The sequence below is a fragment of the Prosopis cineraria genome, unplaced genomic scaffold, assembly GCF_029017545.1.
Source record: "Prosopis cineraria cultivar Desert tree isolate PC_DT_omini unplaced genomic scaffold, ASM2901754v1 PC5, whole genome shotgun sequence".
Taxonomy (NCBI): domain Eukaryota; kingdom Viridiplantae; phylum Streptophyta; class Magnoliopsida; order Fabales; family Fabaceae; genus Prosopis; species Prosopis cineraria.
In genome coordinates this window covers 31,836,250-31,964,543 of record NW_026555336.1, presented here as the reverse complement: position 1 = coordinate 31,964,543, position 128,294 = coordinate 31,836,250, and the positions used below count along the sequence as shown (strand labels likewise).

General features: G+C 31.6%; 8 protein-coding genes, 1 long non-coding RNA gene, 1 other non-coding gene and 1 pseudogene across 16 annotated transcripts; 6 read left to right on the top strand and 5 right to left on the bottom strand.

Annotated features, from left to right (window-relative positions):
• Positions 1–10,900: 10,900 nt before the first annotated feature.
• Positions 10,901–14,500, top strand: LOC129310393 (general transcription factor IIH subunit 2-like; annotated as a pseudogene).
• A 1,230-nt stretch (positions 14,501–15,730) lies between these two features.
• LOC129310664 (uncharacterized) lies at positions 15,731–16,696 on the bottom strand. Its single transcript, XM_054952571.1, has 3 exons — positions 16,579–16,696; positions 16,406–16,443; positions 15,731–16,175 (listed from the first exon to the last, which is right to left on the bottom strand). Exons 1-3 carry the CDS (start codon positions 16,667–16,669, stop codon positions 15,888–15,890), a joined length of 417 nt encoding a protein of 138 aa, XP_054808546.1. The 5' UTR covers positions 16,670–16,696; the 3' UTR covers positions 15,731–15,887.
• An 8,523-nt stretch (positions 16,697–25,219) lies between these two features.
• On the top strand, positions 25,220–28,443 carry LOC129311634 (uncharacterized). Of its 2 annotated transcripts, none has more exons than XM_054954020.1 (6): positions 25,220–25,896; positions 26,171–26,207; positions 27,112–27,348; positions 27,442–27,480; positions 27,633–28,069; positions 28,224–28,443. In XM_054954020.1, exons 1-6 carry the CDS (start codon positions 25,592–25,594, stop codon positions 28,300–28,302), a joined length of 1,134 nt encoding a protein of 377 aa, XP_054809995.1. In that variant the 5' UTR covers positions 25,220–25,591; the 3' UTR covers positions 28,303–28,443. The 2 variants fall into 2 exon arrangements, with proteins under 2 accessions (XP_054809995.1, XP_054809994.1); XM_054954019.1 differs by having other exon boundaries at positions 25,222–25,896; positions 27,442–27,489.
• A 3,210-nt stretch (positions 28,444–31,653) lies between these two features.
• Positions 31,654–38,436, top strand: LOC129311892 (heat shock protein 90-5, chloroplastic-like). Its single transcript, XM_054954377.1, is given in 22 exon segments — positions 31,654–32,032; positions 32,451–32,524; positions 32,686–32,735; positions 32,738–32,810; positions 32,895–32,988; positions 33,079–33,162; positions 33,273–33,416; positions 33,750–33,866; positions 34,548–34,595; positions 34,682–34,717; positions 34,719–34,763; positions 34,863–34,967; positions 35,045–35,081; positions 35,084–35,184; positions 36,339–36,431; positions 36,576–36,653; positions 36,737–36,991; positions 37,124–37,226; positions 37,321–37,495; positions 37,611–37,716; positions 37,816–37,905; positions 37,992–38,436. Coding segments are annotated over 22 exon segments (2,391 nt in total). The 5' UTR covers positions 31,654–31,756; the 3' UTR covers positions 38,199–38,436.
• Positions 38,437–40,257: 1,821 nt separating this feature from the next.
• LOC129312056 (DNA-directed RNA polymerase 1B, mitochondrial-like) lies at positions 40,258–54,670 on the top strand. Its single transcript, XM_054954618.1, is given in 20 exon segments — positions 40,258–41,165; positions 41,657–41,917; positions 42,001–42,046; positions 42,049–42,133; positions 42,240–42,306; positions 42,466–42,524; positions 43,140–43,257; positions 43,358–43,471; positions 43,795–43,926; positions 44,010–44,426; positions 44,717–44,767; positions 45,638–45,708; positions 46,216–46,300; positions 46,525–46,677; positions 46,771–46,845; positions 48,557–48,646; positions 48,808–48,855; positions 49,289–49,403; positions 49,525–49,628; positions 53,867–54,670. Coding segments are annotated over 20 exon segments (3,012 nt in total). The 5' UTR covers positions 40,258–40,355; the 3' UTR covers positions 53,978–54,670.
• A 286-nt stretch (positions 54,671–54,956) lies between these two features.
• On the bottom strand, positions 54,957–58,349 carry LOC129312057 (amino acid transporter AVT6A-like). The gene is made up of 5 exons (XM_054954619.1): positions 57,675–58,349; positions 57,150–57,302; positions 56,824–57,027; positions 55,716–56,181; positions 54,957–55,311 (listed from the first exon to the last, which is right to left on the bottom strand). The coding sequence occupies exons 1-5, from the start codon at positions 58,072–58,074 to the stop codon at positions 55,173–55,175; spliced, it is 1,362 nt and encodes a 453-aa protein (XP_054810594.1). The 5' UTR covers positions 58,075–58,349; the 3' UTR covers positions 54,957–55,172.
• Positions 58,350–65,267: 6,918 nt separating this feature from the next.
• Positions 65,268–69,989, bottom strand: LOC129312100 (transcription factor bHLH49-like). Of its 3 annotated transcripts, XM_054954681.1 has the most exons (9): positions 69,639–69,989; positions 68,094–69,385; positions 67,773–68,000; positions 67,620–67,685; positions 67,452–67,520; positions 67,092–67,163; positions 66,796–66,996; positions 66,318–66,445; positions 65,268–65,850 (listed from the first exon to the last, which is right to left on the bottom strand). In XM_054954681.1, the coding sequence occupies exons 2-9, from the start codon at positions 68,928–68,930 to the stop codon at positions 65,847–65,849; spliced, it is 1,605 nt and encodes a 534-aa protein (XP_054810656.1). In that variant the 5' UTR covers positions 68,931–69,385; positions 69,639–69,989; the 3' UTR covers positions 65,268–65,846. The 3 variants fall into 3 exon arrangements, with proteins under 3 accessions (XP_054810656.1, XP_054810655.1, XP_054810657.1); XM_054954680.1 differs by having other exon boundaries at positions 68,094–69,989; XM_054954682.1 differs by having other exon boundaries at positions 66,358–66,445; positions 68,094–69,989.
• Positions 69,990–88,053: 18,064 nt separating this feature from the next.
• Positions 88,054–93,724, top strand: LOC129311753 (WPP domain-interacting tail-anchored protein 2-like). Of its 2 annotated transcripts, none has more exons than XM_054954202.1 (5): positions 88,054–88,296; positions 89,669–90,255; positions 90,376–91,508; positions 91,861–92,058; positions 93,410–93,724. In XM_054954202.1, exons 2-5 carry the CDS (start codon positions 89,715–89,717, stop codon positions 93,596–93,598), a joined length of 2,061 nt encoding a protein of 686 aa, XP_054810177.1. In that variant the 5' UTR covers positions 88,054–88,296; positions 89,669–89,714; the 3' UTR covers positions 93,599–93,724. The 2 variants fall into 2 exon arrangements, with proteins under 2 accessions (XP_054810177.1, XP_054810178.1); XM_054954203.1 differs by having other exon boundaries at positions 88,064–88,296; positions 90,113–90,255.
• A 1,434-nt stretch (positions 93,725–95,158) lies between these two features.
• On the top strand, positions 95,159–95,229 carry TRNAG-CCC (transfer RNA glycine (anticodon CCC)). The gene has a single exon. It is a non-coding gene; the product is annotated as a tRNA-Gly (tRNA).
• A 1,617-nt stretch (positions 95,230–96,846) lies between these two features.
• LOC129311895 (uncharacterized) lies at positions 96,847–99,340 on the bottom strand. 2 transcript variants are annotated; one of them, XR_008593419.1, is made up of 2 exons: positions 97,904–99,340; positions 96,847–97,317 (listed from the first exon to the last, which is right to left on the bottom strand). It is a non-coding gene; the product is annotated as an uncharacterized LOC129311895 (long non-coding RNA). The 2 variants fall into 2 exon arrangements; XR_008593418.1 differs by having other exon boundaries at positions 96,847–97,276.
• Positions 99,341–122,249: 22,909 nt separating this feature from the next.
• On the bottom strand, positions 122,250–127,969 carry LOC129310686 (uncharacterized). Of its 2 annotated transcripts, none has more exons than XM_054952602.1 (3): positions 126,904–127,969; positions 126,511–126,600; positions 122,250–123,063 (listed from the first exon to the last, which is right to left on the bottom strand). In XM_054952602.1, the coding sequence occupies exon 3, from the start codon at positions 123,051–123,053 to the stop codon at positions 122,481–122,483; it is 573 nt and encodes a 190-aa protein (XP_054808577.1). In that variant the 5' UTR covers positions 123,054–123,063; positions 126,511–126,600; positions 126,904–127,969; the 3' UTR covers positions 122,250–122,480. The 2 variants fall into 2 exon arrangements, with proteins under 2 accessions (XP_054808577.1, XP_054808578.1); XM_054952603.1 differs by having other exon boundaries at positions 126,537–126,600.
• Between the last annotated feature and the right edge of the window lie 325 nt (positions 127,970–128,294).

Here is a 128,294-nt window from a genome sequence, read left to right as displayed (position 1 = left end):
TAATAAGTCGTGCTTCGTCGTTATTTTATTGGTCTCAGGTCACTGTGACTCTGAGTCCGTGAAAGTGAACCTTTTTAAAAAGAAAAGAGAATAACAGCCAACTTTTTCTCCAAAAAATTTATCATAAATAAAAATTAATTTATAATGAATTATTATAAAAATATAAAATATAAAATTATTAATTTTTAAATGAAATTTATTGTTGATCTTTGCTTGTAACTAGTTCTTTGAGAAACAGGCTGTAATTTTTTCTTAAAAAAATAAATAAATAATAGAGAAATTATAATTAATTGGGCTTATTGCAGTGAACCGAATCAAAAAGAAAAAAGTTGATTCACGTGATTTTACACCTTACTGTGAGGAAATTTTGCAAGAGCTTTCCGCTTGCCAAGCGACTTTTTTTTTTTTCTTTCTTTCTTCACATGATTGTCTGATTAGATTATATTTAAGTATTATTAAATTCAATTTAAAGATAATTCTCTTAAAAATATTTGTTTTTCCATAGAATTTGAAACCTCTAACTTAAATGACCAACACATGTTGTCATTAGAGGTGTTAAGTTTAGACCAATCCTAATTGATCTGGTATAGTTTTGATCATATTGGAACGAGTCTTGTCCCGACCTGAAAATAATCGAGACGAGACTTTATGAGATGGAATAGAAAAAGAGTTCAGGACAGGACTGGATACGAATTGCCATCGAGACGTCACATCCTTTTTAAATATTATATATATTATTTTTTATTTTAAATATGCAAATTATATTAATATAATTTATACTTATATTAATTATATCAATTATAATTTCAATACTTGCAATTCTTATTCAAAATTAAATTTTTATATTGATAATTTTAATAACATGAAGTAAATATGACGATATCTTTCTTTATAATATATTAATTATATTGATATAATTTATTTTTATATTTATCTATTTAATAACTTTTATTTACAACGTATTTTTTACTTTATTTTCAAAAGAGTAATTAGCTTAGTACATCTCCACTAAATTAGAAGAATAGTGATTTGATATTGTGCTTAACTTGACTGTTGTTACTGCTCTTATAGCATAAAGATCACTTGTATTTATTATTATAATGTATAATTGTGATTAATATAATTCAATAATTAACTTTAAATTATTGTAATTTATGTACTTGTGTTGTTTTGATTTTAAATTTAATAAATTATATGATTTAAAATTTTAATAAACGTTATTATCCAAATTTTTCTTCGATATTATCCCATTTATCGAGATGGCGGGACGTTCTGATCTTATCCTGATCCCATCTCGACTCCTAACAGAATGGGATAGTTAGAACAAAACACGAGATTAAAATTTAGTTTTAATTTTTTTTTTGGAACTGAATATAAAAAAAAAATTTAATTCTATCCCATCTTGTGAACACTTTAGCGGTCAGAATGTTTGATTTCTCTATTTAAGATATTTCTCCATAATTAACTCCAAGAACAAATCAGTGTGCGCCGGGTATTTGGGCTGGTGGGCCGCAGTATTCTATTGAATCTCCGCTAATCCCGCTTGCTCCGGGTCATACCCTTCTTCATGGTTCCTATACCTCCGACCCGTATGGCTTGGTTCAACGTTTCAGTCGCAGCTGCCCATCTTCCTGATAATGTATTGTAATGCAATTTTGATCACCGAACATCTGTTCGGTACCTAATAAAGAAAACATGGTAGAATGAAGTTTATTTTTTATAGAAGAAATATAAAATTTAAAAATATGAGTTCTCATTATCATTTTTCATTGTAATGATAATTACCGTTACCAATACTAACGCTATGTTTGGTTTGAGGGGAAGGGAGGGGAGGGGAGGGGAGGGGATGGAAGGGAGGGGAGGGGAGGGTTTCTAAGCTACTTTATTTGGTTTGATTAGAGGGGAGGGGAGGGGAGGAATTTTTAATGATCCTTTGTTTGGTTTAGGAGGGGAGAGGAGGGGAGGTAATAATTAAATTACCATTATACCCTTGTACAATAATATTTTTTTATCTTTTTATCACACAAATCTATTTTACATATAAACTAAAATTGTATAATTTATTTTTAAATTACCCTAATCTTGTCAATTTTTTTTTCTTCTTCACCCCAAATAAGTAAATTAAATAATACTACTAAATAATCTTATTAGTAAATTAATCTAAATATTAAACAATACTTTGTGAAAAAAATCAATGAAACTAATGATTTTATGCCCCCAATTTGCACAAGACAATGCTAGTCTTTAATAACAATTGAACAATAATTGCCATCATTAATAACAAAATATATTGGGCAATAACATCTAATATATTGATCATGTTTAAGAATCACATTTTGACATTTAGCTAACAAAATATACAAAAATTATTAATAAAAGTCATCATCTAATTAGAACTATAAAACATCCTCATTATCACATCCTTCCGTACTGGTGCTGGACATTGAGTTGCTGCTCTAAGCCTATCATTATCAGCCATAAGAAACCAATATATGTCAGGTAATCTTGCAGCATCAATTCCACACTCTTCAAGCATTTTCCAAATTTCTTCACCTGACAATTGTGGCACCTTCTTGAAACTTTGTCCTATCATCACATTTCCTTGTTGAATTGCCTCAGCCACAGCTAACACTGCTTTTGTCAACTCATTTATACTAGCCTCCTTCTCCTTAGACACCCTTTTTGTCTTCTTACTACATGCACTATTAATAGTGGGTGAGTGCTCTTGATCAGGTGAGTTTTCTTGTCTCGGTGAGTTTTCTTGTCCATCAAGCTCAACATTAATTGTGGCTCTATTTTGTGAGACAATATTGTTAATGTCATTGACGGTTTCAGTGACTTCTTCCTGAGAACGACGTCTCTTTCTCCACTCACGGGCTGTCTCACTCTCATCTCCATTAGCTCTATCTACTCCATATAATATCATCATTTTTTCGTAGTTTGGAAAAGGAGTAGTTCTCCACAATGCTGCTTTAGGTTTAGCCTGAAACAAGTGAAATTACAAAAGCAATTCAATTGCAAATGCATACTTTTTCATTTTCAAATAATAATGTAATCAATGCATATGTAAGAAATTTACCTCAATTAATGCATCCCAAACTTCAGGCTCAGCATCCCATACTTGAGTTATTGGATTCCAAGCGAACCCACTCAAACTTTTGAAAATGTCATAAACATCTGAAAAGTTTTTCTTTAAAGTCTTCCATCGATTTTTCACCTTTTCCTTGTCAATTTGTTTACCGAATAAAGCACTCAAATATTTACATATGTTATCATAAGCTGTAGTTGTAAAAGTGCCATTAACTTTGTGACCCTCATTATATTCATTCATGAAAGCATCAACGAGGGCATCATCCATTAATCTTGTCCAATTCACAATCTCCTTATTATTGTTTGGTGCCATCCTATCATATAACAATATAATCACATAATACCAATCCCAATATGAAAAACTAATCAAATTTCAATAGCAAACTAAACAAATAATACAAAGCAAATAAAAGTCAATAAAACAATAAATTTTAATATCTGATCAAACCTCAATTAAACTCAATATAAGTCAATGTAATAATACAACATATTTAAATGTCTATAATGATACAATAGAGTCTAACTTATTGAGAAAATCAAAATTCAATCATCAAGTTCATCCTCAAGAGCAATTAGATGTTCCTGATAATCTGCCCACATCTGAGTGGCTATATTTTCTCTAATAAGTTCACCTCGAGCAGCCTCATTATTGTCCCCTCTTTGAGCACGGTTATTATCATTTGAATGGTTTTCTCTTGTAAGAACAGCATCAACTTCCTCTAAAAGATCTTCAATAGGGTCCATACTCATAAGGAAGTTATGAAGAATGCAACATACATATATTATCATTTTTTGTGCTTTGATTCCATATGTAGGTTCAGTTGCATTGGATAGAATGGAAAATCTTTTTTTCAAAACACCAAAAGCACGTTCAATGGCATTGCGTAACCTTGCATGTCGAAGGTTAAATAACTCTCTATAATTTAGGGGGGGATTCTGTTTTGAATATTCTTTCAAATGATAACGAACTCCTCGGTAAGGTGTTATAAGTCCTCTTGTTAACATGAATCCAGCATCGACAAGGTAATATTTACCTATCATAAAGGAAAATAATTACTATAATAATTTTACATTCACAAATATAAACTTTATCAAAATTGGTAAAATATTTACCTTCAGGAATTATAAGCTTATCTTCTCGTGTTAATGCATTCTTAATGATTCTTGAGTCAGATGCAGTACCTTCCCACCCAGGGAGCACATAAGTGAACTTTAGATCAAAGGTACATGTTGCTAGCACGTTCTGTGTCGGAAATTCCTTCCTACCACGGTATCTAGGAGCATCTAAAGAAGGCACCTTGACTCGTATATGTGTTCCATCAATAGCACCGACACAATCCTTAAAATATGGGAAGAATTTCTTATCTTTTTCAATTTCAGGAAGAATGGTTGAGCCATTAGGTTGAACCAAAAATTTTTCTTCTAAGTCAACGATAGCTGTCAAAACTTGATGAAAATGGCGACTAATTGTCTCACCAGAACGCCTAAACCAAAAATTCACTTCACGATTTTTTGTATTGTGTGTCAATATATATAGAGTTTTTGCAACCATTTCTTCCACACTTGACCATCGCGTGGGTTGCAGGCCAGCCTCTCTTTCTAACATAGCACATAATTCTAAAAAAGTTCTAGGAGTCATTCTAATGATATTTCGACTGGAGGGACAATCGCTAATTCGGCTCATTATTTCATCACGTACCATTTCTCTCTTGCCACTCAAACTGTAACTTATTTTTTTCGAACACATGTCACTTGCACATACTTTTACAAAGACACAAGCAAGAAGAGCTAGTGCTCTTCGACGCAATTCAAACCAATGTTGCACCAGTAAAAGATTTTCAGATTCCTTGCTCATCTAACAAAGCAATCAAGAACAATAATGAAAATCAATAAACAAGCCTTAATATTCATATTTCATTATTGCAATAACCATTCTATAAATTAAACCACTCTTTAACGTTTGAATATGCTGTGATGGAGAACAAGGAAACTATATATATGTGCATATACAACTAATAAAATGATATATAGTAGAAGTGATCCCAATCTCTGATAAGACAAAAACATAGAAACCTTTTTCGTGAAAAGAGAAACCTTAGATAAAGTCACAACATAGAAAATGAAGTATTGATGATGGCTCTGTGAAACCGAACCCAAATGTTTTCAAGACACTCAGCAGCTGGGTATTCCTATAATATTGTAATGAACACTTGTACTCTCTTTCTCTCTCTGTCTATACTATTGCATGGCATTAATGTGTTCCAATCTGGTAAGGCGACAATTCAGTTATCATCATGGATCGGCTATGTACGTTCACACCACAGATCACCTAGGGCCCCAGTACTTGTGGGTGATTCAATACCAAAAGAAACCAACCAGTCAGTTGGATATAGCGAAAGGAGCTGATCTTGGCTAATTAAAATTTAAATCCTTACTGGGAGACTGTCCTCACAATAGATTTACAGATTTTAACAGCATCAACAAGAACCCCACCTCCTGATGTTTCTAACAGTGCACGTGATTTAGTCAGTGCTGCAGCTAAGAGGGATGTGGCATCAAAGAACAAAGCCACATCCCAGAACAAAGAACAGGGTGATCTGACGGGAACAAAGCAGAACAAAGAACAAAGAAGACAGATCGAGAGCTCAGAACAGAACAACCAGAACAAAGCCACGCATCTAACGAAAACGAGGTGAGAGCTTCGAACGGAAAGAAAACCAGAACAAGCAGAACAACCACAGATCTCAAAACAGGGTCCGAACGAAAAGAAAACGCATCTGACCTGAGAATGCACGGTGAGAGCTTCGAAGAGGAGGACCTGATGGGATAACGCACGGCGGGGCTTCGAGCACGGCAGACCAGACGCACGGCAGACCAGACGCACGGTGAGAACTCCGACAGACCGAGAGCTCCGACAGACTGAGAAGACGCTGGAGACAGACCGAGCTCCTGGAAGAAAAAGAAAGCCAAACGTATTTATTATGTTTCAAGGGCAATAACGTAATTTTATAAAAATAATGAGGGTAAATTAGTCAATAAATTTACCTCTCCCTCCAAAAAACCCCAATTTGGAGGGAGCCAAAATAAAGGGAGGGGAGGGGAGGGGAGCCAAAATTTTGGCTCCCCTCCCCTCCAAAAATTTTAAACCAAATGAGAGAAATGGAACCCCTCCCCTCCCCTCCCCTCCATTTACCTCCAACCAAACAGAGCCTAAATGTCAACCGAATATACACTTTTATGGTAACGGGATTTATTTTACTAATGATTACCAGTATAGGGTTGTAATGGGGTTGAATCAAACGAGCCCTTAGTAATTATTAGTACATTATTAGTATTGTTTTGAAAATAACATATTTCAACCTTTCTTACATTTTTTTTGAAAAATACAATCTTTAATCCTTAAAGTTTTATTGAGTTTTTTTTTAGTCTCTACAATTTTTTTTTAGTATTTTTAATTCCTATAATTTTAAAAAAATTAGATAACTTTTTTTTTTAAATCTCTATATTTTTTATTTTTTCAATAGTTTTAGTCTCTATAGGGATTGAAAATATTTAAAAAATTAAAAGTAAAACTCAATAAAATTACAGGAATTAAATATTATGATTTTTTTTTCATTTTTTAAATCTCTAAGGCTTGAGACTAGGTTGAGATCAAGTTTGTTAAAATCGTGAGTTTAAATAAACTCATGACAAAATATAAATTTATATCACAAACTCAAATCGTAAACTTATAAGAATTTATCTTTATTAATAAATAGCTATTAAAATATGATCATAAGTTAATTTAAATATATTAAAAATAAAAATTATTAAAATTAAACACATCTACATTAATAAATTATGATATACAAAGCATAAGAATTTTAAAATAGGAAAAATTATTTTGGTATTTTTTTATTAATATTAGTTTTTGCATTTTAAGTTTTTTTTCCTTTACACTAGGTTCTATAACTTTTATAAACTAAATTATTTACAGTATATATTTAACTTGCTCAACTAAAAAAAAAATTGACTAGCTTAATAAATTTAAATAAGCTTGCATCTAGTTTGTGTTTGCGAATTAATTAACATAATTCTGTAAGCTAGAAACGTATAAACGGCAAACTCACGAATTTAACTAAATTTATATTTAGCTTGAATTTATGAGTGAATTAACATAATTTTATAAATTAAAAATATAAAAATATTAAACTTGAAGAGCTAATTTAAAAATTTGACAATTATAATTGAAATTGTTGAAGATAGGTCGAAAGTAAAAGAGAGATAGGATGTAGGTTGAAATGTTAAGCGGTTCGTGTTCTCTTGGTGTGACAAAAAACTCTCAAGAATATTCATTAAGAAAGTCTAAAATTTCGGTAATTGACATATATATTTAAATTATTGTTATCTACCAATTTAGACTCAGTGACATGAATTCCTAATTTCTAATTTCTTAAATTTTCTTTCTTCACAAGCTATACAGTTTTAATTTTATAAAGTACTTTTTGTGCTTAACATATAAACATTTTTAGCTAATTATGATTTAAAACATAAGCAATTTAGAATATAATTTTTTTATTTTACCTCTTATATTTGTTAACTTAAATTGTGTAAATTTATATTTCATTTATCATGAAGTACGTTGGTAATTGAGATTAAAAATAAAAATTAAAAAATAATATATATTTTTATAAAAATGAGAACTTAATTGATATTAATTTTTTTAAAAAAACTACTTATATTTTAAATTGAAAAGAGTATTCTACATCAATTGATATTGATGACCCAATAATAAATTGACATGCATTTCTGTATATGTGAATCTCATCCTTACAAGTTGGCCACATGTAAATTAAAGTTGAAATAAACAATACTTCCTCCCTTACTATCTATTGGAGGAAATATCTGCATCATACCATTTAAAAAAATTAATTAATTATAATAATTATATTTAACAATAAAAGAATTAGATTAAAAGACTCTTATATTTAATTAAAATAAACTTGTATTAGTTGTTTCTCTTGAATAAAAATTATGAATTTATGAGGGGTAATTAAAAAATTTGGAATGAATAGTTACTGAAATATATAATTTTACTTATAAATAAAAATAAAATATCAAGTTCTAACTTCTCTTATATATCATGAGGGGAGTAGATGAAAAGGAGCCAAGGCAATAATGGAACATGATTGAAGGAGATCATATGCACTTGCGGCGCGCTATATGCTTGTCGGATTCAATTTGGGTGCATATCATCATGCACTTTAGACCTTTTTGATGAAAATTTGACCGTTTGTTTAATACTCAATCTATTTAAAAATATAAAATATTTTTAATTAAATTTTATCTTTTAAAAAAATAGTTATCTAATTTTTAATAAATTTTATTTTTTTATATTTATCTTTATTAAACACCCTACAATAAATATAAAGTCATTAATAATGGGAGTACTTTTAAAAAAAAGTAATGATTAAACATCAAAAAATTAAAAATATCTTATATTTTTAAATACTCAACTCCTTAAAAAAATGTCTTATATTTTTTAACGAAAAAAGTATTATTTTTATTTTTATTTTTTTAAGAGTGTTTATTCTAACATAGATTCATAATTTTAAATAAATAAAAAACTTGTATATCTAACCTTACATATTTAATATATTTTTACTCAATTAAATAAATATAAATAAATTTTAATATATTAATAATATCAATAAAATAACAAGACTTTGTTATAAAAAAATAAATTATATATATATATATATATATATATAATATTGAAAGTATTTTTGTATTTACATGAACTTATTTGAAATCTCATATTCAAATGATCATAATCTTTTTTATTCGAACCAACACTTGTTATAAACAATTCTGATTGAAACAAGATCGAACACTAAATATATCTACTTCTTTTAAATGGAATTTAAATTTTATTTCATCATGTTATTAAGAATTAACTCTTTTTACTGGATTCAAATTCTTTCTCGTGACTTTATATCTATCACTATTTGCTGGTTCAATATTCAAGAATCAAGGTTGCCCAAATCTCCGCTTTTCAATGCGCCTATATTTCTCTCGTCATTTTTTCTCAGCAGATAATCACAGGCACACAGTATCACGTAGTGTATTCGATGCTCAACGTAATGCATGTCACGCATAGTGGCGCGTCTAGGACCCCGAATTAGTGGCGGGTCAAAATTTATTTAGACCTAATTCATTTCTTAAGGCTCAATTAGGCTATAAGTCAATACAATAACTTAAAAACTATGAAGTGTAAATTGATGTTATAAATTATTATACACACATTTAGTATCATCGTGTTTCGGATACAATTATTTTCAATAATAAAATATCTATAAGAAATAAAAAAATTACTATACGCACGAAAAGACCAATGTATACTTTTACTAAAAGTTTTTTTAAATATTAAGTTGCGTATAGTGTTGATTAAAATTAGACTTAAACACAATCCATATCATTGCTTGTTCCTTTGGTTTTGCATGTTTGCGTGTAATACTATTTTGGATTCTAACTTTTATAAGTGAATCGAATCATGTGAGTGGTCTTTGATCTATTTGTATTGAAGCACACCGTGGCAACTTCAACTTGATTAATCAAGCCTCTGAATGTTACGTGGAAGATATTCTTCATCTTCTCAAGCGATTCAAAATTGTTCGAATATACAAGCTTCACTGCCTATGGACTATAGATTTGTTTTTTGTTATGACATGACAATTTTTACTTTTCATTGCAAGACATTAACTTTCATTTTAATATTATAGCTTGATCTTTTTTGAAAAAAAAATTAGACTTAAACACACCCCTGACTTTCCATTTTTGGGCCCATTTGAGTAAATGGCATTTGGCATTCATTTTCAAATGTTAAAAGTCGCTTGGAAAATTTTTAATGGAGCAAAATGTCTTTTAAAATATGAATTGAGAAGAGCTTTGTTAGTGGGTTTTCATAAGCAACTTTGGGATGGATTTAAAATGCCAAGTAGGTATTGGAGTATTTAATAAGAGAAATAAATACTCTTTCTATTTAAAATTATAAGGTATTTTTAACCAAATCTCACCCCCTAATAAAGTGATTACCTATTTTTCAATCAATTCTATTTTTTTATATTTACCCCTATTAAATACCCTACAATATATATAAAGTCATTATTAATAGGGGCACTTTTGAAAAAAAGGCAACAATTACACATCAAAAGATTAAAATGCCTTATATTTTTTAACATTCAACTTCTTAAAAAATATCTTATATTTTTAATAGATGGAGTATGTACCTAATTTTATAAATGGCCATGCTACTTTTTCAATATTAATAAATGTTGAATAATTATTAAATAATTTTTGTCCAACATATTAAACTTTATATTTTTTATTTTTATCATTTAACATATTAAATTTTATATTATTTTAAAATTTTTCATATTTTTTAAATATTCATAATATATTATATTTATATAAAAAATTACAAATCATCATAAATTAATGTCTTTTTTAATTATTTTATATTTAAAAGTACATTTTATAAGTATAAATTATTATTAATTTAAATAAATTTTAATTTATTAAATTGAATTTTAAAAATATATATTTAAATATACATTTTATTATAATAATTAATTTTTTATTAAATTAATTTTTATTAAACGAACTTACAGAAATAACCAAGCACAAAATTTACTTCCTTTTTTCCGTTTTCCAATGCTGTAACAGAACGACGACGTTTATTTGCAGTAGAGAGCCTTCAGGCGACAAAACCGGCACTTTTTCCTGGCGGTGGCACTCGTCTTTCCATGTCAGCCGCAAAGCTCCGGTCTGGTTCATCTTTCCACTATTGCTCTCAAGTCTCAGTTGCATTTCATTATTTGGAATATACTCTGTTTACTTTACCATTGTCCCTTTGACATCTCGCTCTCTGATTTGTCTTTGATGTCCGTTTCGATTGCAAAAGTGTTACCCCGGAGTAGCCTAAGCTCATATATATCATCCTATTTGTAAACAATTGGTTCCCTTTTCATAACTTCAGCACACATATTCTTGTCGGAATATCCGCGGAAGGAAATATGATACATAGTTGATAGTTCCTGTGATTGCCGCTGTTTCCTTCGATTGATTAACCATTGCGTTATAGGGCTAGGAAAGTATGAATAATATTGCTGAAAGACCACTTAATGAAGAGGTAGAAGAAGATGAGGATGAGGATGAAGCAAATGGTAGAGGTCTTGATGCGTGGGAGAGAACTTATGCAGAGGACAGATCATGGGAATCTTTGCAAGAGGATGAATCTGGAATGCTTCGTCCCATTGATAATAAGGCCACATACCATGCTCAATATCGTAGGCGTCTTCGAGCTCTTGCTTCACTAGCAAGTGCTGCTCGGATTCAGAAAGGCCTTATTCGCTACCTATACATTTTTATTGACCTGTCTAAGGTATTCTATTATTGCTCAGTGGTTCTTGTGTGAATATCATATTTTATGTCGGTGTCTGCAGTTGGCCTTTTATCAAGATGGAACAATGCTTTCATTATCCCCAATCATAAACTTGGGTTTTAATAAGAGCACATGTTGCTTATTCAGTGGCTGGAAATCTGTGTATTTCCATGTGCTTTAGATGCTTTTTTGTTTTGTATTTTATGTCTTTGTTTTTGTTTGTTTGTTTTCTATTTACATACCTCGCTTTTGTGAATGCATCTATGATATTCTTCATCATATGTTCGCTTTAGAATTATTAATTTAAATTTTCATTAAATTATTTAAAAGCACATTATGTTCATATTGGAATTTTCATGCCCACGAATACTTATGCCTTAAAGGGAATTCGAAATTGTCTATCGCTTTAAATACTTTATTTAACTTACAATTGAGGTAATAAGAATACATTGAGAAGACTTTCTCAGAGATGTACAGACTAAATTATTATACTTTGACTTGCAAAGAAAAGGGAGTTGAAATTGTTTTTTATCCTGGAAGTGTTTCTGGAGTAGCTATAGGCATTGGGTATCATAGAGAAATTTGAGCAATGTAGCATGTAATCTTTCAAAACCAGTGCAATGTTACCATTTTTTCACTGTCATGTCAACCTTGGGTCCAAAAAATCCTCGTGACCTGCACTAACTGTTGATTTGATTTAATGTTGACTATTAAGGAAGGGTAATATTGTACTCGTTTTGAAGGATTATTAACTCCATTTCTTTACAATTTTTTTAAGTTTTCCATTGCTCCTCTGGGAACAGTCACGACTTTCGATGCAAAAATGGACTTAAAAAAAAAGATAAAAGATTTAGCATTGTGGTTACATACACGTTCTGTTAGTCCTAATCCCCCTCCCTCCATTATCTAATACACAAATTGGATTTTTTAATTATGATAAGGCAGCTGCAGAGACAGACTTCTGTCCATGCAGGATGGCTGTGATGGTAAAACAAGTTGAGGCATTTATCAGGGAATTTTTTTATCAGAACCCACTGAGTCATGTTGGTCTGGTGAGTGTAAAGGATGGAGTTGCTCACTGTTTAACAGAACTTGGTGGCAGTCTTGAGTCCCATATTAAAGCTTTGATGTGTAAAATGGAATGTTCAGGTGACCCTTCCCTGCAAAATGCACTAGAGCTTGTTCATGGCTATCTAGATCAAATTCCATCATATGGTCATCGAGAAGTTCTGATCTTATATTCAGCTCTTAATACATGTGATCCTGGTGATATCATGGAAACCATCCAGAAATGCTAAAAGGGTAAAATAAGGTGCTCAGTCAGTCATTGGTCTTGCTGCTGAAATGTTTCTATGCAAACGTCTTTGTCAGGAAACTGGAGGAACATACTCTGTTGCAATGGATGAGGTTAGTTGAAGTGGTTGGTTTTAAGTAGCCCTGCATATAACTATTGCCCTGATCCCCTCTGTAAAATTGTGTATGTTGCCCAGGATAAGCCCTAGTCTGAAAACTCTATACAAGGATTTAGAATCTCAACATTGTCTTCCTAACATTGCACATGATTCACTTCAGTCATGTTAATCTTGAAAACTCTTTTATATAGTTTTTTTTCCATTCATACAGTTACATCTTATGTAGGCCCACCTGAAAGAGTTAACTCTGGAGCAAGCACCTCCACCTCCAGCAATAGCAGAGTATGCCACTGCCAGTTTAATCAAGATGGGCTTTCCTCAAAGAGTAGCTGAAGGTTTCATTGCAATTTGTGCATGTTACGAGGAGTCTAAGGAAGGTGGTGGATATACTTGTCCGAGATGCAAAGTACGTGTTTGTGAGCTTCCCACCGAATGTCGTATCTGTGGATTGACCCTTATCTTGTCACCACATTTGGCAAGGTCATATCACCATCTCTTTCCAATAGTTCCTTTTGATGAGGTGTCCCCATCATCCCGTAATGACCCACATCAGAAGCTTCGCAACTCTTGTTTCGGCCGTCAACTAAATCTTCTTAATCCAGGTAAGGTTTACAGGTAGGCAATTGAGCTTGAGTTTCTTCAATGTGTATGATTATAAGCAGTCATTTTTTCAAGACATAAATCTTGCGTTCTAGTCATTATGGTGACGCATCTGTGAATTGATGGAAAACTTTCACAAGTGAACCTAAATTTAAAAATAGGGAGAATGCGAGTAAAGGACTCCGGAAGTAATTTAATTTCATAAAAATGCTGCTAACAAGTAAACATTAATAATTAACAAGTGAAGTTCTTGTTTTAACAAGTATTCAATCTATCTAGGTTCTTATCAGATATTAAATTCTTTTAGAAGTTCTTCATTGATGTTTTCCCTTAAAAATATGTTAAATTACAGTTAATAAAAATTTCAGAGTCTAAAAGAACTTGAATTTTAACGATATCCAATTATGTGGTAGAACAAGTTAAACGCTTTTGGTTTAGGGTGTGCAATAATGCAAGTATTTATTCTTTGTGCAAGTGAAATATAATAACACAGGCTAACTGCTGAGAACCTACAGAAATTTCAGCTAACAAAATTGTAAAATCCTGTGCTAATTCTTGTTTTCTTACAAAAGGTATTGTTATTGTATGAAAAATATACCAATGCGACAAATGACAATACAAATGTTGCTCCATTTTTTAACACCTTTGCTGCCTTACCGGCTGTGGTACAGGAAACAAGGGTGGTCTTTCTGTTATTTGCCCCAAATGCAAACAACATTTCTGTTTTGATTGTGACGTCTACAATAATGAGAGCTTGCATAACTGCCCAGGCTGTGAGAGCTTCGGGCATTCTAAGATGGTCACTGTAGCATGATTGATCTATATTCATTAATTCATTAGATGCAATGGAAATAAGAACGTATCATGAAATTTCAACCTGTTTATGTGTTTGAGTAACATGGTTTGTTTGGATTTTTATATGTAATACTGATTGACATTGATGATTCAATAAGAAATTGATGTAAATTTAATTATGAATACAATATGCACCATGTTGTATAGAACCTTTTTTTTTCTTGTAAATTTATTGTGTGTGTGTATATATATATACTCTCATTTATATATTGAAATTTAAGTGAGTGACCTTTTTTAAGTCGTGGCAATGATTCAAGTCGCTAGCAAACTCGCTTAGATCCCATACTCGTATTAATTTGGGAGTCACTTTCACAAACTATATTGGATATGTATTTACATCAAGTTGGATAAGGAAGACAAAGGATAGCAACAATTTTTAAATTTTTTGGTTTGTTGTTATATTTAAGGGTGTGAGCGAGGGCGCATGTGCTACATGACATACGCTAGTGCTAAGTGGTTTTGGTGAGAAAAATAACTTTATGGCCCAATGGACTGCAAATGAGTTGGTTTGATTCTATCCTTAAAAAAAAATAAACTCAAATTTTGTCCCATAAACATTTAAAAAATAGGCATTGGCCCCTAGTGCTAGAGATAATGACTACTTCAGCACAAAATCTTGGATTTGTTCTGATTTATCTGCACCGGATATCAAGTACTTCATCAGGGGGGGTGAAATCAAACTGATGTGTTACTAAACTTTAGATGAAAAGAAAAGGGGTTAAGATGACCTTATTTGGTACATAGAATTGAAGCATATAGAAATCACAAATTAATGTTAAATCACCATAACCATGAGAACACATCTCCCATGGCTTTTGAAATGGATGGAGCAAACAAAACAAACTTTTCTCAAGGATTCTTGACGTACAAAATTATATGACAGTTTTTTTCCTCATATTATTTAATGGTTCTTGAACAGTCAAATATAATTCAATATATATGACGTATATTGATGCTCAAACTTGGCCAAACCAGACGCCAAACCGAAAAGATTAATAAATCTATTCGATTTTCTAAAAAGTGTTATGCTTTAATAGCCCTTCAATTCCAATCCAACCTAGGTAAACAATTTTTCTGTAGTCATTAGCAAGCATGATTAACGGGCTGATCAATCTAACTGTCTGGTCGGATTTGGTTCTTAAAACACGGTTCAAGACTTCTCATTTTCTAAATTCTTTTCAATTAATAGTAAACATAAATTTTTAAGGCTCTTTAAATTGAGTGGCATATAATTTGACACCACGTTGAGGAGAAAAGCATTCATGTCATCACCGCCCATATCCCTTATATATTAACTTCAGATTCAGATCTCAAACACTGATCATAAATATAATATTCAGTGTCACGAATTGAAAGCATATATAAAGGTGAAAAACTAATAAGAACCAAAGGGAGAGTAAAACAAAATCCCACATGCTCTTTCTATATATATATATATATATTTGACTATATATGTTTGATTGAACAGATGACCCAAAACATAGAATTTGAGGATGTCGAATATATCATTAGTTGTTCTTAGGAGGATGGTGCCTTGGGCCGCGATAATCTGCACTAAAAGCCACAAAACCCATATCAACCTCATCTGACCACCGCCTTCTTAATCTTCTCTTCCGTTTTTCGTTGTAATGTGACACTGACAACGGCGGCGGCGGCGGCGGCGGCTGCTTCACAATCTTGCCTTTGTTTCTTACAACCTGTGCCTCCACACTGATGATCACTTTCTTTGAGCTCTTTTCATCATCAAATATTTTTGTAGGCTGGCTTTTGGTGGTAGAAGCAGTTGCAGCACCTATCTGTTCAACAGGTTCCTAATATATTATATATATACTAGCTCTACAGTATTATATACACTTCTATTAGGCTATGACATTTAACATTTTTGAAGGAGTCAGTAACATTTTCTAGATCATGATGTTCTCATAAATCAATTTTATGAAAAAATTTCCCTGAAGAACAAAACTGACAACAAGAATAAATAAGAATTAATGCAAATTAAATTAATGGAGTATATGTATGTACGTACCTTTGATGAAGAGCAAGTATCAGTACTAACTTCAGCACCTGTGCATATACACGCACACATTAATTATTTCACGTTTGTGATAATCCTTTTTAATTTAACACTTTCTTGCAAAAAAAATGAAATTTCTTAAAAAGAAAGGACGAAATGGAGAAATAAATATTGAGATGGCAGACCTGCAGGGTGTAATCTAGCAGTGGATATCAAGGCAGCGCAGAGCAGAACAAACAAAACAAAAGCACTTGTATTATTCATCACCATGACCATGTATCTATCTCTGCAACAAAAGGATTCTGAAATATTGCAGAAGAGAGGAATCACTTCAAATGAACATTCTAGTATTTATATATGTAACGAGGGAAACACAAGTCAAAGTTTAGGTTTAGGTCTTCACACACCTCTTGAAGTTCGAGTCGAAGATGAGAGTTAAGTTCCAGCAACACCTACAACGTTTTGGTTTTTCACAAACACTTGCAATTATATAACAATATAATGCTGCCTTTATTGGAAATTCACAATTGTGAATCCCCACGATATCGATCCCATGTGTCTCCCATGAATCCTTCCATCACACTAGTTTTTGTGCGCGCGCGCTTATATATATGTGTACAATTGAAATTTTCTTCATGCATGCATCAGATATTAAGAGTAGCTAAAATTTCTTTCACTTTCTCTGATAGTATATACTCTTCCTATTTATAGGGTAGAGCAAGAATAAAAAATTTAGTCATATTTATAAGGTACTTGTCAATTTTCAACGTTTTTATTTATATTTTTGTCCTTATTATATGTTTTGAATAAAAATACCAGTAATGAGATTTATCAGAGGTAAAGGTAAAAATTTGTTAAATTTTAAGATAATATTAATGAGAGGCTTAAAATTTTTCTTGATTCCAGTAAAATATATTGGAAGTGATTAGAGGGAGTATACATAAACTTCTTTCCACTTGTATTTTAAAAATCATGGTAAACTACATATACTGTTTACGAGCCTGAAAAGCTACCACTCTTAGATTGACCAAAATGAAATGGAAAATACTCTCACATCCCTTCACAGGATCTCTAAATACAAAAAACTTCTATAAAATCACAAAATTACTCTTAAGCCTCATACCTTTTACTAAATTGTCAATTTGCTGTATTGAAGTTGTCAAGCTATATTTAATAAGCCTCATCTTTTAATGAAATTGCTTAGCTAACAAATAAGTAACATTGATAATTAACAATTACTAAGCCTCACATCAATAAAGAACATTAGACTTCACACTAATTGTGATTTCATAAGAATTTTTTTTTGTGTATTTAGATTGTTTGTGTATGAACCTAAAATATTAAACAATGATTAAAGTATGAACCTAAAATTTTTTTCCCCATCAATTAATACCAAAGGCATGATTAAAGTATTAAACAATGTAGATGGAGCTTCATGTAATATGGGTTCCATCTATTTGTTTTTTTATAAACTTTGATTTCAATTTCAATATTATATATTCACCTTGTGTGTACAAACTTATAACTATAATTTATGGTATGTTTTGAATATTTCTTGAAAAATGAAAATTTGCGGTATTGTTTTGAGGGAATTAGGTAGGTTAAGATGAATTCTATGTGAGAAGTAGTGGTCCAACAAGGATGAATGTGTAGATATTAATTGGAGGGACAGAGATCAGTGAAGCGAAAACTCATTATTCTTGGGAGAAGAGACAGAGTCCGCCATGGAAGACAAAAAGTGAAGAAACGTGGAATGGAAGTTTACATGTGTGTTTTGCGTTTGTCTACAACCATGCAAATATCAACGTAAGAAAAATCAAAAGCTGTGCTTGCTTTAGCTACTTTGCCGGGGTAATAGCTAGCTGCACTTGGTTTAACAGTGTGATCAATTTATATTTTATGTATTTGAAGTTACACTTTTCAATGCACAAGAACATGAACATTTTGCACTTCTAGGCCTCCATGTGTTGCCATACTCACACACTTAAGTATAAGATCTCAGTGCCATGACTTAGATTGAAACTTCTATTCACATCGAAATACTATACTATTTATTACTGATCAATCAAGTCGAATTTCAATCAATTGAAACCGATATAAAATATATTTTTTATATCAGTTAAGTGCCTAATCGTTGTAGAAAGTCTCATTAAAACACCTAATAATTATGAGTTTGCCATCACGTTTTTCTCGACGTCGCTTTTGGTCTAACCAACTGATGTAAGAAGAGTTTTTTTGGTACTTACACTTAATGCCTTTTACTTTTCATTTAAGGAACGAATAATTGAATAATCTTAAGTTTGATTTCTATTCTTTTAAAAATGTTTGTTGCATATGTGTTTCTGTAAGAAAATAATTGTATATATACGCGGTGTTACTTTAATTTTTCTTTATATATATATATATATATATATATATATCCCCATACTTTTATCGATCATGAACAACCGTTAATGAATATCTAAACAGATCATAGAACGTATAAAATTAGGGAATGTCTGATTTAGCATATATATAGTACTGTAGCTTTCTTGCTGATTTGCATCTGAGATATTATATTATAAACTACTTTTGTAAATTGATGTAGACTTTAAAAGAAGAAACTGAAGTGATATTTGTGATTAATATTGAAGTTAAGAAAGGAATGATGAACATACTATTGAATGAATAAATTATTGGCGGGGTGGGCTGTGAGAGGTGAAAACAAGAAGAAAAGTTAGGGTAATGAAAAAGGCGTTGGTTCCAATTTGTCCCTACTTTTTTCAAAACCAGTGGGTGATGACTCATAGATATCTGTGATTAGTGTCTCTTCAGATTAATATCAATATTTTTGCATAGCTAAGCCCTAAGAGATAGATGGGAAAGTGTGCCTTAAACTTGGAATTAGAATTGCATGTATCTTCTTCTTCTTCTTCTTCCACGTGCTCTCCACATTAATTTAACTTTTTACTTGCTCATTAATTTCAACTCTTCTCACTATAACATGGCCCGAAGTTGAATCAGAATAACATTTTCAATGTTCACTGCTGATCAGAATAGACTTATTATCATCAGTTTGAGCTCTCTCTTGAGATATAGTACTATAGTGTAAGTGATCTGCTTATATATATACATATATACATATATATATATATATAGTGTCTTTGGAATTTTGATTAAAGCCACTTATATACTGATTTACTTATGTTTGAAAGTAATTCAGTGCAGTTTCTAGGTTTTAATTAGTCCAAATCTTTACTGTTCATTTTGATTTGTCAGGTGCATGCACCATCCTTATACTAACCAAAGATATTGCTTTAGACGTTCTGGGTTGGATGATGTGATATGGAGATCTTCTAAATATGATTAATTAGATTTAAGAACTCATGGATTTTGGCTACTAAATTCAACTCCAATAAACCACCTTGCAACTGCGAATACAATGTTATATGTTTTAAGGGAATCGGATCGTGACTATATATGTTTTGTACATAGCATAACACGAGTTACATTATTTATAACTTATCAATAATATGCTTATAAATTTTTGGGGAAAACATAATAATTTGATCCTTTATAGTTTCTTCAAATCTTGCTTTCCGTTCTTGTAGTTTTTTTTTAATGTTGTCAATTTTTATAAGAACTCAAAATACTAAAACAATAAAAATTATAGAGACTTGAAAAACAACTGTCACCTGATAGGCACTAAAAAAATTACAGAGACTAAAAATAAAACTTGACAAAGCTATAGGAATCAATAATTATGTTTTTCCTAAAATTTTTGGTATATTATAAGTATGGGATATAGATTAATTGAAGAATGAATAATGCTTTTTGACATATGAAGTCCTAAGCTTGAAAATGAAGTGTTAATGTCAGTTTTATTGCATGCATGAGGATATTGGAGAGACAAAAATAAATAAAGTTTATTTGAGCCATCTAAGAACAAAGTAAGGATGCAATGCTTTTCTTCTTCTTCTTGTGATTTTTTTTTTTGGGTAATATGCAATGCTTTTCTTTCACACATGACTTATTGGGTGGTCTAGCAGCTTCAACATGTATTGGTCTCGGCTTATTAAGCAGATTATTTTGCATCAGTTAAAAAAAAAAAAAGCAGCTTTGATATATATGTGACTGAGAAGGGAAAGAGAGATGAGAGAAAAGAGGGATCTAGGATGATAGAGAGAGCAGAGAAAAAAAATGCCCCATAAATAAGATATCTTTAATTAAATCACGCATTTTTTCATATTATTATTTTTATTTAATATGGTGTCTTAATTAAAAATTTATAAATTATACCCTTTAATTAAGGGTATTTTTTGACAAAAATTTATTAATTGTATTTTAAAAAATTAAAAATACCTTATATTTTTTGACATGATATTTTTTAAAAAAATCTTATAATATTAAACCAAGGGAGTAATACATAATTTTATTCAATTAGCAAAAATGTTTTCAATGAGAAATGGTACGAGGGTTATTTCTAGAGCCCTGGTTAAATTTAAAAAAAGATGAAATAGTAATTGATAACCCAATCGTAATCATAATTTTGAAAAGATATAACCCGTGAGAAATCTAAGCAATTCAAAAGATGTCCCACACATATCGTCCTCCACGCATGATGCTTGTACAGAAAAAAGATTGAGATGATAATTGACAGGAATAGTTATGAGTGTAAATATATTCCCCCAGTTCACAGCCAAAACAAGAAAAGAAAAAAGAAAAAAGAAAAAAGGAACGAACGAACGAACGAAGAAATCCAAGAATTTGATGAGATTTGAGGTTACATTTGCTTCCTAAAATATAATGAAATGAAATGAAATGAGTTAAAAAAAATTAAGATAAAAATAAATTCAATTATCTTTTTTTTTATGATAAGTGTAATAAAATTTATTAATATATACTATAAATATGAGAATTATCATACTTTTCAAAACTTTATGAATCATAATTCTTAATTTTATGAACTAAATTACCCATCTCCTTATGAATGTATTCACCATCTTTTTTATCATCTTATTTTTATTTTTATTTTTTTAATTCATTTATTTAATTCTATTATAGTAAGCAAACGAGGGTTTAATTTAATAAATGCCATTAATTCATTTCATTTAATTTTATTATAGTAAGCAAACAAGGGTTTTATTTAATAAATGCCAGAAAATTAGAAAATTTGGAAATGAAAATTTGGAAGAAAAAAAGCATGATGATGAGCATTGTCATTATTTGGGGCAACACCGCAACATGGAGTTGAAAATAATTTAATTTGGGATGTGGTATGATTAAAGAAAGATAGATACAGAGAGATGGTTTGTCATGTGTGCGTGTGATGTCAGATCACAGATGTGGTATAAGGCTTTTTGATTGAATTGAATTGCATGCTTCCTTTCGTAATCAACGGTTCTCATGTTCATGGGCCCCGCGGCCCCTTCAAACCCGGTCCAGTTTTGGTGTGGTGGCTAGTGTTATCATCATATTTCAATCTTTTCAATTACATTTTGATCATTTATATTCAAATTATAAAATTAAAACAAAATTTTATTTGGATTATCATGTTTTAATCTGTATTAAATAGTCTGAATTTTAGTACTTATCATTCAATGATCAGTGCTGAAATTGAATTCTTCAAAGTTTAAACATAGCTTTAGTTAATTGCCTGCTTGTTTATTTACTTATTTCCTTCCTTCCAAAATTATAAGGCTAAGGGCTCTTTCTTTTCTGGAATTTGGATAGGGTGATTTCTTTTACTCATAAGATAATATTTTATGAAATGGGTAATTAAAAAAATAAATAAACGAATGGATAGAGAGAATTAGTGAACTTCATGCCTTTTTTCCCCCTCCAATATCTGAAATATTTGATCCAAATAGGGACGAATGCAAAAACCACTATATGGGGAGGAAAAATTTGAAAACTACTTAAAATGTGGGGAGCAATGTTAATTTTCACTTTTTTTAAGTAAAATGAAAAAATTTCTAAAAAGTTATAACTAGCCAATGAAATTGTGGGGAATAAGCATCCCCTTGCATATAGGGAGACTGTTCTCTCCCTTTTTCCCCTTCTATTTTTTCAATCCTCGCCATTCATATTATTTTATTAAATAATTTTTAATTATAAAATTAATAAATGGTGAGGATTGAGAAAATAAAAGGGAAAAAATGGACAAACCCCTTCCCCTTCTGTATGTGCCCAAATCCAAATTTATTTGGTCAATATCATGTAAGTATCTCTTTGAAGAACATATACACCTTCCACCAAAAATTTAATCACTATCACTTATTCAAGGTTTAAGCACAAGATGACTAAACTTCTTGCATAATTTTACTTTAGGAGAATCATATCTAATGACCTTTTAAAAGAATTATTTACAGAGAATGATCAGTATGAAATTATTTGTTTTTTAAAATGGTAATAGTAACTTTTTTTGAATGGTGACTTGTTGTTGGTTAATTTCTATAAATAATTTTTTTAAGAGATCTTTGAATACGATTCCTCCTTTTGTTGTTAATGTCATTCAATCTTCAGTAGACTGTATTATATTAAGATATAGGGGCTGTATTAAGAATTAAGATAATGTATGGGAATTAAATAATTAATTTTGTATGCATAAAAATCAAAATCTAGATTCTTTGCACATTTGTAGTTGATAAAATATTGTATATTAAACAAATAAATATATAATAGGAATGACACTTAGATCCAAAAAATTAATTAATTATAATTAAATTAAAAATTTATTGAAACATGAATCATAAAAATCTATTGAGATTTGAGACAGTTGCAAACAAAAAAACTTTAGTTGTAAATTACTAGAAATAACTAATTTACAACTAACACTTCTATGTCTACAATTGTTTAAATCTTTATAAAAAAAAGAAAATCTAATTGTTATTAAATTGATCTTTTAGTGTGTTCAAGTATCATTATCCCATAAATATTAAGAATATAAAGTTGAAAGAAAATGTATACGCCATGAGATTTTCACTTGCTATTTCTCTTACGCTATGTTCATTACACATAGAATTTAGATTTACTATTCTATTTATTTATTCTTTAAGGTTTTAAAATGCATGCATGATGATTGTTAGGCACAGTTGTTTTTCTTAAAGAATAAAGTAAATTGAAGCTTAACTAGAAAGACACTAATTACTAATTAATTAATTAGAGCAACAAGCTTTTTGATTGGAGAGGTCAAAATAATAATAATAATAATACACATACGTACCAATGTGCAATCATGGGATGTTTCTAGTGTCCTCATTACATTTGCCCCACCACCACTTTCATCTTCTTTATTCACCAACCCCACCTACCCATCATTATCTTCACTTTTAACACCTAATTTTTTTAAAATTTCTAAATCCTCACAAAATCTTTAAAGCCCTATCTTGTGTTCATGGGATTAATTTCTTAATTACATGAATAATCATAGTCTTCAAAACTAAATTAATTTTAAAGTGGTGGGGATGGAGCTGCGTGATGGATCCATTTTGAAATTTGAATATAGGCTCTATCTCTCTCTAGCCTTTTTAAATTTCTTAGGCTCATCATCCCATCTTAATAGTAAAAACCGAGGCCTGTGGGATTTACCAAATCTTGAAAAACAAATTAATTATTTGTGGTTTTAACACTTTGATCATAGCTTAGGGACATGGAAGCCACTAATCAAGCTCAGTTATATAAAAAAGATGTTCTTCTTCTTTTTTTTAACCATTTTTTGACAAAAAAGAATAACTCCATATCACAAAGTGAAAAAAATCAAGTTCAAATATTTTCAAAACCAGTCGGATTATGTTTTTTAAAAGAGTTTTTTGTATTTACATGCAATTAAACTTAAAATCTCATGTTTGAACGATTATAATCTTTTCACTAGGGCTAGTACTTATTGTAAAAAGTCATGACATTATAGTTGAAAAAAAAAATGATATTATAACATGATTAACTCTTAGAACTCCCCACGAATATAGTTTTTTTTTTTTTAAGGACAGAGAGAGTATGAATCCCAAATTGATATTTTTGAGGCATGCAATTTGAAGAGATTCTCAATTAGATTTTTAGTGACGGTTAAAATGACAAGACAAAATAACTGTTGGTGAATGAAAACCCATACGGTAGAAATCAAAATTACCTTGGAAAAGAAAAGTGGGCCGGCCAAAATCTTTACCAAGGAAAAACATTTACACGTCATACAAAACAGAACAAATTACTTTCAAAGACTCTCATTTTATGAAAAGTTATAGTATAATTAAACGCTCAACTTATGAAGCCTGATTTACAATTTTATGACGTTTTTATTTTTAATTTTGTGTTGGCCTTCAATTTTATAATGTATAGAGATGAAAGAAAACCTAATACTCCATAAAGACCAATGCAATAACTTTTTTGACAGAAAAATATCCTGCAAATACTAATGGCAATAATTTAAAAAAATATATTGTAAATTAAGAAAATAAAGACTTTCAAGCTAGGCAATGAAATATTTAAGATATTAAAAATTGGATTAATCATTGAATTGATTAAGATGCTAGCTTAAAAGTTGATTGTTAAAAGTTAAAATTGCAGTCAAATTGCAATTAGATCAATCATAATAAAAAATTCAAAATATTTTTTTGAACAAAATAATAATAATAATAATAATATAATAATAATAATAATAATAATTTGATGCTTAAAACTTATTTAAACTTGAGCATCTTTCATTGGTTGTAAATTTTATCATATCTGAGTCTTCAAATCTGATTTTGCCTATAGTGGGAATCTGGTGTCTTTGCTTGTCTGAGATTCTTGTTTTAACTTTTTAAGGAATTATATCCATAACTGTTACACATTTAGGCCCCGGAAATCACTCTCTTCCCATAACAAAATTCCGACAAACATTCCTCCTACCTTGTCCCGTATGTCTCTCTCCCTAGAAAATGTTCAAAGCACAAATCTTTTTCTAGAGAACCAAACAAAAATCAAACTTATTCTGATTCTCCACGCTCCCTCTATCCCAATTTAACCTCTTTTGCTTTCCAAAACAAACTCTGTCACTCTCACTCTCACAACGACTCAAAGTACACTACCAGCCGACGCAGCGAAATTAAGAGCTTACTTACAGATTTCTGTTATCAGCCATGCAGGTCTCTTTGATTAGCCTCTTCTGAAAAACCACCAACTGTTCGACGATTGTGCTCTGTTTTTGGTGTAGCCTAGCTTCCATTCTCGTCGGTGAATGATATGGGGAATGCAACGTCGTCCATGGCAGCGAAATTCGCCTTCTTTCCTCCGGACCCGGCGTCGTATACTCTGTACGAGGATGAATCGAGCAAGAAGCTGAGGATGTCCGATGTGGCTTACCAGAGAGATGACGTTGACGTGATGAAGCTGGCCACTAAGAGAGGGAACGAGATTGTGGCTATGTTTGTGAAGAACCCGTCTGCTTCTTTAACTTTGCTTTACTCTCATGGCAATGCTGCTGATCTTGGCCAGATGTTTCACATTTTCACGGAGCTCAGTATTCACCTCGGTGTCAATCTCATGGGGTCTGTGATCTTTTCTTGCCTTTTGCTTACTTGAGTATTATGTTATGAGTTGGTATGATGTTTCATACACATTAAGAAATAAGACATGTTCAGATGGGATGAAATGAAATATCAGCTGAAATGGTGTCTCTTAAGACTATGAAGAGTCTTTAGCTCATTAAAGCCAAAAAGGATGATATATGGTTGTGTTGAAAACCTTTGTCTTCATTGTTTTCAGAAAATGAATATGTTGTCTCTGGTTCAAATCAGTGTGACATTTATTTCTGATATGTAGGTACGATTATTCTGGTTATGGACAATCTTCTGGAAAGGTATGTGGTGTGCCTCCTACTATCTGTTCTTATCCCAAAAGATTTTCCCCCTTTACTACGGAGTGTCAAATTGATCGAGCTCAGCAAGCCCAACATGCTGAAGCACGTGTGATTGGCTGAATATGCAGAAAGTCAAAAAGAGAGCATAATTTGATCTCACTTTTTTGAGCCTAGAGCCCTAAGGCCACATATATTGTAATTAAATATACTTTTTCATTTGGTGAAGAAAGCATTACCTATTTGTTTTACTGCAATTGGGACCAGCTGATTAAGGTAATCACATGTTTTGAGATAGGTTAAGATGGAAGCATTAACAATATATATGCATTTTAAAATTAGACTCGTGTTCCTATGTATCACACCATATGACGAGTAAGTCACATTGTTTATAACTTGTAACATGAAGGCCACAGACTATCTCTCTCTCTTTTCCGAAAAATACGGAAAAGAGTGACTTGGGGTGACAGAGTTTGCTAAAAAATATAACAATAATTGTTTTAAGACAGTGTCATGTTGCTGCTTAAACCGTCCGAGTTCATTGCAAATGGAAAATCAGCTCATTAGGCATGCCGAATGTATCACACTGTAAAGTAGTATTAACTAATAAAGTTGAAAGCGATGTGCATATTTATTTAAAAATGCACCCTACTTTGCTGTTTTCTTTTCTTTTCTGCTAAATGGCTAATTTGACTTGGGAGCACAGTATTATTACTCCGTCAATGACGCAATGAAACTATGGTTGGTAATTCAGTAAAGCAGTTCAGTACTCGAAATACTGAGCTCTTTTAGGTTGTTTCAAGCCACTACCTCAGAAGTTTCACATGCATGTTTTCGTAGAGCGTTATGGTACCTGGTTTTTGAAGAGAATGTCACACTAATTAGTTCCAACGTGTTTTGTTATTAGCCTAGTGAGCAGGACACTTATGCAGACATAGAAGCTGCTTACAGGTGCATTGAAGAGAGATATGGAGTGAAAGAAGAAGACACTATACTTTATGGTCAGTCCGTGGGAAGTGGACCTGCTCTGGAATTAGCTACACGTTTGCCTCGTTTGAGAGCTGTCATTCTTCACAGCCCAATATTGTCTGGTCTACGTGTCATGTATCCTGTTAAGAAAACATTCTGGTTCGACATTTACAAGGTTTCTCCCTCCACCTTCCATATAACTGAATTTTGAGACACTTGTTCATTTATTCATTCATTGAAATGCTAACTGGCTTACCTTCTCTTGCAGAATATTGACAAAATCCCACTGGTTAAGTGCCCAGTTCTGGTAATGCATGTGAGCATAACTTTCATCCTTCACAGCTGTTTATTTTTCATGATGAACTATTTTCATGTGATCATAAGTAATAATCTTCTTTAATGTTCAGCCAAATATTTTGACAACATAAGCTGATTGAAGTCCATGGGAATATTTTACAGGGAACAGAAGATGAGGTTGTTGATTTCTCCCATGGCAAGCAGCTCTGGGAACTCAGTAATGAGAAGTTTGAACCTTTATGGCTCCAAGGAGGAAATCATTGCAACCTAGAACTCTACCCGGAGTACTTGAGCCATCTTAAGAAATTTATATCAGCTGTAGAGAAAATGCCACGCGTACAGAGTGTTGACGCAGACAAGACAGACCAATTGAATCCTTCTTCGGGCTCCTTAGATCACAAAGATAAGGCCAGATCAAGCACTGACCACAGAGAGAAACCTAGAACTAGCACAGGGCAAAGAGAAAAGTCTAGGTTAAGTACAGAGAAGTCACGAACTAGTACCGACAAGCGAGAGAAATCGAGGAGGAGCATCGATCGCTTAGGGAAATCGAGGAACAGCACAGATCAGATAGAGAAAGCAAGAAACAGCTTTGATCGGTCTGTTCAAATCTCAACCATAACTCTTCCTGGATTTGTTTTGCCTTCTTAGGTTATTGCATGCACAACAAGGATGTTTTCATAAGACTAATGACTTGAACTTTCTGTTTACATTCACTTCATTGATTGTTGTGTGGTGTTTGTATGGCTGCAGGTTGGGAGACATGGTGAGATCTGTTGGAATGTGTACTAATGTGGACTGTTTGAAGCCAACTGCTGTTTCTGAGGCCTGAAGGATGTTCCAACCTTTGTAATTGGGATGTAAATTTGTTATCAAATTCCTCATTTGATTATTAGGCAAAAGTGTTGTTGGGCTGTCATGACAGAGAATATGGATGTTTCTAGCTTCATAACAACATTTCTTAATTGTTCAACTCTCATGTTTTTCATTCTTGCTCAAATGAGAATATCTCGTCTGCATTTTGGTAATTAAAAAAAGTGTGATTAGATGTCTCAACGAAAGGAGTTATGGTCACTCAAACACAAGATTTCATGTTGGGTGCTTAAATGTAAAAGTTGCTTTTGGGAGAATTATTTCATGTTGTTTGATTTCAGTTGGATATAATGATTATAAAATAATTAATTAATTAGTAGATTTTAATTATAATTGATTATGTTATAACACAATGTGTTTGGATACTGTTTTTTAAAATTAATTTTAACAGAATTAAAAATATTTGGATAATTTAATCAAAATTAATTTTTAACTATATAAATTATTATATAATTTAATTTTTAAATTTCAAATATCAATTTTTTAAAGATACAAAGTTTAAATTTTATTAAAAAAAAGGAAAAAGAATAGAGTTTGATTTTATGTTTATTAAATAATGTGCTTTTTTTAATTTTTTTTGGGCCTATCTTTGTACTTTTTCCTAATATTTTTGACAAATTTTTGGCAAAAAGCTTGTGAGAAAACGCGCATGTCTCATAATCAATTTTTGATATTTTTTACTATTTGATAAATTGGCTGAAAAAAATTAATTTTGGGGTTCAAAATCAATTTTTTCCCTTATTCAAGCAAGCACTCCATTTGGAACCCAAACTTGACTCAAAAATGAATTAGTGAGTGTTTAATGTGTGTCAAGATGGTTTGTCACAAAAAATTAAAAGAGTATGATATAATAGAATATGATTTTATTTAAGCTCTCTTTGTGTTTTTATGCTTATTTTCCCCCTTTTTTATGAAAATGCTATAAATTAAAATTTTGTTATCTAACATTGACATTGGACCAATGTCAATTGCAAGTATTGTGGATATTTTTAATAGTTTGCCTGCTAGTGGTTGATAATAACCGGGCCTAAAAACTCTTTTTTGCTGAAATCTTCTATTTTCTTTAAGCCTAACCCTGAAAAAAATATAATACCTGATATAAAAAGATAGTCTGCCAAGCCAAATCCTTATTAACGTCTCCAAGGATGGATGCTGCCATCCATTTGCCAACATAAAAGACTTTGGGGACACTATTGAAATTGAATTTTGATTTGATTTGAACTGACTTATTTATTTATTTATCCATTTAGAAGATGAAATAAGGTTTCACTGGTTGGAAAATTAATATGTGCTCAGCAAAAATGGAAGAAGAAAGGAAAACGAACCAATATTGTTTAGCAGTAAATTATTTAATTATTCATATTCTAGTTCACGTTGAATGCAAACATGTTTTTCTCTTGCATGACACCTCAACTTCTATTGTTTCATTGTGTTTTAAATAGGATTGTTTCAAATGAGAGGATACCCCATAGCAATAAAAATAAAAAAAATAAAAACCTCAAATCCTCGACTTCTATTTTTTTTTTTTTAAATTCTGATTAAAATTTTTATTTATTTTTTGTTACCCAAGATATCCTCATAGCTAGCAGTGAGACTAATCTCTTGAGGAATCTGAGCTCCATTTAATAATTGTGTTCTCTCAGATAATATTTTTCATACATACCTCTAAGAATTGAATCCTCAAAATGATGCTTAAGGGATTCAGACCTTTATCATCTGTACTACATCCACTTGGTTTTAGAAATTTTTGTTAATGAAGACAAAGTTAAAAAGATGGGCCAAGTTTATGAATTTATTATTGATTTTACTTGATTAATTTTATGTATTATTGGATGGATGAACTTCATTTGTTTTTTCAATTGAGCCGTGATATCAATTTGATTTTTTAAACTAAACTTTTAAATATATTGTTAGGCTAAAGAGTGGGAGGTTCAAATAAAACTGGCAATGATTAATGATTTTCTTGAATGAATCTCATTAGTCATATATTTTTTTTCCTCAATCAATATCATAATTCATGTGAGAACATTGTTAATGAATAATTTGTACATACCTTTATTATTATTAATGGATAATTGTGAATATTTTTGTAAGCATCTCTTCAAGCTCTTATACCTATTTGACTACCTTGATCTTAGTAAGCTCACTGATTTAAATACTTAACTCACCTAAATTTTTGTTAACAAATATAATCCCTCAAATGTAAGTCTCTACTCTCAGCTAACTTATTTGATGAAAATTTCATCTCCAAGATCAATATATCATCATAGTTTTATAAAATTTATATAAAAGTTTAAAAGTTATTAATTTATTCTCGAGCAAATGAAATTTTTTTTGAGCCAAAATGATTTTATAGTAAAAATTCAAAAATGATGATAATAACAAAATTAAATTTTATTAATGATTTAAAAAGAAGATGTTATATTTTTTATGTTATAATAATCTTAAAAATATTTTTACACATATAGTATAATTTATGTAGTACTTTTTATAATTCGAATTATATCATTTTTATTTTTTGTAAGATTTCCTAGAATAAAAATTAAAATTCAAAAATAACTTTATTAAATTTTGTTGACCAATGTATTAAAAATATTTGAGATATTTAATATTTTTCTATTTATATAAATTTAGATTGTAGAAATTGCATTAAATTATTAACAGTTGATAGTATTACTTCATTCGTTAAAAAAATATAAGATATTTTTTAAGAGTTATATATTAAAAAATATAAGGTATTTTTAGTTTTTTGATATATAATCATTACTTTTTTTAAAAAATCTCTATAAATAATAATTTTATATTTATTGCAAGGGTATTTAATGGAGATAAATATAAGAAAATAGGATTAATTAAAAAGTTAATAATTATTTTATTAAAAATAAAATTTAATTAAAAATATTTTATATTTTATATTTTTAGGAGTTATATGTTAAAAAATATAAAGGTATTTTTAGTTTTTTGATATATAATCATTATTTTTTTTTAAATGCCTTTATAAAATAATTTTATATTTATTGTAGAGTATTTAATAGAGATAAATATAAAAAAATAAAATTAATTAAAAATTTGATAATTATTTTTTAAAAATAAAATTTAATTAAAAATATTTTATATTTTTAAACGAGGGATATTTATTTTTCAATCTTTACGCTTTTATGCAATGCAAAATATAAGGAAAATGAAAAGGATACTGTGACGGCTGAATTGGCAGAATCTAAGCCTCACATTCCATCGCACGTAGCGCCAAACGAAGCCGGGTTCCTCAATACGGCTTGCTGTATTCTAGAATCATCCTTCATCTCCTAAAAGGCTAAAACCCTTGGAGGGGTTTTCCGCATTTCAGATATACATATACCACGAGTGATATCTGCTCCACCAACCTGCAACTCTCTCTCTCTCTCTCTGGCATAATGGCTCCTGTACTCAGCAGAAGCTTGGCTACTGCCTCTCTTGCTTCACTCCCCACTTCATCGCCCTTTTCACCCAGAAACAATCGAAGGGATTTGACTCTCAGAAGTGCTTTTTTACGTCCAACTAGTTTTTCTAGAAATGGCTTCTCTTCTGCTGGTTTGAAGTGGAAGCTCGAGAGAAGAAACAATAACATGGTTGTCCGGTGCGACGCCGCCATTGCAGAGAAAGAGGAGGCCACCGATGCTCCTGGTGAGAAGTTCGAATACCAAGCCGAGGTGGGTTTCTTTTAATTATTATTATTATTATAAGGGGGATTTGAGGGAAATGAAAATTTAGATATTATCAAAGTATCAAATGATTCATCATCTTTCTTAATTTCTTTGTCCCTTGAGATATACTGGAAGTCAACTACTGATTTTGTATTGCAAGTTTTAAACTTATATCCAACTTGAAACTTGTAATATACCATATGGGTGTACTTGGAATTGTGGAATTTGGCGGAAAATATTTTTCAAGGCTTAATTCGGCTCTATCTTTCCTGCTCACAACCTCACAAGTACACAATCTATGTCGGCTAGGTACTTGACATAGAAGGCGAATAGATTAAGATATTACAGACAAACACCCCGTTTGATTTTCACTTATGGGGTATATTTATTTTTGCTTTACTGAGGGGAATGAAATCATCTGCAGGTAAGTCGCCTACTGGACTTGATAGTTCACAGTCTGTATAGCCACAAGGAAGTTTTTCTTCGAGAACTTGTCAGGTGAGTACACGTCCATCCTATGTCCAAACATGCACTATAGTTGTAAAAAACTTGATATTTTAGCTTTCATGGAGAAGTGTTACTGCTTGGACTTTTGTAGTTCGTTGCTACTCCATTCTTACGCATGTACTTCCACGTGGTTATATTTTTGTTTTCTCCAGCAATGCAAGTGATGCCTTAGACAAGTTAAGATTCTTAAGTGTGACTGAACCTCGTTGCTTGGGGATGCTGGAGAGTTAGAGATACGCATCAAACCAGATCCAGACAATGGAACTATTACTATAACGTATGTTACTCTTCAATTTTATAGAACCTTTGATCTGATTATGTAAGCAGATTTATTTAAATTTTTTGTTGCTTGATATTGTAGAGATACTGGTATTGGGATGACTAAAGAAGAGCTTGTTGACTGTCTTGGAACTATAGCACAGAGTGGCACTTCAAAATTTTTGAAGGCACTTAAGGTAATTTATAGCCATCCATATATATCCATCAGTTGGATGCTGCTAAGCTTCAATCAACATGTTCGAATATATATTGTTTTAATCTTTCAGGAAAACAAGGATCTAGGAGCTGATAATGGTTTGATCGGACAATTTGGCGTTGGATTTTACTCTGCTTTTCTTGTTGCTGACAGGGTATGGTTAATTTCTCAATTGCATTTTCTTGCCTTAATTGATTGCTGTGATTTGAACTATCTTTGTTTCATGCCTTTAATGTTCTATGTTTGCATTCTAATGGCAAACAGGTGGTTGTTTCTACTAAGAGCCCAAGATCGGATAAGCAATATGTGTGGGAATCAGTGGCTGATAGTAGCTCTTATACAATAAGGGAAGAAACTGATCCAGAAAAGCTATTGCGCCGTGGTACTCAAATTACACTCTATCTTAGAGTACGTATCACTTCTTTAATTTACTTTGAGGGTGAGCATCTGTGCATGTAAATGAGGAATTTGCATCTTACATCCCAATGTATGCAGCATCTAACTTGTTCGTATGTTGTAAAGTTGAATCTAATGCAAAATATATGTAGTGGGGGGATCTTATATTCTTCTGAAAGGTAGCTTATCATGAATTTAGAACAATTTTTTCTCTGCGCTGTAGTTGTTTATATACTCTCTAATGAATGGGTGAACATGTTTTAGTAGTAATAACCTGTAAGATAGTATTTTTAATGTAGTCTATAATGATGCTGAATACTTTGAAATTCTTATTCTCTGGTGCAGGCAGATGACAAATATGAATTCTCAGAGCCAACCAGGATTCAGAATTTGGTGAAGAATTACTCTCAGTTTGTTTCCTTCCCCATCTATACATGGCAAGAAAAATCACGAACTGTGGAGGTAAGTGTGCTTCTTTCTATTGTCACATATTTCTGTTATCTTGCTGGTCTGGATATAATTTTTCATTATATGTGGCATAGCACATATCATTCACTAAGTTCTTTTATTTTTAATGAATGGAAGTCATCTTGCAGCAGTTAGTTTCTTGTCCTTTGTAAAGCATGAATGATGTACTTATTGGAATATTGGGAGTGATTTCCAGCAGCGGTGATGGTAAAAAATCATTAACCATAAGATTTTGTCTCCATTTTATAGCTAGTATTATGTTTTTTTTTTTTTTAAATGAAGGCTATCAAGGAGCATCATTTTCTTGTAAAGTTCATAATTTAGTCATGGTTTCCATTAGACAGTTGTTTGGATCCTCGTGTAACCTGTTACTACCTGCTGACCTCCTCTAGGAGGTCACTGAGGATCAGGCTAGATTGATGTTGAATGTGTAGGGTAATAAGAACTTGGATATGGTTGGTATTGGAGTCAAGGATATGTGACTGTGATATTAGAAGAATGTTTCTTTTAGAAATTTGTTTACACTTATGAATAAAGGGGGTGATCGTTTCTCCCTTTTTGTAAGTTATCTCCTTCCAATTGAATAGACACTCGGTTTCTGAGATATATGTTTTTAAGGAGTGGCAACTTGATTAGCTTTTCTTTGTCAGAATTTATTAATTCGAATATTAACAGGTGGAAGAAGAGGAAGAACCAAAAGAAGGGGAAGAACCTCAACCTGAGGTAATTATTGCAGTTTTTTTTTTTATGCAGGCATTGTGCTTGCTTTTCTCATGCATCACCAAATCTGTTGCTGCTCTTGTTACCAGGCTGAGAAAAAGAAGGTAAAGAAGACTAAAACTGAAGAAGTATTGGGACTGGGAATTAACCAATGAAACAAAGCCACTGTGGGTGAGTTTGTGCTATATTTTCTGCGAGTCCTTAGGACATTTTTCTTTTCCTCTAGTTATAGTGCATCTCTTATTGATCACCTTTTGCCACTGTTTATAGATGCGGAATCCAAAGGATCTTCAAAAGGATGAGTATCATGAATTCTACAAGAAGACTTTCAATGAGTTTGTAGAACCACTTGCATATACTCACTTCACTACTGAGGTAGGATGATGATTGTGGCTATCCTCAAACAGATCAAGTTCTAAGGAGTTATTTAACAAGATTTTAAATCTTTGCAGGGTGAGGTTGAGTTTAGAAGTATTCTCTATGTGCCGGGTATGGGCCTCTTAACAATGAAGAAGTAATAAATCCTAAAACAAAGAATATACGCCTGTATGTGAAGCGTGTGTTTATATCAGATGATTTTGATGGTGAGCTGGTAAGTTTACTGTAGAGGCTTTGGAGGAATTTTATCTTTCATATAATGACATTTTTGCTTCTGCTGTTAAATTCTCATGTATTATGCTTCCTTTGGTTATTTATTGTTTCGTGACTCATTTTTTTCTGAGTCAGGAGCATTATATTGTTGCATATGTATAACAAAATCCTATTATTCCTTCAAAATAGAGTGGTTTACACGTTGAATTGCATTGATCTGGCCTGGCTTGTGAGACAAGAAAGCAGAGCATAAGACAGAAGTTTAAGTCATTCAATTCTTTTTCAAAGCAAATTGAAAGCACCCGATATTTTGCTTTTAGAAGCTGACACCTGATCAATATAAGATAAGACAAAGAATTTTAAATCATTGAATTCTCTTTCAAAGCAAATTGAGAGTATCTGATATTGCGCTTCTTGAAGCAGATGCCTCTTCAATCTAATGCTACATGCTAGCATCAAACTCCTCATTTACATCGAACTAATGTAAACTGTGGAAGGGAAATCTTGAATTCAGAAAAATTCCTAATTGAACTGAATTCTGAAATTGACATGCTTACTGGTGTCTGATTCTAGGAGCATTGCTGACCTGCACTTCTGTTTTGTTATAGTCCTGTCTTGGTTCTTAGCATTCTTATTTAATTGAGTTAGTCTTTTACTATGTAGAGCTTACATCTGGAAAATCTCATCATGTCCTGGAATTTAGTATTTGGCAGTTTTTGAATTGGGAAATGCTTGTGGTTATTAAATAATTGCAATCAATTAAACTAGTGAATTTAATGACATTGATGTCTTTATAATAATTTTATATGTTGATTTATTTTTTAAAAAAAAGAATAATGCGACATGTTTGCTTATATATGACTGTGATTGTGCATGCTAGGAAGATGAATCATTGCTTGGATATTACTCAGCAATGTAGGCATTTAACTATCCAACTACTAGCTATAATTTTATGGAACGATGGTTTATCTGGAAGTGTAGATGCTTTTAATTGCATGTCATGGAAGTTTGCCTGTCTTGAGATGCCATCTTCATAGATGAAATCACTATAATATCTAATGCACGTGACGTCTGTGCCATTCAATGCTACTTTCTCCTATGATCCATCTAGGGTATTTTAAGGTAAATCTTCAATCTCATTGTTTTGTTGTGCAGTTTCCACGGTACTTGAGCTTTGTAAAAGGTGTGTTAGATTCAGATGACCTTCCTCTTAATGTTTCCCGAGAAATCCTCCAAGAAAGCAGAATTGTAAGAATTCTTTTTATTTTTCTTTGGACTTCAGACTCTTTCCATAATTTGAACCTGAAGGAAGGATTTCCTTAATGATGAGACAACATCTATGCATTTTCCCTGGTTTCTAAAATGTTTAGTTCCAATAAATTATAATTTCAGGTAAGAATAATGAGAAAAAGACTCGTTAGGAAGACATTTGACATGATTCAAGATATCGCTGATGGCGAAAACAAAGAGGTTGGCTGCCATAAACTCCATTATCTAATTTTCAGTATGAAGTGAGAATCCTTTACAATTGATGTGATGGCTTGTGATTCCAGGACTACAAGAAATTTTGGGAGAACTTTGGTAGATTCCTCAAGTTAGGATGTGTTGAAGACTCTGGAAATCATAAGCGCATAACACCACTGTTGCGATTTTACACTTCGAAAAGTGAGGAGGAGCTGAAAAGCTTAGATGATTATGTTGAAAACATGGGTGAAAACCAGAAGGCTATCTATTACCTGGCAACAGACAGCTTGAAAAGTGCCAAGACTGCTCCGTTTCTGGAGAAATTAGTACAGAAAGATATTGAGGTACATTATGCTTGCATTCTATGCTTGATATATAAAGTTGAATGTAATTGATATTAGCTTTAGATTCGTACTCTGCTCTTCAGCTTTCAGTTTGTTTACTCTTTAATATGTGCTGGGCCTCTCTTTTTGTAGGTTCTTTATTTGATTGAACCGATTGATGAGGTTGCCATTCAGAACCTTCAGACATACAAGGAAAAGAAATTTGTTGATATCAGCAAGGAAGATCTAGAACTGGGTATGTGCGATTTTCTACGTGGAGTGCTATTTCACTCCCTGTGAATGGATATTTGGTTAGTGATACACATCCAATCTAATGTTTTTGAAATCAGGTGATGAGGATGAGGTGAAAGAGAGGGAAACAAAGCAAGAATACAATCTGCTTTGTGATTGGATAAAACAACAGCTTGGTGATAAGGTGGCAAAAGTTCAGGTCTCGAAGCGTTTGAGTTCATCTCCCTGTGTGCTTGTATCTGGCAAGTTCGGATGGTCTGCAAATATGGAGAGGTTGCTCATTCCATCTGTGGCTTTTCAAGCCAGGACATGTTCCATGATCTCAAGCACTTCATCATGTACTTTTGTATTGCCATGCTCATGCCATATGTCATTCCCTTTCTGGCAGATTGATGAAGGCACAAGCTCTTGGAGACACTGCTAGTTTGGAGTTCATGAGGGGCAGGAGAATATTGGAGGTTAATCCAGATCATCCCATTATCAAAGACTTGAATGTAAGACCATTTAAGGCAATGCTGTTAATTTATAACTGAATTTATTCGTGGCCTTGACATGTCTTGTTGACTATTTTTGTACTCTTTTTCCCCTCTCAGGCTGCCTGCAGGAATGCACCTGACAGCAGTGATGCCAAGAGAGCCGTTGACCTCTTATATGACACTGCATTGATCTCCAGTGGATTTTCGGTACCGACAATTTAGCTGCTGTTTTTCTTTGCCTTTGTTACTGAGAGATTGGCAGTTTACTAACATTATTTCTCTAAATGGTGCAGCCTGACAGCCCAGCTGAGTTGGGAAATAAGATTTATGAAATGATGGCGCTGGCCTTGGGAGGAAGATGGGGTAGATCAGATGAGGAGACAGGGACAGAAGCATCTGTTGAAGCTGATGTGAGCACAGGCGAATCGGTAGAGGCTGAAGTTGTCGAGCCTTTTGAAGTGAGACATGAGAATGAGAATGATCCTTGGACAACCGATTAGGTGCATCAACAAATTTTTGGCTGGAGTATTGTTTGAGGAAATCAATAATAATGGACAAGTTAAAACCAAAAAAAAAAAAGACTGGGATAGTGTGCTTACAGATTTTTGTTCCCGGGAATTGTAAATTCCGTCAAGGAATATATGCGATATGGCTTTTTCCGAGAGTCTCTTGTTGATGCACTTTTGTTACCTTGATTGGACCAAAGTAAGCAATATACAGGTCATAGAAGGTTCTCTACCTTAGGATTGGTTACAATAATGATCAAGATTCAGGAACGGGTAAAGAGGCACGAGTTTACCAGTTTGTCCATTTGGCTGGAGCTGGCATGATTACATATGAAAGCCCATTCCTTTTAAAAGAACGGGAATGGTGATATGATTCTGGGCTCTGGCCTTGTAAGGCGTGGTATATTGACAAAAATACCTTTCAAAATTTGCCTCGAAGCTCTGGTCCGGAGTGTTGAGCGCAAACCTGTTTCTTGTGGGTAAGATATGCAGTGAAGCAAAATTCAGGATAAAGGCGATGAAATGAAGGGTTTTTAAAGTTGAACCAGGTTGAGCTTTTATGATTCCTAGTGATTCCCCTACAAACCTTCCACTTGCCCAACATGCTTACTAGATTAATGCTGGACAAATTAACACACTAAATGCGCTCTCTTATTCAAACGAAAGACATTTCTGATCAATTTCACGACAAGTAGGTGTGGGCAATAGAGTCGTCTGCATGACATGAGATGGAATTACTGCTGCTACTGTAGTCACCAATGCGTTTCCAGCTGCCATTGGATGGGGTGTTTGCTTTCCAATTCCAGAGCTGTTTATCCATCTTGTCCTTTACATATTTAGAGAAAATTCTAAATTTTTAACGCTTTTATTATAAGGAGTGAGAATGAATGTTTAGTAAAATTAATTTTAATGCCCACATTAATTATTGCATGGATGAATTTGAAAAAAAATAATTTTTAAAAAAATTTCAAGACAAACTTAGCTGAAAACATGTCATACAATTTGGATTGGAGCGAGTGTATACATGTGGATATCTATATGTGCTTTTTCCTGAATCCTAGCAGTTATTTTTTTGTTAAGGGTTAATTCGCCTTTTTGGACTGTGGCAACTTGCAGTCTATTTGAAGAAAGCTCTTTGAAGTTATTTTTGGATTCAACTTTTAACTTTTGAAATTGCTTGTTAAATTTCTAAACACCTTTATTCCCATTTTACCCCTAAATCAATTTTTCATGTTAAATTTTCTTTTGAATGTATATAGAAGTATTTATAATTTTATATATTTTTTTATACAACATTCAAACTTTAAATTTTTTATAAAAAATTGAAGTATTTATTTTCATTACTCAACATAAAAAATTTTTATTTTGTATTTTTTGGTATGAATTTCATATTATTTATACATATTTTTTATTATATCTATTATTCACCTTATCAAATTTTATGTTATTTAAAATTTTTATTATATATGTTTTCTAATATTTTAAATGCATATCGTATTTATATATCAAAAATTACATATCATAAAATTAATATTGTTTTCAATAATTATATATTTAAAAGTATTTTTATTATATATCATCTAAATAATTTTTAGTTTATTAAATTATTTTTGAAAAAAAAATCTAAGTAAAAATTTTATTATAATAATCGATTTTTATTAAATGAATTTTTAAAGAATTGATTCTTGGTAAAAGGAAACCGAACGCAATCCGACTATGGATGGGCGACACATGTCATCAATCTAGGCACGTCGCTTGCCATGTCATCAATCTGGACACGTCACTTGCCATGTCATCATGCCCTGGAAAGACTTTTCGGATCAGACCCGGAACCGGTTTCTACTTGCTTCAGTTGTGCGCTCGTCTACTTGAAGCATGAAAGCGTAGGTTTATGAAGGGCTTAGGCTAGAGGCGGCTTTGCCTTCTCTTCTTTGCCCGCTCAAGGTCCTTTAATTATCGCCATTTCTTCATTCTCATTAGCTTTCAATCTAAATATCACTCATCTCTCTTTTTTGCTTCCGGCCCCGTTCACTCCTTGGAGAAATTTCAGGAATTCGAATGTGGATCAACTCAGCATTTCTTTGTATCTCTCAGCCATAACTCAAGTCATTCTCCCCGGATTGTTCTGTTAATCGTAGATTCCACTGAGAGATGTGGGCGAACGTAGTCAAGCGAACTTCCCTGAGGAAGTTTAAACTATCCCCTGAATTCTCTTACTCGCCTTCGTTAAGTTACATGAAGTTTTCCGGAGGCTTGAATTTTATCGAGAGGACGAGCCCTTCCGAAACACAAACGCCGGTGAACTCGAGATTCCCAGATATTGGGTTTTATCAAGTTGGTCTATTTACTTCGAAACCTGAAATGAGAATTCCCAATTTTCAGCCTTCTGAAGACCCCTTGGGTTCTTATTTATCTGTAAAGTCGGCTAGAGGTTTTGCTAGTGTTGCCGAGGTTATTGAGTCCGACGAGACTGAAGAAGATTTTTCTGGGTCCGATGACAATCAACAGTTGTGTAGGCAAATGAGAAAACAAGTGAAGGAAAAACCCCAGTTGCAGAAGCCAATGCATGAGTTGGCAGGTATGGCGAACTACAGGTATAAAATACTTCGGAGAAGGCAGGTTAAAATGGAGACAGAGGCATGGGAACGTGCCGCCGAAGAATATCAAGAATTATTGACAGACATGTGTGAGCAGAAGCTTGCACCCAATTTGCCATATGTGAAGTCGTTGTTCCTTGGTTGGTTTGAACCTCTGCGGAATGCAATTGCCGCGGAGCAAGAGGCTTGCAAATACACCCACGCGAACAGTCATGCGCCTTATTTTAATGAGTTGCCTGCAGAGATGATGGCAGTCATTACTATGCATAAGTTGATGGGATTGTTGATGACAAATAGTAATGGGATAGGCAGCGCTCGAGTAATCCAAGCCGCTTGTCAGATTGGTGAAGCGGTTGAACAGGAGGTTTGCTAAACTCGAAACGTTTTGGATTATTTACTCTGTCATTTGGTGAAGTTTTATGACCTGTGAATGAAGTTGGTCTTTGTTAATGCTTAGTTACTTGAACTCAAAGGGTACTTTAGATAAAAAAAGTGTTTCTGTCCTGTTTAAAAATTGTAGTTTTTAATCTGGAATCATTTTTCTAGCTTGTTTCCCTTGGTATATTGAGTTAGGAAAAAGTGTATCTCTTTCTCACATAATTGGTTGAGCTTTGAATGCCATTATAATTGCGTGAAAAAAAAAATCTGTTGCTAATTTATATAGTTGATGCTTGGATACCTCGTATTGCCATATTTATTGTGTTCCTCATGTCAGTCAAAGGATAAATAATGCAGTATCCAATTATCACTTAGTGCAGTATTTCCAGGCTTTTTGTTCAAGTTAGGTGTCACTATCTTGAAGTCACGATAGTCAAGTATTCATTCATTGAAGTATTAGTATTATATGTGGATCAGGCCAGAATATACAGATTTTTGAATACAAAAAAGAGCAGGAAGACGAAGAGGGCTGTTGCTGACAACCCTGATGGTGAATCTGATCCTGCAACCTCAGGAGAATGTAACGTGATTGAAGATAGTGACAAAGTGGTTAAAGAGCAGGATAAATTAAGGAAGAAAGTTGCGAGTTTAATGAAAAAACAGAAGATGCGAAAAGCAATGGCAGTAGTAAACAAACATGATGCTTCAAAGCCTTGGGGGCAGGAAGGTCAAGTAAAGGTTTGTGATGTTTCAATCTTTGTACATATGAACATGGGAGCTATCTTCACTTCACATTCCAATGCAGTTCATGTATATTCCAGGTTGGAGGTCACTTAATTAAACTGCTAATAGAAACAGCCTACATACAGTCCCCGTGGATCAAGTAGGAGATAGTCCACCAGATATACGCCCTGCATTTACACATGCTCTCAGAAATTTCATGAATGATTCACAGTGAGAATCAGCATCTTAGTTAAATAGTTTTTTATTCAATCAATATTGGTGGTATATTTAATCTATTTTCCTTTTGGTTTGTGGTGAATTCTTTTTGATCAAATAGGAAGAGCAGTAGGAGATATGGTGTTATTGAATGTGACCCCTTGGTCCAAAAGGGCCTTGAGAAATCTGTGAGTGACCTTTTATATAATTTTGATTTGAATTCATGGTTACTTTTCTTTTAGTTGGTTAGTAGGCTTCTTTTTGTGGTTGTGCTTATACTATGTCTGCTTTCACATGCATAAATTAATGTGGCTGATGCTAATATCAGACTGTTTTTATACTAACAGGCCAGGCACATGGTCATCCCATATATGCCAATGTTGGTGCCACCTCGTAACTGGACAGGGTACTATATTCAATATGCAGTTAGATTTATGAATATAATTCCTTGACCTCCTGTAACTTTAAATTCTCAAACTCCCTCTATTTAAAAATATCCTGGGACATCTCTTGTCTTTCAAATCTAAAAGATATGTTTGGCTTCACTTTCCACCTCTTTAAACAGTGACTAGTAATGTTTAGCTACATTATATATCAAGCATTTGACCAATGAATCTATTTTTGATCAGCCTCTCATGTTCCGATGACAGCGTGGTAATACATCTTAAAATATAAGCAAGGTCTTCTATATTCAAAATATAGAGGGAATCTATGTTTTTGGAGCTAAATCTGAGGAAGGTCTATTTTTTTTAATTATTTTCCCAGCTATTTCAGATCTCATGAAATTTCTGCTATTAACTTATTTGAATGGACTTGTTTATGGCAAAGAACTTTCTTAGGAGCATGTGAATTGTTAGAGTAAATTTGACACCTCAAACTTTGACAGTCACTATGATTTTACAAGATTTCTTTCTTGACGGGATGCTATTGACCTGCTGCTTCAACTTGTGACATCCAGCGAACTGCTGCATTTTAGTTTGCTAATTTTCATTTTCTTGGGAACATTGCAATATGATGGTAGGTATGACCAAGGAGCATACTTGTTTTTGCCATCGTATGTAATGAGAACACATGGAGCAAAGCAGCAACGTGAAGCAGTTAAAAGGACTCCCTTGCAACAACTAGAACCTGTTTTTGAGGTAGCATTTTTTTCCCATGTCTTTGTGGATAAGTATTTTAGTTTATGGTCATGACACCCTGCTGAAATTAATGCTGGTATATTTTTTTGGTTGTATCTAGGCTCTAAATACCCTTGGCAATACCAAATGGAGGGTAAACAAAAGGGTTCTTAGTGTCATAGATCATATATGGGCCAATGGTGGGGGCGTTGCAGATTTGGTGGACCGTCAAGATGTAAGTGACAATTAATTGAGCATATTTTGTAAAAACATGAAAGAAAATGAGGAAAAATTTTAATAAATAGGAATAAGTCATACTGTTATATGTTATCATATGACTCGTGTGGTAGGCAAAAAACCACCTGAAATATATAAAATACTTTTATAGGTAATTTAATTCATTGATTACTTGCCATCCATATAATAATGTCATATCCTTGTATGCGGGTAATGTATCCTAAATTGCCTATGCTTCCTTGGTGCCATTTTCTGTAAGTTATGCTGCTTCAGTGCTGAGTTTTGTAGTTGACCTTTCCTTTTCTCTTTTTCCTCATCAAGGTTCCCATCCCAGTGGAACCGGACACAGAAGATCAATCAGAAATCCAAAAATGGAAGTGGAAAGTCAAAGATATCAAAAAGAAGAATAATGAGATGCATTCACAGCGATGTGACATAGAACTTAAACTCGCAGTAAGAAGCATTTTTTCTTGTTTTGAATAGATTGATTTATATGAAATGCTTGCCCTAAGTTTGTCTCGAATTACTGAGTGCAGGTTGCACAGAAGATGAAGGATGAAGAAGGCTTCTACTATCCTCACAATCTTGATTTCCGAGGACGTGCCTATCCCATGCACCCATATTTGAACCATCTTGGTTCTGATTTATGCCGAGGCATACTAGAATTTGCTGAGGGGCGCCCTTTAGGAAAGTCAGGCTTGCGTTGGTTGAAAATACATTTAGCAAATTTGTATGCTGGTGGTGTGGACAAGTTGAGTTATGAGGGTAGACTCACATTTGTTGAGAACCATCTGGATGATATATTTGATTCTGCAGACAGGCCTCTTGAAGGAAGGCGTTGGTGGTTAGAAGCAGAAGATCCTTTTCAGTGTTTGGCAGCATGTATCAATCTATCTGAAGCATTGAGAAGCCACTCTCCTGAGACCACCATATCTCATATGCCTGTTCATCAGGTATCTTTTTGTGAGATCAGAAATGGTTTCTGGAAACGCATGCACAGACTGTCTTATTTGCATTCCTATTAATGGAAGAACTCAACTACATTCTTTCGATGGATATTTTTCATTTTGAATTGTTGCAACAATAACAACCTCCTTACCAAAATTGTTCTCATTTATATATATTACTGTTATGTTGGTAATGATGATATTGAAGGACCTCCAAGCATAGCCCATGCTTTTGTATTTCTTTTCTTGGTTTTGATACATTTTTCATAAAATAGTTTGTTTTGTCATTACCCTAGGATGGTTCGTGCAATGGCTTACAACACTATGCAGCCCTTGGGAGGGACAAGGTAATGTGAACATTAAATTTTCCTGGTTACCTGGAAGCCTTGTTGGCTTGCTTTTTGCGCTTGTTTGGAATTTGGGCTGAGGGGAAAACAGCTTGTTGTGAGGGGGTATTATAAATGGTTGACAAATGCTTATATAAAAGTGGAATGTTAATAAGTTTGTTTTTTCCCATGAAGCTGATCTAAAAGATAATTATTAGCCTCTAATGTGAGCAGAGTTTCTTGGTTGATGATGGTGTTCGGTTTGAAATTGGATTGAGAGTTTTTACATGATAAAGTCCTTTTTGGATTGTTCTTGGTGTTCAATAAACAAGTGCTCCTTCTTGAAGCTGGTGCTGAAAGCAAGATATTTGAGTTTCTTGTTTGTCGTTGGTGAAGGTGATTGCTTTTGATCTAGAATTTTTGAAGACTTCAATGATTTTGCTTGCATATTATTGTGAAGCTAGGTGGCTTACTAAATCATGATAGATTTAAATTTTGCCGTTATTTAGGTTCAATGTTTCTGACTTTCCAACATCTAAAACAGTTCAATTTCACAAAATTTAATTTCGCCTACCCATGCATGTTTTTCTATTATTGGGGATTATATGTTTTCATAATTGATATTGTACATTGCATGCTGGCAAAAAGTGGGACCGTTAAGAATAAATGCATGAAACTCGTCAAAATAGTACTAATCTAAATTTAAACTGCAATGTGTTATTATTACCTTCTTGCACAAGCTGACTCTTGAATGATGATAGATTGTTTCAGAAATACTGGCTTGATGAAGTTGTCTTCTTACTTCCTCTCTGCATGTCCCTTTCTCTTTTTTTCCCCTTTCCTTTTTGATATTGCCTGAGTATCAATACACTGCATTTTTTATTTTTGAAGTTGGGAGCTGCTGCAGTCAATCTTGTATGTGGAGACCGGCCTGCTGATGTTTACTCAGGAATTGCTGCAAGGTAACGAGAACTGTGTGTGCAAGTTCGTGAAGAAATTACAATAACTAGGCACCCTTCAGTTACAATTTTTCCTTCAATTTAACGAAGTTCAATATAGATAACACTACTTTGAGGATATAAGGGGGTGAGCAAAACTTGTAAACATTGCTTGAATCATAAAATCAATAATGGGAAGCAACTGGCCCTTTCTGATTGACCTCCATCAAAGCCAAATGCTGGCATATTTAGCAGCTTTACAGCAGTTATTACACAGTTTCCTTTCTCCTTTTCTTACCTACTATTAATTTATCTATTTCTTAATGCCATTCCACAAAGGAGTCAGTTGCATCTGCTGTCAAATTATTCTATTTGTCCAAACCTATACAACCATACTGAGGCTCAGCTTACTGAAAATTCTTAAAATCAATCCAAAGATGAATTGTGCTGTTCGCATTGATTTTGATGCATCGATATATTAAAGTCATCTGAACTACTGTTTTAATTTATTCTAATTTGTTTGTGGTGCAGGGTACTTGAAATCATGAGAAGGGATTCAGAGAAAGATCCTGAAACTTATCCAAATGCAATACTTGCTAGACGTTTGATCAACCAGGTTTCTTGTGATTATACTTTCTTAAAATAAATCTACTTTTATATGTTTTCTGAGAAATACTTGAAAATAGAATTGTAGGAACTTTTAGAACATTGGTAGATGAGCTTGATGATTTGCTGACATCAGTTTATAAATTGAAAGTGCTTTGTAGGAATTCAAAAGCACTTATGTCCTAGCCTCAATCTTATATCACTAACGGTTTTTTGAATACCTGGCACCATTAGGTGGACCGGAAATTGGTGAAGCAGACAGTGATGACATCAGTTTATGGTGTGACTTATATTGGTGCCCGTGACCAGATCAAGAGGAGGCTAAAAGAGCGTAATGCTATGGAGGATGATTCAGAGATGTTTGGTGCAGCCTGTTATACAGCAAAAGTAAGAGAAGTCAATTTGGTGTAGGCGGGGGTGCATGTGTTTACAATCTATCCATTTCTTTTCTTGTTTTGCTGACTATTCACTGCTTTGCAGACCACTCTCGTGGCCTTAGAAGAGATGTTTGAGGCTGCAAGAAGTATCATGAATTGGCTTGGGGAATGTGCTAAGGTATTTTTTATTTTGTGAAGATAGCAGGGGAAAGTTGGCATGTGGCTCAATCATATATATTTTTAAATAACTGATCATGTTTAGGTTTTTTTTGACCTGAAATGTTTAGTTTAATTTGCGCTAGTTACATCTATTAAATCCCCTGGTGGCAATCCTGGTCTGATTATTAATTTGTTTGATTTTCTTCACTAAATTTAAATAATCTTTTGGTTGTCTTCTGTTTGGAAGGTGAGATTGGTTTAACTTTGAAGCTGCATTCCAGTAACCCTTGATGCTTTTCTTTACGTAGTCATACTAATTTCTGTACCTCAACAAACTAAAGATTGTTTTTGATTTGTGGCTTTTAGGACCCATTGTCATTATTGTTTGAATGTCCATGTTATTGTGCGAGTCTATATGTTTGGATTATGTATGCAGGGTAAGGGTAGAAAATGGACTCTGGAGTGCACCCTGTCATTTAGTGTTGTGGTATTTTTGTTCTAGTGGGTGTGTAGGGAGAAGGTGTTTTTGAGTGACAAACTCAGGCACCATTAGGAAGCGTGCTGTGCATATGTAACTTGGTTCCATGCAGAACTAGATTTGTAATAGGAGAAAATTTCGGTGGCCTTCATAATAGTTATCTTTTTTCGAATGGGAGCTTTTCCTTTCCTGTATCAGCCAGACGTCATGGTATAGGAATAAAAAGTTCCTACAGTGCTTCCTTCCAAATGCAGTGCTGAAGAAAAATAAATTTATTACTTATTCTCCCTTAAGGACATGATCCATCTCGGCCAACATGGTTTTAGTAGCCTCTCATGTCATGTGGTATCTGAGCTGGTTTACATCAACTGTAAGTTTTGGAGTAGGAAGAGAGCTTTTTCTGGAAGTCCCCCACAATCATTGCTTTTCTTATTTTGCTTCAGTTTTGACATAATTTTTGAGAATAAGTTTTGATATTGTACTTATTGTATGAGATTGTATATGATTAGGGCTGACTAGGCAATGAGTAGGCAGATATGATTGTATTTATTCATCATTAATTGCTTGTCTTATACATACGATTATAAATAAGATAACCTGGTAGATCGTATACAATAACCACATTCTCTCTTTTAATTTTCCATTTATCAATAATATTGGATCCTAAGTACACTTGATTCATTTGTTCAATTTGTTGATGTAAATACTTCATAAAATTCAAGATCTATATCTAGCAACAAGTTATAACTAATACTCTCTTAATCTCAATTATAAGACAGAGTTGGAAGAGATTGTGCATACTAATAAAACATAATAATGACACTTTACAAATTTACTTTTTTAAAACAAAATTTTGCAACAAAAAAAAATTATAAACCTTCAAAAATAACCCAATGCACCTAATCATTACACTACAATATCATTTCAATTCTCTCTCCACTTGAAGGGTAATATTGGAAAGGTATTATTAATGAAACTTTATTTTTTTTAAATTGTCTTATATTTTGGGACGACAATATACCTGTAACTTTGTCTCATAATTTGGGATGAAAAGAGTATATTTTAATATCCCATTTTGCAAATACATTGAATGGAGTTGAGAAGTGCTTATAACACACATTGGATTACTATGATTTTGCTTAAAGTTTTTTAAAGGCTACTTCATTATGTTACTGTGTTTTTCTTGTTGTAAATGTTACAATACTTGTACATGCGTTGACCTTGCAATGATGTTGGAATTGAATATGATTAGGTGATAGCTTCAGAGAATCAGCCAGTACGGTGGATCAGTCCTCTTGGGCTTCCTGTAGTACAACCTTACAGACAGCTAGGAAGAAATCATGTAATACTTTCAAAAACAAACCTATTTTTTTTTTAATCTTTCATTCTTTATTTTAAAATTTTAATTCTTGGTCCTTATTAGTGTTATTTCTAGATTTAAAGAAATGAGCTGTGTTTGACAATATTCTGTGTCATCAATTCTCTATATTGGCTGTGATGCAGGTTAAGACGACCCTTCAGATATTAACACTACAACGTGAGACTGACAAGGTAACCACTGTATTTTTCTTACTTTGGCTTACCGCGTACAGGCTCACATTTGTACTTTGAAACATAATTTTATTTTGTTCTAAAGCAGAAAATTCAATCATGTATTTATGATCCAGCTGTTGTAAGATGCATGATAATTAGATGATTCATGTTTTCATTAAGAACTAAGTTTCACTAACCATTTCCTCTGTGCAGACCTTTTACTGGTTTAACTTGTTATTGTTTTGCTTTTATTTGTTAAGATTTAAGGCCTGCCAGTTGCCACCCCTTAAAGGCAATATAAAAAGCACGGCATCTATTCTCTCAGCCACTGCATGTCTTCTTTTTGGTTTCAATTGGTCACTATATATATTTATTATTTTGAATGCTGTATTATTGTTTTGAGCATTGTTTCAATTCTAGCAAAATAACTCACCTGTACTTTATATTGCAGATCATGGTAAAGCGGCAGAGAACTGCTTTCCCTCCAAATTTTGTTCATTCTCTTGATGGTTCTCATATGATGATGACTGCGGTTGCTTGCAAGAAAGCAGGATTGAATTTTGCAGGTCCATGCTAATCTCTTTGACACATCCTTACCATCTTGCACGCATGGAAATGTTCCTGTAGCACATCTATGTTATGTTAAAATTGGGGCTTATTATTGTATATAACAATGTTTGATTGCAGGAGTACATGATTCATATTGGACACATGCTTGTGATGTTGATATGATGAACAAAATACTGAGGGAAAAATTTGTTGAACTTTATGAGGCTCCGATTCTAGAAAATGTGAGTATCTTTCTTACATGCTTATTGAATTAAATCAATAGACACCCTTTCATGCATGAGCTTGTTATAGTAGTTTTCCTTGTATGATTGGAAATTTGGAATTGTTTGCTATTGTGCAACTTAAGGACATCAAAGGGCCCTTCTATGCATATGGCATAGCTTACAATTGGAAATGCCCAAGAGCTTGATCCCTATCCACCCCTTTCCTTCATACCCTACAATTAGATGCTGTACTTTGTTTTTTTTTTTTTTTTTGGGGGGGGGAGAGGGAGCATACAAATTCTTGAAGCAATTTAGTAAAATCCGTTTTGTTGGAACAGTGCATACTCCAGATGTTGGATTGCCTTGCTAATATATTTTCTTTAATTTGTTGTGCTTTTAAGTCTGATGAGATTGTACATGTGCCTCGTGAGAACTATTGGTTTTCTAAAATATTGTCAACAACAACAACAACAACAACAAGCCTTTATCCCACTAGGTGGGGTCGGCTACATGGATTGCAAGACGCCATTGTGCTCTATCATTTATTAAGCTTTTAGAAATATTATTAATTAAGAGATCACGTTCAACAACTTCCAAGAGTGTTCTCTTAGGCCTTCCTCTACCTCTCTTAATCGGACTCAAAGTTATATGTTCCACTCTTCTCACTGGTGCCTCCCTTGGTCTTCTTTGTACATGCCCAAACCATCTCAACCGATTTTCTACCATTTTTTCCTCAATAGGTGCCACCCTCACTTTTTCACGTATGTGCTCATTTCGAATTTTATCTTTACGTGTATGTCCGCACATCCATCGTAACATTCTCATCTCTGCTACTCCAACTTTATGCTCTTGCTGTCCCGTTAGAGCCCAGCATTCACTACTATATAACATTGCCGGTCTGATAGCAGTACGATAAAACTTTCCTTTAAGTTTATTAGGCACCTACGGTCACAAATAACTCCTTTAGCTTTTCTCCAATTAAACCACCCAGCTTGAATTCTATGTGAAATATCTCCACTGATTTCGCCATCATTTTGAATAATGGCTCCCAAATATCTAAACTTTTCCACTTGAGGTATAATTTGATCTCCCAATTTCACTTCCAAATTATTTTCGAATAGTCCTTTACCAAATTTACAATATAAATATTCCGTCTTACTTCTACTCAGACGAAAACCTTTCGACTCCAATGTCCTCCTCCATAACTCAAGTTTGCAATTAACCTCTTCTCTTGTCTCTGCTATAAGAACTATATCATCCGCAAGAGCATACATTTCGGGATTTCCTCTTGAATATGTTCCGTCAAAACATTTAAAATCAAGTTGAACAAATAAGGACTCAGAGATGATCCCTGATGTAGTCCAATCTTTATAGGAAAATCCTTTGTTTGACCACTAGGCGTTCTTATACTAGTTTTTACCCCCTCATACATATCTTGTATGGCTTTAATATAAGCAATCCGTACTCCCTTTTTTTCCAACGCTTTCCAAAGCACTTCTCTTGGTATACGGTCATAAGCTTTTTCCAAATCAATAAAAACCATGTGTAGATCTTTATCTTTACAACGATACTTTTCCATTAATCCCCTTAGTAGATAAATCGCCTCTGTAGTTGATCTACCTGGCATAAAACCAAATTGATTCTCAGAAATACTTGTCTCCAATCTCAACCTGTGCTCAATTACTTTCTCCCACAATTTCATTGTGTGGCTCATGAGTTTAATCCCTCTATAGTTAGTACAATTCTGAATATCTCCTTTATTTTTATAAATAGGAATTAATGTACTTCTCCTCCACTCATCAGGCATTTTCTTGGACCGTAAAATCACATTAAATAACTTAGTTAACCATCTCACCCCTTCTTCACCTAAACATTTCCACGCTTCGATAGATATACAATCAGGTCCGTTAGCTCTACCATTTGCCATTTTCTTAAGAGCTTCCTTTACCTCCTTATCACGTATTTTTCGATAGAATGACAAATTTTGTTCTCCTTCACCAGTTACTAAATCCTCCAAGTTACTAGATGAATCCTCTCCATCATTGAAAAGTTTAGAAAAATAAGTCTCCCATCTATTTTTAATTTCATCATCTGTAACTAAAATTCTTCCCTCTTCATCCTTAATACACCTTACCTGTTCTAGATCTCTTGATTTTCTTTCCCTACTCTTGGCAATCTTATAAATATTTTGCTCTCCTTCCTTCGTCTCAAGGTTCTTATAAAATTCTTCAAAAGCTTTGGAACGAGCTTCACCCACAGCTCTCTTAGTTTCCTTCTTAGCCATACGGTACCTCTCCCAATTTTCCTCATTGTTACACAAATGTATGGCTTTAAAACAGTTCTTCTTATACTTGATTTTGTCCTGTACACTATTATTCCACCACCAAGACTCCTTATCTCTCGGACCAGAACCTTTCGATTCTCCCAAAACTACTTTTGCAACCTCCCGTATCTTTTTAGCCATATCCTCCCATATGATGTTAGCACTTCCCTGAGAATCCCAAATTCCTTTATCCAAAAGATTTTGCTTGAAAATATCTTGCTTCTCACCTTTTAATTGCCACCACCTAATCCTTGGTGTTACTACTTGTCGACGTTTTTGGATTTTACTCATAATACACACATCAAGGACTAGGACCCTGTGTTGTGTCGTTACAGCATCTCCAGGGATCACCTTACAATTTTTACAAAGTTTTCTATCTGTGTTCCTAACCAAAAGAAAATCAATCTGCGACCTTGAGGCTCCACTTTTGTAAGTGATGAGATGCTCATCTCTCTTCTTGAAACAAGTGTTGGCAATTTTAAAATCATACGCCAATGAGAAATCAAGAAGAGTTTGCCCTTCATTGTTTAGCTCTCCAAAACCAAAACCACCATGCACCCTCGCATACTGACCAGCTTCCCTCCCGACATGCGCATTAAAGTCTCCTCCAATAAAAATCTTTTCACTCTGTGGTATGTGTCGAATCAACCCCTCCAGATCCTCCCAAAATAATTCCTTAAGACTGGCTTCTGTCCCGACTTGCGGCGCATAAGCGCTAACAATATTAACAGTCTCACGTCCAATTATCATTTTTAAAGAAATAATTCTGTCTCCAATTCTGCTAACTTCTACAACGTTCTTCTTCCACTCCTTATCTATAATGATGCCTACTCCATTGCGTGCACTTACTTTTCCTGTATACCAAAGTTTGAAACCTTGAATATCCTTAGCTCTTTCTCCACGCCATTTTGTTTCTTGCAAGCAAAGGATATTGATTTTCCTTTGAATCATAACCCCTACAACCTCTACAGATTTACAATTTAATGTCCCAACATTCCAAGTACCAAATCTAATTTTGCTCTTATGGACTAACTTCTTTAGCCGCGTGCGTCCAGAATGACGCGGTAGCCCTTGCTCATTTAACACTACATCCGGGCGCCGATGCAGCGGCTCTAACTCACTTATCACTGTACTCGAGCCATGCAGCGCGTTACTTACGGGCAACGACCTAGCATTAACATTATAACGTCTATTGTCCATGTTCATGATAGATTCAACAAATTTTTACATTGGCTGTTGATGGCCTAACACAACCCTCCTCCTTTACCCGGGCTTGGGACCGGCTATAAACATAGGCGGAGTTTTTCTAAAATATTGTCAAATCCAATAATTTATTTCTTTGTTTTGCTGGCATGCTGGGTTAAAAAAAAGGGTGAATGACAATAAAGTATCAAAAAAATGAATTAATGAAAGTTAGGTCCTCGATAAAATTTTCTATAAAATGAATTGCAAATATCAATTCAAACATTTATAAACAGGAATCCAAATTGCAAACTAATTGTTATATTTAGAATTGAAATATTGTATTTGCGGTTGAAACTATTAAATTTGCAACTATTTGAATCAAAATTTACAACTGATTTTTCAAAAAAAATTTACCGAGGACTTAATTGTTATTAATTTCCTCTGTTGGGACTTAACTGTTATTCTTCCAAAAAACAAATCTTAGCGCTAACTACATATCAAATGAAAGTGGTTGACTGCTTACGGAACTTTCTATGGTCCCTGGAATTGGATGAAGTTTATCTTTTATGTCATCCTATCATGCTACTCTCTACTCCACGAAATATATTAAAAGTACTTGTCTTACTTATGAGGTTTTTATACTTGGATATTCTACTTACCAATGGCAATAAGCATGTTGATCATACTAACTTTTTGGCTTAGAGTCCTGTTTAATCATGATGTTTCCCTTTTTTTCGCCCCTTTACAGTTGTTAGAGGGCTTTCAGAAATCTTTTCCATCATTGAATTTTCCCCCTTTACCTGCCCGAGGAGACTTCGATCTACGAGAGGTTCTAAATTCAACCTACTTTTTCAACTAGATTTTTTGAAAACTCAACTTGCCGTTCTTGTTCTTCCTCCTCCTGGAGTTCAGTCCCAAGGATGATATTTTTATTATATCTTCTATGGGCACGAGAGATTTCAATGGCCGTGAAGACAGGCATGTACATGAAAGAAAAATGCAGATTTCAATAGCCATGAAGACAGGCATGTACATGAAAGAAAATTGCAGAGCGAAATTTGGAGCCCGACGATCTTCTGTAAATACATTGTTGTCATGGCATTGGATGTTTTCAAGAGATGTCCTTTCGATTGGACTCCATTCATATGCTACTTGTTAACTATTTATGAAGGATACGAAGAAAAGGGGTGATTCAACTTGAGATCACCGGAGGGCACTCCAAATGGACTTTCACAAATGGTCTGCGAATTTGCTCGGATTAGATGCAAAACAAGACGATTGATTGAAGCCTTGCTATTTTATTCCAGAAGGCAAATCTATTCTACACTGCCCTTGCAAACAAGTAGGCCAAAATGAGTTGTCACGATTCTTTTTATTGCCTTTTTACATGTCTTTGATATATTTTTCTTGTATTCTGTTTTGCCTTAGAGGGAAGGGGTGGCTTAGCAGAATGTACCGTTATACCGTAGGAACTGTAAAATAGCTGTGGTTTCATCATTTAAATTAACATGTAGAATAAATAATGCCAAAAGAAACATTTTTTTTTACTTTTTCACTTGAGATGTGCCCCAATAGAAACATTTTTACTTTTTCATTTTGTTGGATTGATCTAGAATATTGGGGAAACTACGAAGCGTGTCATGGGAGCGAATGAACTTTTCATCTGTCCCTTAATTTTTATTTATTCCAATTTCGTATCCTACATTTCCAAAGTTTTCATTTAATAATTTTACGTTAGTTTACTTTCAGTCTTGCTGACATGAGTGTGCAAATACGAACACAGAATTCAAGGTTCTGCATAAACATCATAAAGCCAAAGAAACGATATGCAAATGAAATTAGTTAAATCACAGCACCAAAAAACCACGCAATATAATTATTTATTTAATCGAATTCTTACAATGCAAGGAAAAACAAACAAGTTCTTTGTCGTTCGATTCCGCAAATGAGTAAACTCTTGATCTCAAAACTCACTCTATGGTCAGAGGCCATGAAAATGTTTGTTCCAAGAAAATGGTCTCATCTGTCAACGCTGACCGAGCCAATACGAGTGATCATTCATGAGGATCAGCATTTTTGCTAAAGATAGCATTAACATTGCTGTATATGGCCACCACATTTGAGAACACAGCCAGCACAATCATGACGATAGATAAAACCTTATCTTTCTTTGTTGCAATGCCATTAGGATCCCTGAAAGATGGCAGAAACAGGGACATCAGTAGGAGAGTTGATGCAGCATTGAAGTTTGAAGCACTTAAAATACGGCAAGATTACTACAATGAAGTCAGGCATATTAAAGATAAGTACACCAAACCAAATATTGATAAATGCTGAAGCGTGATGTATAATCTCTACGCCTCGAAAGGGTCTAGTCTCTAACCATTCAACTAGGAAGTATCCTTGGTGCTCACCCTAGGAAATACCTTAGTTATTTCTGAGGATTCCAATAAGGTTAATCATAATGCTTGAAAGCATAAATTCCCTAACATAAAAATAAATATCTAGGCGACGGCTCACACATAACATGAACACAACATGGTCACCATTACAAGATGACTGGGAAAAAGAGATTTGAGGAACCGTAAAAATCTTACCTTAGGGCAATAACAGCAGGAAAAATGAACCCTAGGCAAACAGTAGCAGTTGCTCCAGTGAATTGGAAAGCATCCCAAATGCTAGGTATAAAATTTGCCGCCACATATATAAAAGAGATGAGTCCAGTTGTGATCAGCACAAACCTAACATTATCCAAATCCATTGACCTAGCTGAAGGGAAAAGTAGATCATCTAAATTGAAGCGCAGTGAGAAGAAGATAACTGGGTAAACAAGCATGAGGTGAAGAGCATAGCTGATGCGAACAATGTCATTGAACAGGCTGCCGTAAGGGATGCCAAGGTCAGTATCAAAGTTGGCCAGGACGTCATCAAGAGTTGATTCACCAAATAAAAGAAACCCAAATAAGGCCGTAAATATATAGATGCTAGAACATAGGGCCAGAGATGCACGCACTACTTTTTGTATCAAGGAAGAGTCTGCCAGCTCATTGTCTATTGTATGCACTGCAAGAGACATAACTTTGATGAATCACATCCTTCCAGCACTTAAAATTGCTCGGCGATATTGTTTGTTCAATGAAGAATATAAATAATCTTGCAGGCATGATATTGAGGGAAAAAGAAAAACAGAGAGACAGAGAGAGAGAGAGAGTTCTGAAGGTAATTTGTGTTCGATGGTAATAGTAGAGAGGCAAATAAAGCATTAGTCTAGATTTAAATTGGCTTTTGATAGAAAAAGGCATAATTAAGCAAGAACCACTGGTATAATCAAAATGGAAAATAAAAAAATATAAATATAAAACAAACAGAAATTTATAAATTTGAGTATATTCTGTACTCCCAAGCAATTAACACTGAAATAAAGGTGCTTTACACTTCATGTCTTTTAAGCTGATTATGCATCTCAAATCTCAACAAGACGTCAAAAAAATTCAGCAAGGAAACCCGTGCTAGTTGCTACTAGGACTTAGATCTACAGCAAAATGTGAACCAAAATAAAAAGCAGTGGGAAAAATTGGTTTTATCCTTCCTCTTAACCTCAAGTTCAAAATCTATCATATGTTGTTGAATTTCAACTTGAAAATTTTTACAACCATAAGAGCACTTGAAGATTTGTAAATTCCAAGTTACATTCAGGTGGCATACCATTGTAATGGCAGACAAATGCTGTCACAAGAACAGGGGTTGCTGTAAAGAGCTTCCATGCAGATGTAAAATCAGTAACATTAGGAAGCAACCTGGGTCTGGCAATGCTACCATTAAACAATTTTATAAATGTTATCCCTGCAGTTATGACTATAAATACAATTGCCAGGGCCACTGCTAAAGCGGAAGTGTATTTCAAAGAATCTGCAAGCATAGAAACAGGTTGCAGGTTATTGACAATAACAAATCAATGACCACATATCATGTTTGACTTAAAAAGACCATGTTGTGGTTGAGTGGTTCGCAATAAGCAGAAAGGAAATTACCTATCCGCTTGAAGAATGCCAAAGGAGCAAATACAAATACGGTTGCCACCAGGAGAATAAAAGTACGCCCAGTCCACCAGTATTCGCCAAACCATCCTTCCAATACACCAGAATGATGAGTTCCATTTGAAGATGTTCCAGATAGCACATCACCTTGTAATCAATTAGCAGACCAATCCAAACAAGTTTAGTCCTTAAAACTTATGTAAAGGAATTTCTAATACTAGAGAATCCCAAAGTTCTGTGAAGCCAAAGTACAACCATTTGCAATCATATAAAAAAATACTCCAAATTCTATGAAGCCACAGTACAACAATAATCTGAACAAGTATTACTGATAACAAGACTTGATTCATGATCTGAGAATATCTAGTTACTACCTGCTATCAATACCCAGAATCACCCATATTCTTTATTCTAGGATTGGGTATCCTCCTTCTATGCAACGGTATGATTTCCAGAAAAGTGGGAACGGAGGAATGCAATTACTTAAAGAACAACTCATCAATAAAAAAAATGCATTACCGATTATGATCATGTAGACGACGAGAATCCCGAAGTTGTTAAGAAGAACGCATATCTGAAAAGCCCATCTTCCAACACTTCCAAAGGCATATCGCATCACCTCTCCATAGGTCCCAGCCTTCCCTATTCTGCTAAACCTTATCAGAATCTCCAAGGAAGTCTCAGTAAGCAACGCAAGAAAGACTATGGCGATAATTCCCAAACCCAATCCCAGAACTTTCATGGCAGCAGGTAAGGCCATAATTCCAGCCCCAATAATGGTGGTAGATAAATTGAACACTGACCCACTAAAAGATGCCCCCTGAGAACCCACATCTTTCTGATTGACTAGCAGAGGAGATTGCTCCTCAACAAGTATCTTCTTTCTTCTTGAATCGTTCTGAATGTTCTGATGAACCATCGTTATGAATGCTTCTCCTTTTCCTTCCGCTTCTTCTCTTTCTCCTTTTCCTGGAAGTATATATGACAGCACTTTCTTCCAGAAAGCTATTCGTGTACAAATTGTATAACGTTTATCAATGCCAAGCTAGCGCTCCTATCCAAAATCGTGAAGAAGATAGCTGTAAACAAGCCCCCAAAAAATTAAAAAAAAAAAAATCTGTTGTGATACTGATAGCTCAGTCTGGGAACGGAAAGTCGACAGTAGAAATTATTTTCTGTTTCATTTCTGGGTTGTGAGGAACCATCCATTCTCAACATGGAAATTTCAGACTTGTCGATGACCCAATATTTACGAGAATATTTTGTTAATAGATATCATTTTCGAAATTAATTTAATAATGAAAAACAATGATTAATTCACTTATATTTACCACTAATAATTGAAACATGTAAACCCTAAAGCTACTGCATTGTGATACTGCTATTTATCTTCTAGCTAGAAGTAAACCAATGTAATTTTTTTTATAAGATTTAATTAATTAATTAATTACATAATAAAATTTTGTTTAACATTACGAGCCGTAGTCTCTTGGATTTTGTTTATTGATCTGAGTCAGCGATGCGCTGGAAAAATAGAAGAACGTGATTCATAAGGAAAAGAAATATATAAATAAATAAATCAAGATTTTTACCTTAAAACCATCTGAAATGAAAATTTAATTTCTATTTAGAATTTTTTAAAGGAGAAGACTTAGATAATTAATCTTATATACTTAATATATTTTTAATTAATTAATCAAAACAAATGGATTATAATTAATAACAAGTGCTTGTTATAAAATAAATAATATATAAATAATTTACATGCCTTAATTTAATTAAAAATAAGCATCTTAATTATATAATTTTTTATTTTAAAATGATATTTTTAATCATTTTTTTATCATGACATATTTATTTGTAATCCTAAATTGTAATCCATATATGATATATCAATGTAAAATAGATAGTAAACTACATTATTTATTAATTATAAATAGTACAACTCATTAGAATTTGTAAGAAAAAGAGGAAAATATAGGCTAACGATCTAATTTTTTTAATTCTTGTAATATCAATCTAGCCTGACGTGAAGATTTGACTTAATGAATCATAATAACTATAAATATATCATAATTATTAATCAATATATCAACTTAAAATATAAAATTATAACAAATCATATTATTTATCCTATTATTAATATATTTGAAGTATAATCATAAATATAATTATAAAAAATCATAAAATATAAAAAATATTATTTATTAATTGATATAATACATGACTTCACAAATAATATAAAATAATTCTAGTTTGAAAATATAATATACTACTCTCATATAAAGTTAGGAAACGGGCAATGTCGAGTCGAATTGGGCAAATGAGTTACGGGCTAACCTGCAGGCTAGTCCATGTGAGCTGACATTTTTGTGAGTTGGGTTGGGCCAACTCGTCAAATAAAACGGGTTGAAAAATCTAACCTAACCCATTTTCGGGCTAACCAACTCATGGGCTGGCTCGCAAAAAATTATTAATTTTTTTAATAATTTAAAATTTAATATATATATATATATATATATTTTCATAATTTAAAGCAAATTAGGTATTAAAAAATTTGTAAATAAATAAAATAAATATAGAATTCAATCAAAGAAATTTATTTTACTAGATTTTTACTATCAAGCATCTTCTCGTCTAGGTGTGCTATCTTTATCACCGAGAAAGAAAATTTAAATATAAATCCATATTATTTTTCTCAATGAATTTATATTTATAATTTTAATTAATAGATCTTATGAGATTAATAAATAATATATATTTAAAATATTTCTATAAAAACTAATAAATCATCTTCACAAACTATAATAAAAATTTTATTTGCAAATTGTAAAAAGAATTTATAGTATATTTCAAATGTATAGAATATATTTGAGAGCCTTAAATTATATATTTAAAAAATATTATCATTATTATAGTTTATAAAAAGATATAATGTAATAAAAAATAAAAAATTATTTTTTAAAATATGCTAGCCCGTGGCCAACCTGTTTAGCCTGCTAATTTTGCGGGTTGGGCTAACCCAATTTGTTTTAAAAAATGAGTCAATTTTTTCAATCCAACTCGTCAAATTATGCAAGTTAAACTGGCTAACTTTGGCTCAACCTATTTTTTGACTCTAGGGTCAACCCTTATGAGCCAACCTGTAACATCCTGATTTTTATATAATAAAGAAATTGTGAAATTTAAGTTTTGAGGAAAAAAAATGATAATAATAGAAATTTATATTATTTGAGGTTATTTAGAAATGATATTATGGTTAGGTATTTAACTATAAATTTAAAAATTTAAATTTAAAATCACATAAGCAATATTTAGTTAAGATATAATACATAAATAATTTTTTTATGTGTGCTAAAAAAAAGAGAAGGTAGAAGGAACAAAAAAAAGGGGGGTGGAAGGTTGTTGTTTTTAAGTCCCACATTAGTTAGATGAGAGAAGAGAAGAGGTGCCTTCATCTATAAAATGGAGGGGGTGTGTGCATTAGGAAGCATGAGAGGCTAAGATGTAATTTAGAGAAAATCGTAACTTTTGGCCCAAAGGTTTGAATAATTAAATTCAAACCTATAGTTTTTTTTAATATAATTTGGGGACCACAATTCTATTTTTATATTATTTTTCTCTTTTTCTCTCATGTTGCTCGGCGTTTTCTCACAAGGGGAGATTATTTTTTTTTCTTCAGGTATGTTCTAACTTTTTTTGTTTAGATTAGCATTTAAAAATTTATTTAATTACAAAATTAATTTTATAGTTATTTTCTAAATAATATTAGCTTTCTAGTGATATGATTATTTTGTAGGATAGAGTAAATATTCTGATTAAAATTTTTCTATAGGATAGTTAATCTGATGATATGATAGAGTAAAAATATAGGTTAAAACTCTTAGGGATATAATAAATAGTATAGAATATTTTCTTGAGATCGAAACTCATGTTTAAGAATTTTTGAGTTAAAATTTAGATCTATATGGTTGAATTTATATGGAATCTGAGATGTAGGGATAAAGATTATTAAATATTTATTTAAATATGAATAGGTATTTTTGAGGTTATAGAAAGGTGATTTGAGGCTTCAGGATAATTTTAAAATTTTTAATTTATTTTTGGATAAATTTTTAGAATATAGAAGGATGAAATTGTGATACTAGAAGTGAATTGAGGATAAAAAAAATAATTTATTAGGGTACGAGAATTTTAGAAAAGAATTTGGGAAGTTAAATGAGGCATAAATCTTAAATTAGTGTTAATATGGATTATAGATCTAAGACTTTCTAACTCTTTAAATTAGAGTTATTTATTTTAATGTAAAATTAATATATAGTATTGTGAAATAATTATGTAGATTATATTGACAAAGATAGTGGTGAAAAAGGAGTTGTGAAGGGGAACTTGTTATTCAAGACATAAGGTAACCATTATTAATGTGTTGTGATGGGTGTGTTTGTAAATGGTTATGTGTTGTTTTGTTGTTTGGGAAAAATTATGAATTATTGAAAATAAATACTGTATATACTTGTTTGAAATTATTGCCAAGTGAGTTAAAAAATTTATTTTTGTTTATCATGATGAGATATTATTGTTTGGATATATTCCTGTTTGGATATTTGAATGATGCATGACTTGTCAGGGTATTTAATGTATGGTGTTAATGGAAATTTCTGTTTGGTTAATTATTACCACGTGGTAAGCCCTCATTGAACCCAATGAGTGGCGTGTCGCTTAGTCTAACTCACCTTTGGCCGGGTGATTTGGCGTCCGAGCATGGCGAAAGAAGGATATAAGGTGCAGTCATACAAATTAAATACTTATTTGGTTTGTTTGGAAATATGGTTCGATTAAATGTTTTTATGTGCCCACTTAGCAATCGCATGATTAGTTACATCCGCATGCATCATTACATATTAATTTTTGATTACTGGGACTTTTAAGTCTCATTCCCCGTGGTTAATATTTTTACAGGAGCGAGTCCGGCCAAAAAAGCACCAGAAGTGTAATTATGGTGTATGAAACACCATCTTTTACGTTGCCTCTTATTTTGAATTATACAATGTATCTTGTGCCAACTTAGGACATATCTTCTTTGTGGAGCATGTAAACTTTAATCCTTTTTATTAAATGCATTTATATGTCCAAGAGGATTATGTCTGTCTCTTTTAATTCATGATCTGATTTGAATAACATGCTATGAGGATTATGTCTGTCCCTCATGGTTTTAATTACTTTTTGAGATATTTTAAGACCTGTGGTATATTGTCTTGGATGTATCATGGTAGAAATTTTTCTACCATGATAAGGGTTCAATGAAAAAAAAGAAAGTAAAAAAAAAAAGATTTGTTGAATTAATAACTTGCGAATAATCGGTCTGTAAATTTCAGGGTGTTATACAACCCTTATAAGCCTGGGCCATAAAGGCCTAAGACCTTAAGTTTGATTTTTTTATTTATTTTTTGAGGCTCAACCCTTATTTAAAGGGCTCAGGGTCAGGTTTGTAAGCATTATATTAAAAAAGTTTAAAAAAAATTAAAAAAATAATTTTGCTAGTTGGGCTAACCCAATTCGTTTTAAAAAATGAGTCAATTTTTTCAATCCAACTCGTCAAATTATGTAAGTTAAACTGGCTAACTCACGGGCTCAACCTATTTTTTCGGCTTTAGGGTCGACCCTTATGAGCCAACCCTTATAAGCCCGGGCCATAAAGGCCTAAGACCTTAAGTTTGATTTTTTTTTATTTATTTTTTGAGGCTCAACCCTTATTTGAAGAGCTCAGGGTCAGGCTTGTAAGCCTTATATTAAAAAGTTTAAAAAAATTAAAATAAAATTAAGCATGACAAATTAATTAAAATATTCTTAAATTAAAAAAATCAAAATTTCCATAATCTCTTAAACATAAAACAACACATTTAAAAGTCTAGTAATAAAATTTAAATCTTGATTAAAAAACAATTCATTTTTTATAAATACACAAACATAATAATTATAGAAAAATAAAAAATATCAAAAATTTTATACTATACACTAATATTTATTAAATTATATTAAATTAATTATAGAATAAATTAAAATTAATAATAATATAATGCTTGTAGGATCAGGGCTTCAGGCGAGCAAGTCTTTAGCTTCAAACGTATGTTCCACCAAAAATAATAATAATAATATAATAGGGCTTAAAGGGCCTGAGCTCGAGCCTAAACTTTTTTTACAAAATTTATCAAGACTAAACTTTCAAACTTAATTATTTTTAAAAAAAATTAAAAGTCTGAATTTCTATTTAAATAAAAGATCGGCTCTTATTATTTACTCTATTTTTATTTTTTTTAGTATAAAAAATTGTGTCACATAGATTACAAGTACTATTATAGATTTCAGATCCAACATGATTATAGACATTCATTGGGGGGCAAAAAGACAGTCGTTGAATAGGAATGCTATTGTACATAGACTCACATTGAATACGATACATTGATTCCAATCTAATCAAGGATTAGAAATCAAGAAGTCAAGAACTAATAAAAAATCCCCCGTGCGAGGGGTTAAAGAAAAATTTATTTTTAAATAAAAATGTTCTTAACGTTCCATTTATCATTGAAGAGAGAGAATATTATAAAAATGCAATATTAAAAAATATTTTATTAATAAAATTTTATTTTCATCAAAATATTTTATATTTTGAGGAGTTAAATTTTTTTCAAATATATTTTATACATTGGGATAGAAGGTTTACTTCATGAGCATAATTATAAATTAAAAAAAATATAATTTTGAGTTCTGCGTTTTTTTGTGTATTCTATGTTCCTATATTTTTGTTTTCTTAAAACACTGAAAAAAATACAAGGACCTATAATAAAAATTGAGCATAGTGTAGAAATTTAAAGTTATATTTTTTTTTATAAATTATATTCCTACGGATACACACAATTATAAGTTTTTGTGTTATAATAATTATAAAAAAACATAATAAAACGTTAAATAATCTTTTATGGCAGAGAAAACAGTATTGTCACTGTACAAGGAACGGTAATTTTAATGCAATTTACAAAAGGTAAGATTTTACTAGATGACTGTGTTACATAGAACGCACGTAAACAATTTATTATAGATGTAGATCATGACTTCAATCAGTCTACCTTACAAATTTCCAAGAGCCGTTTGTAAAGTTTTAAAATTTTTGTTTAGGCATTTGAGGATTTTTTTTTTAAAAAAAAATTCTAAGTCATCTTAATTTATACCACTTTCAAGACAATTTTGCATTCAATAAATCTTCCTCTGTTCCACAACGAACATAATTTAGGTTGGAAAATTGTTTAGAATGTGACATAAATTGAGGTATTACATTGGAAAATGAAGCTATAATCAAAACTCGAGAGCGGATATTTGATCATGCAGTTGAAAAATTAGGGTTTTGCACTTTGCAATATACCACTTATAAATTCCATGTGATATAAATGATGAAAAAGAATGAGTGTCCAAATTAGGTCTTAAAATATTAAATTAATATCAGTTAAATTCTCAACAAATTATTTTTAAAAATAAGTTAAAAATATCAGGCCAAAATTTTACAAATTCAAAAATTTCAATTGAAAATAAATATTTAAATATCAAATATAATTTTTTTTTATTATAACAAAAAATTTATTTGTAACCATTTAAATTAATAATTGTAATTAATTTTGTAAAATCAAGAACCTAATTATTATTATTTAATTTCTTTAAAATCTAACTGTTATTCTCTCAAAAAGAATTCCTTTTCAATTGCAATCACATCAGAACTAGTACTATACTGAACTACAGCCTAAAAATAAATAATACAATCATGCGGCTCAGAATACTTAAATGAGTGGCACTATCATAGATGACCTCCTGAAAAGTTTCTGTATTGCCACCCTAAAATAAATCTTTTTTTACAACGAGCAAATCGAAATGTAAAATATCTATCATATCCCCATTATCATTACTCAACAGTACTTGTTTATTTTTATTCTTGTTTTAATATACAGGAATAAAAGACATTTAATATCCACAAAATCACCTTTTCTTTTTTTTCATTCCATTCCCTTCTCTGTTCTATATCCCATTTCATATATTATCCCAACCCATATATGAAAGAATGAGATATAGCCAGAAAACTAGGTCAGATCAACATTACATTATGTGCGAGCAGCTACCTCAAAACCATGACCTGATTTTGAAGAGATACACTTCACTAGAAATTTTAAAACTTGAGAGAGAGAATGGAGAGGTGAAACCTCACTTTTGTAGCATCCATGTGACAGAAGCTGATCTCACCTCTTATTCACATCCTGTTTTCAAACTTCAGAAGATCTTAGATCCATGAGGATTTTGCATTAACAAGGCAAAGCTCTGCATTAGTACCTCCTCCTTCTTGCAATCTAACTGACTTTCCATCTTTACATTCTTGAATCAAAATGCATATATACTTAGCGAGCAAAACCTGCTTCTGTGGAGGCACTAACACTCATAAACATATATGCTTTATATGTATTTTCATGCTTCCAAGAAAGAAAATCTATGAATACTTGTCTACTTCCTCTAACCTAAACTTGGCCTTGCCTTCCATGTTTGGCAAGTCAGAGGAACAACTGTCAAGTCCCATCTGACTACACACTAAAAGAGATGCAATGTTAGACTGGACATCACGTTCATAGTTCAACTTTCATCTCACCTGCTGCTGCATTACCTGTCAGAACATAAGCAAGTTGCTTTAGTTCATGAAAATGTAACTTCCATATGCAGTGTCATTTGGTCCGTGAAAATTTTAATTTTAATTTTTTTTTTAATTAGAAGGGCAGACACTAGCGACCTGAGATTATAAGCACGATCGAACCTGCAATCTCAAGCTTACAAGGGAGTTTGCATGCCACTAGGCTACAAGATCATTAAAAATTAATCTTCCAAGTAGTCAAAAATCAATGTAAAATAGAGGGGGGGAAATGCAGGGTGCCACATCACACTATTTACAAAACATTATACAGTTTGGCTTATCCTGAACTCCGTACAAGTACACAGGGCCCACTCTATTTTTTATCATAAAAAAGGTTAAAGATGAAATATATGAAAAACAACATTCCTATTTATTTAAGGCTCCAACAGCACATGTTCAAAATCCTTCATTTATTTTACAGTCAAATTAAAATTTCCACATACCAAATATCACATAAAGGCTTAGTTGTTGAGGAAAATATACCATCTTCCTCTTGACTACTCGGTGGAGCAGTTTGTGCATGGCTCATCTGTACAACATTGTGCAGTTCATCCTCCCACATCTCAGGTAGCTTTCGTGAATTGAATCAAAATATGCACATTAAGAATGTAAAGCAGAGTTAGACCAACCAAGTGAAAATAAGAGTTATTTCACAGAAGCTTGCAGAAATTGCTGTGTTTGCATAAGGCCACTGTAACACAATTTTTAAGCTACGTTGATTGATGATACTCTACGTCACTCTCAAGCTGTGAAGTCTATTGCAAGGGATTTCTGTTTATTAATTGTGATTTTAACTAATTTTAAGTGTGCAGCACCAACCAAATATGGGGAGTTTGATTGAGCTAAACAACAACTAAAAAATGAAAAACTAAAAAAGAAGAAGGTGCAAGTGAGGTTAAACTTTCAGCAATGGATCAATACCTGATTAGGATCCTTGAATCCTCCAACCAAGGGAGTTAGCTGTGGATGAATGGTTCTTCGAAGTATATCAGATGAGTTCGCTATGCAAGGAAGATTTGACGGTAGAAGGCCTGGTTGAGACAGATGTAAAGGAGGAAAAACCATTGGCATTTCTGGAGAAAACCTCAATGCTGATGAGGGGCCAGGCCGTTGCTGAAGCATCTGACAAAAAATTTTGGATTGCACAAAGGTCAGTCAGGGATGGATCAATGAGTAAAAAGTTTTACCTCATGGCTGCACACATTCTAAAATCTTACATCTTTAGCAACAAGTCCTTCAAGATTAAAATCCAGCCGTGAATTTACGGTTGCAAGTTTCATAGACAAAAACTGCCAAAAGAAAAGAATTTTGGGTCAACTTCAATAGGTTCACAGGTAAGCTAATGGAAACACCACTTGTATATAAAGGATATTGATATATGTAAAACATACTTGTTGGAGTTTGTCTTATTTATATTCACAATCTTCCAAAATGAAGCCATCATGAACGATCATTCAATACATTGTTAACAGTCATAAAATGCGGAAGCAGGACCAAAAATACAGGAAAAATCAGCAAGATAATTCAAGAGTTACTGAGTGAGCAAAAAGGGAGGATAACATAGCTTTTACACCTACCTCAACCTGTCGTTGAAGTGACTGTACATAGTTAATGATTTCATCTAGCATAACCGCCTTGCCTGTCACCTGGGAACAGCAACAGGCTTACATGTTAAAGAAAGCGACTCTAAAATCCTGTAAGGATATAACTAAGAAGCTTTCAAAGTTACAAGATTTAGCAGTCACCTTGCTGCATCCAGGTACAAGGTCTTGAAGAAATTTCATCCTTTCACTGATCTTTTCCCTCCTTACCTACAGTTAATATCTATCTAATGTAAAATACCTCATCCAAAAGTATGTTCCATTTCTTCACATCGTAGGTAATATTAAACATCTTACTCTCTCAGCAAGGCTATGGCTATTCGTTGCTTGACCCCTGCGAGCCCTGACATGTATGTATTCCTCCTTTGGTGGGTCAGAAGCTTGAGAGCCCTGTTTGGTATCCTTCCCAGAAGTCTTGGCCGTTGAAGTTGGTTGCTGGTCTCCCTTCTGTTGGCCCTCAGGGTTGTCCATCGCAGCCTCGCTTGGCGGCTCAGAACCTCCATTGGCTTTTCCATTATCAGAATCCTACCAAAATTAACCAGCGAATATATAAATATAATCACACAGATAAGGGGAAAATAGTTACATATGTACATAGAATACAGCTCAAAATTATACCTGCCCACTTCTTTTCCTTTTTTTTGCGTTTAGTCCTTTGTTAGAAGGTTCTCCGCTAGTACCCTCCAACATCTGCACATCATTTTGACCACCACTACCACCATCACCACTTGATTCTGCTCTATCAGACTCATCAGTTGACCTGCCAATAGCTTGTTTTGCTTCATCGTGAGAAGTTACTAGGCTTTCACTTCTCTTGTGATTCTTGAGTGGACTTCCTTTAGCAGCCAAATTTTGAACAGATGGAGACACATCTTTTGCAGCTTCACCAACATCCAGATAACTTTCTTGAGATAGTGCTCCATGTGCTGATTTTAACCCATGGCCTGCAAGAGCATCCCGTCCAGAATACAGACCCGTCGAATGAGGAATCCCAAATGAGTTCACCATACTGCCAAAATTTCCTCCATTGAACTGACTGAAGCATGAGAATCTTGCAGCTCGCTCAATAAAGGAAGAATCAGTGGGAGTCTGAGACAAACTCTGTGGGAAGATTGTTGTTGGTCTGTTTGGTAAGAAAGCATCCATTTTCAAAATAGAACTTGTTGGGTTCCAACCCATTTCAAGTGTTCTATCATGAGTAGCTAAGGCGAGGCCATCTTTTCTATTTCCAGTTGTGCATGAGGAGCTAACATTGTTCTGCACATTGATGTCACATGACCCTAAGTTTTGGGAACTGATGGGATGATCCCAGAAGCTCGGAACATATGAATCCACCAAACCCACTGATGTGTTTGCAAGATTAGGAACCACAAATCTCCAATCCGAGGGCATACTAGATGAATAACTCATGTGATCCTCGTTTCCATCTATCTCAAAACTCTCTTTGTCACACATATCCAACTCCCCTGAACAAGTACACCAAAGCAGCCTCTAGGAGAGTCTCTGTTATGATTCCTTGAGAACAACTAAGAAAAACAGAGAAAATCTGACGAAAGAACCTTCAAAAGTGATAAAGAGAGGAGAAGTAACAGAAATGAACTGAGAAATTAAATCTCTTAATCCAAACCAGACTGACCCTGAGCTGAATTCCGGACAAGCCTTTAAACCACAGTTCTTTTGAAAATGATAGAACAAAGCGACTTGTCGAAGTCTGAATCCATCCAAAAGAGGGGTAAAAGTTGATGAGTATACGAGGCCAGTTCACAAGGGAAGAAGCAGGTTGGAGAGAGATCAAGTGCGCACTTAATGAGCTGAAGAATTGGAAAAGCGCCGGAACGAGACCCCAAGTACCAAAAAGATTTACTAAAAGCTCACACGACTTTGGCAGCTACCATTTCCAAAGCTAACCACTGAACTTGAAGTACCGAATTTCATAAAGAAGCCAACCCAAGAGAGAGAGGCAGAAAAAGACCGTTCAAAGGAGAGCTAGAAAAAGTCTAGAGAGTATAGACGCAGTCAATTAAGCAAAATAAACATTGATTACAGCTTAATAAATACCCATTCAAACCCTAGTCAGAGTTGCAGAACCCAACTCTGAAAAAGAGAGGGGGGAGAGAGGAGAGAGAGAGAAACACCCAGCTAAAAGCGGGAAGAGAAAGATACCCATTTATGATTCGGTGCTACTTTTGGTACTCTGGCCTCCATTAACGCCTTTTCACTCAGCAACTTTATTGAATTCATTTTGGGCTTGATCAAACTCTTCCAGTTTCTAGCTAACAAGCCTGTGCTGTGCTTCTGTTCAGTCTCAGACAAGCGAGAGAGAAATTCAAAGGTGGGAATTTTTTTTCCTTCTGGTGAGAAAAGGGAAAAGTGGAAGGAGAAAGTAGAAGAGAGGCTCCCAAATGAAGCAAAGTCTGCATTTGAAAGAGGGAGGGAGAGAGGAGAGAAGAGAAGAAGAACGGCAAAGTCCCTGCATTTATACAGAGTCTACATCAAAATAAGCGCTCTTGATGATTAACCACCGCCACTGCTGCTGTAGAATGAAGTGATGCTATATTATAACCCATTTCCCTCCCAACCTTGCCTCCTCAACTTTCGTAAAATAATATTTAAATATTTAATATTTACATATATTTATATTTACTAGTTACTACTGCCTAATCAAGTCATGATTTCTATTTATTAAAACGTTATAATTTGTAAAATTGTTAACAACATGCTGTTCTTTTCAAATATAAGGTATATCACTGTAGTGCCTGGAATTCTATGATGCGACATACTCTTATCCTATTTACAAAACAGAAAGAAAGTTAATTTTGACCTCATTAGGCACTCCGTTTTTTTTTTTGTTTTTTTTATCGTTATTAAATGTTAAAAATTATTTAAAATAATTATTTTATCCTTGTTAAAGGTAGAAATGTAAACTTATTAAATTTTAAGATAAAATTAATGAAGTTTAAAGTTAAATTTAATTTTGATAAAATATATTAAAATTAATTTATAAATAAAATAGAGTATGAGATAATTACCATTAGGTGTAGATGTTGGTGTTGGTGGGAATGGTCATGATATTTAGAGTGTGAATACAAAAAACACTTTTTAGAAAAACTATCTCCCAATTAAATTCAAAAATATTTAAATATGAGTTACTTAGATAGCCATATAAAAAGAATATATGACGTAAGTCATATAGTTTTAAAAGAAATTAATATTTTTTTTCTAAAATATTTCTCGAGTATATCAAAATTACATGCATCCTATCTGATAAATAATTGACAATTATTGGTAGTATTAAAGAAAAGTAAAATTAGAAAGGAGAAAAAATTGAAATCTTAAATACCTAACAGTTTTTTGTTGGTTGGTATGTTTAGTTAAAAATGTCTTATATTTAATGGGAGAAATTCATTTTAATCCATGAGAAAATATTATCCCTGACCTGTTTATGATAGTCTTCTTTTAGGTCTAAATGTCAAAAAACATCTACCCATTATCTTAAGCATTTATAGAAAAAAATTATCCTCATTGAATTAGCATCATTATTATTTTTTGATCGAAGCATCATTAAATTTTTATTACAAAATTTTACTTTTTCCTCTCATTATATGTTAAAAAAAATATTATTAAACTATATATATAAATGAGATAAAGTTATAAAATTATTAAATTTATGAAAAACATATTTATAGGTCCTTACAGATTTACTCAATTTTGAGTTAGGTCCTTATAATTTATTTTATTTTAATTGAACCCTTATAATTTAACCAATTAAATTTTTTAATTCTTGAAAGTTAAAATCCTTACATTTAAAAAAAAAACAAGATTAAAAACTTTTATATTTTATTAAATTATTATATGACTTTAGAATTAATTATATAATTTTTATAACTCAAAATTTATATAATTATATTCTAAATATTTTTTAACAGAATTTTTATAAAAAAAATTAAAACAGCGGATTAAATCAGTCAAATTTTATTTTTCTTTTATTTTGGCTAAAAATGTTAAATTATTTTTTCTGCAAACTTTTAGAGTATTTTTGTTTTGTAAAATTTAATAATTCATTATTAATTTTAACGTTTAATAGTCAATATATATAATAGATGAAATTATGAGGGCTTAATTAAAATAAAATAAACTATAGGGACTTAATTTAAAATTAAGTAAACTTATAAGGACCTACAAGTATATTTTTCCTTAAATTTATAGACAGGTGAATTTTAATGTTTTCCCAAATTCCTTTAAAATGTACTCCATTTATCCTAAATTATAATATTTCATTGATAATACTTTTTTTAATATCACTTTTTTTATTATATTCTCTTTCTTTAATATTCTTTCATGATTAATGAACTATTAAAACTTACTCTCTTTATACACCTTTTGAAAGTTTATATTTTTATTTTAAAAAAATAAAATTATAAAATATATTTAATAAGTTTTATTAATATGTATTATTTTATTTAAAAGGCTCTCATACTTTTAAGACGAATGAAGTATTAGAGAAGACTTGACCAAATGAAGTAAATAAGTGTGTTTAAAGTTGTAAAACATGCTTTGATTTTGGTAGTAAGCTCATAGTAAAATCCTAACCCAACCAAATGATTTAGAAAGAAGGTGGCTTTAGCAGTAGGGTGAATAAATGAAAGATTATTCATGTCACAAGCAGAGGCAATGGAGCTAGCAAGTGACAAGGCCAACTTTAAGCATGGCTGTTTCTCTCTTCATCATATTGCATTATCCTTTACTTTTTTTTCATTATTATAAAATATTTTTAACTGTCTCATCTATATTAAAAAAAGTTATTTTTTATATCATAAAAAAATAATACTCTTTCCGTTCAAAAATATAAAATATTTTTAATCAAATTTCACTCTCAATAAAGTAATTATATACTTTAAAATTAACTCTATTTTTTTATAATTATCTCTATTAAACAACCTATAATAAATATAAAATCATTACCAATATGGACACTTTAAAAAAAGTAATAATTATATCTCAAAAAATTAAAAATGCTTTATATTTTTGTATGTAAAAAGTATGTACCTTTATTGTTACTCTTTAGTTTTAAATAATAATACAACTACATTAAATATCTTTATATTAATTAAAAAATAATTTAATTATTATAAAATATTTTATATTTTGAACTAAAAAAATATTTTTAAAAGGTATCTTATGAATGGGAAAGTGGGGGAGTATTACACATGAAATCTGAGCTAAACATTTTAAATTTTAATTAACCCTTTCGTTGCTTTTGGTCAATCCCTCGAACAAAATCTCTCTCCCCCTCTCTCAAACTATTGAAGAGAAGAGAGTGAAATGAATTATGATTGGTGTTGCATGCATTGTCTTGGGTTCTCTGTCGTCGGCGAGGGGCACAATCAAATAGTAATGCCAATACAAAACGTACAGTCTCATCAGAAGAAGACTCTTCTCTCCCCTCTTTCTCCATCTCTTTCATCCTACGCAGCCCTTCTTTCTTTACCACGCAAACTAAACCATTGCCTTCATGGAAACTCTAATTAAATTTCTCAACCCAATTATCAACGTTTCAATCTTTATTTTGTTTCAATGAAATGAGACCCTTCAACTTTTAAAACCCAACTCAACCATGCAATTAATAACACACTTTTGCAATTCTTCCTCTGTTCTAAATTATAAAATATTTTTAAATAAAATTTTATATATCGATAAACCTTATTAAATACATATAATAATCTTATTTTTAATATAAACTTTTAAAAATACTTATTATTTAATAAATTAAAAAGAAAAGATATGAAAATTAATATAAAAATAGAAAAAGTAATATTGAAATTGATGTATTTAATGAAACTTTAATCTACCTAAAGTATCTTATATTTTGAAACTAAAAAACTTCTTCAAAAGTGTCTTATAATTTGAAATAAAGAGAGTAACTTTTATTTAAATTCAAGATAAATAAATATTCTTTTCATTTTAAATTATAAGATACTTTTAAATAAAGTTATACACACCAATAAAACTCGTTAAATACACATTATAATTTTATTTTTTCAAACTATAAATATAAATTTTTAAAAATTCCAAACACTTAATACTTTATTTATGAAAAAATATTAAAAAGATAGAATATAATAAGAAGGATAATGTTAAAAAAAATTTATTGATAAAATTTTATTTTTGTTAAAATATAAATTATTTTTAAAAATATTTTATAATTTAAAACGGATAAAGTATTAAGTTGGACTGACCTTATTCTCTGTTTCTCTCGTGCCATGATTTGTTGGCGTCGGAACTTGCATTCACGAAAACCTAAGGCTTAGACTTCCACAGTTCAGAAAATCACAAGAGAAAAGGGTAATAAGTGGCACCGATTTTTTAAAAAAGGGTACTAAGCAAGCAGAGTGTGCTGTGGGGCATAATGGGAAATTTAAAAAAATCTATCTATATTTTTATACCATTTTTTTTCAGTTGCAAAATTATATATTAAAAATTTATTTTTGAGCGATAGGCTTCTAAATTAGATAATGGTTCTCCTAAGCTTCTTTTGTTTGATCACTAAAGCAAGTTTTAAAACACTTGATACATGTATATTTGATGATTACATAAAAAAAATTGAATCAAGGGAAGCCAAAAATGAGGAAGCTAATATTTGACGATTAAAAATTTAACCTTTAAATATGTACCTACAAAACTTAAAAAGAGATCATGTGTGAAACAAGTGTGACTTGTGATTGAAAGATTAAATAATTTATAATTTTTTATCTTCCACTAATTTAGGAAATATCAATGAGTCATTAATTAGAATTTTTTAAAATGATTGTTTTATATCTGGAAGATGGACTGAAAAAAGAATATCTTTCAATTAATTAATAAAAGAATACTTGAATAGAGTGGATGAATTTATTAAGTTTGCTGCACATAAATGATCATAACAATATTGTGTGACATTGTGTAAAATGTTGTATCATGGAGCAGGTTTATACATCTGAATTGAAAGATCACTGTATCAAGGAAGTGTTTTAAAAATATATTTTATGTTTGAAAAATATATTTTGTTTTCCCAATTTTGCTCAAATTACTAAAATATAAAGTAGTTGGGTATAGTTGAATGAAATGAATGGTTGAATGGGTAATTATGAGAAGTGAATTTATAAACATCATGCTGTATTAAGTATTTATTTAAATTTATAATATTGTTTATATTTGATAATAAAAATTTTCTGCCATTTTATTGTTTGTATTTGGTAACCGACAAAGTATTAAATTAGGAAGTGTCACTTCCAAATTTTTTATTTGACTTCTTACCATCTCTAGGCGCCACTGGGCGAATTTTCTGAAAGATGAGGGATTAAATTATTATATGCAATTTTTTTATTGTTTTGTTTAGCAGTCAAATAAAGGAAACTTAGAAGTGACGTCCCCAAATTTAATAGTCAATTTTAGGTATTTAACAAGTAATGTGATATTTTTCAAAAGAACTCAAAAAAAAAAAAATTGGAGTGTCACTTTCTATTTCACAATCACTTGCATGATTTATTTGCAATTTGATGCTCTAATTTTGGAGCTTTTTGACATTTATATTTACATTACATTATATGTTAATCACTATATTTTTTACAAAAGGATTAAACATTAAAGTATAAATAAAATACTTCTTAAAAAAACTATCTATCATTCTCCCCTAAGCTTGTATTGTTGAACAATGATGATTTTTTTTTTTTTTACCTCACCACAAAGGAATCTCTCACCTCCAGTCATTTGTACATTATTAGATCCTAGTACAACACAACCATTAGCTTAAATGCTTAATTTAATGGACATTTCCTCCCCCCCCCCCCCCAAAAAAAAAAAAAGAAAGCTTAAATGGACATTGCTCTATAAAAGGTGAAAAAAAAAATTTCACAATCAATATCATTCCAATATAAAGAATAGTATAATTTATCACAAACTTCAAATAAAATATAAGACCTGTGATCCAGTAATTGAGAGTAATAATACTCCAATAAACATCCATATATTGAGTTTTCCATATCACATCGATGGCATTTATTGATATATTTTTATTTGACTCTTTAATTGGGTCAAATCTGAACATTATCAAACCTAATTAAAAATGGCTCTATTGATGACATGACATGAACTAGATTTTAGTAATATTTAGTTTATTCTTTTTAAATCACGACTAATTTTGAACAGCGATAATCTCATTTCTTGCTCCCAAATTAGGGTTTAAAACTAAACTTTGAAAAGTAGCCTTATTCCATATTTTATTTGATTTTGCTTAAATGTAGGCTCACGTTTTACAGGAAGTCATACTATTTATAAATTATGGACAAATGATTACAAATTTTACTTTATATTACATGGAGATTGTTGATTTCAAATTTAATTATTTTCATTATAAAATTATGAAGTATATTTTGCTCTGAAATATACATGGAAAGCAATATGGTCCAAAGGATAAATGACTACAAAAGCCTCTTGCAGCCTTAGAGAAAAGAAAAAAGGCATTAGATTCCTTAGTATAATTTTCTTTCAATTTATATTTCATTTTGCTGAAGCTTCTTTATTTGTGAAAGAAATATATGAGAGATTTAATTTGGAGAGAAAGATATAATAAATTTGAATTTAGGTATTGCACTAAAAATATATTAATGTTTTGCTTCCTTGTTTACTTTAAAATAAAGCATATCGAAAATGAACCAAATTAAAAGACTGACTCAAGCATGATTCTTGGCTAGTTTTATTTAATTACTATCAATTTGGCTTGATCCAATATACTTCATTCATCCCAAATTATAAAAAAAATTTAAAAAAAATAATATTTTAAAATATAAGATACTTTGATAAAAATAAAATTTTATTAATGATACTTTTTTAATATTATCCTTCTCATATATTCTCTTTCTTTAATATTTTTTTATCAATTGAGTATTAAATAAAAATATTTTTATTTTAAACAAGTAAGGTTATAAAAAATATTTAATAAATTTTATTAATACATAAAATTTTATATAAATATGTTTTATAAATTGAGATGGAAGGGTGTTTTACTTATTTTTGAAGACTCTTTGACGTAAGGAAAAAAGAGGCATTATATTACTTTGCACCGTTCTCTTCCCTTTGTTATATTCCCAAATCCAATCATTAATTGCCACTTGTAATACCTTCACACTTCCTATAAACAATTCAACAAATAAACCATGGATTTTTTTTCACAAGAAACATTAAATATTATTGAAAATCATAGGATTTATAAAAATAAATAAAGTAAAACGAACAAATTATAACTAAGTGAAACAATATAACAAAATAAACTAATTCCAATATAAAACGGCATAAAGACAGAAAAGAAACAACATCACCAAAATCATCCCAAACCTTAAAACAAAACTATAAAATAAGAAATACCACCGCTATCATAAAAATTTTAAAAGACTATAAGTCATATCTAAAAGTAAGAATGGGAATTTATACAACTGTCTTAATGATATTATCCCAATGTAAATAACAATTGTCATCCAGATAGCAAATTGACCTCCTCCGTACATCAAATTTCACATAGAGAGAATTGAAACCATCAACTACAATAACAATTCAGCTATTGGATCACAAAAAAGTACCCCTATCTCTGCCAAAAGCTATTGCATATTGAATTAAGAAGCACAAGACAAGAGCCCCAACAACAAACCAAAATCATTAACATCCGTACTACTAAAAAAAACCTTACCTCTTTGCTTGTAAGAAGAAGTCACAAAACCCACAATTAACCATCTCGCAAATCATCAATCCTTTGAATAGACAACTTCTACCTTGTCAACACCAATCAAACCCCCATGCCCTTTGTAACAACTCAAATTGAAGGAGGAAACAATATATCCCAACAAAAAGAAAAACCAACCACACATTCATTCACATTAGATGCCCCTCTCACAATAGAAGTTAGCAAGAGAGGCATTGGAAAACAAAAGTTATAGAAAAGAACTCTCACTGAAGGAGAGAGATAAACCCCCACAAAGAAACCTTAGGAGAGGAAAAAATATGTGTCATTTTTTAATAAATCACGAGGATAAAGTTACAAAAAATCCATCTTACTTACTCATTAAAATAGATGCACCTCTCATAACTTTTTCATAAAAAAAAATTACATATATTTTCTTTTATATATTTACATTGTTAAATTTTATTGCTTTTCAAAAACTCAGTTTACAAACCAAATTGCAAATGTAATCTACTTATTAAAATTAAAATTTTATCAAATAACTAGTAAATGCCCCTTTGCTTATGTACATGAAAAAAAAAGGGAACATAATATACTGACCTAACCTTCTTCAAAATATTAGATTAGATTATATTAGATTGCGCATATGTGTGTTTATAGAGAGAATAATTAAAAAAATGGTATTATACGCGTAAAAACTCACATTTTTATCATTTATATTTTTTTCATAATTATATTATAACTTTATCTATTTTTTAGTATAGAATGTTTGAATGGATCCAATTAATACTAGAGCTATCTAGTCTTCGCATGGAACTTTGAAAATTTTGAAATTATATGAAATTAAAAACGAATTATAAAAATAACCCACAAATGAACAACGAAATAATAGTACTTTTGTATAATGTAACAATAATAACTAGCTCATTTTACCTTTATATATTGATAATAATAGTAAAAGAAGAGTTTAAAAAGTTTGTAAACAGTATTAAGGAGTAAAAAATAGAAGAGTTGGGGGAATCAGCTTTTGGGAAAGTTAAAAGCAAAAGAATTTGGTAAAAATAATTAAATAAAATAAAGGGGAAGAGAAGCAAATCTGATCCAAATCAAGGAGAGATACAATACAATACAAGAGTTGTGGATTCGAGATCTCTGAAGCAGAGCCTTCTTTAACTAATTAATTAATTAATTTAACCCTTCAATCAAAACACTGCTCATATATATAATTGATCATTGCTCTTAATCTTCTCTTTCTCTCTCCCCAACAATAATGCTAATATTTTAATTCATACCAACAAGTGACATGCTTCATTTTCATGGCTTCCAGAGATTTTCTGTGCCTACTGTTATCATTCCCTCTTGTGCTTCTTTTCCTCCATATTCACCAAGCCATGCTTCCAAACTTTTGACCATTCCATTGACCATTATTATATAATTAAATGAATAGATAAATAAATCCCTTCTCTACCTTTTCTCCTGTGTCTTTCTTTTTCCTTTTTCTTCTGTTCCCTTTCCATTATGATATAAACATAGATTCAAGGGATGTGAATTTGGCTGCCGAACTGGTCACTGGCGAGGCCTGAGAAATGATTAAATCTTCCATAAGATATTGATCTTTTCATAAGACACTTGATTGATTGACTGGGTGTCCATTAATTTTTTTTAATAATACCTTAATTTAAAGTCATTAATTATGAATGAAAATATGATATGAAATAAAATTGAAAATCTATTCCATTTTTAAACAAAGCTAATGTCATGTCTTGTAATAAAAATTGAAGAAAGTGTTAATCAATCCTTTTAAGCCAACAAGCTTGATAAATGATTAAGGCCCTATAGAGAATTAATTTGGCTCAAACCTTTTATATTGACAAAATGAATGTACATGATACATTCTACGGAAAGAGGAAAAAAACAGGCCCTATGCCTAATTATAAAATATGAGATTCACAATAAGTATAGTCACGCCACTCTCTCCGTTCTTTATAGGATAAAGAGGCAAAATATTTAAAAAGTCATTGATCAGGAGTATATAATAATTTAAAGTGAGAAGCAATACACTAATATTTACAGAGTTATTTTTTCCGTGCTTCTGCGACGAATCGATAAAATTTAAAGACGTTGATTGTTATATTGTAGTAATGGTTTGGTCATAGTGGATGCACTGAAAAAATGATTTTATAAGTATTCATGCAATTTTTCTCATTTTAAGGTATTAGATGTTCTTGGTTGATAAGTTTTTAAATATTTTTGCCCTCTTTTTCCTTTTCTATATTTTAAAGTTGAATTAATAAACTTGATGTTGTCTTCTGACTTTATAACCCAACAACATACTACTTTCCCTCATTGAAGCTCGACAGTACATTTAACCTTATATGATAACGCTTGTAAATTGTTAAAAAAAAAATGATGTTAGTACAAAATGGCATGGGACAAATTGTGTATAATTGCATATATGAAAAGTTTGATGAATTTCACACAAACTTGCATGATTGCAAACCATGAATGAAGACTTGATGAAATCATTACTTTGAAGCCTCTATCTAACCTCCTTTTTGCTTAAAAACTTCCGTGGCACAGTCTACTCTTATAGAATCATATTAACCGTACACATACAATAAACATATATATTAGAGGTAGGTACACTCATTTAAGATATAATATATGTTCATGAATTGAATTCTGCAGAAAGCAGTGCTGAAAATGAAATATCTGCATTCCAATTTGACAAAGTTCATCAAGAGCCATGTGAAGGGTAATGTAGGATGAAATGGGACCCTCTTAAAAAGAAGCTAATGAGTGAAAAAAGAGAGTACAAGCTTCCAAACTGTTTGTCCCTAAAAGATAATAAAGAAGAGACAATAAGGAATAGGTAAGAAGAGTACATGGAGCACAACTAGGTATGATAATTCTGTTAGATCTGACACTTTGGTGGGTAAATGTCAATTCTCTCTCACATAACCCTCTTTACCTTCAACTGTACCTCACCATTTATTAATCTCTTTGCTTAACATTAGCAACACAGCAACACTATCATTGATTACAGTGATTGAATTTATATTAAAAAGAAAGGTTAAGATGTAAAAATATCTAAACAAAATTAGGAGCTCGCGATGGATATCCTTAAGTTAATAAAAATGCATGAGTATCATTAACTTTATAAAAGATGCCAATATCTTTCAATATATTAAAATAACATGACATTGAATGGTAAGTTTTAAGAATAAAATTTAATGAAATGGAAAAGTTTGGTATCTTTTATAAAGTTAATGAGCATTTATGCATCATTATTGATTTAAAAATATTAGAATAAGCTCCTAAAAATTTTCTGCATATTTTGTACATTAAACTTAAGACGAATTACATATAGGTCCCAAATAAAAAGAACTAATTAGATAAAGGTTTTACTTCCTTTAATTCAAAATATAGGATTTTTTATTAGGTAATATTAGTTTAAAATATAGAATACTTTGTAAAAGGTCAATATCATTAAATTATTATTATCTTTTTACAAGTATCCTTATTAATTGTATTGTGAACAGAAATTATATATTCTTCTAGTTTATTTATAGTGCAAAGAAAGAAGATTTTTTATTCTATTCATAAGTTATCTCATTAAATTTTATCATAAGTTTTTTCATTTCCCCCCTATTAAATGTTGGATATAGGAAATATGTTGTTAAAGTATTTACAATTAATAGGGGCAAAGTTAAGAAATAATTAAATTTCTATACAAAATTAATGAATTTTAAGATTTTTTTTAGTTCTAATGAAATATGTTGTAAGGTTTTTCTTAATTCTAATGAAATATATTGAAAGTGACTTATAAATAGGATAGAGTAATAAATAAAGAAATTTCAGGTGATTAAGATTAATTAATTTTAATTGGGAGGTAATTTTAGAAATTAGTGATAATTATTTTACCATTTTAATGATACAAAGTAAGAACCACTTTTAGAGAGAATGACAACTAAAACTCTTATGAGAAGGTTAATATCAAATTAGAATTTTTCAAAGATCTACGGTGCTTAGACATAAGAAAGTGAATATTGAATTTGAAAACTTAAGTTGTTGATAAAATCTTGATTTAATATTAACTTTTTTATGAGATCCTTTTTTGTCATTTTCACCCACTTGTTAACTACTTTTCTTAATCATTTTTAAGTAGTAAAAAATGTTCTATATCATGGAGCAAAGGGAGTAACTTACAATTACTTGTAATTATAGACATTTGACATATAAATACAAAATTTGAGTTGAGAATAGGACTGCGAAAATAATTAATTTTTTCATTTGGAAACTATTTGGACTCCTGTTTTTATATTAATTACCCCTATATAATAACCTCAATAGATTCGTTTAGAGCCTCAATAAATATGGTAATTAGAGTTGCATTGTGCTGGAGAGCTATGTATAATTCCAGAAAGATGGATGATGTTGGGTTTGGATCACACTAGGAAACCTAATTAGCTTGAGGAAATACAGAAAATGGAAAAAGGTACAGGAGCTAAGTAATGTGAAGAAGGGTCATTAATTAAGAATAAAGGATTGCTAAAGTAAATGGGTTAAATTAATATTTTTTCCCCATAGCTAATAACCGTGAGATTAATTTCTCAAAAAATTTAAATGTCATTTATGAGATTAATCTTTCTCAAAAAAATTTTTTCACACATACTTTTAAAAATGAATTTAGAATGATATTTAAAAGGTCCAAATTGTTACCATTCACATCTCACTCACTTGGTCGAATGATTGAATCAATATTGCGAGAACAATAAAACAGAGACTAGCTGCATTGGGTGGGCTTTTTGATTTGATTTGTGAGGGACACAGCTTGTCTTGTTGTATCTGGTCCAGTGTCTTGTTCTTTTTATGTTGATGGGAAAATGCTAATTAGTCCTAATTTTTTTAAACTACTTGACAATGCTAATAAATTATTGTCGTTAACTTGTTATTTTATACATAACATATATCTGGTTTCAGGATTCTGACAAATTTTGCTCATCAAACTTGTTAACCTCTTTTTCAGTCTACACGCCCACATGATTGGGAGATATTTTTTACCCACTAATTGGTCCACCACTCTTTTTCCCCCCCCCTTATTTTCTTAAATTTTACATCATATGTAAATAATGACTCGATCTAGAATTTAAATTTAAGATTCAATATTAAATACTCTAAACCTTTTCAAGCGCATTTCATAAAATTAATTCTTTATTTTTTTTTAAGAATAAGAAATAGACTCCACTAATAGCAAATATTATCTCCCCAAAGGTATTGAGGGCAAAAGATAAGCATCGGCCAACTAAGTTGCTACATGCATAAGGGTTGAAATTCAAACATTTAATCACTTGTTTAAATAACAAGAGTCTCTACTGTTCATGCTTAATTTAATTTATAATTAATTTTTTATTTTAACTATAAATGAACTGGTAACTGGTAATAAAATTTAGGGGAGTCATGACCTTAGAGTCATAAGCCTTATGTCTCAAAAAGAGCTGATAGAGTCCCTAATTTATTATTAATTAATAAGGTCTTCACATGAATATTGATAAAGAAATTTAAACTCACGTGCTTGATTTGAAAAAAATAGAAAACTTAAGCAGATGGCTTCAAAACCTTGTAAAAGGATAGAGTGGAAAACTTAAAAAAAAAAAAAAAGACATCATGGAAAGTTGTTAAACAGAATATCTTATTAAAAGATATATTTTAATAGCTGGTCGTTGATAAATATATTACTGTTATGTACTTCATGTAACAAATATATTATTAGTAAAATAAAACTTGTTATTATCACAGTCTTGTATAAATATTTTAAAACCGGGCCAGGCCTGGTCCAGTATTGAACCCAAGCACTCATCATTGTTCATTTTAGGGCCGACCCAATTTAGGAGAATATTAAAAATTCACATGGACGGCCTTTTGTTCCATAAATACTCATGGGTTTATATGCTGAGTTAGGAATTCCATAAATAACTTCGTCGGCTTCAATGAACTGTTTTCTAATAAACCATAAATAGTGGCCAATTTCAATTTTTTTTTATATGTTGGTGGGCTTTCGAACATCTTGTCATGAATAGTGGCCAATTTTAATTTTTTAATTTTTTATATGGGTATTCTAGGTTCTTGATTTAGACTAATCTGATTGGTAGTTTGTGGGTGCAAAGAGAATATACTTCTCACCAAAAATTTAATCGTCATTGTATACCCAAAACTTGAACTTGAAACCTTCAGTTAAATTGAATTAATTCTCTAATCAGTTAATCCAAGTGCGTTGTTATATATATATATATATATATATATTTTTGATAGTATGAACATCTCACGCCTATGCAATTCCAATGCCACGGAGAGGCCTTCGACATTGGCGAATTGGAAAAAGGCCCAAGCCTTAAATAGCCCAAGTATCTACTGGGCCTAGCTCAAACACCTTTTGTTTTCTGATTATTTTATGTGAGAGAGAGAGAGAGAGAGAGCGAGCAATGATTGTGCTTTTGGAGTTGAAGAGGTTACTTCAACCACAAGAAAGTGATGGAGCAATTTCGTGTTGGGCAAACAAAAGAAGAAATAAAGGACAACAAAATCATCAATATAGTTTTTTTTTTAATTTATATATACATTTTTTATTAAAAAATGTAAAATATTTTTAATTGAATCTCAGTCTTAATAAAATAATTATTTATTTTTAAATTAATTTTATTTTTTATATTTATTCTTATTAAATACTCTACAATAAAAAATATCTTAACATCTAACTTTTTAAAAAATAATTTATATTTTTAAATTGAGGGAGTAAGTGATATTCCTTCTATTTAAAAATATAAGATATTTTTAATCAAATCTCATCCCTTAATAAAGTAATTATTTATTTTCAAACTAACATCATCTTTTCATATTTACCCCTATAGTGTTTCACACTAAAATAAATATAAAATAATTTATTCAATAGGGTACTTTTCAAAAAAAAATAATAATTTTAAAAGATTAAAAATACTTTATTTTTTTAAGCATTTAATATTTTAAAAAATACTTTATATTTTTAAATGAAGAGAGTATATACGATTTGTCTCATACTTCATGGGACATATAAAATTTAGTTCAGTTACTACAATTCTTGTAAGAAAAACATATAACTATTATTTTATCATTTTTTTTGCTTCTATTATAATAAAACCACTAGTATTGCAAAAAATAACAGGAGATATTGTTCTGAAAAAAATGTTTAATTTATTTAAAAAAGATACTGAAACATCGGAAACTTCCTGCCGTGGCGTATGTGATCTGCTTGTAAATAAATAGGACATCCAATAAATAACAAGCTTAATTACTTGACATTTTAATGTTCTTGTTTTTATTTGGTAAACACAAACGATGAAAGCTATCTGACAGTTTAGCGTAATTAATTGTAGCTGCAAATGATTGACTTCAAAATTGGATAACTCTCAATTTGAAGCATAATTTATACCCAAATGTCATCATCATTATATATTCATATGTTGCCAGTTTGAACCATTCAAATCCGGCGGCTATTGAGAGTTGAGACTGTGACCCATCTCAGTAAGGATAGAGACAAAAGGGTCCCAAAATAAATTATTCCTATTAATTAATATTACTTTATATATACTTTATAGAAAGTTTTGCACTAATTATATAATATAGCTAATTTATTAATATTTATAAAATACCCAAGACTCACGGTGAGTTGATTTAAGCATTAGTTTGGTTTTATAATGAAATTCCAATAAAAATTATTGAAGAGAGCATGATTGATAATTATAAATATATTGGTATCAATGTTTAGCCGTATAAAAAATATTCACACCTAATTTAATTATAACATTGGAATATAAATATTACATCAATTTAAACATATATTATTATATATATTTGTGTACTAAAAAAAAAAGGTTACTTGAACACATGTATCACATCATAAATTGTCTGAAAAATTGGTTTATTGTAACTTGTTTATATATTGGTTAAGACTTAAGAATATACTTAAACTCATATATTTAATATATTTTTTATTAAATCAAATTAAGACATGTAGATTTTAATACATTAATAATATCAATAATAATATTTTGTTATAGATTAAGTAGTTTATAAAAGATATACATATTTTAATTTAATTAGAAACAACAATCTTAAATATATAAGACTAAGTTTATAAATTTTTTTTATATGTTATATATTAGAAAAGGCTTTTGGTTAACACTTATTTGTGACTTTAATTTTTGAACAGAAAGAGAGTACATGTTGTTTTTAAGTTTTACCTTCACTGTCAGCTTGTCATAGATTGACGGCTCACAATATCATTGTATCTGAAGGTTTTATATATATTTTTTTCATTTAAAAGTATAAAATATTTTTAATTAAATTTTATTCTTTAATAAAGTAATTATTTATTTTTAAATTAACTTTATCTTTTTATATTTATCCTTATTAAACACTCTATAATAAATATAAAATTATTATTAATAGAGATATTTTTTTAAAAAAGCAATGATTACATGTCGAAAGATTAAAAATGCCTTACATTTTTAAATATTAAACTTCTCAAAAAATACTTTATGTTTTTTAATAGAAGGAGTAGGAAAGTGGCATACGAAGACCTTTTAAAATGTTATTACATTTAAGGACTAAAAGTTATTAAAAATCTCAAAAAGAACCATAGGATAGACTGAAATTTAAAATAAATGGAATTGACTAAACTATTTTTTAATTAAAAACATCGAAATATTGCTTTGTAATATAAAACATTTCTATATTATTCATAAATAAGGGTATAATATAAAGATGGTCATAAACATTGGTTTCTACTTCTTCTGCTTGTTTTTTTTTTTTTGAAATTCAGATAAGTAATATTTACAATAAAACCATTATAATCAAATGAAAACAAAGTAAAGCCATGAAATACAAAAGAAAGATACAGACAACATCAACCTAGAAATTAGAAAGGTCCCCATTGCTAAATTGTGGTTTATGCAGATGATAAGTTTTAATGTTCATGTAAGAATAATACGTAACTAGCTCAAAAATTAATCCATATGAAAATTTTAAAAGCACGGTGAGCAAATAAATATAAATAAGTTCAATGAGAAGTATCCTATAGGATTTCTTGTTTTTTGAATTACAATGACCAGACGCAAGGTAACAAAGTACAACTAATTAATGACAAAAGAAGAAATTCTTTCATCATCCATGGCTTCAATACAATAAGGGGGTGGTTGATATTAAAGCTAGTGATTAAGGTTAACCTAAATCTAAAAGGTTAAAACTTAAATAGGTTAGGATACTATTAAGTCTGATTACACCTTAGGTTTTTTTTTTTTTTTTGCAAAGCTTAGTTTTGACCCTTAAAATTGGAGAGTGTTTCTGCAAGGCTCAGCCCTATTTTTTTTTTCAATTTAAAATTTAAAAAAATTTATTTGTAATTTCAAAAAGAAGTTATTACATATAAAGTCTACGAAAATAAATTTAAATAAATTCACATCACAACTATAAACAAATATGTAAAACTTAAGCATTCAAGTTTAATATCAAAATCAATACTAATAAAAATTAGACTTTGTTAATATAATTGGCAAAATCTTAAAGATCATCATCATCATTATTATCAATATTAATATAATTTTATCTTTCTTTTTGTAGAGCGTCCATGGTGATAAATATATTAAACTTTTAATTAGTCTTTATTTTTTTTAAACTAAATCTTTTTTTTTTAAATAACATGGCTTAAAGGGCCAACCTCAAATTATCATTTTTTACTCTAACATAATGGCCCAACTCTTATTATTTTCGGATTTAAAAGAGTTAATTCAATAAGCTTGGCCCTAATTGTAAGCTTTAGGGGATATTCTTTAGGATTTGAAAGACTGAAGTTCTTGTAGCTTTGTTTTTGAAAAAAAATCATGTGCATGAGTTATAATAAAGCAATGAAAGTGCAAGCAAACAAAAATATATAAATGAAATACATAAACAAGACTTAAAAACCAGCAAACAAGCAGACACCAAATGCTCCAAAAAAGACATAGATGTAAATAAAAATTTTCTATTCAAATGACTTATGTTATAAAATGGACGGAGTAAAAGCACTAGGGGTAGATTGGGAATGAATATGTAATGTTTAATAAATAAAAGATTATTTTTCCGAAAGAAAATATGAAATATAACTGTCTTATTTTCTTCTTTTTTTGATATTACCATCTTATTTTTTTTTATACACGCACAAACACTTCTTTTCATAAAATATTTTTTTTGTGTGTACCAAACATTGCCATGAAATATTTGTTAGGAAAAACAAGGTAACCTAGTTAAGAACTTTGACATTTTAATCAGTTCAATTCATTTTTAATTTCAGTAAAAAACGATGGACCCGTTAGAAATTTTAATAATTTAGAGTCCTTAAATGTAATAAACTCTCTTAGATGTCCTTAAATGCCATTTCCCCCTCAAATGGAAAGCCAGGTCACCGCCTAACAAAAGTCTGGAACACGGACTAATATAAAAAATTAATCTATCTATTAAAATCATAAAATTTCATGTAAAAAATACATTTTTTACTTTTCTAATAAGAATAAAAAAAGAAAAATAATAATAATAAAAATCACTTTCTTGCCAAATAGCAGAAACCCAACGGCTCCAACGTTTACCATTTGAGCAGCCCCATTGGCAGATGATCTTTGTCGTATTAAGTATGCTATTTTGTGCCCTCAATTATTAAGTCAAATATCACATTCTTAATACTAACGTGCGCCCACACCGACCTTTCTCATTGTTTTCATCACTCACTACTCTACGCTCCTCAGCACTAACCAAGACTATCCTTTTGACCAGTTTCTTCCTACCGGCTCACGTTAGACTCGTCCCCCCCGCTTGAATCACGGAGAGCGTCACCGGGAAAAAAAAACCTTTTTTTTTTTTGGTTTTTTTCTTTTATGAGATTGAGTTGAGTTTCTTTAAATAACGGTAATATAGAATGAGTGGTAGTTAACAAGCACTTGCTGAGAAGACCCAGATAGAGTGTCCCGGAAGTTTTCGGGTGGGTTTCTGAATAGTCAAGCTCCAAGTTGATTCTCCTGATGAGCAGATAGGAGCGCCCAGAGAAAGGTAAGACAATTATATGAGAACTCAATAAGAATTCGAATTTCATGTAAAATCTGAAACTTCCTTTTGTGATGTATCCTGGGTAAAAATGGGGAAAAGAAAAATGTGCTTCTTGTTTCATGTTTTTTCTGGAGAAATTCTGAGAATTGTTACCTGGGTTGGGGGCGGGTCTAGGGAAAATTTAATGTTTTAATTTGTCAAATGCCTGGTGTTCTGGGAAGCGTCTATGTAGATCTTATGGTTTATGAGTTTCTGGTTTTTCATCTATCTTGTGTTTTGAGGACTGGGTATGCTTTGAAAATTCATAATCTTGTATGGTTGTTGTCAAGAGAGTTAAGACTGTGGATGGATGCTTCTTACATAGAATCAGAGCTGGCAATGTATTCTTTGGGTGGTTTATTATTTAGTTCAACCTGAAATGAACTGCAGAAGACTTAGCTTATCAGGGGCAATTCATTGCGTAATTCAAGAGATTGAAGAGGCAAAAGTAGGACTTTTTCTCTCCAAAATGGAATTGTTGGTTCTTCTGTTTTGGATACGAGATGTTAATGGAGAAAAGGGGAAGAGATGATTCAGATATTGAGTTGTTTGAGGAGCTGAAGATCCAAATTATTGGAATGACTCAATTTTATGTTCATAACCACACATCTCTTTTGCAGTGTCTGGAAGAGGGAGAAATGGTAAAAAACACAGCCTACTAATTAAAATGTAATGTGAGTTTCTAAAATAAACATTCCAATCCCTTGAATCTGGGTTTGATTGCTAATCCCATTCTTTCGCTCAATTTCATTTTTCACTATACAACACGAGCAACTTTCTTCCCTTACTGTTTGGAAATGGATGTTATATCAACACTCTTCTTTTGCCATGGTATCACTGAGCAAAGAACTTATAAAATTACAAATCGCCCCTCTCAATTATTTCCCTACAAGATCGTGGATAATTAACTACTTTTCTTCTTTCAATTTTCTTTTCAAAGACATGATCTTTTGAATACTTTCTTTCCTCATCAAGGTTCACAAGTTACAGTTTTTTCCTTTTAATCTACAGAGTAGCCCTTGAGTGCACAGAATGTGCTGAAAGGTCGACCATGTTCTTCTGTACAAATTCTTTATTTTTGCCTGCCTTCTGTACAAGTTCATATGTGACACTTGCCATAGAACTTCGTGCAGTCAAAAAGAACTTCAAGACACTATTAGGCTGCAGAAGAGATTTCTGTTCGCTTTTAAGTATAATTACACATGTTAACTGACTCTTAACCCATGAAGTAATAATCCATGAGAGGGGGTAATGGTTTCACTAATTACCAATTTCTGAATGATAATGTACCGATTCCTAAAGTCAGGCTATTTCGTTTCCACCACTGCAATTTCAGTTTTAGCTTGGGGCCAAGCTGTAGAACCAAGAGATACTTGTTAGCTATGGATGATTATACTGATGAAGCTAAAGGTGGATCATATTTTGCGGAAGCAGCTTTTGAGAAACTCTACTCACTTGAAGGCTTCTCCACTAAGGAACATGATACGCAAGAGCTGGATGTTTTCTTGCAAGCTTTAGCAGAAGTTGACTTTTGCTTAGCATATTCTTCTGAGAAGCTGATGAACTTGCATAAATTGCTTATCCATCTGTTGAGCCAGGAAAACGATCTTGAAGCAGTGGATTTAAAGAATAACTGCATCTCAATAGACTTCATTGAAAAGGCATTTGCATTTGATATTTTGTTAGGCATATTAGATTCTGAGGTAAGAGAGCTGGACAATTTCATGGACACTCTTCAAGCTGAAATAGTTGATGCTCGTCATAAAATGCTTTCATGCAGAGATTTGAAATTTCCCTTCACAATGGAAGAAAAATTGCATGACTCTGAAGAGTCTGTGAAGGATTTTCAGCAGCAATTGTTGGAGTTGAAGATGCAGTCATCCATATTACGGAAAACCCTCGAGGCTTTTCAACATGAGAATTGTAAGTTGAAGGTTCTTCTTAGTTATTTTTGTTCTTAATTTCTGTTTAATCATTTTAATATGAAAATTGTTTCCCAGTCTTGGACAACTATTTAACCCTTTGAGACATCCATGCAAACAGGGGAAACAGGGAAGGGTATGAATTTATCAGAAAATGGCCAACTGACCAATACTAAAGTAGAATCAAATGATCAGATTGTTGAGCAGCGAAGATATATTCTTCGGATGCTAGAGAAGTCTTTAGCAAGGGAGGTAGATCTTGAGAAGAAGGTAGCAGAATCAAGAGAACATGAAGATCTAAAATTGAAACTACACTACACAGAACAATTATCAATGCGCATGGAAGAAGCTGCAGAATTTGTTTGGGGAAGATTTCTAGAGGCAGAAACTGCAGCTGAGATGCTCATGGGGATTTCTAAAGATCTGATGGGACGTCTCCAGATAGCTGAGCTTAACCTAAATGGTTCTACTCAACGAGAAAATGAGTTGAAATTAAAAGTTCAAACTTGCATAGAAGGACTCAAGGATAAAGATTCTTCTCTAGAGAAGCTTGAGCGTATTAATGCTGAGCTCATGAAGGAAAATTCTGAAGTGCAAGTTTTGAGGGAAAAGGTGAAAAATCTTGAAGAAGAACGAAAAGAATTCGAACTCCATCTATCCGCCGTAACTTCTGAGAATGAAACTAATCAAGAGCATCTTATTGAAATGGAAAATCATATTGAGTCATTGAAAGAAAGCATTTATACAGCAGAAACTAGGGCTGAGAGTGCTGAGGCGAAGGCTACACAGTTAACTGAGACTAACTTGGAACTTACTGAAGAGCTGCATTTTCTTAAAGGCATTGCTAGTAATGCAGAAAAAAAGGTGGGTTCACTAGAGAAGCAAATAAGGGAATCAGAGATTCAACTACAGAATGCAAAGGCATCGTCTGAAGCTAGCCAAGAACAGCAGAAAAAGTTATACTCAGCAATATGGGATATGGAATTATTAATTGAAGAGCTAAAATCAAAGGTATCAAAGCCGGAAAGTAAGACAGAAAGTGCAGAAGAGCCTTGCATTGTGTTATCAGAAACTAATGAAGAACTAATTAAAGAATTAGATCTCCTGAGGTCTAGAATTAAAAGCTTGGAAACATCTTTGGACCAAGCTAACAAGTCAAAAATTTCAAGTGCAAAAGAAATCAATGTTAGAACCAAGTTTATCATGGATATGGTCATGCAATTAACCATCGAAAGGGAACATGTCCATAAACAGGTAATGGCTTCCTCTATAATTTGCTAGTGCAATTTGACCTTTAGTTTGTGTAATGCTTTCTATTAAATTAAGCAGAAATTGCAATAAAAAATTATGATTCATAAAATTGATAGTAAATCATGAAGAGTGGAACTTATGCCACTACTTGCACCAGGGATTTTATTCTGAATGATGGAATAAGAATTTCCTTGGGAGACAGAACCCAAAAGGAAAATCATTTTTGTAAATTTCATTGCGTTGGTTGATTTATTTTATGATGTATTAGGAATTATTGATTATTCATCTATGGTCCATCATATGGAAAATCTAACGGGATGCTTTTATTTTTGGGGGCTGTATGTGCTTCATGCAGTTATGTACTTTAAAAATAGAGAACAGAAGTTTGGCAGAAAAGCTAAAGAATATGAAAAAGGATGTCCCTCTAGATTCCTGCCACGTTGGATTAAATAATAGCAATGATGATCAAGCTTCTAACGTTGACTCAAGCAATGGTAGCTGTACAAAATCATCTGATGAAGAAGGAAAAGATATTTTAAATCAAAATTTTCAGGTACTTTTTTTAGTCAGTCTGATATGTCCTGGTCCCATTCATGACCCTGACTGGAATTAGTTTATATTACAAAGTTGATCACCATTACCATATAATTTCTTGAACTCACTGAAGCTCAATTTATCAATATGTTATATATACCAGAATCATTTAAGAAACCGATGTTCTTTATTATCCTGCCCAGCTTGGTACCTTTTATTCTAGGCCGTAGTTAGTGTAATTCAAGTGTTCTTTAAGCCATCAGAATTCGCATCATTCTATTTCATTTTATGTTATCTTGGAATCTATGGTGGTGACACATTTCATTAATAAGAAGCAATATTGTATCTGTGATGTGAATATAAAAACACAGTTATCCTTGTTATATCCAACGAGACTAACTACAATATATATAGTTATCTAACGCCTGGTTTACTATATTTAGATTTAAATCAAGAATGATAGATCTGCTCATGGTATTGAAAACCGGACCGGACCGGCCGGGTCAACCCGGAAACCGGTGAACCGGTCCCCTGTCCGGTCTGGGTTTGCACTTAACCCGGTGAGGGAATGAACCGGTGTAACCCGGTCAACCCGGTATAACCCGGATAACCCGGTGGGTTGACTGGGTTAACCGGGTTAATATTTTTTCAGACTTTTACCCCAAAACGACGTCGTTTTTGATTTTTTTTTTCATTTTTAATTTTTCACAGCTCTGAGTTCGGAAAAAAATAACAAAAAAAAGTAAAATTAAAGTCAAAAAATAAAAAATTAGAGATAGAGCATGCTAAGTCCAAAAATATAGTATTTTATTATTGTTAGACTTTTGAGTGGTTGGATTTGGTTGAATGTTTTTATAATTAATGTCTTTTTATTTAAATTGTATTATTTTAATCATGACCGGTTTGCCACCGGTTCAACCCCCGGTTCAACCCTGATTGAACCACTAACCCGTGACCCAGTGCCATGACCGGTTTAATGACCGGTCCGGTTTTACGTACCTTGGATCTGCTATATTTAGGTTGTTTAAGGAATAACTTAGTGAGATCCAAGGCTTAATGAACCTACTTCTAGATTCGGTTCTTTCTGTCTATCTGGCCTCGTTTTGTTTTCATAAATTTTCCAGTTTGCAAGGGTAATTGTTAAAATTGATCAATAATCAATTAGTTTCCATATTTATCATATTCTAATAATTAGATATTGTAATTACTTTGGAAATTATAAAAATTTGTGAATTAGCATATTTCACTATCTAAAGTTTGTAAATCTAGACTCAGCATTGATAGATTGAAATGCAAAAATTGGGATTAAAACTTTTTTCTTCTTTGCAATTTTCTTCCCTTGCTTAAATTTTTTTGGTTTCAACAATCAGGTGGATGAACCATCCGAAGATGCAAGCTCTGAAACTAAAGTAGAATCTTCCATTCCATCAGAGAAGTCTGGAAAATTTGGCACCTTAGCATTTTTTTCAATGGCAATTATTGTGCTACTGGCTTCTTTTTTAGCCACCTTCTTGTTTGATAAAGAAACCTTACAATTTTTGAGAACATTTGATGGTTAAGTCATGACTTGATGACTTGACCATTCAAGAAATTTGCTTCTTGTGCTCTTGTGAAGTCATTTCACTTCTGTATTGTGTGTTCATATATTTATGTAGCCATAGTATTGGTGTAATTCATTGTCACAATTGATTTGTACATAATTTTATCAGCATTTCAAGAATCTGCATTTGTTGAATTTTCAAATAATGTAAAAAAATATATGAACTGAGATGTGCTGTAGTCATCCAAAGAATCCAAGAATCAGAAAAAGGGAAGCTTGTTCATGCATAGGTTGTCAGTGTAGATCTTAATTGTTGTTTCATATACAAAAGGAAGTCTCTTTTTTTGGGTCAAGAGCAAAGAGTATACAAAAGAGCTTAAAAGAGTGAAAAGCTCACAGGATTTTGAAAAGTCGACACATTTCCTGATTTAAGATATTTGAGAATTGATAAAATATTGTTTTTAGTAAAATAAAAAAAAATGCGATTTATGTCTCAAAGGCTCACCAAAACTTCAAAAATTACTTATTAAAGTACTTTGTTTTTGATACAATTATTTAATATTCAGTATTATTAAATTCGATTTGTGTATTGTCAACCGTAGTCATTGTGTTTGGCCAAAAAAACCGTAGTCATTGTGGCTTGTTGCCTTGCTATATTATAATAGTGTCCCGACTAAATAAAGTTTGCCTGCATGTAATTCAAATTCATGGAAGATCTATTTTGTGATCATAAATTCATGAGAAGTAACAACCTCAATACATATGAGTATCAATATTTTCTCATTTCACTTATAATATAAATATTAAATGCATAGGTAATGTGTAAGAAACTGATTGATCAATATTCTTTTCCTTTTTTTTTTAATTATTGAAGCATGGAAAGTTTGGAGAATTTAGCAATTTACAACGGACTCAAGGAGATAAACCCCCTTTCAAATATTCAAACACTAAAAGTTTAAAAACAATGTAGATTCTAAAATATTTTTTCTGACGTATAAATAAATAATGAGGGGGAAATGTCAAGTGTTGAATTGTGTTTTTTTTTTAATTAAAAGGCTGAATTTATGCATGTATTACAAAATATATTTTATAATAGTAAGTCAGTAAGATGTTTGATATAAGCTTCATATACAGTTTGAAGTTAATACATCACTTATTGTTGTTAAATGGATTATATATAAAAACATTAAACGCAAATGAGTTTTGAGGTTCTAAATTGACTTTGCAAACCTGAAGTTTTATATTTATTTGGATGACTTAAAATTCATTTGTGCAAAATGAAATATTACTCTAAAACTGGGTTTTAAAAACAGGGGAAAAATTTATTACTTTGCAGAAAATTAGATTTTATAAAGGAAGAATGACAAGCAAGGACTTTGTAAGAGTTAAAAACTTTAGTATTGAAATATGATAGAAAAAGTATTGAAATTTAGAAACATCATTGTTAAAAATTTTTAATTTGACATTTTATTTGTCATTATTTCTTTGATTATAAATGAAAAGAGAAGTTGTGGGTATGGGTTAACAACCAGTTACACATTAAAGAAATTTCATAAAATTCAGTAACAACCTCAAAGCAGCGCATCTGGTGTAGTGGTATCATAGTACCCTCCCACGGTACTGACCGGGGTTCGATTCCCCGGATGTGCAATCTCTTTCTCTCCCTCTTTCTGTGTCTAAAATTTTGTTAACTTCTCATCTATGCCATTCAATTGACGCATTTTCTGAATGTAGACATAGCCGCCACTTGCAAAAAGAAAAATAGTAAAACTTCAACATCAGAGTTAAAATGTAGGGAAAAAACTTATACATTTAACCTTGTTTTATATATTTAATATACTTATTTTTAATTAAATTAAGATATGTAAATTTTGCATAGATTATTTATTTTATAATAAATTTTTATTATTAATTTTATTAATATATTAAGATTCACTTATCATGATTTAATTGAATATAAATATATTAAGTATATAAGACTAAGTAAATAAGTCTTACCATAAAATATAATATATATGTCAATTATTGTTGAATCTAGCTAAATGGACTAGTTCTTCATAATGTAACAAATTAATATTCAAAAGCCTATTAGGAGAGGTATTCTCTAGTGTTTGATTGTATATTAAATATAATTGTTTTCAATAAGAGAATATCTATATGTGACTAAAAAAGAGTAGGAAAGAACAAGAAAAAAAATACAATCTTTGATCCTTATAATTTTATTAGGTTTTATTTTTAGTTTATGTATTTTTTTAGTATTTTTAGTATCTATAGTTTTAGAAAGATTGAGCAATTTTTGTTTTCTAGGCTCCTATAATTTTCATTTTTTAGTGGTTTTAGTTTTTATAAGAATTGAAAACGTTAAAAAAAACTATAGAGATTAAATGCAAAACCTGATGAAGTTATAGAGATCAAAGATTGTGTTTTTTTCAAAGAAAAATAAATGTTTAAATACGTTTATGAATGAATGTTTAGCTTAATTAGGCTTGAGTTAGAAAACATCTTTGGGAAAATAAGAGAAGTATTCGGTTTCGAATTTGATCTCATCTAATTCATGTTACTTGAAATTCATTATAACTCCAAATATAAGGTGATTTAGTGTATAAGAAAAAAATTGGAAAGTCAAAGTGAAAAACTGTGTAGTGCTTATGACAATACTAATCAAATGATTATGAGGGATTTTATAGTGATTTTGCCTCACAATACCTTTTCTTTTAGTTTTTTTTTTTGTTCCTTGGAGGACAATCATCTCAAGTAAGAGACAGAAGACACGCTATCCTCTTTTGAAGCCATACCTCAGGTCATTGCTTTGTCTTTATCAAACACTAATGACATGAATTATATACGTTACTTAGCATTTTTTTAAAATATAGATACCTTTTCTACTTTTTTTAAAATATAGAGCTTTGTTATTTTTCACTTTAATTTCGTTTTAATTTGTATTGAAAAAAACACATTTTTCCCAAAAAAATTGGATGCCAGTCTTAGTGTAGAATTTTTCCTTTGTCAAAAGCAAAGAAAGATCACTCCTACTAATAAAACCGTGCAATTTTCTTCTGGTAAACTCCAGTTAATTCAGTTTTTTACTTTATAACGAAGTGACCATGAAAATATAAAGCCAACTATGCAGGCAAGTATTCTTTATTGGTATCTTAAGTATTTCCAAGCAACTGCAGCTAACTTGATTATATTAATTACTTTTGCTTTTCGTCAATAGACAGCCTGGGTACCATAATGCTGCTCTCAAACATAAGGTTTTGCGTTAACTTGAAAGAAGCACAAAATACATTACACAAAATTCATAGAATATTAATAGGTACATCCCACTTACTATATTTTAGTACATGTAACGAAAGACAATTAACTTGCCTCCAATAACTATACCATGTGTCATTGTGTTGTAGTTGAGTGAGAGGAAGATCTCTCCCTTAATCTCTCACACTTAGTACATAGTTCAGTAATGAAGGAAGATCTCTGTCTTAGTTGTAAGATACTATCTTAATAGTTTCATGGTTGTGATAAACCTAAATTGTCTGTTGGATACTTATAATGATATAAACTGACTAATCCTTTTGCTACTGCAAGAATCGCTATATCAGGCCTTAATCAATAACATGTTGGTAAAGTTGTTGTCCATGTCTGGTTCGTCATGCAGAAGATTGGTCTGTCTTCTGCAGGATAGATGAGAACCTCCAAGCTGCATGTAGAACTTTGTCAAGCAATGAGACACTGACTAGTCTGTAATTTTGAAATACATGAAGAAAATGGGGTTGGGAAAAGGATTAAACACGTATCTCAGGGAAAAAAAGAAAAGGAAAAAACAGTAAATCCTTGCACTTTGATTGTATTTTTTTTAATTTCTGTAGTTTTATTTCATTTTTTTTTAGTTCCTTTTGTTTGATCTATCTGTAACGTTAATCTCTATAATTTTAAAAATGTACATAAAGACAAAGCTAGCATTGACAGAATTAATTTTGCTGTAAATAAACTAACCTTATTGCTGATGAGAGGATAAAAAATATACTGATATAGAAATAAATTGACTAGATATGATTACAAATAAAAGGTAAGGGAAAAAGCTTTTTTGTATATTTGGATTAAACAGACTGCAGGAGATGAAAACCAGATTAAGTACACATCAATAAAGGAATTAAAATATAGTTAAATACACATCGACAAATTGAAGTGTTTGGTGTTAAATGAAGACTAAAATAATAAGTACAGAAATGAACAGATGTTCGTTTTCCATGAATCTATATCACAGAAATGCAGAGATCATGCAAAATATCTGATGAAATGTCTAGCAATAGCTTACATGACTTACTTGTATTGTGTTATCCAAACTGATCCGAGATTGCTGGTCAATGGTCGGTTTCTGGAAAGTATGAAGCCATAAATAGACATAATGCCTTAAAGAGAATTAAAGAAATTCCCTCATTTGGGCTATTTTCTTTGGCTCAGGAAGCCATATCTTTAGACCTATAGAGCCATAGACCATTAATAAGCAGGCCTCATAGACTCTAAAGATATACATATCCATGGCTAAATTTCTTACCACATAGACCAATGATGTAATATGATTCAGAAGGGGTGTGTAGTGGATCTCACCACCTAAAACACCAAGTTAAGTGAGGTTTAATTTCCACCTATATTGGGTGTAAAGGTTTGTTATATAAACACAGCTTAAGGCCTTATTCCTGCAGTTGCCATATAAAAGGTTGTTGTCAGAGAAGTGATAATTGAGGATACATAGTAGTTTGGCTAGAGTGAGAAACCATGACAAAATAACTGGCAAGGTTTTCAAATATATTTTGCCATGGTGGGATAACATTTCATATAAATGGTAATCCCTCAGCGAAGTATATAGAACTATGCAAGTTGGAGATAAGGGTAAAGTAAATGGTCCTAGGACATGCCATCACATATAGGGATGGCTGCATAATGTAGAAGCCACAACATCTCATTTACTTAGTATAATGATACTTACCTGCCTAAATTGAGGCGATAATCAATAGATCATTCTGTCTAAATTAGGCAATAATCAATCGATCATTTTACTAAGTTCAGAGGTTTTGAAGCTCCTACAGATTCATAGTCTTTATGCAAGACAAGATCTGAGGAAGGCTAACATGGGGAAAGCCCCAGCTAGCCAACCCATGACCTTCATAACCAAACTTCCTGAAAGAAAAGTTTTAGTCATCACAAATAAACCTATTGTGAAACAGAAACAACCAGCTCTTTCAACTAAAGCTGCAAGCCTTGGATTAGATTGACTCAGAAAATATCCAGAGAGTGAAGCTGCAAAGGCAATAACCATTGCTGCCCCAAAAAAAGGAGTTAGATCCTTAGATGATGACCCTGATGAAGAAGAAGGAGAAGAAATTGTCTGAAACTGAGCCAGAGCAGCCTGAAAGGCCAAGCCAATGAAAAGTTTTGAAAGGCTTGAGGAATTCTTAGTGTTGAGTCTCAGTGTTTCTAACTCAAAAGAGCTCGCATTCATGTATAGAGGAAGGAGGTGGTCATTAGAATATTGGTTGTGAGCTGATCTGAAGGATCTCATTCTAGTAATGTAGGTAGGTGAGAAGGGTATGGTATCAATGAGGCTCCCATGGGATTGGGATCTTGTTGGTGCCAGCCTTGTCCACCATGACTTAAAAATCATTTTAAAAAAGGAAAAAGAAGGCATGGAAAACAGAGAAAGGAGATAACACTTGTTTAAAACAACTATGAAGCTATCTTCTGGTTATCAATTCTACTTAAGGAATATGATAAGGAAGGTTCTAGAGCAAGCTAAGTCAAGATGAATGAGGAATTGATGAAGAAGACTTGATTAATGGCGCCAACAGTACAGGAATATTATTGTTCATCTGTCAATTTTCATTCCACTCACCATTTCCCCCACAATGCCTCTCTCTTTTTCTCCTTGAACACTTTTGGCCCCATATGACATGACTTGTTGTGTTAAAGTAATATACATACATGATTGTGAAATTGATGCAAATGTAATTGGTATATACAGTGATTTATCTCACAATTAATAGTGTGTATTAAATAATAGGGTAAGACTTGTGTACTTAACTTTGTATGCTTGACATATTTTTATCCAATCAAATCAAGACAAGTAGATTTTAATTTGTTAATAATAATTTTTTTTTTTGTAGAATAAATAATCCATGAAAGATCCACAAGTTTTGATTTAATTAGAAACAAGCACTTTATGCATATAAAACTAAACATATAAGTTTTTCCTAAATAATAAATATTGAATAACTTATATGTGCTCTATTTAAATTTTATTAAAATTGTATAGATCTCTTTCCTACTTTTTGAAAATACATAGAAATGTTGGGAAATTTCGTTTTTGCCCTTTAGAATTAAAGTAAACGCACTGTTTCTTTAACCAGAAGGAAATAAAAATAGCCCACTGTTTCTGCTATGCTTGTTCTTTATCAATTTCACTCCCTGTCAAATAAAAAGGGAAAGGTGGGGTAATCTTATGATGCAACCATTACTCCATTAGTAATTAACAACACTATCTGTCCCTGCGGTCAAGAGTCCCTATTCATAACTTGATCTGTGGTTCCAACTTCTTAGATAAGTTTCCACCAAGATGAACCATATTGAAAATGACAAGTGCTAACTAATTGTAATTGTAAATTCATAGAACCTTAAATTAATCCCAAAGAAAAGATGTTTGACGGAACTACTTTGGTCACAAAACTTCGCACTGCACAGTTCAGAGTGCATTTTTGGGCCTTTTTCCCAGTCATACAGTAATCCTTAAGGGGAAAATAAAGGAGATCACAAGTAATATATAATGAACAGGTGCCAATATATGTATCAGATACGATACACATTAGATATGTCAATAAATTTTAATTTTTTAAAAAATATAAAATACGATATGTTTCCAATACGTGTATATATATTTATAAAAAATATTTAAAATATAATTTTAATTTAGAAAATACCCACATTAGCATACATATATAGTCCCTTATAATAATACCAAGCAAAATATAATCATTAGCTATACTTTTATTCTATCTATACTTAATTGTCTATCACCTAATCTTTACTAACAGGTATACTATCAATATATTCTACTCCTTGACCAATATTACATTCTTACATTTTTATAATTAAGAAAAATATAATCTTCATTTTTTATTATATTCAAAACTATTTTTAAAAGAAAAATATAATCTTTGACTTTAAAAGAAAATAAAAAATGATATTAGTAATAAAAAGTTTGATATCTCAATTTTTAATTAAATTTAATTTTTTTTAAATTTTTAATTTTAAAGTATTAACTCACAATTTTATAAGTGTTAGATGCGTAAAGAAAATTAAATTTTTTAAATTAAAAAATTATTTTGATATTTTAGAGACACATATAAAAGAAATGTTAGTATCAAATACGATATCAATATGTATATGTAACATAATTTGAAGTATTATTGCTTCATTATTTATTGGTATCAACTATAGTTGATGTAGTGTTCTACCTTTCAATGAAATGACCATGAAGGTCCTAGATAAAGCCAAATTGTAGTTTACTTGATTAATTGTCGCTTGACTTTGTTTTCAACATTATAAAGGTTTGATTCCATAATAATGGCTAGCAACATTGCAGGAATCTCTTTTAGTATTTGGCTCATAATCATCTCTTTAGACTTCAAGAAAGCAATATACCATCCTTCCTTTAACTTTTTTTAATTCCTTGGAGGAAAAGCAACTAGAGGAAAAGAGACCTAAAGGCAATGTTGTGGGATCCGACGCTCTGTTTTGGGGTCTTTTGCTAGGTTTCAATTGGAGCAATTCGTCTACACGCTGATTGATCGGCTTGATTTACTGAAACAACTTTGGTCCTCCATACAATATGACACATGCTGATGCAAGAGTGGAACCAAGACTAAAAAGGATATATGTAGTATAAAGTTTATGTAAATTTTGTAGGTAAAAAATGTATTACACCTATATAGTAATATTTAAAAAAAATAGAAATCTTGGAAAGTCATGACCCTGCCAATCGCGCCTTCCTTCGATTTATTGCAACAGCTTTGGTCATACAATGTGACATGAAAGGGCAAAGTCAGGATTTTTTATGACAAGAGACCAAAATTAAAAAGAATACATTGCTTAAAGTTTGCATAAATTTTGGGAGGTAGATATGTGTAACACTTATATAATATTAAGAAAAATTGAAATTGGAAGTGATGGCCTTGCTTGTGGGTTTCCCTCCATCACTGATGATTACATGTGATTCTCTCCACTCCACAACACTTTGATCACTCGACCTTCTATTAGTTAGATAACCTCTATGGTCCTCTTTGTAACATTTGCATCTCAATAAAAGCACCTGTTACGTACAAAATTTAAAGGGAGAGTTCATTTAAAAAAATTAAGTTGGGAAATCCTGCTCCTCACACTTATAAATCGTACTTCACTTGTGAGATACTCCTTGCGGAACTGATAAGACATTTTAAGGAGATAAATGAGAACAAGGAGAATAAGAGTGAAGACAAGGCCATGGTAGACTAGTGAAAAATCCTGTTTCAGCTAATTGTATTGAGGTCATAAATAACTATTGTGTGAAGATGCTGTCTAGTTTCAATTTTAGTGTGATCGATCTTTCATTGTTTTGATAGGGGGAAAACAGTTAAGTGATTATTTCTCGGGGAAATTGTTTTCAAGACTCAAGTCAAACTCCCGAACTCCACTTATAATTGACAGGTCATTGTCTAATAATATGGGTCAGAAGTTTTGTATCTGCCCATCCCCTTGTTTGTCATATTCAAACTCTGCTGGGTGTTTTATAGCCTAAGCTCAGGTGTTCACAAGTGCTGGTCTTTTAGATGATTTGTTGCAGTGATTATTAATATGATTGACTGTGAATAGTCCTTTACAGCTTGCAAATCTGATTTTTTTGTGTTTCATTCCTCCAATTGATTTATTGCAGCTTGTACAGAAAGGTTTTGGCTGGCTGTGCTTCAATGGCTTCTTGACATGAGACTGAGAAAGATCAATATAATTCAGCTTGATGATTGTTTGCCCTAAGCCTATCACTTATGTGAATATCCACTTGATTTATGCATCATTCTATTTACTTTGTTTAACTCACAGAAATTCAATAATATGTGGATCTTCTGCGTAAGAAACAGACGGTGTTCAGAAGCGTTGGGCATAATACTTTTTGGAGGTCACTTTATGAGTTTTGGTCAACTATTTGTAACACATGGTCATCGTTTTGATTATGGAACTTATTCCTCTTAACTTGAAATGCATGTATTAAATATATTTGTTGTCGTTGTACTAGTTTGTGATAAGAAAGTTAGGAATAATGTATTTTTTCCAAAATATGTATTGTTTTCTAGATCAGTTAATGCTATAACTAATTTAGAAAGTACAATTTTTTACCCTGGTTATAATTTCACCCCATATCTAGAATGCCTCGTTTTTAGATTTGTTTTAAAACCCATATCTTTCTTGGCCTCTTGATCAAGTGTTGTATATGTTTTTATTAGTGAAAAAATTAATCTGTAAGTTGTTATAATTTTGCTCAATTGTAAATTAGGTTTCTAGCAAAAAAAAGAATTATATTCTATAGTTTATTTTATTTTAATCAAACCCTTATAGTTTGATCTATTAAATATGATAATCTTTAATGTTAAAATTAATAATGAATTATTAAACTTCTCAAAAAAATACTTATAAAGTTTATAGAAATTTAATACTTATTTCCATAATTAAAAAATAATTTTTTTTATTTTTAATAAAATTTTATAAGTGTAAAAAATATTAAAAAGACATCCTAATTATAAAAATCATGTAATTAATTCTGAAGTTATATAATCATTGAACAAAATATAAAAAAAATTATTTTTTAAAAAATTAAATAATTTTAATATTTAAAGGTTAAAAAATTTAATTTATTAAATTATAAAAATTTAATTAAAATAAAATAAATTGTAAGGATCTAAGTTAAAATTAAAGAAAATCATTGTTTTATACACTAGTAAATGTTAACATGTTATCATGCTAATACTCTATTAAAGCCTAGTGCCAGCCTAATAGGCCCAATACGAAATAGTAGCACAGCTAATTAAGCCCAATAGACAACCCACCTGACCTCACCAGACATGTGTCTTATGTTCTATCTATCTGGATCTCTATATACGTGGCTGTATCATATTGTCCAGAGCTCTGTACATTTCTAAGGAATGAATGTATAGGTTATTGTGTGCCGCATTTACCTGTCTTACCTTTTCTACTAGTATTATTTTCTTATATGTTAGTCCGTTTCTTAAAAAATATAAAATATTTTTATTTAAATTTAAATTTTAATAAAATAATTATTTATTTTTAAATTAATTTTATCTTTTTATTTATTTTTATTAAATATTTTATAATGAATATAAAATCATTTATCAATAGAGATTTAAAAAAAAGATAATAATTATACTTTAAAAATTAATTTTTTTTATATTTTTAAATATCTAACTCCTCAAAAAGTGCCTTATATTTTTGAACGGAGTATGTTTAATTTTATTCCACTTTTATTGCCTTTTTTATTCAAGTTTCTGATTAATTTTAATTTTATTTCCGATAATACATCATCTCATTAATTTATAATCGAATTGCATTCAGCCTTATTGTGACGTCGAAGTCATTCACTGGGATGATTTGATTGATCGGTGGCAACTTGAAATATTCTGATGGTTTTTTCATATGCCAGGGTCATGCTTCTTCATGATAATGGGATTCAGTGGTGAGAACGTTTTTTCATTTATGCTAATCCTCATGAGATTTACGAAGGGGTCTTTAGCCTAATCCAGACGAGGAGTACAGATTATACAGATTAGATATATGATTTCAATTGGCCTATTTTAAAATTAGGAAAAATGACAGGAAAATATTTCTGCAAATGATCATGAAAATCTGTAAAATATAATAATTCTTTTTCAATTTTTTGGGACGTTTTTAACATGAATATAGTCTTTGAAATGACCATAATATCCTCAATTTAAAAAGAGCTAAGAGACAAATATATCTCTGAAGTTTTTTTTGAAAAAGCATTGGATACCTTTACTTCCTTTTAGTTGGAATAATACTATCCTGAAACTTTTAAAATCATTGCTAGAACTTTGAAAATCATTGCAATCTCGTACTGCTGTTAAATCTAAAGTTAGTTGACTGTTAAATTTTTTGTTTTACCGAAGATTTACACGTGGCAAGTTTCAGGTTCTCCATTTCTCCCCCTCTCTTGTTCATCTTCTCAATTCAAACCCTTCTTCTTCCTCTTCTTCTCAAACCCAACTTCATCTCCTAACCACGACTTCACCGTCATTGACTTCATCACCCACGCCTCCTCCATCATTGATTCCATTGTTGATAGAAATTGCCTTCCACTTATCATTAGCAGCTCTTGCTCCTATAGCAAAGCTTTAGTAAACCACAACAAAAACAAGTACAAGTGTTGCTTCCTGTAGGTCGACGTCTCGCTCTCAATTCTCCACTCCTTGTCACCTTGTCGGACTGAGTTGATCGAATGGTGGACATTGGTCTATTCGACAAGGTCACTATAATACAATTTGTATATCTTATTAATTTCAATATGAGATATATTTATATAAAAGAAAAAGATTATGAAGATCAGAGAGAGAATAAAATAAAGCTCTATCAAAGAATAAAATAATAACAAAAAATAAATTAATTATAACCACCATAACTATACAAAATAATATATATAATAAAAAAATTCTAATATTGCCTTGTGTTACTCCCCAATAAGCTAGAGAATATATGTCATATATGCCCAGCTTGGATAGGAGATCCTTGAAGGGACGAGCTGCAAAAGGCTTGGTGTAGATATTAGCAATTTGATCCTTTGAGTGAATAGGAAGCAAATGGATAATGCCAACTTGAAGTTTATCATGAACAAGATGACAATCCAACTTAATATGCTTAGTGCGCTAATAAAAAGTAGGATTAGAGGTAATATGAAGACTAGATTGATTATTACAAAAGACCAGTGCACGAGAAAGGCAAGAGATATGATGGTCTTGCAACAAAATAGCAGCCATTGTAACTCACAAGTCATAGAACCAATAGTTCAATATTCAACTTCAAAAGAGGAATGAGAAACAATGGAGCTTTGTTAAGAAAACACAAAAGCTAGTAATGAAGCAGTGAGAATCAACACAACTAGCCTAATTAGAGTCAAAGAAAGTCTTCAATTTGAGATTCGAGTCAATAGGGAAAGATAAGCCCTTGCCTAGAAAGGACTTAAGAAAATGAAGAACACAATGAGTAGCTTGTAGTTAAGTACTACACAAATCAAACATAAATCAAGATAACTACTGGACAGCCAAAGTAACATTAGGGCGAATTGTTGTCAAATAGAGGAGACAACCAATAAGACATTGATAAGCAAATGGATCATTAATAAGAGTACCATCATCTTTAGAGAACTTGGCAGACTTGTCCATAGGGGTAGAAGCTGGTTTAGAAGCAAGATAATCATAATCAGAAAGAATGTTTGAAGCAAATTTCTAATGGAAAATAAATATACTAAAGGATGTTCAAGCTATTTCCAAACCAAGAATATGGCATAGCTAACCTAAATTCTTGATTCTAAAAGATTGATCAAGAAGACTTTTAATATTGGCAATTTCAACATAATCATTACTAGCCAAGATAATATTATCAACATAAACCAATAACATTATAAATGAAGAATTAGTCTTTTTGATAAATAAAGAATAATCAATTTTAGACTGGAGGTAACTATATGAAGCAAGAATAGTTGTAAGCTTAGTAAACTATTGACAGCTAGCTTGCTTTAAACCATAAAAAGACTTTTAAAGTTTGCAAACAGTATTGGGTGATAGAGAATTCAAATCAGGAAGAAGAGCCATATAGACCTCCTCATTTAAATCACCATGAAGGAAGGCGTTATTGACATCTAACTACTCTAAGAGCTAAAAGTTGGTAGTTGCCAATGCCAAAACTAAGTGAATTGTGGTTAGCTTAGCTACAGGAGAAAAAGTATCAAAGTCCTCAATTTCCTTTATTTATGTATAACCTTTGGCAACTAATCAGGCTTTATACCTGTCAAGAGAACTATTAGCCTTAAGCTTTTTTTAAACAACCATCTACAACCAATAGGATGTTTTCCTTTAGGGAGTTCAATCAAGATCTATGTATTATTTTGCTCAAGAATAAAGATTTTAGCTTGCATAGCATATTCTTGGTTCAATTTTATTTTATGGGTAGCATATTATCATGAGCCTAATGTGTTAATAATAAATAAATAAAATTGTGAAATGAGTGAGCATCGCACATTGCATGATCAGTTGGCGAGAGTTTGCTTAAAGACAGGAGTAGTTAAAAATTAATAAGGTATTTTTGGCTGCCTTTCGATGCTCGAGGATATAGCCTTATCTTATAATTTTTCAAAAAATTGTCCTATAGTTTGTCGAGGAACTAGAATCTACCTATCTTTACCAGTTTATCAAGGAGGTTAGCTTAAGGTATACAACACCCTAAAATTTGAGAGTGGGAAAAATTATGGTTTAAGAGTGAGTCCTGTGATTTATAACTGAGTCACACCTCACAATTGGTGAGCTTAGATAGTCCAGTCACACGAACGGAGGCCTATTTAATGTTATTAGCCCATATTTTCAATCGGAGGAAATAAAAAGGGTATAAGGATGGCTTGATCATACATATGTGTTTAGATAATGTGTCATATAGTTGTTTAAGTTTGTGACAAGTCGTGATCATAAATTGAGTCATTATCACATATATGTCTGTCTCATGACAATGTACTGTGCGATTTGAGATGAAATTTATGTATATAAGTTAAATGAGGAATGACAATTTTATGTTACTTGTGATAGCACTTATGTTTTAAGAAAAATGAACTTCAATTATATGTGATCATTCAATTGATATACAACGTCATAAGGTAGGTATACCTTGGTTATTGAATAGCTAGACTCACTCCTCTCTTTCAATATTTTATAGGCTCTAACTCTGGTGTAGAAAGGAAAAAAGCTATAGAGGCTAAGGAATTCTAGGATTTCTATTATATAGCCTCTTGACCCTATTTATCTTTGTATAATAATTGATATATTGCCAATTAAGTTTATATTATGCATACACTTGCACTTGTGATGTTTATAATCTTTGAAATGTATTTTAAGCCTTGAGTTGTTGTTTTTATGTTGCTCAAGTGTATTACAGGGCTAGAATACTAGTACAAGTGTAGGAATGTTCATTTGACTACAATAGTAAATGTTGATGTTGAAATGCAAAGTTAAAACCTCCCCCTTTTGCTTTTAGTATTAAAGGGGTTGAGGAGTAAAAATTTGATATAATGTTATATATATGCATCTAGTGTTTTGTACTATAGTCTTAGGTCCAATGAATATGGTTTAGGTGTTGGAAATGGCTTTTGGTGCTTGGGGTTTTAGACACCTTTTTGTTGTGAAAGTTTGTGAATAGTTATGGAAATGTGTTTGGGTATTCAACTTTCTAGTGTAACTTAATTTGGAAGTAAAATATATGCCATTAGCTAGTTTATAAAAAGAGCTTTTTGTAACCACCTATATCATTTCATTCGAATGTCGGATGGAGAAATAAAGCACACCAAAAGTTGCTTAAAATTTGCTGTTAAATGATAGCAGAAATGTTGTCATGAACATGCAACACGCTATGATGTGTGGCACAAAGAATGATAAGTCACATCGCATTGCTTTGTTTTTTAGCTTGTGAGATTTTTCAAACTGTTTTGACTCATTTCATTTCTTTGAGATATCTCATGCTTTCAAAATATTATTTTACTTTGATCAAAGGTATAATAAATGGTTTTGACTTTAAATTATGAAAACTTGGAATCTCGTTATTTTAAATTACAAACTTGATAATCTTCCTTAGGGTTGATCCCTTAATTACCTTAGATTATAGTTTTAATTATGATTAGATAAGGGAGATATTACAAGTGACTTGTGATTTTTTTAATTCTTTTGAGAAAAACAATGGTCTTATCAAGAATATTAAGATTCCTAATGGGAAAAGAGTCATAGTAACATATATAGGAAGTATTTATCTATTAGATGGCATATTTTTAAAGGATGTTTTATACATACCTAAACTTTGTTTCAATCTAATATCTATTCCTAGACTTACTAAGGAAGAACACTGTATGGTTGCATTTTTCCCTAACCTTTGTTTAATGTAGGACCTTAGAGGTAGCAAGATGAAAGTAACTAGTAAGATTGTGCAAGGCCTATACATTTTGATTGATAATGATCATGTTGCTAATGCTGATAAATATTTTGATGTTATAAAAGAATTGAGTGAGCTTTAATTAGGGCACTGTAGAGTAGGTCACCTTTCATTTCCTATAATGAGGCATTTGCCTTCACTAAAAAAAGGTGTTCACTTGAATATTGAGAATAAGACCTACTATGAGACTTGTATTCAATTTAAACAAGCTAAGATGCCCTTTCTTATTAGCTCTATAAAATCCACATTTTGTTTTGAATTGTTGCATATGGATGTGTGGGAGTGTTATAAGGTACCCACACACCAAGGTTACCAACTATTGTCAGTTATTTTTTCTAAAGCTACTTGGGTATTTTTGTTGCAGCATAAGATTGAAATTGTGAGTAACATTAAAAGTTTTCTTGCCTATATTCTAAATCAATTTAATACACATGTTAAAAGGATTAAATCAAACACCTTCTAGAGTTTTACAATTCAAGATGCCTTATGAGATTGTTTATGGGAAGTTACTTGATTTTAATATTTTGAGAATTTTTAATTCTCTTGCTTTTGCTACAAATTTGAATACCATAAATAAATTCTAATACAGGTTTATTCCTTGTATTTTCTTAGGTTATCCTAATAAAAAAAAGATTTATGTTGCATGATCTGAAAACTAACATAATTTTTGTTAGCAGGCATGTTAGATTTGTTAAACATAAATTTTTTTATAAAGATTCTATTGAGATTAATCAGACTAATAATATTAAAACTTTGATGATATTTTCATGCATGAACCTGAACAAGTAAGGCTAAGAAGCGAGAATAACGACTCTAGTAATGCCGAACTTGTTAAAAACAATTTACCTAGTATGAATGACCTAGGGGAGCCATGTGAAATAGAGAATGATGACATAATTGAATCTAGTAATCAAGAACAATATATAATTAGACCTATAAGGGAAAAGATTATGTTTGTTTTGTCTTTGATACATATAATGTTAAGTACCCTATGCAATTGCAAGTTTCTTATAAATCTGTATCTACATCCTATAAATGTTTTCTCTCCTCCATTGATTTTAATGTAGAGCCTAAGAACTATGAAAAGGCTGTTAAGCATACTAAATGGGTATAAGCTATGAATGATGAACTCAAGGCTCTAGAAGATAATAAGACTTGGAAAATTGTTAACTTATCAAAGGAAAAGAAACCCATAGGTTATAGATGGGTGTTGCTTATTGCAAGTACATGGGTTGTAGCAAGTAATAAAGTAAGAGTAAAGTATCGTTTTCTCAAAAATTTGTTAAAAAATAATGATCAAACAAAAGATTAAGCAAATTGAATCAAGTTAAGCCAAAACATTACTAGGTGAAAATAATTTTTGAAACTAAATTGACACTAGAAAAAAAAAAAAGCAATTAATTTATGCATTTCAAATACAAATTAGGACCTAAGATTATTTATCCCCTTTGAATTTCATAATACCAAAATTACCTCCTTTCATAAATATTTTTAATGAAAATAAGTGCTAATTTAGGATTCTAAAAATATTTGGACAAACTCTCTCAAATCATGAATAAGTATTTAGTTAAACTAACTGTCCAATCTCTTGTTATAATTAATAAAACTCAATTTTAAACATAAAAAGTAAGGCTAGTAAGTATATTTCCATCTTACTAGCAAAACCATCCATTCAACATGCAAATATTAAATTCTTGCACAATTTTATCCAAGTTTTACACTCAACCTAGTCCTATCAAGCATCAATTAAGTAAACTCAACATCTAAATGGTGGCTAATCACTTAGAAGCATTAAGGAAAGAGTAAAATAAATATATATATATATATATATATATCATTCATCACAAAAAGAGATGAGGAACACAATGTTAATCCATACAAGGGTTTAAAATAATCCTAGAGCAAAGATTTTATTACTCATAAACATCAAAAAGCTACAAATACACAAGATATTCATAGCCATTACAAGATTATAAAAAGAGAAATGGAGAAGAAACAAAGGAACAGAAGAAATAGAGCTTCAAATCTCTTCAAAGCTTCAACTCTTGGACTCACCTCATCCAAAGCTTAAACCTTAGCACAACAAAGCTTTGAAAGTGTCTTCAAGTGTTAGAATGACTTCTAGGTTGAGCTATCTGAACATAAGTGTCTTACCCAATTAATTTCAAACTTAATAAAATGCAGTGTTTTCTGACAGTTGTGAAAGTCACGAACGAAAGTCACGACTTTAGGATGACTTTAGTAATTTTATATTGTTTTTGCAGCTAATGGAAATTATTCACTTTATGCTTGATTTCTTCATCTAAAAGCCTTCTAAAAACATCTACAAAGCTTAAAAAATGCTTTTAATCAAGTTTTCAACCAAAATAATACAAAATCAGGCTTAAAAAAAATATCAAATCAAAGCCAAGAATATAAACCTAAAATAAAATGCAAATTTTTATAATTTGAGCAATAAAAACATATATAATTAAGCCAAAATGAATTAGAATCTAAGGTAAGAAAAATATGATGAAATAACATTTAATTCTAGAGGTTAACAATAGGTGTACAAACTTAAGTATAAGGCTAATGGTAATGTTGAGCTATATAAGTCTAGGTTGGTAGCAAAAGGTTACAGCTAAAGGGAAGGGATAGACTATCAAGAAACCTTTTCCCTTGTTATAAAGATATTCATTGTCAGATCTGTTTTATCCTTAACTGCCCAACAAAAGTGGATTTTATACTAGATGGATGTCTATAAGTCTTTTTTGTAGGGAGACTTAAATGAGGAAGTCTACATGACTATACCTCAAGGTCTTCTTCATAAGGAGGAGAGTAAAATTAAAGTCTATAAGCTTAATAAATCATTTTATGGCCTAAAACAAGCTCCCGATAGTGGAATTATAAACTAACTCAAGCCTTAAAAGAATAGGGCTTCAGTCAAAGTATGCATGATTACTCATTATTTGTTAAGCACTTTCATGATGGTATGGTTTTAATTCTTGTATATATAGATGACTTATTAATTATTGGAAACTTTGAAAATGAAATTAAATAGACTAAGGATTTTTTGCATTATAAGTTTAAAACAAAAGACCTTGGTTTGTTAAAATATTTCTTGGGAATTGAAGTGGCAAGATCCCATAAGGGTATTGTCATAAATAAGAGAAAATATGTATTAGATTTGTTGTTTGAAACAGGGATGAGTGGTTGCAAACCATTGTCAGTACTTATGGCATAAAATTTGAAGCTGACAGCCTATGAGGAAGCAAGAAACAAGAGAGAGGAACTATTAAAGGATCTTAGAGAATATAGAAAACTTATCGGTAAGTTAATATATTTGACAATGACATATCTTGATATTTCTTTTTCTGTGTAGTACTTAAGTCAGTTTATGCAAGCTCTTACAAAAACACACACGACAATAGCAAAGAATGTGCTGAGGCACTCAAAGAATAATCCAGGCTTAGGAATACTCTTAAGTTTTAAAAGCAACTTAATGTTAAAGTGCTTCTGTGACTCAAATTGGGCAGCATGTAATACTACAAGAAGATCGATCTCTGGTTATTTTTTAAAACTAGGAGATTCCTTAATCTCTTAGAAGATAAAGAAGCAGAGCACTGTATCTAAATCATTAGCTGAGACTGAGTACAGGGCTCTAAGTGCTACTATTTTTGAGATAATTTAGGTATTGGGATAGACTAAGGATTTGAGATTGCATAGTTTGGCCCTTATGCAAGTTTTTTGTGACAATAAGGTACCTTCCATATAGCCAACAACCCTGTATTTTATGAGAGAACCAAGCATACAGAGATAGATTGCCACTTTATTAGGGAAAAATTATAGCAAATTAAAGGAAGATTTCTCTACATCATGTCCATTCTTTAGATGAAGAAGTAGATGTATTGACTAAGACTTTAGGAAATAAAATCTCATGATAGGTTTCTCTACAAGTTAAGAACTATTGATTTGCATAATTCCAACTTGACAGGGAGTGTTGAGAATAAATAATGTTTTAAGGTAGTTATTTTCAGTATTGTTGTTTATTATTATTTGTATTGTCACTTATCTTTATTTTATTGTATAAATAGTTCTGTTTAGACCTTATTTCTTTTAATGAAAGTCATATTATTCAATGGCTTTGCATTCAGGTCTAATCTATACAGTTTGACAGATCCACCTATTTTATCAATTACTGTTAATAAATATCTTAATGAAGCAAGACATTTGAAAATGTTCATTTAGCATTGGTGAACTTAGGGAGAATATGAGTGGAAAATGTTAATTAATTGAGCCTTTTGTTACTGCAGGGACATGGCGGGCTTAATGGGAAGGCATTATATGTGCTTGTAGAGCCATGTGAATTAGATGATTGTTTGAGGTGTGTATGTACGCCAATATTTCCAGAAACAATGAACGAATAATAAAGTTAAAAAATGCAGTTTTCCCATTTTCATGAGGACAAGGCATGAAATAATTCTTGACAGTCTATTTCAATAGTGAGTTTTTAGTTGGGGCAGTCAGATAGCAAAGAAAAGGCCTGCTTGTAAGTAAATATTTCAGCCATGAAGACAAATGAGGCAGTAATTCTTTCACACCAACCTTTAATAAAAGAGCTGCTATGATCGCTTCAAATGATACCTATGCCAGCACAACTGGTCGATGAACGAAGAAAAGATCTATCACAGTTGACTTTAACTTCATCAACCGAGGGAGGGGACCATATTGTAGAGACAGGAGTTAAGATACTTATAGTGGGATTCTTAGAATAATTAGCATTCCAATATTCTGAGTTAGTAGCATCTGTAGTCAAAATAGCAATGAAAGAGTCAATCACAACACCATAGAAGACTGAGGCAGACCTCATCTTCTAAATATTACAACAAAGATTTGCCATATATAATTTTCCATAATCATCCAGATTATCTTAAATCAGCAACTAAATATGACACCAAAGATCAAAAGGTAAGACTGTTTTAGCATCAAACCTGAAAGATAAATGGCAAGCATACCACGCTTGTCTAGCTCATACACACAAAAATAATAGTTTTAGTTCTTGCAAACAAATTGGGCAAAGAGGGTAAAAACAAAAATGTTTACTATTTGTGGACTTTTGTTGGCTTTTGCCTTTTTTCCCCTTTAATTTTATTAATACAAGCATAATTCAAGGTCCCAAAAAAAAAATTTAAACTTGCTTTCAACTTTTATCCTTCAAATAAATTTTCATCTGTTAACTTGACTTTTTTTAAAAAAAATTCAAATATAAAACACGTTTCTTTTTTTTCAACTAAAACTATGAAACACGTTAAAGGCATTAGTTTTTACCTGAACTTCAACTTGCATGTATTGTCTGTTATATTCCAACTTGAGTAAAAATCCTCAACCAAATTCATTCTTCATATTAAGAGAAGGTCAATGCATTGAATTATTATTATCTCTCATGTCATCATGTAAGTTGTTGTGGGTCTCAATCCATGTAACACTGTTGAAACATTAACACAAAAGCCCAATACGTTTCTATTCAGTCTAAAAAGGAATAAGCCCATTACACCTTCATAACCCTAGGCCCACTCTTTCCTTAGCAGATATTTTATAGGTACTGTTGTAATTTTATTTTTTTTACTTTTTCTATACACATAATTATTTATTCTAGGGTTTTTAACCCTACCTCTATATATAAAAAATAAAGGGCTTTGGCACTGTGTGCCTTTTCAGACAATTCCCTTTCTAGTGAAAAACTTATTTTGGTATCAGAGTCGGTTCCAACCTTATTGCATCTTTACTCCATGGCTAATGAAAGTGCTACCAGCTCCCCAAAAACTCCTAATTCAAATAAGACCTCTCTCTAATCTGCTCTTGACCTGTCGAGAAACAATTCTAGTTCTACCTCTCTTAATTAGAATTGTTCTGTCAAACTTGAGAGAACAAACTACATCCTTTAGTCACATCTAGTACTTCCTACCATCAAAGACCACAAGCTCGAAGGCTTTATTAATGACACCAATGTGTGTCCTTCTCAGTTCATTGTGAAAAATGATGTTTCTAAGCTCAACCTAGCTTTTGAAGATTGGGTAACTGTTGACCAACTCTTATTTGGTTGGCTTCTCAACACAATAAACCTAGATGTTTCAGCAGAGATGATTGGAGTTTCAACCTCTGTAGGTTTATAGAGTGTTGCTCATGTTGTGGCTAGCGTTCAAAACAAGACCATAATGCTTTTGCTTCGTTCTAAACATCAGAGAACCAAGAAAGGTTCTTCTTCAATTCAAAATTACCTATCCAAGATGAAATCTCTAGCTGAAAGTCTTGCACTTGTTGGAAGTCTAGTGATAAATTCTGATTTGCAGCTTCAAGTTATGGCTGGCTTAGATGCTGACTATAACAGCATGGTGGTACAACTCTCTAAGGAAGAAGACCTTAGTTGGCTTGAATTTTTAGCTTCTCTACTAACTCATGAATCTCAGTTTGAGCAACTGAATCAAGTCAGCTAAGGTAATATTTTTACTTAGTTTGCTCATCTTGCTATCATTGACTCTTCTTCTCGTGGTGGCTGGCGTGGCTCTCATGGTCGTGGACATAGAGGCAGAAGGCGTTCAGGTCATGGTGGTGATAAAATACGCTGTGCCCTTTTTGACAAACCAGGTCATAATGTTAAAAACTGTTTCAAATGTTTTGATAGATCTTTTAAACCTCCAACTAATAGGAACAATTTTGACTATGGAAACTCTTCCTCTGATTCAGTCTATTATGCTTTACTAGAAATTGTGAATGATGACTCCTGGTATCTTGATAGTAGTGCTACCGCTCATGTTATAAATGACTCATCCAGACTTGAGAATGTAGTGAAAATAGATGGTAAGGTCAAATTATTTGTTACTAATGGACAAAATATGCCAGTTAAGCAAATGGGTTCTTCTAATATTCAAAATGTACCTAGTCAATTTGTTATTCTTAATAATATTCTTTATGCTCCTAATGCTAAGAAGAACCTGATTAGTATTCCTAAACTCTTAGATGATAATTTTGTTAAAAACTGTTTCAAATGTTTTGATAGATCTTTTAAACCTCCAACTAATAGGAACAATTTTGACTATGGAAACTCTTCCTCTGATTCAGTCTATTATGCTTTACTAGAAATTGTGAATGATGACTCCTGGTATCTTGATAGTAGTGCTACCGCTCATGTTATAAATGACTCATCCAGACTTGAGAATGTAGTGAAAATAGATGGTAAGGTCAAATTATTTGTTACTAATGGACAAAATATGCCAGTTAAGCAAATGGGTTCTTCTAATATTCAAAATGTACCTGGTCAATTTATTATTCTTAGTAATATTCTTTATGCTCCTAATGCTAAGAAGAACCTGATTAGTATTCCTAAACTCTTAGATGATAATTTTGCTGAGATTTCTCTAAATTCTTCTGTTGCCATTGTCAAGAAATAGGGGACAAAAACCACACTGCTTCAAGGAGTGAGAAGTAAAGGGGGACTATACAAGGTAGATGCAAGGAAGGTGAGTTTGCAGAAGAATATTTTTGGCAATTTTACAGGCTCACATATAGTTCTCTTGGCAGAACAAGTTGATAGCAACAAGAATAATATTACTAGTTCAAAATCTAGCTCTATTTAGAAGCTTTGGCATTGTAGATTGGGTCACCCTAGTCCTAGAGTTCTAAATCAAATTATTAGTGCTTGTAATGTGAAGTTGAATGAAAGTAATAAACTTATTTTTTGTGAACCCTATAAATTTTGTAGATCTCATGCACTACCTTATAAGGTTTCTACTTCTTATGTACTATATCTTCTTGAACTAATACATACTGACTTGTGGGGGCCTTCTCCAATCCAATCCTTAAATGGTTACAAGTACTATGTGCTGTTTTATATGACTACAGTAGATATAGTTGGATATTTCCTCTAAAAACTAAGGATGAAGCCTTACAAATGTTTCTAAAGTTTAAGCAATATGCTAAAAATCAATTTGAGAGAAAAATAAAGCAATTCAAAGTGATTAGGGAGGTGAGTATAGAAGTTTTACTAAATGTTTACAAGATGCTTGTATTCATTTCAAGCATTCTTGCCCACATTCCTCTCCTCAAAATGGTAGGATTGAGAGGAAACACCAACACATTGTTGAAATGGGATTGACTTTACTAGCTCAAGCTAGAATGCCTCTATTTTATTAGCGGATGGCATTTCATACAGCTACTGAATTGATTAATAGACTGCCTACACCTGTGCTAAGTGACTCCTCACCATATCAGAGGTTGTTCAAGAAAAATCTTGACTACAATTGTTTAAAAGTTTTTGGTTCAGCATGATATCCTTGTTTAAGGAGTATAGCAAGTACAAATTGCATTTCAGAAGCACTAAATGTGTGTTTCTAGGCTACAGTAATCATCATAAAGGGTACAGATGTCTGAGTTCTATTGGCAAGGTATATATGTCGAGAGATGTAGCATTTAATGAAAATTCGTTTCCATTTGCAGAGGGGTTCATGAACAAAAAATTACCTGAAGAGGAAATTGACCCTCATGTTTTCTTTAAACCACTTTTATCTCTACCTCTCACTCAGTGTCCAAGTCCAAATATTGAGCAAAATTTTGCTCAACATCATACTGAGCAGAGCCCTATGTCTACTACTCTCCCAGTACAGAATGCAAATTCACAAGTTCAAGTTCAAGTATAGCATAATCAAAGTATCATAATTGAGGAAATACAAGAAGAAGATATTAGTGAAAGTGCTCAAGATTATACTCAAGTCTCTAGTACTATTCCTACTAATTTAAATTCTATTTCTACTATAGCACCAATTACTGAGACAATTGAACAACCATCTATTTCTTCTATTGGAGATCAGAATCAACACAAGATGGTTACAAGAAGCAAGTCAAGTATTTTCAAACCTAAAACTCCATATGTTGGTTTAGTTACTAGTAAATCAAGTGACATTATTACTAAACCTTCAAATACTTAAAAAGCTTTACAATCAAAAGTATGGAGAAAAGCAATGGTTGATGAGTTCAATGCACTTATCAAAAATAAAACTTGGGTTTTAGTATCCTTTACTAGAAAAGAAAGACCTGTGGATTGCAAATAGGTGTTTAAGAGAAAATTTAGTTCTAATGGATCATTTCTAAAGGCCACAGCCAGATTAATTGCAAAGGGATTTCAACAATATCCAGGAATTGACTATAATGAAACCTTTAGCCTAGTCCTAAAGCCCTATATCCTATGGTTTATTCTTATAGTAGCTGTCTGTTTCAATTGGCCAATCCAACAATTAGACATAAACAATGCTTTTTTGAATGGTTTTCTTCAAGAAAAAGTCTTAATGAAACAACCAGAAGGCTTTGTGGATAAGAGATTTCCACACCATATTTGTTTGTTGAACAGAGCTATCTATAGACTTAAACAGGCTCTAAGAGCCTGGTTTGAGAGGCTAAAACATACTCTTTTAAGCTGACAGTTTATTCATTCCAAATGTGACAGCTCATTATTCTTTTTCAAAACACAGCCAGATATTATGTTTTGTCTGATCTATGTGGATGATATTATCATTACTGGCCACAATTTGAATCTACTTTCAAACTTTATTAGAGAACTAAATGTGCTCTTTCCTCTTAAAGATCTCGCGAATTTATATTACTTTCTTGGGATTGAAGCATGTAGAGATTCTATTGGTCTTTACCTAAAGCAGGAAAAATATATAGATGAGCTTCTTAACAGATTCAGAATGTCAAATTATTCCTTTGTTCCTACTCCCATGGTAGTGAACAAAAATCTATCTCTTTATGATGGTGTACCTCTTTCAAATATCTCTCTTTACAGAAGAGCCATTGGATTGTTACAATACTTAGTTAACACCAGGCTTGATATTATGTTTGTGGTTAACAAACTTAGCCAATTTCTACAAGCTCCAACTACTATTCATTGGCAAGCAATGAAGCGTCTACTGTGATACTTAAAGGGAACGAAAGATCTAACATATTATATCCGATCAAGCAATTATCTTAACTTACAGGGATTTTCTGATGCCAATTGGGCATGTTGCATAGACGATTGGAAATCTTTTGGAGGATATTGTGTCTTCTTCGGTGATACTCTCATAGCTTAGTTCGGCAAGAAACAACTTGTTGTCGCCAGTCAAGCACTGAATCAGAATATAGATCTCTTACAGATCTTGCTACCGAGCTTGCCTGGCTTCAGTTCTTAATGGAAGAAATTGGAGTTAAGCTAAATCATATCCTAATAGCTTGGTGTGACAACTTAAGTACCTCTACTCTTGCTTCTAATCCGTATATCACGCTTGAACCAAACATATAGAGCTTGATGTTCATTTTGTCAGAGATAGAGTGATTGATCGAAAGCTTCTAGTTTGATATGTTCCTTCTTCAGAGAATTTAGTAGACTTATTCACGAAGGCAATGAGTCATTCTTGTTTTCTAACACTGAGAAATAAACTTAAACTCGTGAAAAGCCTAGTCTCTCGTTTGAGGGGGCGTGTTGAAACACTAACACAAAAGCCCAATACGTTGTTGTTCAATTTGAAAATGAATAAGCCCACTACACCTTCATAACCCTAGGCTTACTCTTTCTTGAACAGATATTTTATGGGTACTGTAGTAATTTTATTTTTCTTACTTCTTTTGTACACATATTTATTTTAGAATTTCTAACCTTACCTCTGTATAAAAAAAAATAAAGTGCCAGTGCATCTTTTCAAACCATTTCCTTTTTAGTGGAAAACTTCCCTAGCACAATTTCATTTCATTTGTTGTTAAAGTCTTGAGACGACAAAAAAAGTACAGGTGGTACGTGGCTACATGTAGGTGCTCTGAAGTCTCAAGTGGCGTGCTGATTCTTTTCCGAAAGGGTGGCGGATGGTGTGTTCTTCTAGAAGAAAATGTAGAGGAGATATTTTTTTTTAAATAAAAGTGAATCCCAACCTTAATGCTTTTAAATTTTTAAAATGATCCTCAATAAATTTAATTAAACAGTAGAGGATAGTTAGTTAAGAGGTTGTTTAGTTAGTTAAAAAAACATATCAACGAAAATAAAATTTACCCTCCATTATTTGAAATGAAAATCGAATGGGGAGAAGAGATAATTTGGAGCGAAAACTACAAGAAAAATATATTTTCCCATCCTATCATAAAGTTAGAAAACCAATATAAAAAAAATTTCTTTTATTTTCCCCAATTTTTATTTTTTTTCCTCCTTCCTAGCTTTAAAGAAAAAGTTTTAGACAACTCGGAGAGTTATAAGGATCCTTGATAAGAGTCTGAAATGAACCAATTTCAACGTCAACGAACTTCCTGGATGGAGTCCGCACTGACGGCTATAACTTAATACCACCGATAAATGGATTGGAAATAATCTACACAATAATTAGTTCAATTATTTAGAAACACCCATTTCTAACTCTTTTACTTATATTTAATAATTTAATAACATAGAATTGTAATTAGAGAGCATTATATTGCATGTTTCAAAACATATATAGTTCCATCAATCAATATATTACAGTTTCTACAAATGAGCTGCAATTTTGACTAGTTGCATGCTATATATATTTCAATTCTTTTACATTGATCAATTAAGATTCAATGGTTTTGATTGCAATAAGTAAGCTTATCGAGTAAGTATTTTAGTTTTGAGTACTTCAAAATCCATTGTTAACTTGTAGAATATTCAAACATGTACGAGAAAAATGAAAAAAAGCATAAAGGTTTCATGTTTATAAACAGTGACACGAGAACGTACCTGGAACATCTTCATTTAAACTCGTACTATATCATAATTAATTTTGTGTTTCTGTTCACAAAAGGAAGCACTTTTCAGCTTTTAATTATTAGGATACTCATGTATCGAACTCCATCTAGAAACATAATTATTCATTAAGTTAACGTATAATCACACTCATCAAAACACCAATTTGGTTTGGACCTAGGGGCTGGGTAGTACCTAAAACAAAAGCCCTAATAAGTAACAAGACCCATGGCATGGTTTAACTAGAAAAGAAGAGTATGAAGCAGAAGATAGGTTAGGAAAGTTATATCAAGCCATTAATATAATTTCAACCTCCAAAAATTAATTGTCCTAGCATAGCTTTTTACTTTTTGATGCAATTTAATTAAAATATTAATTGACCTTGCAATCATTAATTTTTCTATGTGAGAATTGATTGTAATTCTCCCTCAAAAATAATGCAAATTAAACGAATGTACACAGGATAAAGTGAGCCTTATTATTCGGCTTGTTATAATACTCAAGTTTGGTCAAACAAGCCAAATATTAACGAGATGATCTTACAATAATTAATTTTTTATATAAGACTTTAATATAATTCTTTCTATTTTGATCGCTTTTTATCTTATTTATAAATTACTTTTAATATATTTTATTAAAATTATTAAAAATTTTAAATTCTCTTAAATTTCTTTTAAAAATTTAATAAATGTTCAATTTTACCGTAATAAAAGCAATTTTTTAGTATGAGGCCGAAAAATAAAGATAAACATAAAAAAATGTCATGTAAATAGGATTAAAATTATTGTAGTTAAGATGCAACAATTCCACACAACTCATCAGTTTAATGTTATTTTTAATTCAAAATTGTAAAACAATAGATCTTTTATTAGAGTTACTTGTACTTATTTAGTTTCGTTTGTCATTGTTGGAGATTTTTTTAAAATTATTTACTTATATTTGATCTAGAATCCCTCAATCATATATGAATCGAGTGTATGCTTTATGTTCTTTCTTTTCTTTTCTCTTAGTGATAATCCATTCACAAGATCTCGCTTCCAGCCACTTTGGCAACTGTTTTCATATTATTTATTTTCTGTTCAATTCTCAGCTCTGTATTACCATTAAGTTTGGAAGAGTTTGATATTACTTTTTGATTAAAAAAATCCCAAGTCCAATTCTAATAACAAAATACGTGTTTTTATTGCACCTCTGTATTTGCATGTGTGAACCTACGCTTGAATTTGTGTAGAAGCTTCACCATCCAAACGAGAAATCGAAGAAAGTGGTAGATATATAGCAACAAATTCTAGCTCGCATAGCGCAACTTTACCATATTTCTTCTATATCCATTTCACGTATGATCTACATACTTAAGTAAGTCTCAGGAAGTAGTGGACATCCACAAGATATATAAAACTAATGAAAACCAATCAACTAATCAGGCAAATTCTCACTGTTGATAGACCCGTGAAGAGAGATGAGTCTTGCTAAAATTGTTGATAAACCTAAAATTATACCAATAATTAATTTGCATTTAACTTCACCGACTTTATATGCTATCAACTTTAAAGGGGCTATTCTTTACTGAATTTAATTTTGTGTTCAAATAAATTATCAAGGAGGAGGACGAGAGGATGTATAGATGCAATACAAGTTGCTTAGGGCACAGCTTTGAATATATATATATATATATATGGTGGAGCATATACAGTAACGAATCCAGACTTATCAACATGGGGGGCAAAAACTAATTTTCACACTTTTTACAAAAACAAAAAAAAAAATACAAAGGAGCATTGCCCTTGCCCCCTGTGCATATATATAAATATATGGCTATAGATGCGATCCTAGCTAGGGCTTGTTCGCCTTGTCAGGATCTGTCTCTTTGGGGGCCGCTATATTCGCCTTGTTCTTCCTGATGTTGTTGATGACGTTGACAAAAACAGAAGGAAACGTGGATATAGAGAGGAAGAAACAGGCAATGGGTATTTCTCAAAACGATTCCATTGAAGATGAAAGCAAAAGCAAGACAGAGGCTAACCACGCCCAGGTAGATGGCGATGGTGTTGTGGGAATCAAGACTGCTAGCAGTTATTAGACCTGTCAAGATGGGCACAAGCAACCCTAGCATAACCTTTACAAGATCTTGACTTTCAATTATCTCCAACACTGGGTGGGTCGGGTAGGCCTCAGCAGACTGCGGGCTGGGTTCTGGACTTTGGATATGAACTTGGTGGTTTTGAGTTGTGGGAGAAGAAGGGGCAGGTTCAGATAGAGGAGAATCGTATGGGAATGAAGGGATAGAGTTGGATGAGTCAGAAGGCAATAGTAGCTTCAACTCACTCTCTGCTCCTCCTTCTTTAGTCTCCTTAAAAGGATTGTTTTCAACACTAATCATAACCATTTCCGTGGATTCCCCATCACAAGACTCAGAGGAAGACATTGCGAGAGAACTGATGAACAGGTGAAGGTTTCTATTCAGTGTCGCTCTAGCTATATTTATAATGAAGTAGTGAGAGATGTGGAATAACCCTAGATTACTCACTACTAGGGAAAAATCAAGGTCATTTGTTACTTCAAAAAATAAGTATTAAAATAACCAATGAAATATGACTCATATATTTAAATAAAGATAGTTGTGAATTTAAGTAATGTTACGCATGAATTAATTAATAAAAAGTCAATTATAAATTGATAGATAATTTTATAAATTTAAGGATAGTCACTTATAAATTTTATTATAAATGTCAATAGTAAAGTTCTGAAAATTTAATTGGTAAATAAATAAATAGTATCATGAATTTATGGGTTACTTTTGATTTAAGGGCAATTAATTGTAAATTTAAAAAATTTTAATTGTAAATATATATGGAACGTCTCAGCTGTAAATGAATATAAATAGTTTAAATTTTAATTGTAAATAAATTATTTAAGAACTCTCTCATATTTTTACATATTCATTCACAATTTACTTTTCATAAATTCACATATAACAAAAGGTCTTCCTTAAATTCATAAGTGACCATACATATATTCATAAAATTATTTAATTTGATGTGGTAATATTTTTGTAATTAATTATAAGGGAATATGTTGCTCAAAAAAAAAAAAATTGTAGGTGATTATTGCAACATTGTGATGACATGTGGCAACATCATGATGATGATGTCATGATGATGATGAAGATGATCTGTAATGGAATAAGTCAATAAGCCTAAGGAACCATCCAGATGGATTTCGATCTTCCAGGAGTCAGCGGCAAACAAGATTCCAAATTGACACTTCCTCCCGTCTTTTTTATAAGGACTTTTCATCTACAGTTAACTTTGTTAAAACTTAAAAGTTAAATCTGTACTTTTTAACAAATCTATATTATATTTCTGGCAAAAAAATCTATATTATACAAAAAAAATCCATGTATGTAAAGAAATCTTGTTAAAAGTAAGTTTTAAATTTAACTTCGTCCAATTATTAAAACTTTCCAAAGGGCCTTTAATAAACTTCATGAAAAAAAAAAATTGTGGACGTGGTGTCTCTTTTCTTAAAAATAATTAAAGTTAAGCCGTTAAGGTAAGAAGGTTAATAAACTCGGCTTTACAATAAAGAAGATAATATGCTTTAGCAAACCCAAGTACAAGTAGATTGATCCCGTCTATTCTAGCCCATGATGAGCCCCAATGATTCGGACTCTAGCTAGTCAGTTTAAGGAAATGTTTGCAAAATCCAAATCCAAATATATATTAAAATAAATCAATTTGAATTTACACAGTCATAAACAATGTGAGACTGCTATTAGATTTTTTAAATGTAGGGAAGGGGAGGCCACATCGAGATAGAACAAAAATAGACAATGAGCAGCAGAAGCATACTGCATTTTAAATCAAATTGCAGAAAAGAAGAGAAATACAAGGCCAGAGAGGAGAAGTAGACATAGACCAAGAGAAATGATTCGACAAAATACTAAGCTGCTTCTATATTTATTAAAATAAAATTATAAAAAAATTAACATTAAATTAGACAATTCAAATTAAATATGTAAACTAATGATAAATATATTTATTTATAAAATTTTATTTTAATAAAAGTAAAATAAAAATCCAAATCTAAATTAAAAGTTTAAATATAGACGGTCCTCTCTATTTTAAATTATTATTATTATGGGATAATACGGTTTGCAGAATCAGGCTGCTAGGCAGTGAAGACGGAGCCCATTGGGCTCATGCCTTGTAAGCCAAGACCAAGGCATGAGCCCATTAGGATAGAAGGTGATTTAAAGGACAGCCAAGACCAAGGCTTAAAGGGCGATCCGACTGACCGACAGAGACTGAGTGATGGAAAGCTGGAATGAGAGGCTAGGAGCTATTGATCTAGGGTTAAATTATTGTCGTTAATCATTTTCACTTAAAACTCATTACATCAACCATAACTTCGTACGACTCTCTCCCTAGATTCTTACTCGCCTGAAACTCAGTCCTAATCTTTCAATGTTTAATGATTGTGTCCTTTTTCTCGGTTCTCCTTTTAGCTGGGGATGTATAAATACTTTTTTCACTTCTATTTATTTAAAAAAACTGTATTACACAATTTAAAAAAAATTAATTAATTATATTAATTGTATTTAAAAATAAAAAAATTAAATTAGAATACTTTTTATTAATTATATTAATTAAGTATTCATTAATTATCTCTTATGATTATGAATGATAAAATTATGAGAAATAATTTAAAAAATTTAAAATAAATATTTTATTGAAAAATGTGATTTTGTTTACATTAAAAAAAGAAGTTAAAAGTAATTGTTTCTCTTACATGTAAAAATGGAGGGAGTAAATGTTTTTCGGGTTGCTCCAACTGCTGATCACCGTTAACATCCACAAAAGATCCTTTTGAATTATCTCACGTGGTAGACAAATCTAGTATCAATGTTCTCATAAATGAGTTTCAACGTGCCACTAATTCTTCAATATGATTCAAATCCATGTGTTTTGTTCCAAGTACAAAAGAGTGGTTAGTTTTTTTTTTTTTTTTGGATATCACAAGATGATAAAGAAGATGAGGACAACACAAGGGAATGATGAGAAGTATGAGAACCCCTTAAACAAGCCCTGATCAATTCTGGAAATATTTTTTTGATGAATATTTAATTTAAATAATATATTAAATCACCTTTTTCCTTTATAAAAAATATAGTTCCTACTATTCTATCTCTTATGCTAATTCATTATCTAATGTATCGTTTATATAGACGTGAGATTTGATGTGGCACTTACATGGATTGACTTATGGAGGATGAGGACAAATTTTATTGATAGTGAAAAAAATTTGAGATTGAATTATAAGTAAGTCAAAAATTTTAAGAATTGAGTTACAATAAATAATTATTGAAGGATTGAGCAATTAAATGATTAATTTTTCTATTATTGTTTGAACTATTTCATAGCGTCCTTTTCCTTTAAAAAAAGGGAGTCTCACTTGTCCTCAAGAGATTTTTTTAAAATTAATGGTGCTAATTAATTATTGTCAACAAGTATGCTTTATATAAATTTCAGCAAAAAAAAATGAAAAAAAATCATGGCTTGAACTATACTTGAACCAAATTGACCTAAACCAATTAAGTAAAAATCGCATGTATTAAACTTAGTGGAACCGATTGGTTTTTGTCAAAAATTGAACCTATATATACTCTAAGCTAGAATGAGATGTTTGCAGCTACCAATCTAGGGTTATTTTTTCCTTACCCAACTATTGTGTGGCCCATGCATCAAACAAATTGACAAAAAATATAGAAACAAGTGATGTAATATTTTTCACAACTTATGAATATTGTGATTTATTAAAAAATCATAAATAAATAAACATGTAAATATAGGTTTTAGTGTGAAGAGGAAATCCAAATTTACCATATTTGAGTCTTTTTTTCACGCACCTTGACCTTGGCTAGAATCAGACGATCACTGACACAATTGTTCTTTAGAAATGTTCCTGTCAAGCTACACACATAATAAAAAAGGATTTACTTATGCTTTATCTCCTTAGTCATCAAAATGATATAATGAAAAATAATAAAAATGAGATAGAAAGCTTTATTGGATAGATTTCATGGTGAGCCATCATAACAATTAACCATAATAACAACTATCATATTTAAAGCAGAGTGAATAGAAGAAATAAATAGCATTCTTGCTTTTTTGGCTGCAAAAATTTTTAAGAGAGAAATCAATCAAGGGGCAAAATTGTCAAAACATATAAAATTCATTAATTGAGACAAGGTGATATTGGCAAAAAGAACTCACTATTTTCTCCCACCGGGAAGGACAGATCCAAAGCAACGCACATGTATTTTTCCATTGGGTCCCCCCTAGGTAGTAGAATAAATCAATAAATACAAGATTTACAGTAGTAAATGGAATAAAAATTATATTAAAAAAATTCAAACAAATTACATGTGTATTTGAGCAAACAAATACCAATGAAAAATAAAGGGAAAGGTGAAGGGGTTGCTAATTATAGACCCATTACAACCAAACAAAGTTCAGAAATTAAACAATGATCATGAAAAATAGAGTAAGGATTGGGTTAATTTTGAGAGATATGAATAACGTTAAGAATAGAACGGAGATTGAGTCGAGAGAGAGATAAATTGAGACTGTGATCAATGGAAGGAAAATCTCAGTAAGAGAGATGCATGAGGCGTGGTTGTTTATGGCTTGTGACTTGGGGACTTCGAAACTTGACTTTGATGGCGCGGTTGACATCATCTTAACATCGGACAAGGATGAAATTCAAAAGGCCAAGTGTGCTTGCAAATGAAATTGAGGAATCCATGCTTGAAGGCAGATGGAGAATGGAATGGCATACAATATCAGATTGTGACTTGTGAGGGAAGCTTTCATGGCAGGGTGAAAGTTGTTGGAATAAAAGTTTAATTTATGATTCAAATAAAGGTTAGATAGGATAGGTAAAAAAATCCAGGAATAAATTGAAAAAAAAAATATTTAAGATAATAAGAGAAAAAAAAAAAAAAAAAGAGGCGAGAAGAGGTTATCTTGACAGCCGTAGAGATATCACGAATGGAGGGGGAAACAGAATGAGAGTCGACGGAGAAGTCGTCGGAATGGGCGGTATTCTGGGCACTGAAGGCGGAGCTGTCGTCCACAGAAGACTTGTCTTCACGGCTGCTCGGACATACTCCATTTGGATTTCGGGCTAGAAAGAACCAACCAACCGCAAGTGAGTAAAATGGTGTGCAAGGAGGACCGACTCTTTTATTCGCATTTTTTTTTTTTTGGGGGTTTGGAAAACCATGAAGGGAGGGAAGGGACGAGGGAGAAAACGAGGTTGGGAGTTTGGTGAAGCATTGAACGTGGACTCCGAGCGTCAATCCTTCCTCTTTTCCGCTTTTCCATTTACTTTTCCTCTCTCCCCCGGTCTCCAAGCGCGTTCCGTTTTGCCCGGTCAGATTAAAAATATAGATTTTTTTTATTTTATATTTATTATAAAAAAAGCATACATATATTATGGACGATCTGAATTTAATATTAAATTTTTAAGAATTTTTATTTTAGTAAAAAATGTTATTAAAAAATAAAAAATTAAACTGATACTTTAAAAAAGTTTTAGTAAATTTATAATTTAAAAATTTTAAATTTAAATTGTTCAGAATAGATATAAATAGTTAATTTGT

Bases quoted from the DNA above. Each gene is read 5' to 3' on its own strand.
- LOC129310664 (XM_054952571.1), bottom strand. From the start codon at position 16,669: ATGGTCATGGTGATGAATAATACAAGTGCTTTTGTTTTGTTTGTTCTG. The intron at 16,444-16,578 runs GTCTGCCATCTC...GTATATGCACAG, and splicing joins TGCTAGATTACACCCTGCAG to GTGCTGAAGTTAGTACTGAT. The intron at 16,176-16,405 runs GTACGTACATAC...CCTGTTGAACAG, and splicing joins ATACTTGCTCTTCATCAAAG to ATAGGTGCTGCAACTGCTTC.
- LOC129311634 (XM_054954019.1), top strand. From the start codon at position 25,592: ATGGGGAATGCAACGTCGTCCATGGCAGCGAAATTCGCCTTCTTTCCT. The intron at 25,897-26,170 runs GTCTGTGATCTT...TCTGATATGTAG, and splicing joins CTCGGTGTCAATCTCATGGG to GTACGATTATTCTGGTTATG. The intron at 27,349-27,441 runs GTTTCTCCCTCC...CTTCTCTTGCAG, and splicing joins TCTGGTTCGACATTTACAAG to AATATTGACAAAATCCCACT.
- LOC129312057 (XM_054954619.1), bottom strand. From the start codon at position 58,074: ATGGTTCATCAGAACATTCAGAACGATTCAAGAAGAAAGAAGATACTT. The intron at 57,303-57,674 runs GTAATGCATTTT...ATTGATTACAAG, and splicing joins CGTCTACATGATCATAATCG to GTGATGTGCTATCTGGAACA. The intron at 55,312-55,715 runs GTAAGATTTTTA...GCCATCTTTCAG, and splicing joins CCTGCTGTTATTGCCCTAAG to GGATCCTAATGGCATTGCAA.
- LOC129312100 (XM_054954680.1), bottom strand. From the start codon at position 68,930: ATGTGTGACAAAGAGAGTTTTGAGATAGATGGAAACGAGGATCACATG. The intron at 68,001-68,093 runs GTATAATTTTGA...TAATTTTGGTAG, and splicing joins AAAGGAAAAGAAGTGGGCAG to GATTCTGATAATGGAAAAGC. The intron at 67,686-67,772 runs GTAAGATGTTTA...TATTAACTGTAG, and splicing joins GCCATAGCCTTGCTGAGAGA to GTAAGGAGGGAAAAGATCAG.
- LOC129311753 (XM_054954202.1), top strand. From the start codon at position 89,715: ATGGATGATTATACTGATGAAGCTAAAGGTGGATCATATTTTGCGGAA. The intron at 90,256-90,375 runs GTAAGTTGAAGG...CCATGCAAACAG, and splicing joins GGCTTTTCAACATGAGAATT to GGGAAACAGGGAAGGGTATG. The intron at 91,509-91,860 runs GTAATGGCTTCC...TGCTTCATGCAG, and splicing joins GGGAACATGTCCATAAACAG to TTATGTACTTTAAAAATAGA.
- LOC129310686 (XM_054952602.1), bottom strand. From the start codon at position 123,053: ATGTCTTCCTCTGAGTCTTGTGATGGGGAATCCACGGAAATGGTTATG.